Source organism: Silene latifolia, chromosome Y (genome assembly GCF_048544455.1).
Source record: "Silene latifolia isolate original U9 population chromosome Y, ASM4854445v1, whole genome shotgun sequence".
NCBI classification, from domain to species: Eukaryota; Viridiplantae; Streptophyta; class Magnoliopsida; order Caryophyllales; family Caryophyllaceae; genus Silene; species Silene latifolia.
In genome coordinates, this window is record NC_133538.1 from 359,502,751 (window position 1) to 359,646,929 (window position 144,179).

The following is a 144,179-nucleotide window of genomic DNA, read 5'->3' on the forward strand; positions in this document are numbered from 1 at the left end:
CACCATTAACTTTTTACCGAAATAGTCTTTGACTATGTATACTTAAGACTACTTATCATGTGGAGTTTCATGCAAAATATTTAATACGACACCTAATTTTGTAAATTTGTGAAAATTTCTTTGTAAACAATGTTCTTCGTGTGGCCTTAATACCTTTGGTCTCTATCATCAATGAGAACCTAAATCCCTCGGATGACAATGTTTTTTATGCTTTTACGTAAATTTGACCATTACTAAATACTTGTTTCGGAACATAAACAAGAGTCCATGACTCTTGCTTATTGTCATGGTGTAGAACGGGTTCAATATATATTGTCTCCGCATAAGAACGAAAGGAATCTTTGCATCCGAGGAAGTCATTACTATCCTCGGGTTAAGTACATTTTGTCGACTTTGAAACTTGTAATTATCTTCCCTTCTACTACGAATTTTCCAAGGCGATTTATAATAAGACAAATCCCCTTACATAATCCTCTTGCAGAGTTAATGTTCCTCAATTCTCAACAACATAATCAGCATACCGCACTTGGTCTAAGACTCACCTTGCTTCTTAAACAAATCATTATGAGTTATATTATAAAAAATCATCATGGATACTCCCTTCCCTTCTTAAACATCTTCCAACTTGTTTTTTAGGGGTCAAACATTAATAACTTTGACCATTAATATGTCTAAAATCATGGTCAAACTACCCCATTGATGACTGTGTAAAAGCAATACAAACGATCATTGCAAAGAAGATGCAGTATATTTAGTCAATTCCTAAAAGTAATGAATTTTGCTCCCAAAATATAACCCGACCAAAATACTCTGTCAAGTCTCGCAGAACAAAAAAACGACTCCTAAAAGCAAGGATGTCATACGGGGGAGGGGACATGACCAAAATACAAACCATTTTTATTCTTAGCTAACATTTATTTTGAACAAATTACTTATTATTTTGTTCCTCGTGATGATGGGCTATATACATACTTTGCGTTACAAATTTACAATGTCTAATTGCTAATATTTATTCTGAACCAATAACTATTTATTCTATTAATCAATTAATAAAATTTAAAAAAAAAGAACTTTAGATCAATCCTAACAATAGGCTGAAAAGCAAGTAAACATGCCAAGAATAAAACATCAAAAACAAATCAATTTGATATGAGGATGGTTCGAAGATCATGAAAAATCTCATATGGCCTTGTTCCCAAGAAATAAGCTTAAGCTTATTTGACCAAAATTTCATTTATCTTAATTTTTTGTAAGTATTTGGTAGATAAATTATTTACCAAAATAAGAGTAACATATGAGAAAGCTACCAATTTTTTAATCCTTCTATTTATAATATTAAATATGAAGTACTTATAGAGACGAGGTGGACAGTCAAGCTGGAACACACTTATAGGGAAACTAATAGAGCCGCTGATTTCTTAGCAAACTTTGGGATCAATTCGGGTTCCTTCATTATGCACTTAGACGCTCCTCTTCCTGAGCTATGTTCGATCCTTCGGGAGGATGTTTTTGGCGTCGCTTTTCCTCGTGTTATTATTAGTAGTTAGTTTTCGGGGCTTCGCCCCTCATTTGTACCAAAAAAAATATGAAGTACTTATTATGTCATTTTACCAAAAAATCAATTACCTTTCGGTTAATTAGTAAAATATATACATACATCAAAAATTCAAAAAATCAATATACTTTAAAAGTTTTCGAATACATCAAAAATTCAAAAAAACCAATATACTTTAAAATCTTTCGAAGGCTGCATAATCTTTGATCATCTATCTCAAATTTTACCCCTATATACATAGAAATCTAAGTAAATATAAATTTAATTAAAAATATGAGTAAATAGAATTCCACCTAGTATGTAAAACCAATACTAAAACACAAAGATACATGGTTGAGTAAATACTACGTAGTGCACAAGCAAGATTTGGTTAAACTAAAACATAATGTGCGTTAATTTGATTTAATTAATTAATGACCATAACATATGTACTGTAACACCCCGTAAATTCGAAGACCTTTATTATATTTTAAAAGTAATATTTTAATCTATTTTAATTTAATATTAATTTATTTGAAATAAAATCTATTTGATAAAATATAATCTTATTTTATTTTGAAGAAATGTAATTATTTTTGATAGTTTAAAAATGTTTAAAAGTGATTTAAACTATATTTAAACCTTTTCCTTTGATAAAATAGATTTCGGATAAAAGTCGTAAAATCGGGATTTTCCCATTTCTTACGGTCGTTGGGTAAACGAGTTTGGATATTGGGCATATGAGTACTTAATCTTTTAGTAAAATCGTGTTTAAGAACTTTATTTTTCTCGGAAATCGCGTTCGACAAATATTTCTAATTTCCGTCGAAACGAACCAAAACGTAAACAAATGACCCATCTCTCATGCCTTTGGCTGGTTACCTACCCTCCATTTTTCTCCTCTTCCAATTTTCATTTCCTCCATAACTCAATCTATCTCCTCCTTCTCTCAAACACCAAATTTCTCTCAAAATAACCTCCTTACAATCCCTAAATCCACCATAACTTCTTCATTTCTCCACCAGATCGCATAAAAATTATATATTCGGAATCCTCTCTTCAATCCTCATCTACTAGTAAGCTTTATTTTCATTTCCCCCAAATTTTGTTTAAGACACTTTTTTTTAGGGTTTCGAATTTAAGCTTAATAATTGTGTTTTTGTTGTTCTTATAGGTGAAGAATTTGAAGATGAGTTAGGTGACTCATATGTTGTTGAAGATGAAGAGTAATTTTCGGTTTTAGAAGCTTTCTCAAGTTATTACTTGTCTCTTTGCTAGCTTAAGGTAACTATTCCGAGTTACTCGACGAATTAATGTCACATTAGTAGTTGTATTTGTTGTTTGTTGTTTGTTGTTGTTGTTTGTTGTTGTTGTTGTTGTTTGTTGTTGTTTGAGATGATCTTATTGATAAATGAATGAATGGAGTAAGATGAGTATGCTTATGTTTAATTTATGTTAACCATTTGTATATTATTGTTTAGAACAAATTTGGATGAGGAATTATGTGTTGTGACAAGTTCGCGTGTTGGCTGGAACGCGTCAGTACCGGACCGAGACGTTTTCCAATGTTTCCAAAAATATGACAGATTGAACGGCATCGAAAAATTAGGTGGTTTAGCCACTTGAATCACTCAATTCGGAGTCTGTATGAATAAACAGCGTCGTTTTATCGATAAAATTTATAGAAAAGTTTACCCTTGTGTGAAAACCGTGAAAACAGGTACTGTTCACAGACCCGTGGTACTGTTCACAGCAGTGAAACAGACCCGTGACGGGCATGCGCAGGCCCGTGCTTGACCCGGGGTTGGTCCGTGACTTTGGGGTCGGGTTTTGGGGTTTAATGTTGAATGTTTGAGTTCTTTGGAGTATGTTTTTAAGCATGGTAGTACTTTTAGCATGTGATTAGTTTTATTATGCTAAAATTATGTTGAATTAGCCATTTTTGTAAATTAAAATAAAGTCTTTAGTTTGATAGCATTCACATGTTAAGAATTGAAATTTAGCATGAGAATGACATTGTGATAATTGGTTGAGTTAGGCCAAAATGAGCAATTTTATTATGATAGAATATTGTTGAGATAATCATTTTATAAGTTGGTTGTTTTTAATTATGTTGAAAATATTCACATGATAGAAATTAGAATGATGCATGAGAAAGACATTGTAATGAATATTATGATTTGGGCCAAAAATAGGCCAAGACTACGAGTGGGCAGTTGACCAACGAGTTTGGTCAAACTAGGTTTAAACCGGTCAGCCTCGATTTGACCAATGACCCGTCGCGGGACTAGGGTCGAGGGTTTGTCTTTGAGGTGAGATTGGTTGTTATTGGAGGTTTTATGTTATGCCTAGATATTTGTAATTATCATTTCACATGTTGGTTGTTGGATGATTTGGTTGCCTTATACTTGAGTCTTCTTGTCTTGTTGCCATTTTAGCTTATTCTCATGGATTATGATATTGATGGTTAGCTATAATTTGGTTATTGATGACATTGAGGATATGGTTGGATTGTCTCATTTGAATAGACATTTATATAGCCTTTCACATGATAGAATGTTAGCATTATGTTTGAAAGTTGGAGTCTTTGCCCCTCTTATGGTTAAGTGGGTGTCCTACTTGTCTTAAGTGTTGTAGGCTAAAGCATTCGATTTGGGACTAGGTCCTAGGTGAGTGACTTCGGTCGATGTCATAGATAGGCCCTTATAGTCTTTGACGAGTGTATGTTCACAGCTTAATAGCCTTTGTGTCTTAGCTTGGTGGGCTTATATCCAAGTTAGGGCATGACCTCCTGACGTACTCTTAGAAGTATGTGGTCAGCTTAAGTACTAGCCAACCCTTTGGTGGACTCCTTAGGGGTACTCATGTGTGTGATCATGGGTCTTGGATGCGGTATTTTCCGCATGTCGCTTGGTCTGCGCAGGTTTAGGACTAGGGTGTTTACCTTACCTCGTGGTATAGACTCGAGTTACAGAGTGACAATTGACTGTACTAGGAACTTATGCTTGTCTCTAGATATATTGTCCTTTCTTGTTTGGTGATTCTATGAATCATAGAAGGTGAGATGCAAGCCGGCTATGGTTGATAGAGTTTGGATTCCTGGATGTTATGTGATTCATATGATAGTGTAGTATGAGTCGGTCTAGTATTCACATGCTAGGACTATGTGTTGTTATATTGTTGTTCACATGATAAGCACGATTGTCTAGCATCTATATGTTAAGGCTATGTGTTATTCATATTCATATTCTTATGTTTATATGTTATATTAATTATGACATTTCGTGGCTGGGAGAACTCGGAGTTACTCCGCACTGACTGTGGCTTTCGTATTTGTATAAAATGCGATTGACAGGTAGGTGATGCATATATGGGGTACATGGACGAGCTAGCGAGCAAAGTAACCTTGGGACCTAGATTGGCTTCATTTCTTTGTGACCCTTAAACACTTTTTATGTCATATACTTCTAGGGACATATGTCTCCCTTTTTCATATTTGGGTTGTATAACTTTGTTTCGCGACTTTAGCGATGTTTTATTTGTGAGATTTACTTTAGACCTTGCATGTTTGACACCTTCCCATTTGAATATTTTTATAACAGGTTCAGGTTTTAAAAATTACAGGTTTTTACCCAAATGAACCTATTACAAACATATCCATGCAGTTTTTATCTAGAATTATGTGTTTACTTTTCCACAATGAATGAGGGTGTCACAGTTGGTATCAGAGCATATTTGCTCCCGACGCACGTTTGTGCACCCCAATATAAATAACTTGACCTTCAAATAATAGACTCGAGAGATGGGTAGGATGGGTAGACTTAGGACCTTATGTTGTAGTCTCTTTGCGATTGCTATTTATTAGGTTCTAATTAGTGTTCTCTTTTGCAATATGGCTCCTACAAGAAACGTTGATAATGCAATCTTACAAGCTCTTACTCAGATTCTCCAGAACCAGCAAGACATACAACAAAACCTACAAAACCAACCTCCTCCTCCTCCCCCTCCTCAGTTTCCAGAAGGTGAAAGACCCGGTTCTTACACTTGGGTGGCAAGTCAATTGACTCGAAACAAGACTCAAACTTATGGTGGTGAAGTAGACCCGGTGGCACTCACCGAATGGTTTCGTGATTTGGAGAAAAGCTTTGCCTTGTATATTGTTCGTGAAGAAGACAAGGTGAAATTGGCTTCTCACTTCCTTGTGAAAGAAGCTGATAGATGGTGGACCATGACTAGTCCTACTTCCACTCTTGAGCCTGGTTTTGGTTGGGATCGCTTTAAGGATCTAGTTGAGGCTAGGTTCTATCCAAAAGAGCTAAAACAACAAAGGCTTAAAGAGTTTATGAATTTGAAGCAAGGGAGTCTTTCTGTCCAAGCCTTTACCGACAAGTTCAATGAACTTGCTCACTATGCTTCTAGACTTGTCAAAAATGAAGAAGAAAAGGCTTTCTTTTACCTTGACAAGCTTACTCCAAAGCTTAAGAGCTTAATCCGTAGGGATTCTACTTCCTTTGTCTCAATTTATGATGATGCATTATGGGCCGAGAGCTCTATTCGGGCTATTGATGAAGAGGCCCATGCTTCTCGTACTTCCCTTGGCAAGAGGCCACTCTACTCCACTTCTAGGCCTTATGTTGCTCCTTCTAGACCCTTTGTGCCTACTTCTTCCCCCTCTTATCCTAACAAGAAGAGGTTTGTTCCGAGTGGACAAGCAAATCAAGGTGCTCGTGTTCTATCTCTTAGCAACGACAAAAATCCTAAGGGTCGTATGTGCTATCATTGTAAGAAGCCTTTGCATCCCGGAATTCGTTGCTTTGATAAGCAAATTGTGTGTTTCTCTTGCAACAAGCCTGGACACAAGGCTAATGAGTGTCCTGAGAAGAAGACTACTACTACTCCTGCTGTCCCTGAGAGGCCGAGAGGTCGCATCTTTGTGATGAGCCGTGCTTGAGGCCGAGGCACACCTGACATAGTCACCGGTACGTTCTTAATATTTGATGTCCCTTGTTTGGTTTTATTTGATACCGGTGCTTCTTTGTCATTTATATCGATGAAATTCTCCGACAAGTTACCTCTTGAACCTTCACTTGGAGATAGTACATCAATATCTTTACCCTCCGGCGACATCTTCTCTTGTTCTTATTTTTATTCGGATGTCCCTATATCGATAGCGGGATCTATTTTCCCGGCTAATCTCCTTCGATTTCCACTTGAGGAGTTTGATGAAATTTTGGGCATGGATTGGTTATCTACCTATCATGCTCGATTTGAATGTCGAGATCAAAAGATTGTTCTTAAAAGCCCTTTGGGTACTCGCGTATCTTATCAAGGGGTTAGAAAGCAAACAGGTGTGAAGTTGATCTCAGCTATGAAGATGGTGAATGCTTTGAAGAAGGGTCATCAAGCATTCCTATGTGTAGTGACTACTTCTAATTCTCCTTCTCTTCCTCCCTTGAAGGATGTTCCCGTTGTTTGTGAATTTCCGGATGTATTTCCCGATGAATTACCCGGGATTCCTCCTGAAAGAGATGTTGAATTTTCTATTGACCTAGTTCCCGGAACCGGTCCTATTGCTAAAGCTCCTTATCGTATGGCACCTTCCGAATTGAAAGAGTTGAGAGTTCAACTTGATGACTTGATTGAGAAAGGCTTTATTAGGCCTAGTGCTTCTCCTTGGGGTTCCCCCGTCCTCTTTGTAAAGAAAAAGGATGGATCTATGCGACTTTGCATTGATTATAGTGAACTCAATCGTGTGACAATCAAGAACAAGTATCCGCTTCCACGAATTGATGATCTCTTTGACCAATTGCGTGGTGCTTCTACTTTTTCCAAGATTGACCTCCGATCGGGTTATCATCAAATTCCGGTTCGTGAGTCCGATATTCCTAAGACTGCTTTCAGCACGAGATATGGTCATTTCGAATTTAAAGTGATGCCTTTCGGATTGACTAATGCGCCTGCTATCTTCATGGATCAAATGAATCGTACCTTTAGTGAGTACCTCGATAAGTGTGTGGTGGTGTTCATTGATGATATCTTGATTTTCTCAAAGAATGATGAAGAACATGCCCTACACCTCCGTATCATTTTAGACATTCTACATCGTCAAAAATGGTATGCTAAGTTCTCGAAATGTGAATTTTGGTTGCATCAAGTAACTTTTCTTGGACATGTCATATCCAATGATGGTGTTATGGTAGATCCTTCTAAGATTGAGGCCGTTGTTGATTGGAAGAGTCCAAAAAATGTGACTGAGATTCGAAGCTTTCTCGGCTGGGCGGGTTATTACCGTCGATTCGTGAAAGATTTCTCTAAGTTAGCTAGACTGATGACTCAATTGTTGAAGAAGGAGTCTAAGTATGTGTGGACCGATGAGTGTGAGAATGCCTTCTTAGAGTTGAAGACTAGGTTGACTACCGCTCCGGTGTTGACCTTACCTGAGGATGGTGTGGACTACGATGTTTATTGTGCTGCTTCAAAGCATGGCCTAGGTTGTGTCTTGATGCAAAACCGAAGGGTTATTGCTTATGCTTCTCGACAGCTGAGAGTTCACGAGGTGAACTATCCGACTCATGATCTTGAATTAGCCGCCGTGGTATATGCCTTGAAGACATGGAGGCATTACCTTATTGGAGTTCATTGCCGCATTTATACCGATCATAAGAGTTTGAGGTGTATCTTTACCCAGAAAGAATTGAATATGAGGCAAAGAAGATGGCTAGAGTTGGTGAATGATTATGATGCCGAGTTGATTTATCATGAAGGAAAAGCAAATGTGGTGGCCGATGCCTTGAGTAGGAAGACTAGTCACTCTTTGAGCACTATCCGTGTGGTACCTGATGAACTTACCACGGAATTTCAAAAGTTAGGGATAAGCCTTGTTGGGAAGGGATTTGACTATCTTAGTGCCTTGAGTGCAGAACCCGACTTTTACCGTGAGATCCGTACTTGCCTACCTGAGGATGCTACTTTCAGGTCCATTCAAGCAAAAATCCAACTTGGGCAAGCTAAGGATTGTGTGGTGGATAGTGATGGATACCTTCGTTACCAAGGTAGGATGTATGTTCCGAAAGTAGCCGAGTTGAGGAAGAAGATCCTTGATGAAGCTCACCTTTCTCCTTACTCTATTCATCCTGGTGGTGACAAGATGTATAAAGACTTGAGATTACAGTTCTGGTGGCCTAGGATGAAGATTGATGTCCTAGAGTATGATAGCAAGTGTCTTACCTGTCAGAAAGTGAAGATCGAGCATCAGAAACCCGGAGGTTTGCTACAACCTTTGGATGTTCCCCTTTGGAAGTGGGAGTCCATTTCCATGGACTTTGTGATGGCTTTACCTAAGACTGCTAGCGGAAAAGATGCTGTTTGGGTGGTTTTTGATCGATTGACAAAATGTGCTAGGTTTATACCTATCAAGGAGACATGGAAATTAGATGTCCTAGCTGGTGCCTACGTGAAAGAGATAGTACGCTACCATGGAGTGCCTAAGGATATAGTTTCAGATCGTGACCCTAGATTCTGTTCCCGTTTCTGGACTGCTTTGCAAGAAGCCATGGGTAGTAAGCTACTGATGAGTACCGCTTTTCATGCCGCTACAGATGGGCAGACTGAGAGGACTATCCAGACTTTAGAGGACCTCCTCCGTGCTTGTGCTTTAGACTTCCACACTTCTTGGGAGAAATGTTTACCTCTTGTCGAATTCTCCTACAACAATAGCTATCATTCCTCTATCAAGATGTCACCTTATGAAGCTTTGTACGGTAGGAAGTGTCGTAGTCCTGTTTGTTGGGATCAAGTCCAAGATGCTCATGTGTTGGGACCCGATTTGGTGGACTGAGACCATCAATCGAGTTCGATCATTCGAGAGCGTATGAAAACCGCTCAAGACCGACAGAAATCTTATGCCGATGTCCGTCGTCGACCACTTGCCTTTGAGGTTGATGATCGAGTGTTCCTTAAGGTATCACCTATGAAAGGGGTGAAACGGTTTGGTGTGAAAGGAAAGCTGAGTCCCAAATACATTGGACCTTTCCGTGTGCTTGAGAAGATTAGCCCCGTTGCTTACTGTTTGGAGTTGCCCCCGAATTTGAGCAAGGTTCATAATATCTTCCATGTATCTCAGTTGAGGAAGTACATTAGTGATCCGAGCCATGTTATTCAAGAAGAAATCCCAGATTTGGAACCTAACTTGGCTTTGGAAGAAAGGCCGATCCGAATCCTCGAAAGGGCAAACAAGCAACTGAGAAACAAAGTGGTACCCCTAGTTCGTATCCTTTGGCGTTGTGGAAATGTCGAAGAAGAAACTTGGGAGCCTGAATCTTCTATGTTAGCTAAATATCCCGAACTTTTCTCGTGAGGTAATTCTCTTTCCTTTATCTATTCTTGTGAGTTTTAGCTATCCTTTCGAGTGTTCCTCTCCTTCTCTTAAATACTCTCCGCGTTAGTAGTCCTTGCCTAGTTGTTTAAAAGTCGTAGTTAGAGTTTGGTCATAGCTAGTGGAGTTATTATCCTTATTATAGAGTTACGAACTAAAGACTTTTGGAAATGTTTTAATGTTTTCCACTGGTTTTAACGTCAATGAGTGGTAAAGCTCGTTATTGGAGACGTCCGATAATTGGTTTTATCATTTGTTGGTGTAAAAAAAAAATATATATATATATTTATGTCTTTGATTTGGAAGGTTGATGTTCTTGGACGGCCGACGAGGATATTCCGTTCCATTGAAAAGACACTTATATTTCATACGTTCATATTTTGAAGATTTTGTTTACTTGATTTTAAAGAGATAGACCTACATATATACAATGTTCCTTCTTCTAAGTTTCGGGGACGAAACTTCTTAAAAGGAGGGATGATTGTAACACCCCGTAAATTCGAAGACCTTTATTATATTTTAAAAGTAATATTTTAATCTATTTTAATTTAATATTTATTTATTTGAAATATAATCTATTTGATAAAATATAATCTTATTTTATTTTGAAGAAATGTAATTATTTTTGATAGTTTAGAAATGTTTAAAAGTGATTTAAACTATATTTAAACCTTTTCCTTTGATAAAATAGATTTCGGATAAAAGTCGTAAAATCGGGATTTTCCCATTTCTTACGGTCGTTGGGTAAACGAGTTTGGATATTGGGCATATGAGTACTTAATCTTTTAGTAAAATCGTGTTTAAGAACTTTATTTTTCTCGAAATCGCGTTAAACGAATATTTCTAATTTCAAACGAAAACGAACCAAAACGTAAACAAATGACCCATCTCCCATGCCTTTGGCTGGTTACCTACCCTCCATTTTTCTCCTCTTCCAATTTTCATTTCCTCCATAACTCAATCTATCTCCTCCTTCTCTCAAACACCAAATTTCTCTCAAAATAACCTCCTTACAATCCCTAAATCCACCATAACTTCTTCATTTCTCCACCAAATCGCATAAAAATTATATATTCGGAATCCTCTCTTCAATCCTCATCTACTAGTAAGCTTTATTTTCATTTCCCCCAAATTTTGTTTAAGACACTTTTTTTTAGGGTTTCGAATTTAAGCTTAATAATTGTGTTTTTGTTGTTCTTATAGGTGAAGAATTTGAAGATGAGTTAGATGACTCATATGTTGTTGAAGATGAAGAGTAATTTTGGGTTTTAGAAGCTTTCTCAAGTTATTATTTGTCTCTTTGCTAGCTTAAGGTAACTATTCCGAGTTACTCGACGAATTAATGTCACATTAGTAGTTGTATTTGTTGTTTGTTGTTTGTTGTTTGTTGTTTGTTGTTGTTGTTGTTGTTGTTGTTTGTTGTTGTTGTTGTTGTTTGTTGTTGTTTGAGACGATCTTGTTGATAAATGAATGAATGGAGTAAGATGAGTATGCTTATGTTTAATTTATGTTAACCATTTGTATATTATTGTTTAGAACAAATTTGGATGAGGAATTATGTGTTGTGACAAGTTCGCGTGTTGGATGGAACGCGTCAGTACCGGACCGAGACGTTTTCCAATGTTTCCAAAAATATGACAGATTGAACGGCATCGAAAAATTAGGTGGTTTAGCCACTTGAATCACTCAATTCGGAGTCCGTATGAATAAATAGCGTCGTTTTATCGATAAAATTTATAGAAAAGTTTACCCTTGTGTGAAAACCGTGAAAACAGGTACTGTTCACAGACCCGTGATACTGTTCACAGCAGTGAAACAGACCCGTGACGGGCCGCGGCAGGCCCGTGCTTGACCCGGGGTTGGTCCGTGACTTTGGGGTCGGGTTTTGGGGTTTAATGTTGAATGTTTGAGTTCTTTGGAGTATGTTTTTAAGCATGGTAGTACTTTTAGCATGTGATTAGTTTTATTATGCTAAAATTATGTTGAATTAGCCATTTTTGTAAATTAAAATAAAGTCTTTAGTTTGATAGCATTCACATGTTAAGAATTGAAATTTAGCATGAGAATGACATTGTGATAATTGGTTGAGTTAGGCCGAAATGAGCAATTTTATTATGATAGAATATTGTTGAGATAATCATTTTATAAGTTGGTTGTTTTTAATTATGTTGAAAATATTCACATGATAGAAATTAGAATGATGCATGAGAAAGACATTGTAATGAATATTATGATTTGGGCCAAAAATAGGCCAAGACTACGAAATGGGCAGTTGATAACGAGTTTGGTCAAACTAGGTTTAAAACTGGTCGCCTCGATTTGACCAATGACCCGTCGCGGGACTAGGGTCGAGGGTTTGTCTTTGAGGTGAGATTGGTTGTTATTGGAGGTTTTATGTTATGCCTAGATATTTGTAATTATCATTTCACATGTTGGTTGTTGGATGAATTGGTTGCCTTATACTTGATTCTTCTTGTCTTGTTGCCATTTTAGCTTATTCTCATGGATTATGATATTGATGGTTAGCTATAATTTGGTTATTGATGACATTGAGGATATGGTTGGATTGTCTGCTGAATAAACATTTATATAGCCTTTCACATGATAGAATGTTAGCATTATGTTTGAAAGTTGGACTATTTGCCCCTCTTATGGTTAAGTGGGTGTCCTACTTGTCTTAAGTGTTGTAGGCTAAAGCATTCAGTTGGGACTAGGTCCTAGGTGAGTGACTTCGGTCGATGTCATAGATAGGCCCTTATAGTCTTTGACGAGTGTATGTTCACAGCTTAATAGCCTTTGTGTCTTAGCTTGGTGAGCTTATATCCAAGTTAGGGCATGACCTCCTGACGTACTCTTAGAAGTATGTGTCAGCTTAAGTACTAGCCAACCCTTTGGTGGACTCCTTAGGGGTACTCATGTGTGTGATCATGGGTCTTGGATGCGGTATTTTCCGCATGTCGCTAGGTCTGCGCAGGTTTAGGACTAGGGTGTTTACCTTACCTCGTGGTATAGACTCGAGTTACAGAGTGACTATTGACTGTACTAGGAACTTATGCCTGTCTCTAGATATATTGTCCTTTCTTGTTTGGTGATTCTATGAATCATAGAAGGTGAGATGCAAGCCGGCTATGGTTGATAGAGTTTGGATTCCTGGATGTTATGTGATTCATATGATAGTGTAGTATGAGTCGGTCTAGTATTCACATGCTAGGACTATGTGTTGTTATATTGTTGTTCACATGATAAGCACGATTGTCTAGCATCTATATGTTAAGGCTATGTGTTATTCATATTCATATTCTTATGTTTACATGTTATATTAATTATGACATTTCGTGGCTGGGAGAACTCGGAGTTACTCCCCACTGACTGTGGCTTTCGTATTTGTATAAAATGCGATTGACAGGTAGGTGATGCATATATGGGGTACATGGACGAGCTAGCGAACAAAGTAACCTTGGGACCTAGATTGGCTTCATTTCTTTGTGACCCTTAAACACTTTTTATGTCATATACTTCTAGGGACATATGTCTCCCTTTTTCATATTTGTGTTGTATAACTTTGTTTCGCGACTTTAGCGATGTTTTATTTGTGAGATTTACTTTAGACCTTGCATGTTTGACACCTTCCCATTTGGATATTTTTATAACGAGTTCGGTTTTAAAATTACGGGTTTTTACCCAAATGAACCTATTACAAACATATCCATGCAGTTTTTATCTAGAATTATGTGTTTACTTTTCCGCAATGAATGAGGGTGTCACATGTACAGTCTTGAATAGGGCTGGGCACCGGTTCAAAATCGGACCGGGCCGGAAAAATGCATGGACCGGACCGGTTTACAAAAATTCTGGTCCGGTTCATTCCGGTCCATGACCGTACCGGACCAGTTGGACCGAAATTATCCACTTTTTCAAATTCCGGTCCATTGGACCGGATCGGACCGGTTGGGCCAGATTGAACCGGAAAAAAATACAATTTTAAGAAAAAAAAATGAAAATAACAATAATTCTGGGCATTCCGGTCCAAACCGATCCGGACCAGAAAATACCGATCCTGGATATAATTCTGCTCCCGGTCCACTCGATTCCGGTCCGGACCGGTCGATTTTTCCGGTCCGTACCGGAGTATGGCCACCTCTACTCTTGAGGCCTTTAATAATTTGTAGTATAAATTATTAAAACTCTTTCAAACTTAATCTTATTCGAAATCTAGGCTAATGAGTGAGTTTAGAAATGACCAGTAATTCATCATATGAATAATACTATGAGTTGCTCCATTGTTACAAAAAGCCTTGAGTTGTCCAAGCTGTCAAATTCTAATATAATTCTTTCGTTTCTCCACCTAATTATCTCTACATTCTTATAGAGAGTAAATTGATGAAACAAAAATAGTAACATATATAGATCGGTGTATTGTTTTATATGCATTGATCACTTGAATGTATATGGAGATATTTACGATTTATATACACACTTCAATGATTATTTGGTGACTATATTTTGATGGAATCGTAGTTTATACTCCGTGTAACTACGTAAGATTACATTACATCATATTAACATAACACTTTAATAAAATAAATTCATTATTTATCCACCAGCTCCTTAAATTTATTTTAATGCTAGAATACCAACTACAAATTAGGGCAGAGCAAAAAATCCGATTATCCAAACTGATCCGATATCCGATCCGAATCTGATCCGAATGTTTGGATATCTGATCCGAAAGTTAAGTTTGGTTTGGATATCTGATCCGAAATCGTTGGTTTTGGTTTGGATATGGATATTTGAATTAAAACATTTGGATATCCGATCCGATCCGATCCGAAACTATAGTTTTCTAGTATAATTTCGAGAAAATAAAATTTTATGCAACTTAATTAATGTTTAAAATATTAGAGAAATATCTAGGTGGTACTTAAATTTTATGTCGAGAACATTGGAATAAGAATACTAAAGAAAATCATCATGTAAGACAATGAATATAATCGTGTTTCAAACTTAATTTTAAATTAAATTCTAAAGTATGGATATCCGATGGATATCCGCATCCGATCCGATTGTTTTGGATACCCGAACATTGGATATCCGAAACATTTGGTTTGGATATTGGATATCTAAGTTCAGGATTTTTAATATGGATATCCGATCCGAACTAGCACTTTGGATCAAATACCCGATCCGTACTCTGCCCTACTACAAATGTATGATACCATAAGTGGGGCAAAAATAAAATTGATAACTTGAACTATTACGAATGTCCATTATTTAGTTGATCATTTTAATCTACTTATATTAGGATAATTTTATTAAGATACATTTGATCTACTTATATTAGGATAGTTTAAATAAAATTTCTTTTCTATATTAAGAAATCTAATTTTCTTAGGATAATTTTATTTATTAATTTTTTTATTTTATTTATTAATTTTTTTTCGAAATCTATTATTGTTATTTCAATTTTATTGAATTTTTTATTTTATTTATCAATTTTTTTTCGAAATCTGCTCTTATTTGGATTTCTAAAAAAGTTAACTCTCTAATATGGCTCGAAAAGTTTCTACTTTATATATATGTATGATTGATTGATTGATTATTCATTCCTCTCTCTAATCTACAAACCCCACTATCTTCTTTTATTTATTTTTTAATCATCTTCTAAAATTTTGTGGGCTCACATCGAGAGGAAGAAAACCTTGAATGGAAGGGAGTATAATAATATTATTTTCCAAATTATTTTCGCTATCCAAAAAACTGTCGCAACTTTTATTATTCCGACAATCTCTCTTTCCCTATTTTTCTCTCCTCTGTATCTTTTTTTTCCTTCTTTTTTTTTCTTCTTCTTCTTTTCCTTTTTAATTTTTTTTTTTTTTGGAGTTTTAGGGAGAAAGCTAAGTCTCCCTCCCTAATCTCTTCATCCTTTATCTCTTTTCAATTCAATCTTCCCAATCTATCGTATCAATTAGTCAAAGAAGAATAATAATAATAATCATGATGATTGAAAAAGATTCAATGCATTCCAATCTTGATTCCTTCCTCAATTGCACAACTCCCATTATACCCTCTCAATTTCTCCCCAAGGTATTATTTTTTGATCAAATATGATCATGGTTTGGTTTTATTTAAATTCTTGTATAAAACGGTTTTAGAGCGTGACGGTTTTGTTTTGTTTTGTTATTGTTTAACGGCAGACAGAGATGAGGAAATTGAATAAGTTATGGCATCCATGGGAAAGAGAAAATGTGGAATATTTTAGGCTAAGTGATCTATGGAAGTCGTATGATGAATGGAGTGCATATGGTGCAGGTGTTCCTATACGTTTAAACGACGGTCATACACTTGTACAGTATTATGTTCCCTATCTTTCTGCCATCCAAATTTTCACCAGTACTCCTCCTATTTTTATCAGGTCAAACCTTACATTTCTTTCTTTCTTTTACGTTCTTTTATTTTATGATGATAAACTTGGAAAGCCCGTGGGACACCTTGTAATTTCATACATCCTCCATTCAACTCCACTCTACCACTTTCTTTTTTCACGTTTACCAACGCGTGTTTTACGCGTTAAATATCGTTAGCTACGTATTTGCAAAAAATATAAAAGTTAGATATTTTTAATATACTCGTAAAGACGAATCAAACAAGACCCCACATGAATATATTTCCACTTACGTATCAAGAGAAAATCGAAATTGAACACACAATTGTAAATAGTGTACAAAAGTGAAATAGGTAGGGTGGAGTTGAATGGAGAAAGTATGTGACAATATAAGTTATTATTTTATGACATCAAAATTCTCCAATATTCTATGTCTATATAAAATTATTTGTTGTACATAATTTTATATCCACGAGATAATTTTGTCTTGGATAACAATCCAAGAATATTCCTAAACTATTTTATAGCATATTATTATGATATCCATAATAATATCTTTCCTAATATTTCAATATATCTATATTCTCTAATACTATTCAAAAATTAAAAAATCAACAACAATATGAGGTTTTATAAGAATTTGGTGACAGGCTCGAAGTCTATTAGGTAGGACCTAGGCCAAGAATGCTCCACAAGATTTTGCTCCTGGGGAGGCTTGAAACTGGGTCTCTTGGGAATTTCACCCAAGGTTTAACCACTAGACTCCACCCTTGCGAGCAGAGTCTGGTGGTTAAAACTTTCAATAAATCTATAATGTTTGGCGTAGGGAGGATCTTTTGCGTGTTATCCATGATATTGCTTTTACGTTGAGTTGAGTTCAGTTCAGCCAATTTCAGTCTAAAAGAACAAGGCATTAATCTTAAGGAGTTTCAGACTTTTTTTGTGCTAATTAGGAATATCCTCTATCAACAGTTGGGACAATCTTCTTCAAGAGTAAGGAACGAATCTCTTACAACTTATTTAAGAGATTAGAACTCTTACCACTCACACCAATTAATTTTGTTATGAATTTTAGACTTTCAGTCAATAAGAGTTAAAGGTAAGGATGTCACTGCAACACAACGATGGGTGTAGATACGCTCCTCGTTCTCTTACCCATCGAGCAAAACTTAATACCTATTTCGATACCCATCATGAAAAGGTGTTCCAAAACATGCACTTCTCAAAGAATAAAGAGTTAAAATCAACCCGTCCCAATACCTATTACACATCTATATTATAACTTCATCTATATGTATTTACTCAATCATGTACACAATTGACCTTTTTGCCCTTACCATTTCTACACTATTCTTTCCAGTTTTAATCTAATTTACTCCCTCCGACTATCAATCACCAACCAACCACCACCACCACTGCACCACCGCCCCCTCCTCTTTACCATTTCCTCCTCCCTGAACCACCGCCACTTGCCCTGCGCTCTGCCGGAAAACCCGCTATACGGTGACCATCTCCCATACCACCCCCTCCTCAATCGCGCACCAACCAAACACTCCCCTCCCGTGCCATCACCATTGCTTCCCTGTGTGCCACCCTCTCTCGCCTCTCTGCCCTGAGCGACCGCCGTCCGCTCCATCCCTCTCTACCTCTACCTCTACCACAACTCAACCACCACAAACTCTCCTTATTGTAGCCCTTGTTTTGAGTTATATTAAAACAAAAAATTGAAACGCACTTGATGAAATTTGTGACAATCAGTTTTGTTTAATGAAATGAATGAAACTAGAACAATGAGTGGTGCAATCTGAGAATTACAATTCGTAATTGATTAATTCGATGAAGTTTTGATTATTTTTGAAAAGGAGAGAAAAAGAGAGATTTTGTTTCTAGAAGGGTAAGGTATGGAAAAATAATGACAAAAAGTCCATGAATAAGTAATTCTTGTACTTGAAAGAGAAACTACGTTTCGAATAAGTGTCTCATTTGGACAATAACACGAAAATTAAGGAATATAGTTAAAATAATAAAAATTATTGTATAGGGGTAAGAATATATGAGTTAAATAATGAAAAGTATTGAATATGATGGGTTATGTGTGGTTGGGGTAATAAATAAAGAAAAGAGCTAAGGGCAGGAAAGTAAAAACCATGCCCAAATATGGCAAATGGGACAGTTATGTGAATAGACGGAAATGGCAAATGGGACAGTTATTTAGAATAGGAGGAATTATTTTTCTTTGTTTTACCAAGGGACTTAAATAACTTCTTCCAAACTTCATCTAATTTGGTGCAGTTTCTTCTAATTGATAGTAACATATCGTCTCTTAATTAATCTGAAAATGTTTTGATAGTTTTACTCTTATTGTTGTCTTCATTAGATCGTACAAATTAGGATGTTATATCACTCAAAATTTCAAACTCTAATAAAAATAAAATACTTTTTAAGACTCTGAAGACGTTTCAGAGCTTTATCTGTGTAGACATAAAAATATGTCTAACATTGTTAATGGGCCAAATGGTCAAATGTTGACTTATGTGAAAGTTTATCGCTTTTGAGTTGGGTCGGTGGATTTCAGCCCGAACAAATATGACGGTATTTTAGTCCATCTCGTCAAGATATAAAATCGGTCCACTCGAAAAATGGATTGTGCAATATTTCTAATACGAAATATGAGGCATAAATAACGTGTCCAAAAAGTAATGGAGCGAAGTCCAAATTGGACTCGAAATAACTTGACGAGCCCACGAAATAGAGGTGACAAGTCCAGAAATTTCTCAAAGAAATTTAAACTGAAGACATGGCTTATAATGGCCCACGCATGCAAGTATTTGTTATACGTTACTCCGTAATGTTTGCTTTTGGAAAACAAAACAAATACTTGGCCAATAACGGAATTGTTGTTCCACAAAATATGGGAGACCACCGTGAGATTAGCAAGTCAAAGAGAAAGAAATGGAAAGTGGTTGCATGCGTGTACCCGTAAAACAAACAAACAAAAGGCTTATAAATTTGAGAGTAAGCACTCTCATTTGGGGGACTAATCAACATTTTTTACTAATCTCCATAATCATCAAAATCCCACACAAAATACACTCAAAATAAAATCTTTCTACAAAACTCTCTTTACTAAAAAAAATCTCTTCTAAGAGAAAGTAAGAGAAAAGAAAGTACATTTTACCTCTCCATAAAATCCTCTCCCAAGAGAAAACAAGAGAAGAAAAGGCATTCATTTCTAATCATCTAGATTTGAATATTAAACTACTCTTTGACCCGACGTCAAGCATCCATTGCAGTCAGTGGAAGAGAAGCAAATCAAAATCGTCACGGGAGAACCAAGTCTTCAAATCAAGACCCTCCTATTCATTCAAATTGCGGAAATCGAATAGTAGAATAACTAGTAGATTGTACCCGAAATCCTTCAAAATAATAAAATCATTATTTTGTTGCATCTATTTGTGTTTTATCTTTTATTGCAGATTTAACGCAAATTTGTTTGTTACAAATTTGGCACGCTCGGTGGGATATCTCTACTACTCATCTCTTTTTCCGCGCAATCAAGTTTCACAACAATCGTTTCAATGGCCTCTAACGAAAGCTCAGTCCGTCTCGGTGGGTCTCTCGACAGATCGCCCATTGGTGTTTCTACAAGGAGCAGGACCAGATCCATCCTCTTCCGTACCGCTGCGGCGAGACTCCTTTCTGCATCCGTGCCTACGAGACCCCGCAAATCCAATGTCCCTGTCAATGCTCTAAGGGAATCATATGGTGCCGGCGACTCTAGGCCATATGAATATCCTGTGTTTGGTGCATCATCTCACATCCGAGTCGACGACCCTCAGTTTGTTTCGTCAACATTACGAGAGATAATGTGCGACACTTTTGAGGAGATGACTGTTCACACTAGCCCTTTGTTCAAGCCATTCACCGTCGAGGATGGCCACAGTAGCGCTGGTTCGTCTCCATCGTCACCACAAAGGCGTAACGAGGAGATGTCAAGCCAACCATTATATTCCATGGTGGCACCCGTCATGGTCATTGAGGGCGAAAATTTGGAAGAACAACTTAATAAAATGAAAGCTATTCTTGAAGACCTCCAGAAGGAAAACGAAGAGAAATCCAAGCAGATTGCCGCCTTGACGAAAAAGTTGGAGAAGCGGCCTACTTCGTCATTTCAAAATGAAGATAGTGACTATGCCAGCGAGAATGAGGAGGATCGTGATAAGGATAAGTCATTTACTGCTAAAGACGTCCAAAAGATGATCGCGGAGGCCTTCAAAAGTCAGTTCGATGGAAACTTTCGCTCCGTCGGCAATCACAGTTACGTCAAGCCATATAGTAAGAGGATTGACTATTTGAGGATGCATATCGGCTACCAACCACCGAAGTTTCAGCAGTTTGATGGAAAGGGCAATCCCAAGAAACATATTGCCCATTTCATTGAAACTTGTAACACTGTCGGTACTGATGGCGATCTCCTTGTCAAGCAGTTTGTCCGATCTCTGAAAGGGACTGCTTTTGATTGGTACACGGATCTAAGCGCCGAGTCAATCGACAGTTGGGATCAAATGGAAAAAGAGTTCCTTAATCGCTTCTACAGTACCAGGCGTATTGTAAGTATGACAGAACTAACTAACACGAAGCAATGGAAGGACGAACCCGTTATCGACTACATAAGTAGGTGGCGCTCGTTAAGCCTCGAGTGTAAAGATCGTTTGTCGGAGACTTCGGCTATTGAAATGTGCATTCAGGGAATGAATCTGGATCTAGTTTACATCCTCCAAGGCAACAAGCCAAAAACCTTCCAAGATTTAGCCACTCGAGCTCACGACATGGAGATTATTATCGCTAGCCATGGGGGACGACTTTTTACTTATTTAGAACCAAAGACGGAGAGAAATGAGTATAAGAAAAACGAAAAGGCGTCTAAGAGCACTTCGAAGGAGGTTATGACGGTGTCTACTTCTAATCCGGTGAAAATCTCGGCTCGACCAAAAATAGACAAGAAGGTGGCGACCTATTTAAAGGATACACGAAAGCCACGACCAACTTTGAAAGAGCTTGAGAAGAAGAAGTATCCCTTTCCGGATTCTGATCTGGCCGACATGTTAGATGATCTCTTGGAGAAGAAGGTGATCGAGCTTCCCGAGTCTAAACGACCAAGTGAAGCCGGACGTACGACCGACCCGAAGTATTGTCGATATCATCGGGTCGTGAGTCATCCGTTGGAGAAGTGCATAACCCTCAAAGAGAAAATAATGCAGTTAGCCGAGGACGGAAAAATTCTCTTGGACCTTGAAGATGCCGCGGAATCCAATTACGTCGTAGCACATGTAAACGTCGAATGTGCTAAGTCATACCCTCCTTTTGCAATTAAAGAATATGTGCAAATGATTCAGTTTGGAACTCTTGAGGCGGTGATTGTCGTCTTGCCTAAAGAGACTAAGCCCGTCGTATCACCAACCTCTAACATTCAAATCCTAGAGGAGTACAACGACAACGAAGGGTGGGCCCTTGTGACTATGCGTCGACGAAAGAAGAAAAATGGAGAAGCGTCGGTTCCCCAAGTACTTAAATGTCAAAAATCAACTGATCAAAAAGTAAGGAGATCTTCACACAAGAAGGATGGAGGAATCATCATGGATTCTTCGCCAGATATCGTGCCGTTTAAGACAGTTAAGTCAAAGTCACGTCGAGTCATGACGTTACAAGACTACTTTCCCAGGCGTTACCTTGAACAAGTTTCGGTGAACACCGTGTCTTCTACCGTTATTGAGGAAAATCGCAGTGAAGACAATCTAACTAAAGAATCCTCGTCAAATTCGACCAAGAGGGCAAAGGTTGATGCAATCCTAGACGCATTGCCTGCACGTATGGGGTGGCAACAAATGTTTCACTTGCCCGCAGAGATGCGTCAACAGTTGTCATTGGCGATTCTTCAACCAGAAGCGTATGCTGATAAACTTAAAGCCGCAGGAGAGCCTGCAGATCAATCAACAAAATGTGTTTCTTGCAATGCCGCGCTCGCTTTTACTGATGAAGATTTGTTACTAGGATCAAAGCTACACAATCGCCCTTTGTTTGTATCTGCATACATTCGGGAAAGGAAGGTGGGTCGGATCTTGGTGGACGGAGGTTCAGCCATCAACATAATGTCGAAAGCCACTATGGAAGAGCTCGGGATTTCTGTAAGCGAGCTCGCCAAAATTCGTTTGATGATCTAAGGCTTCAATCTCGGTGGACAAAAAGCAATTGGCATGATCAATGTTGAAATCTCAATGGGAGATATGTTATCCACCACGCTTTTTCAAGTAATCGATGCCAAAACGTCATACAAGTTGTTGCATGGTCGACCTTGGCTTCATGAAAATGGTGTTGTAGCGTCAACCATACATCAATGCCTGAAATACTACAGAGACGGCGAGAAAAAAATAAATGGCGATGTGAAGCCCTTTTCTACGGTGGAGTCCTACTTTGCTGATGCTCGATTCTACGAAGAGAATGACACACCAACTGAGATGCTACCATCAAAGATCTTTTCGACTGGGACCAAATTTCCGAAAAAGACGGATGACGCCAAAATTCCAACCGAAAAGGATTCGACAACAGTCAAACATCATGAAAGCGTCTTCATAAAGGCGAGTCAAACAAATGTGAACTCTGCCGAAAAGAAAGTTGCTCCGATCACGCAAAAAGCGGCACCAATCCTTAAGTACGTGCCGAAATCAAAGTGTAAAGATTAAGAGACACCTTTCGCAGAGTGTGCACCTCGAAATGAAGAATCCGCATCAACTAGAACAATTGATGACGACGATCTGCAAACTTTGAAAAACAATGTCATCGTTCCGGTTGCAAGAACGAATCACTTTACGACGAGTAAACAACCTCTGCCCGGTTTTACGACGGCGTCGATGAAAGAGGACCATACAGGTGACGAAGAGTCGACAAAGAGAAGATTCGATACAAATGCTTACAAGCTCATGTTGAAGTCCGGGTACGATTTTAAAAAATCCAACTCCATTAGGCCAAGTGATTGAAGTCACCCAGTATGGTTTAAACCAAACGCAAAAGAAATTTCATCAACAAGGGAACAAGCTCGAAATCGGAAAGGTTGGTATTGGTTTTTCGCCTCCCGAGCCCGTTAAAATTTCTGCACGACGTAAGGCAAATCAAGCGTCATCACAATATATTATGGCAGATCTGGCGGAAAGTGAAGGCGAGAACACAAAAATGTTGCCACAAAGGTCTGTTTTCGACATGCTGGGTCAACCAACTTCTACTCCTCGCTCTTCTGTGTTCGACAGGCTCGGAGAAAAGAAAGAGACCGTCCGGGTGAAATTAACATCATATTCTCAACAACAAAAGCCAAATGCGTCAGTATTCACTCGCATTGGAGGGAGTGAGGTAAAGAAGTCAGTCTTCAGTCGCCTTGGCAGCTCAAAGGTGCAAAAGAGGTGTCGACGAAAGCAGAAGAAGTCCTCGAAGACAAAAGTTGCAGTCAACCTCAGCAAAGATACCAATAGTGTAATTCCCTCTCGAATGGAACGTCATCTTGAAGTGGAAATAAGCACAGGTAGGTCACTAAAAATAAAAGGACGTACCGTCATCTTCACAAATCCGCAAGAGGAGTCAAGTCAAAGGAAAACCACTCGGGATATTGCCTCGTCCAACCATGTGACGGCACAAAAGTGCCAAAAATCGGATGATGAGATGGAAGTTGGTGAAACTCCTAAAACTCTCGAAGATGGTGTCCAAGCGTCGTTGATGACGGAAGGAAACCAACCTAGGTACAAGTTGAGGTGCCATCGACTTCCAAGTCAAGAAAAAAAAAAATTCAAGAAGCTATCTCACGATTGGTCATCCGCCAAGTCATATAATGACAGGGTGACTTCAAAAAAAAAATCATTACCATTACGACAAGTTTTGGTACGCCTTGACTTCCAAGTCGAAAACAAATTTGCCCGCCAAGTTAGATAATGACAGGGTGATTTTAGAAGAAAGATGGATCATCCTTACGACAAGTTAGGGTGCTCATTATCAACTTCCAAGTCAAGCCAAGTGGAGCTGCCTTCGAGGAAAGCTAGGGCGCTCGTCATCGACTTCCACATCAAAGCAAAATGGATCGGGATCCCGCCACGTTAAGATGCAAAAAAAAAAAAAAAAGTGCACATGACAAGGTCCCGAGGGAGCAATAGTCCGGAGATCCATCATCATGCCAGCTCCTGAGCACGAGCCTAAACTGCACAACAACAACAACAACAACAACAACAACAACAACAACAACAACAACAACAACAACAACAACAACAACAACAAAAATTCAAACACAAATTTCCCGTTGATGAACTACGTTGGCTTGATCCTGCAAAATATTATTACTTTGTAGGTACGTAGGCAGCTTAAGTAAAACTCCTTTACTTAGGTGCGGCCAAATCGCCAAACAAAATCGACTTTGTTTTGCAGGAACTACGTTGGCTTGATCTCGTAAAATAATTTCTTATTTTTACGAGTACATTGGCAGCTTGAGTCTTACTCAAGTCCAGCCACACCTAAAAAAAAAACTCAACGTTCGTTTCTTGGGGGCATCGTAAAGTATCAAATTGTTGCTTGTCTTTCGAGATGTCCTATTTTGACGTAAAAGCACTCAAGCTTCTACGCACCAAAAGTCTTTAATTGTCATAATGTAATTTTGGCAAAAATTCACAAGTTTTAAGTTTTGGTCAGAATTATCAAAGACAAGTGAAGTCGTGGAGAAAGCTTCCAAGAACCGAGACTACGCCATAAACTTTGATGATGAAGATTCGGAGAAAGCATCTAAGCACCAAGACTTGTCGTAAAGTTGAACGATGAACAATTGGAGAAATCTCACAAGAACCAAGACTTCATCAAAATTAAAAGGTTTAGATCTCAAGAAAGCTCTCAAGCACGAGGTCTTCATCGTAAAGTCGAGTAATGAACATTGACAATTACTATGTGGTCGTCAAGCAACAAAATCTTCGCCAAACGATCAAAAAACTATTGAGACTCGGAGAAAGCTTCCAAGCACCGAGACTTGGCCTAAAGTCAAATGGTGAGAAAAATAGAGAAATCTCACAATACAAAAGCTTCGTCGTCAATGAACAAACACAAAGGGGATTTGGGAAAAGCTTCCAAGGCACCGTCTCACTCTTTAAAAAAAACTTCTGTAAAGCCATCAAAACCACACCAAAATATATATATATATACATATATATATATATATACATATATATATATATATATGATGTGAAATATGTGGTGAAAGACTCAAAACCCACGTGTTCCCAAAGCGAAAAAAAAAAAAGAAAAAAAAAGTCAAAGTACTCAAAAATCAAAATACAACCATTCATTTAATACACAACCAGCATTATAAATTCCAGTTGCTAAAAAACAAATCATTTAAACCAAAACAAAGGTCTCAGTCCCCAGCAAGTCAGTTCCATGCGGGCACGAAGTCAAAATCGCACGCTGGAAACGGTAACTGATCCTGCGTCTGGCTTCATGATTTCGGTCGTCAAGGCGAGGACCTCAATCGGTGGCGGGTTCTCCTTCGTCAGGCAGAAGGTCAACATTTCCCAATGGCATCAGAAGTGTAGTTATGTCAATGACGGGTTTCGCCGTTGTCAAAGGGAAACACCAGAACCAAATCGGTCGTCAAAAGCAGAGGTGCAGGGATTTCGGAGGCGTGCTTTCATGTCGATCATCGCCAAGGAGTCAGTTGGAAGCTTAGCTGTCAGTGGTGGTAAATTGTACGTCGTCGAGAAGACGGTACAAGCAAACAATTGGAGCATCAGAATTGGTTCTGTCTCTCGTTCCAGTTTGTGATTTGATTGCCATCGTCATATAATAAAAGGCAGAGATCAAATGATGCAGGAGGCATGAAGTAGTGAATCATTAGTCTAGGCGTCCGTAAGTCACAAGTAAAGCGGATTCAGAAGCATGGCGTCACAATTGGCCGGGCACCGACCGGTCAATGAGGAGAACCCAATGTAAATATCATCGTCAAACTAGGTGACCACCTAGATTTCGCAGTTCACACGCCAAAAGAAGGGGTGAATTTTGAACGTTGAGGATCGTGGACCGCACCTAGTCAACGATGAGCATTAAGCATACGTCGAGCCAACATGGACGAAGCAGTTTTTTGACAGGTTGCCGGAAAATCAGTCAATAGTATGGGCGGTGGTCCGTCGTCAATCAGCAAGTGATAACGAGAGTGCATTTTACGGGGTCGAAATATGCTGCATACAAAAAAAAAGGGTGAGTAAAATTCAAATTCCGCTCTCCTACGAACCTGAAATTTGACTTGGTGCAGTTCGAGAAAGACTTCTCTGGCTCATCTCTGAACTCGGTTAAGGCGTGGAGTGAAGAGGGGTTCGCACGAGAGGTCACGGGGATCAAGGTTTTCGTCGACGAGAGCTGAGAATAGACTTGAGTTTTGCGTTCTTGAGCACAATTAAAGAATACCAAGGGTTTAGAATTGGGAAGCCTCACCTCTTCCTTTTATACGTGTTGGCAGAAGGGTAAATTCAGAATTTGATCAGGACTCAAAGACTTCCAATTCCATATTGAAATCGTATATTTATAGAGATATTAATTTATCAAAATGGAGGCCAAAGTTATAGCATCCTAGCACACTAAGGAGTTCAAAAGGAATCATAGTTAAAACTTGAAATTACTTTGATTCGGTGGATTGAGATAGACTTGGAAGCCCTTGATGCCAGCTAACCTATTGTTTGCTTAACGTTTCAGTCCTATCAGGGGAGTCTGAAAACGAAATTCGCGAACAACGGTCAGCTGTACCCGAAAAAAAAAAGGGTATGTTTAAAGTGAACCCGCGGAGCTGCAAAATTAAAGCTATCGGAACCGACTCACGCTTAAACACTCAAGTTCGTGTACGTGACTCAATCCCGAGGGGGCAAATTTGTAGACATAAAAATATGTCTAACATTGTTAATGGGGCCAAATGGTCAAATGTTGACTTATGTGAAAGTTTATCGCTTTTGAGTTGGGTCGGTGGATTTCAGCCCGAACAAATATGACGGAATTTTAGTCCATCTTGTCAAGATATAAAATCGGTCCACTCGAAAAATAGATTGTGCTATATTTCTAATACGAAATATGAGGCATAAATAACGTGTCCAAAAAGTAATGGAGCGAAGTCCAAATTGGACTCGAAATAACTTGACGAGCCCACGAAATAGAGGTGACGAGTCCAGAAATTTCTCAAAGAAATTTAAATTGAAGACATGGCTTATGATGGCCCACGCATGCAAGTATTTGTTATACGTTACTCCGTAATGTTTGCTTTTGGAAAACAAAACAAATACTTGGTCAATAACGGAATTGTTGTTCCACAAAATATGGGAGACCACCGTGAGATTAGCAAGTCAAAGAGAAAGAAATGGAAAGTGGTTGCATGCGTGTACCCGTAAAACAAACGAACAAAAGGCTTATAAATTTGAGAGTAAGCACTCTCATTTGGGGGACTAATCAACATTTTTGACTAATCTCCATAATCATCAAAATCCCACACAAAATACACTCAAAATAAAACCTTTCTACAAAACTCTCTTTACTAAAAAAAATCTCTTCTAAGAGAAAGTAAGAGAAAAGAAAGTATATTTTACCTCTCCACAAAATCCTCTCCCAAGAGAAAACAAGAGAAGAAAAGACATTCATTTCTAATCATCTAGATTTGAATATTAAACTACTCTTTGACCTGACGTCAAGCATCCATTGCAGTCAGTTGAAGAGTAGCAAATCAAAATCGTCACGGGAGAACCAAGTCTTCAAATCAAGACCCTCCTGTTCATTCAAATTGCGGAAATCGAATCAGTAGAATAACTAGTAGATTGTACCCGAAATCCTTGAAAATAATAAAATCATTATTTTGTTGCATCTATTTGTGTTTTATCTTTTATTGCAGATTTAACGCAAATTTGTTTGTTACAATCTGAAGCATAAATTTTTAACTAAGAGGGGTGTATGTATCCGTTTTAAGTTAAGACAGGTCAAATAGTGTTATAAGACAAAAATAGAATATCTCTGACTTAAAAGACTAATGCTTCTTCCGACTTTTAATCATAAGAGTTAAAGATAAGGATGTCATTATTACGACACAACGATGGCGATGTAGGCTCCTCATTCTCTTACTCGTCAAGCAAAACTTGTGCAATACCGATTTGAGTAACCATCAGGAAAAAGTTTTCCAAATCATGCACTCCCCAAAAAATAAAGAGTAAAAATCTACCCATCCCAGTACATGTTTCCCATCTACTCCGTACTTCACACTCTGTATTATAGCTTCATTCATATACGTTTTTGTTAAAAAAAGAAACTTGGTGAATAAATGAAGTTCTTTTTCCAATAAATTTGTTTCGGATGATCATTTTATTCTCTGTTTTACAAAGTGACTTAAATAACTTATTTTAAATTTCGCCTAATTTGGTGTTGTTTCTTCTAACTGATAGGAATATATTGCCTCTTAATTAATGTGGAAATTAGGACGACCTGGCAAAACGGGTTAACGGGTTGAGTTTGGGTCGAGTCAATTCGGGTCGGGTCAATTTTGGTTTCTCATTGATTTCGGGTTAACTCGGGTCGGGACGGGTCATTTCGGATTTCGGGTTTGTTGGTAGGGTCAGTTCCGGGTCAAGCGGGTCGGGTTGTTTCTGGTCGGGTCATTTTCGGGTCAATGAATAATAGAGAAATTGTCATTTCAAGTCTTTTCTGTTCAATTAGAGTTATATTTTGTCGGATCAGTTTCGGGTTTGGTGGTTTCGGATCGGGTCATTTTCGGGTTAGGCCAGTTCGGGTCAAGAAAGCTCGGGTCAGGTCAATTCGGGTTTTCGGGTCACATTCGAGTGATGTAGTTCCGATCACATCGGGTCTCGGATCAGCCTTTTTGGGTCGGATCAATCCGGTCAGGTTGTTTTTACCAGATCTAATTAGGAGTAGCATCTACTTTTACAAATTAATAATAATAATTAGGAGTAGCATCTACTTTTACAATTAATAATAATAATTTCATTAAAAAAAATATTTAGAATTTCTCAAAACTTGGAATCTCTAATATCGCTCGAAAAGTTGCTACTTTATATATAGGTATTGATTGATTGATGATTATATTTAGAAAAAAAATTATTGGGATTGGGTATTCTTTTAGTTGATCATGTAGGCTTTTGAACACCCTATAAGCCCGGATCTAATCGCAAGTATTATACAAATGCATTATAGGAAATAAGATGAATCACATACCTCTTAGCACAGCGGAATAATAACGAGAATAAGAAGTATATTTGATGTAGAAATCCGAAACCCCAGACGAATAATAAGCACTCCACTTGTGATGCCTCTACCGGTATCCACACAGGTACTGATCTGCGTCTCGTATGCTAGTACTGAAGGGAAGAAATTTAACTTAGAGAAAACTCATTTTCTCTCTCTTAGTGTATCTCTCTTTTTGTCGGACAAAAGAATAAAACCCTAATTAGGTTTGTCACACAAACCCTCTTTATATAGATGAGATACATAGGTTAGTTTCCTAAACATTATCAGATAAGCGCAGCTGGGCCTAATCAGTATTAGAGCCCAGTTAGTATTAATTATACGTCTGGCTTATAATTATACTAATCCCGTACCTTTTGTGTGTGACCCAATAGGCCCATTTAAGACTACCAGATACGTAAACCACCTTACGCGTCAAACCAACATTGACCTCTAGCAAGGCATATCGATTACATAGACTTAAGTGAGTTAATTCGTGTAGGACAGTGGACATAACTCCTTCAGTCTCCCACTTGTACATGTCCTTATAAGAACCATTATAAGTCTTTTTGTTACTATTGTCTCCAACTGAGAATGAGGTAGGAAAAGTGTCAACCTCATATATCCCAATTATTTTTCTCGAATCCCTGAGTTCACTCGTAAAAGAGCAGATGGATGACAATCATCCCATTTGAGCGCGGCCACGCATTTACACAAGTCCCACTCTTCGAGAGGCCAAGAAACAATAAACTCGCTTCACAAGGGAGGAGCAAATCCCCTCTTGTCTAACCACATCCTATCACACGCTCCATGCACACCCAATGATCAGCCATGATCCCCTTCTACAGCAGACTAGGAATGATATCAAAGTATACACTTCACATGTACAGAATAGTCAAAGACTCAGGTCTAAAGACCAAAACAACTCAACAGCTTGCAAAGAGCTTTACTGACACTAAGCGAATCCTTAGTAAAGTCCTTTTAGGCGGGTCTGTCTAATGTGTATTCTCCAACACACACCCGTGCACTTGACTTAGTATCCTCATACCTATGACTTATGGAACATAGCCATCAACCAGCGTACATACTAGTCATTTATGAGTATTAAAATGTCCCAACATAATACTTTGACTAGAGACAAAATAACAACATCATCCAAATGGAGTTCCACAACCAAGTCACGCGCTTGGTGATCTTTTTCATCAATGTATGTTATTTAGAGATAAATAATCCAATCAATATTGAATAAAATGCACTTATACTAAATCAATGCGATATGTCATATATATATATATATATATATCAATCATCGAAAATAACTCCCACTAAGGCAAATATCTCTTGGTAGTACTAAGACCACTCACCAATGCGTCTTATACAAATTGCAACAACATGACTCTTCATGTTCTAGATGCAATAGAGATTTTGTACGGGATATGCAACTATTGCGTCGGTTATAATCTTGCAAATACACAATTTACCTCATCAATAAGATAAACTATTAAATGATTCATAAGCACCAAAAACGCTCCATAATCATCAAAGTCAAGTGTGTGTTTGATTCTTAACCAAACACTTTCTTCTTGCTTCACAAGCAATAAGTCACTTACTTTAGTTATAATCTTGGTCTTGTCGTTGTGCTTGGCACTATTCCAACTCACAAATTCATTCATATAAACAAAATGTATCTAGATAAGAATCAGGAACCAACCTTGTCTATTTGAAAATCATAATCGATGCAACTTGTTTACAACGATCACTTAATCACAGCTTCCATGTCATAAATGATTCTCAATGTTCCTCAAGCATACATGATCATTTCCTAGATGGTTGTCTAGTGACAATCACTAGAACTAAATCGATATTTAATTGTCATACGAGCACACAATAAACAATTTTATTATTAAGTCTTATAGACTAAAACAAAATGTGTTGTTGCATAAGAGAAAATATATCATCTATAAACTAAACCATAAAGTGTATTGCACTCCCACTAGTCTTCTTGTACATATTACATTGTAATCTTTGTTTCAAAGGATATCAAACCGTTTGAGTTACTTTATTGAGAACAAAGATTTCAACTCCAAGATACTTGTTTCAACCAATTTGAAACTTTCACATCTTCCTAGCGCACTCTGATGACGTGAAAATCACATGATGTGTCAAACACTCCATCTTACACAATTCCAATAAGAAAAGGTGTTTTTCACAATCATCTACCAAAACTCATCATATGAGTGGCAGTATTTTGCTAGGTTAATCCTACTTAACTTAAGCATACTGCTGTAATTAGATTTCATCATAGTCAACAATATGATATCAATCTTATGGGAAATAATATGTATACTTCCCTTTATATTGAAGGATTATAACGAATTTAACAGTGATGATCAATAGTCATAAACAAAATACATAAACAAAGTATAAAGGATTCAGAATTAACCTTCGGTCCTAGCAAAATTGGCCTAAGAACAATATCAAACTTGATATTCACCTATCAGTTGCACCCAAGACGATATGAGATATACCCTATTGATTGTGCTAGAATCAATCTAAAATTTTCTGTAAAATTTAGTTGTTTTGTGTTTTTTCTGATGAGAGAGGAGGCTAGGTCAAGAAAAAGAATTAGGGTAGAATAATTCTTTCCCTTTCTTTATTATACTGACCGAAATTTGGAGTCAATTAGGAAAGAATAATCCTTTCTTAATTTCGGCCATCTAACCGAAATAAGGAGTATATTCTCCTTATTTTTGGTCTTTCCAAAAATATAAAATGTGTTGAATTGTCATCTAGTGAGGATCAAACCCATGACCTCTAGGTATGTGTACCCTCACTATTACCACTATGACACATTCATCTTGTTGATATTAAATATAACTGATTATATTTAATTACGAATTAGATTAATTCGTCCAAGCTAACATTACATATATTTAATTAAATATAACTTATTATATTTAATTTACGAATTGACAGTTAATTCGTCTCAACTAATATTATTTAATTTTCATTAAATAATTATCTCATCAACACATTGACTAACTATTTGGTCATATTGGGCATCAATGTGATTATATTTCTATAACCACATTTCTCAAACACATCCTATAGGTGTGACCTTTAGGGACCAGTTGATCACCGCCATCTGTATGATAATAACGTCAAACTTTCTAGCAAGCCAACCGTTATTAGGTAAACGTTAATCAACTTATTAAATATACGAAGTATACCCTTGTGAACCTGTAAGAGATTTACAAATGTTATCACACTAATTTGTGGAGGACACAAGCTCCAACAAACTCCCACTTGTCCTCACAAGTGTATTCGCGATAACCGATTCTCATATCCTATAAAATTTCTCCCACTCAATTTAAAACAATTTGCAAATCTGAATTCACAAAGGTCGTATTTTACAAGCGATCAATATCAAGAGTGGTTTCCCCGACTAGAGAGTAACTTAACTGATAAACGAATCAACATTCGAGCATGGCCATGCATTTCGATTACAACTCCTCGAGTGGCCCGATAAATAACTATACCCGATAAGGGTTGGATATTTTCCTCAACTCGAATCCTGCAGATGTAAGCACGTATGAAATGACCCGAAAAAAATCTACTTAGCCTCCGATTCTGGCGGCGAGGAAGAAACCAAAGTCACCCAAAAACTGCCTTAATCTCAAGAGACAGTCGATAGTCAAAAGAATCGAGTCTAGGAACACAATGGATGTCCTATCCACGACCTGGCACCGAATGTTTTTAAACATTTAGGACTCCATTACGATGTCACAAAAAGTTGTCCTACGAGGTATCGTCATAATCTCGCATCTGTGATCAATCAGTCAACCGTTTGACTTATGGCTCGTTGAACCCATCATCAATCGACTGCACAATATAATAGCCGGAGTTATCAGCTCACATTGGCGATTACGGACGAAAACAAATATAATGTAATTCAGTTCACTTTGTGGCGTTCAAAGTTGTCAGTACAATCCACATGAAAAACAAAATATTATATATAAAACGATGAAGTTATAAATGGTATATGAAAAAGATAATGTATCAAATCCATAATCAAGTACTACAACTCTGGAACATGTTTAATTCCCATGGAATTAACATGCCCTGCATGCTTATCATAATTCAACGGTTTGGTGAGAGGATCTGCGATGTTATCATCCGTCGCAATCTTGTCAATCACTATTGAAGGGAAATATCCGTATAAAATCCCTTAAAAATAAGGACTATAACGTAATTTATCATGTGATTAATGGTCATAAACGAAAAACAAGAGAAACGATAAAAGAATAAGAATCAACCTCGGGTCCTGTGCAAAGCCGGCCTAAGAACAAAAATCAACGCAGATTTCCTCCTAATAGTTGCACCCAAGATCGTCTGAGACTATGCCCCTTGTGCTAGAAATTGCTCTCTGATTGCCTTGCAATATTGAGAGAGCTTTTGTGAGGTTTTTGATGTGAGATCTAGAATTTCAGAGAAAAAGACTTCAAAACCCTAATTTTTCTTCAACTGAGAAGGATTAGGTCAAAAGGAGAGAAGGACTCTCCTTTTGTTCTATTCGGTCGACCGACCGGTTACTTAGGGAGGGAGTGGGCTTTCCACTTTCTCCTTATTTAACTCGTGGTCCGACTCGTTTTGCTAAATGTATATGACGGGTTTTAATTATAAATCGTCATCCGTTATCGGATATTAAAATATCGACTAGTAACATGAATCAGTCGACATATTAATACTTGTCCGACAATGACAATATTATATAATTAATTAATTCAATATACATTAATTAAATATAACCGTTTATATTCAATTTACGAATTAACCGCTTAATTCACCTTAGCCAGTATTATTTAATCCGTATTAAATAATTATCTCAACATCGCGTTTGACTAATTATTAGTCAATAACTCCGACTAACCGCTTAGTCATATTAGGCATCAACATGACTGTATTTTCATACCGTCACATCTCTCAAACGTATCCTATAGGTGTGACTTTTAGGGACCAGTTGATCACCACCATCAGTATGACAATAACGTCAAACTTATCTAGCAAACCAACCATTATTGATAAACGTGGACCAACTGATAATAAAACAAAAGTATATCCTTTGATCCTTTTAGAGATTTATATGTCATTGCACTAACTGTGGAGGACACCAGCCCCAACAAGCTCCCACTTGTCCGTACAAGTGTACGTGCAATAACGTTATCCGCACTAACTGGAGGACACCGGCTCCAACAAACTCCCACTTGTCCGTACAAGTGTATGTGCGATAACCGATTCTCATATCCACTTAAAATTTCTCCCACTCAATGTAAAACAATTTGCAGATCCGTATCCGCAAAGGTCGTATTTTACAATCGATCTGTATCAAGAGTGGTTTCCCCGACTAGAGAGTAACTTAATTGATAAAACGAATCCGTATTCGAGCATGGCCATGCATTTCAGTTACAGCTCCTCGAGTGGCCCTGAGAAATATCGAGTACCTGATAAAGGCTGAATATTTCCTTCAACTCGACTCCTGCCGATCTAAGCACAGTATGAAATGACCCAGAAAAAAACTACTTGGCCCCCTGTTACGGATGACCGTGAAAAAGAAACCAAAGTCACCCAAAATCTGCCTTAATCTCAAGAGACAGTCGATAGTCAAAAGAATCGACTCTTAGGATCACCATGGAGGTCCTATCCACGACCTGGCACCGAATGTTATAAAACATTTAGGACTCCACGTCGTTGTCACAATTGTGTCCTACGAGATATCCGTATAACTCGCCTCTGTGATTGGTCAGTCAACCGTTTGACTTATGGCTCGTTGAACCCACCATCAACCAACGTCACAAAATAATTGCCAGAGTTATCAGCTCACGTGGGCAATTAAGGACCAAAATATAATGTTTGTTCAGTTCACTTTGTAGTGTTCAAAATTGTCGTACAATCCCACATGAAAAACAAAATACAAAAATATCAAAACGATGATGTCGTATAGAGTACATGAAAAAATGAATCTAATCCATAAAAGAGTACTACAACTCAGGAACACGTTTAATTCCCATGGAAATAACATGCCCTTCATGCTTATCTTGTCGTAATGGTTTAGTGAGAGGATCTGCTATATTATCATCTGTAGCAATCTTTTCTATCACTACCTCCTTTTGCTCCACGTAATCTCGGATTAGATGAGCTTTCCGTTGTACATGTCTAGACTTGTTGCTAGACTTAGGCTCCTTAGCCTGGAAGATGACACCCCTATTGTCGCAATAGATGGTGATCGGGTCATTCGAACTAGGCACTACTGATAGTCCTTGTAAGAAATGACGCATCCATATCGCTTCCTTTGCAGATCAGAAGCGGCATAGTACTCGGACTCAGTCGTAGAATCTGCTGTAACACTTTGTTTGGAACTCTTCCAGCTGACTGCAGCGCCATTAAGAGTAAAAATGAATCTAGACTGAGATTTCGAGTCATCTCGATCCGTTTGGAAGCTAGCATCAGCGTAACCGGTTGCGCATAACTTTTGATCGCCTCCATAAGTCAATGCCCAATCTTTAGTCCTCCGTAGGTACTTAAGAATGTTCTTGACAGCCATCCAATGTGATTCACCTGGATGCTGTTGGAATCGACTCGTCATACTCAATGCATATGCCACGTCCGGACGTGTGCATATCATGGCATACATGATTGATCCTATAGCCGAAGCATAAGGAATCCGGGTCATGCGCTCTATCTCTTCCGGTGTCTTTGGTGCCTGAGACTTGCTCAAATGCACCCCTGGAGCCATAGGAAGAAACCCCTTTTGGAGTTAGTCATCTTTGAATCTCTCTAGAATCTTGTCTATATAAGACTCCTGACTGAGAGATAACATCCGACGTGATCTATCTCGATAGATACGGATGCCCAAAATTCTTTGTGCCTCACCCAGATCTTTCATCTGGAAATGGTTCTTCAACCATACTTTTACCGAAGTTAAGAGAGGTATGTCATTCCCAATCAGGAGTATGTCATCAACATACAATATTAGGAAGACAATCTTGCTCCCACTCGACTTGATATATAGACATGGTTCCTCGATCGATCGAGTAAATCCATTCTCTTTTATCACTTGGTCGAAACGATGATTCCAACTCCGAGAGGCTTGCTTAAGTCCATAAATGGAACGCTTAAGCTTGCACACTTTCTTAGGATGTTCAGGATCGATGAAACCTTCGGGTTGTACCATGTACAACTCTTCCTCCAAATAACCGTTTAAGAAGGCGGTTTTCACATCCATCTACCAAATTTCATAGTCATGAAAAGCGGCAATCGCTAAGATAATCCGAATGGAACGCAGCATAACTACGGGTGCAAAAATTTCATCGTAGTGCAAACCTGACACTTGGGTGAAACCTTTAGCAACTAGTCGTGCTTTATAGATATCTTGTTGACCTTCCACAGAATGCTTTATCTTGTAAAGCCATTTGCATTGAAGGGGATGAACCTTAGCAGGTAAGTCAACAAGATCTCATACGTTGTTCTCATACATGGAGTCCATCTCGGATTGCATGGCCTCAAGCCATAGCTTTGAGTCGGAACTAGTCATGGCACCTTTATAGGTTGCGGGTTCTCTACTCGTTAAGAGCAGGATGTCATCTATGTCATGTTCCTCGACCATACCAATGTATCTGTCCGGAGGAATAGACTCTACCCGACCTCCTAGGTTCCTCAGGAATACTAACCGCAGCCGGGATTGAAGGAATTGGTTCCTCCAATGGTTGCTCGGTATTTGGTTCTGGAATCTCCGACAGTTCGAAGGTTCTATTACTCCTCGCGTTCTCGAGAAACTCCTTCTCTAAGAATGTCGCACTAGCCGCAACAAATACACGTTATTCGGTTGGCGAATAGAAGTAATGACCAAATGTTCCTTTAGGATAACCTATAAAGTACGTCTTGACCGATCGCGGGCCGAGCTTATCCTCATGTCTCCACTTGACATAAGCCTCGCAGCCCCAAACCCGCATAAAGGACAAGTTAGGGACCGTTCCCTTCCATAGTTCATATGGAGTCTTGTCAACAGCTTTAGACGGACTTGGTTAAGTATTAGAGCAAATGACGAGAAGAGCATAACCCCACAATGAATCATGCAATACGGTGTGACTCATCATGGATCGAACCATATCAAGTAGTGTTCGATTTCTCCATTCGGACACACCATTCAACCGAGGTGTTCCAGTGGAGTTAATCGTAAGACAATCCCACAAATCCTTAAGGTGTTGATCAAACTCGTGAGAAAGATACTCGCCACCACGATCCGATCGTAGTGTTTTAATCTTTCTACCCGATTGGTTCTGCCCCCGATTCTCGTATTCTTTGAATTTCTCAAAGGACTCACTTTTATGCTTCATTAAGTAGACATAGCCATATCTACTTAAATCGTCCGTGAAAGTGATGAAATACCTATAGCCTTCTCGTGCGGTGATTGACATAGGTCCACACACATCCGTATGTATGAGTCCTAATAGGTCAGCAGCGCATTCCAACACCTTTGAAGGAAATTCGAGTCATCTTACCAATGAGACATGATTCACACGTGCCAAATGATTCAAAATCAAAAGCCGAGATAGCTCCATTCTGTATGAGCCGTTTAACGCGTTTCTCATTAATGTGTCCCATACGGCAGAGCCATAGATAAGTTTGATCTTTGTCACCAACCTTGAACTTCTTATTCATTACGTGCAATATTTCAGTGGTCTGATCTAAAACATAAATTCCATTCATGGAGACTGCCTTGCCATAAATCATATCGTGTAACGAGAAAATGCAGCTATTATTCTCTATTACAAATGAAAAACCAAGTTTGTCAAGTGCGAAACCGAAATAATGTTTTTGGATAAACTGGGTACATAATAGCAGTTATATAAAAATAACTCAAATCCGCTAGGAAGCTGGATCACATATGTTCCCCTCGAGACGGCAGCCACTCGTGCTCCATTCCCGACACGCAGGTCCACCTCACCCTTTACGAGGGGTTCGATGTTTCGGAGCCCCTGCACATGATTGTATAGATGAGAACCACAACCAGTATCTAGTACCCAAGTTCCGTAACTTGCAAGGTTAATATCAATCATATGAATAAAAGAAGAAGAAGAAGACATACCAACAGGAGTGACGAGACCTGCTTTTATGTCCTCACGGTATACAGGACATGTACGCCTCCAATGCCCAGTCTTGTGGCAATGATGGCATTCCATGTTACCGTCCTTGCTCTTTGTCGCGCCTAGTGAGGTGCTTGACTCACCAGGCCCACTCTTACCTAATCCCGACTTCTTAAACTTCGGCTTACCTACTACTAGGTATGCCTGAGCTTTGCCCTTACCCTGGCCCTTGTTTGACACAACGAGAACATCCTGTTTCATGCTCCCACTAAACTTCATGTCCTTCTCTGTCTGTACGAGAAGGGAGTGTAGTGCATGAAGACTTTTCTTCAAATCATTCATATAGTAATTGGCTCTAAAGAGCGCAAAACCATCGTGGAGTGAATGAAGCATGCGGTCAATCACGATGTTCTCGCTGATCTTACAATCAAGTGCCTCCAGTTTCTCGACATTCTCAATCATGCTGAGAATGTGTGGGCTAACCGGTTGGCCCTTCTGGAGTTTTGCCTCAAAGAAGCGACAGGTATACTCATAGGTCACGATTCTCGGTGCTTTCGAGAATTCCTTAGTGAGCGTGGTGAAAATCTTGTTCGCACCTTGGGCTATGAAGCGTTTCTGCAAATTGGATTTCATTGCAAAAATGAGTACGTTCTTTATCGCACCCTTCCATGACGAAAAATCGCTATACGTGGCGATCTCGTTAGCTCCAGCCGTGGGGCCTGGGTTTGGCGGGATGGGCTCTATCAGATATTTGAGCTTCCCGTCAGCAATGGCAGCATTCCGTAATGCCGCCTCCCAGTCCGCGAAGTTTGATCCATCATTCTTCAGTCGAGTAGACTGATTCATCTGATTCATGAAGATCCGAAGCCAGGACTCACGGTCCAATGTGGCACTTGGCATTGGGTCGTCCGTACGGCCAGCCATTTTGTTATTAGCAGTTTAAATGATCGTGTTCTACACTGAAAAGAAAGAAAAACAAAACGAAATAAGCAACTCATCGAGGTGATTTAAGTCTATTTAAAATTCATTTTAACGTGTAGACTCATTGCACTTGTATAATCGATCTACCTCAAGAATTATACAAATGATCCCAAGACTCAATTTCCGTAAATTGATAAGCCAACTGTTTGGCTAGTTCTACCGTTAGAACTCTTGGTCGATAGATTTCCGTAAATCCTATCTTTAGTCCACCATAATCACAGGATCGTACTAGTGACCATAGTGTTGAGATAAAATAGGTCAATCAGTTCCAACTTACCCGACGTAGAAGGGGTCATATTATGCCTACCGACGAAGAAGGGATTCATTGGAGTTTGACCTATAAAGACTATTCTCAATTTTTGGTTATACGAGGAAGATCCCATCAACTTAGTTTTAATTCATTTTAAGTGAACGAAAAAAATAGCATTATGTGAATGAATTAACTTAGGTGATGGCTTATTAAGACCGTGTGACATATGTATGTCATAGAAAACTAATGCGTAACCTCTATATGAGTCAGTTTTCATGCAAATATTAGGTGGTTTGGTTTTAGGCGGAATATGATGCAAACTATCGTTACGATGAAAAACATAAAAAAAACAAAACGTAAATAAAAGTCCTAGTGTGGCCTATCCTAGCAAAATTAACAAAATACAACTTTGGAATCCACCGTTGGACCCGAGAAGCTTGTCTTGATGTTGCATCTTGGTTCATGCAGCGGGAGTGAGCATCCGATCTCCATCTTTGGTCTTCTCAAAATTACAATTTAAAATTTACAAAATATAAAATTAAAACAGTAATTACAAGGAAAAACCAAAACGGAGATGCGAGATCTCAAAATACAACCAAGACCGTATTCCATCATTACGGTAACACGTTCTACTAAGGCCACACTAAGTTACAACCGCTTGTAAAATTAAATACGTAATAAAAACATTCACGGCATTCAAAAGTAACGATAAATAAAAGATGCATCAACTAAAACAAAATTTATTCATGACATAATTCCGTAATTATGTTAAATTTATCCAAACCACCTTTTAACGTTTAAAAATTATGTGACAAAACCGCTTTTATCAACTTAATTTTAATTCATTACAATCCGTTACTTTAAACCGCTTTAAAATAACTAAATGGTACGTGTGTGAACCGTTTCACAATCAAGCGAGTGTACAAAATCCGTATAATGTACATTTTATGGCCAAAAGAAAAATTAAAACATAAAAAAAAAAAAAAAAAATTCAGCGCTGCCAAAACACTTTTCCTCGATCGAGACACGAAAGTCCTCGATCGAAGAACAAAAATGCTCGATCGACTGATACTGCCAGTCGACCGAGTGGTCTGCCAAACAGAATAGCTCTCGATCGAGTAGTATTACGCTCGACCGAGAGCAAAACAATTCTCGTGAAATCGATTTGACAAAACAAAACCAATTGCAATTTTGACGTAATCCGTATTAAATTAAATCTACAATTGACAAAACTTTAACATATTGCTATAAAAACCGTTTATAATAACAATATGCACAAACAAATCGAAAATAAAACCAATCGATCGAGACACTACAGTCCTCGATCGACTGATCAGACGTGAACAACATATCACGGTTTTCAAGGCAAAAATATCGATTCAAATCGTTTTATGAAAATCACGATGAAAAATTTACGTGGCCTCGCTCTGATACCAATTGAAAGGAAATATCCGTATAAAATCCCTTAAAAATAAGAACTATAACGTAATTTATCATGTGATTAATGGTCATAAACGAAAAACAAGAGAAACGATAAAAGAATAAGAATCAACCTCGGGTCTGTGCAAAAGTCCCTAAGAACAAATCAACGCAGATTTCCTCCTAATCGTTGCACCCAAGATCGTCCGAGACTATGCCCCTTGTGCTAGAAATTGCTCTCTGATTGCCTTGCAATATTGAGAGAGCTTTTGTGAGGTTTTGATGTGAGATCTAGAATTTCGGAGAAAAAGACTCCAAAACCCTAATTTTTCTTCAATTGAGAAGGATTAGGTCAAAAGGAGAGAAGGACTCTCCTTTTGTTCTATTCGGTCCGACCGACCGGTTACTTAGGAGGAGTGGGCTTTCCCTTTCTCCTTATTTAACTCGTGGTCCGACTCGTTTTGCTAAATGTATATGACGGGTTTTAATTATAAATCGTCATCCGTTATCGGATATTAAAATATCGACTAGTAACATGAATCAGTCGACATATTAATACTTGTCCGACAATGACAATATTGTATAATTAATTAATTCAATATACATTAATTAAATATAACCGTTTATATTCAATTTACGAATTAACCGCTTAATTCACCTTAGCCAGTATTATTTAATCCGTATTAAATAATTATCTCAACATCGCGTTTGACTAATTATTAGTCAATAACTCCGACTAACCGCTTAGTCATATTAGGCATCAACATGACTGTATTTTCATACCGTCACATCTCTCAAACGTATCCTATAGGTGTGACTTTTAGGGACCAGTTGATCACCGCCATCAGTATGACAATAACGTCAAACTTATCTAGCAAGCCAACCGTTATTGATAAACGTGGACCAACTGATAATAAAACAAAAGTATATCCTTTGATCCTTTTAGAGATTTATATGTCATTGCACTAACTGTGGAGGACACCAGCCCCAACAACTATCTCTTCTTGCTCCACGAAATCACGGATCAGGTGAGCCTTCTGAAGTACATGTCTAGATTTGTTGCTAGACTTTTGCTCCTTAGCCTGGAAGATGGCACCTCTATTGTCACAATAGATGGTGATCGGGTCATTCGAACTAGGAACTACCGAAAGCCCTTGTAAGAATTGACGCATCCATATCGCTTCCTTTTTGCCTCCGAAGCGGCATAGTACTCGGATTCGATGTAGTAGAATCGCTACAACACTCTGTTTGGAACTCTTCCAGCTGACCGCAGCACCATTAAGAGTGAAGACGAACCCGGACTGAGATTTTGAATCATCTCGATCCATTTGGAAGCTAGCATCTGCGTAACCGGTTGCGCATAGCTTAATATCGCCTCCATAAGTCAATACCCAATCCTTAGTCCTCCGTAGGTACTTAAGGATATTTTTGACTGCTATCCAGTGTGTTTCACCTAGAGTCTTTTGGTACCGACTCGTCATACTCAATGCATATGCCACGTCTGGACGTGTGCATATCATGGCATACATGATCGATCCTATTGCAGATGCATAAGGAACACGACTCATGCGCTCTATCCTTCAAAGGGCGTCGTGGGTGACTGAGACTTGCTCAACTGCATCCCAGTCGTCATAGGAAGGTTCCCCTTCTTGGAGTTGGTCATGCTGAACCTTTCAAGAACCTTATCCAAATAAGACTCCTGACTAAGTGATAACGTCCGTCGTGATCTATCTCGGTAGATACGGATTCCCAAAATGCGCTGTGACTCACCCAGATTTTTCATCTGGAAATGGTTCTTCAACCATTCTTTAACCGAAGATATGAGAGGAATGTCATTCCCAATCAAGAGTATGTCATCGACATACAATATCAAGAATACAATCTTGCTCCCACTCGACTTGATATATAAGCATGGTTCTTCGACCGATCGAGTGAAACCATACTCTTTTATCACTTGGTCGAAACGATGATTCCAACTCCGAGAAGCTTGCTTAAGTCCATAAATGGAACGCTTAAGCTTGCATACTTTCTTAGGATGCTCAGGATCTATGAAACCTTCGGGTTGCACCATGTACAACTCTTCCTCCAAATAACCGTTTAAGAAGGCGGTTTTCACATCCATTTGCCAAATTTCATAATCATGAAATGCGGCAATCGCTAAGATTATCCGAATGGAACGTAGCATGACTACAGGTGCAAAAATCTCATCATAATGCAATCCGTGCACTTGAGTAAAACCTTTTGCCACAAGTCGTGCCTTATAGATATCTGGTTGCGCGTCTACAGAACGCTTTATTTTGTAAAGCCATTTGCACTGTAGAGGTTTTACCTTATTAGGTAAATCAACTAGATCCCATACGTTATTCTCATACATGGAGTCCATCTCGGATTGCATGGCTTCAAGCCATAGCTTTGAGTTGGAACAGGCCATAGCACCTTTATAGCTTGCGGGTTCATTACTTTCCAAAAGTAAAACGTCATTCTCCTCGACCATACCAATGTATCTGTCCGGAGGATGAGAGTCTCTACCTGACCTCCTAGGTTCCTCAGGAATATTAACCGTATCATCAGTTGGAGGTACAGCTTCCTCTATCTGTTCCTCGGTTGTTGGTTCTGGAATCTCCGACAGCTCGAAGGTTCTATTACTCGTCTTGTTCTCGAGAAATTCTTTCCCTGAGAATGTCGCACTAGCCGCAACAAAAACTCGATGTTCGGTAGGCGAATAGAAGTAATGACCAAATGTTCCTTTTGGATAACCTATAAAGTATGTCTTGACCGATCGCGGGCCGAGCTTATCCTCGTGTCTCCACTTGACATAAGCCTCGCAGCCCCAAACCCGAATTAAGGACAAGTTAGGGACCGTTCCCTTCCACATTTCATATGGAGTCTTGTCGACAGCTTTAGACGGACTTCGGTTAAGTATAAGAGCGGCTGACAAAAGAGCATAACCCCATAATGAATCAGGCACTACCGTGTGACTCATCATGGATCGAACCATATCAAGTAAGGTTCGATTTCTCCGTTCGGACACACCATTCAATTGAGGTGTTCCAGGTGGAGTTAACTGCAAAACGATTCCACAGTCTTTCAGGTGTTGATCAAACTCATTTGAAAGATATTCGCCACCCCGATCTGAACGGAGTGCTTTAATCTTTCTACCCAGTTGGTTCTGTACCCTATTCTGGTATTCCTTGAATTTCTCAAAGGACTCACTTTTATGCTTCATTAAGTAGACATATCCGTATCTACTCAAATCGTCCGTGAAAGTGATAAAATATCTATAGCCATCTCTAGCGGTAATTGACATAGGTCCACATACGTCCGTATGTATGAGCCCTAATAAGTCACTAGCGCGCATTCCAACACCTTTGAAGGAAATTCGAGTCATCTTGCCAATGAGACATGATTCACACGTGCCATATGTAGAAAAATCGAATGCGGGAATAGTCCCATTATCGACGAGTTTCTTCACGTGTTTCTCATTTATGTGTCTCATTCGACAATGTCATAGATAGGTTTGATCTTTGTCACCAACCTTTAATTTCTTATTATTCATGTGTAATACTTCTGTGGTTTGATCTAAGATGTAAATTCCATTCATGAAAACTGCTTTGCCATAAATCATTTCATTAAAAGAGAAAATACAACTATTATCCTTTATTGAAAATGCAAAACCGTCTTTAGCAAGTACGGAAACAGAAATAATGTTCTTTGATAAACTGGGTACATAGTAACAGTTATTTAAAAATAACTCAAAACCACTAGGGAGTTGGATTACATATGTTCCCTTCGAGGCAGCAGCAACTCGTGCCCCATTCCCGACTCGCAGGTTCACATCACCTTTTTCGAGAGGTATGATGTTCTTTAGGCCCTGCAAATGATCACACAGATGAGAACCACAACCAGTATCTAGTACCCAAGTTCCGAAACTTGCATGGTTAATCTCAATCATAATAATATAAGATGACATACCAACAGGAACGACGCGGCTTGCCTTGATGTCCTCACGGTAGACGGGACAGTTCCTCCTCCAATGTCCAGTCTTGTGACAATGGTGGCACTCTATGTCACCGCCCTTGCTCTTTGCCTTGCCCTGTGAGCCACTAGTCTCACCAGGCGCACTCTTACCGTTTCCTGGCTTCTTAAATTTTGGCTTACCTACAGCTAGGTCGCCATGAGCCTTGCCCTTACCTTTACCTTTGTTGTAAATCGTGAAAACATCCTGCTTCATGCTCCCACTCAATTTCATATCCTTCTCGGTCTGTACGAGAAGGGAGTGTAGCTCATGAGGACTCTTTTTCAAGTCATTCATGTAGTAGTTCGCCCTGAAAAGGGCAAAACCATCGTGAAGAGAATGAAGCATTCGGTCAATGACAATGCTCTCACCGATTTTACAATTCAAAGTGCCTCCGACTTCTCGACATTCTCAATCATGTGAAGAATGTGTGGGCTAACCGATTGGCCCTTCTGGAGTTTCGCATCAAAGAAGCGACAGGTATGCTCATATGTAATGATTCTCGGTGCCTTTGAGAACTCATTAGTGAGCGTGGTGAAAATCTTGTTTGCACCTTGGTCAATGAAGCGTCTCTGCAAATTGGTTTCCGTTGCAAAGATGAGCACGTTCTTTATCGCACCCGCTTCCATAACGAAATCACTATAAGCGAGTGACTCGTTGGCTCCTGTATTTGGGCCTGGGTTGACCGGTATTGGCTCAGTTAAATACCCGAGCTTACCGTCGACAAATGGCGATTCCGTAGTGCCGCCTCCCAGTCCGCAAAGTTGGACCCATCATTCTTCAGTCGCGTGGACTGATTCATTTGGTCCATGAATACTTTTAGCCAGGATGAACGATCTAGTGTGGCACTAGGCATTGGGATTGCGTTATTTCCAGCCATTTGTTGTAACAGTATTATCGAAAATAATCGTGTTCTACACTGCGAAAGAAGAATGAAAATAATAAGCATGTGCACCGTTTTGATTTTAAGTCTAATGAACTAATGTCATAATGCGAAGACTCAAAACATTTATACAATTGGCCTCCCTCAAGAATTATATAAATGATCCCAAGACTCAATTCTCTGTAAATTGATAAGCTAACCTTTTAGCTAATTCTACCGTTAGAATTCTTGGTCGATAAATTTCTGTAAATACTATCTTTAGTCCATCATAATCACGAGAAACTCTTCGGACTATGATGTTGAGGTAAACTAAGTCAACACAACTACTTACTCAACGTAGAAGGGGTCATATTAGGCCTACCGACGAAGAAGGGATTCATAGATGTTTACCCTTATAAAGACTAATCTCAATTTTCGTTTTAGAGGAAGATCCCATCAACTTTATTTTAATTCATTTTAAGTGAACTATAATTTAGCATGCGAGAATGAATAAACTAAGGTGATGGCTTAAAGACCGTGACATCTGCATGTCCATGAAAACTAACATAAAACCTATATGAGTCAATTTTCATGCATTTTAGTAGTAGGTGGTTTGGTTTTAGGCGGAATATGATGCATTAACTAACATGTGAATGAAAAGCAATAATAATGAAAAACGTAAAAACAGTAAAAGTCCTAGTGTGGCCTATCCTATCAAAATGAACAATAAATACAAGTTTGGAATCCATCCTTGGACCCGAGATGCTTGTCTTGATGTTCCATCTTGATCCATGTTGCGGGAGTGAGCTTCAATCTTCATCTTTAGTCTTCTTTGAAATTACAATAAATAAAATTACATAATTGACCTATTTATTACATTCTAATTTCAAAACCCAAAACTAAAATAAAGGAGATTCGAGATCTCATAATTACATAAAAATCATGTTTCCTTCATTACGAAAACATAATTTCACTAAGGCCACACTAAGTATTACAATTTACAACCGATTGCAAAATTAAATACGTAAATAAAATAAAATTCATTCGATTCATTCAACAAAATTAAAAAGCATCAACTAAAATAAATTAAATATACATGACACAATTCCTTAATTATGTTGATTAATTTATCCAAACCACCTATTTAAATTAAATTAAGTGACAATTCCGCAATTAATCACATTAATTTCATTCTTAATCCATATTAAACTTGTAATATGAATTCTATCCGTCAAAATTTTAAACTGCTTTAAAAATATGATATCTTTAAATTGTGAACCGTTTCACAATATCTAATCGGCCAAAATAAAAAAAACCCCCCTTTTTTTCTTGTTTGGTCTCGGCAGAACCAAATAAACAAATTTTTTTTTTTTTTTTTATAAATTCCCAGCTCACGGCTGGAATAATAAAAACAGCCAAAAAAAATTTAAGCGGCATAAAGGCAAAAACTAAACACTTTCCCTTTTTTTTTATTCGGCCAAAAAAAAACATCCCAAAAACAAGTTTTTTTTTTTTTACGGCAACCCTAAAAAAAAAAATTGAGCCGTCAAAATTATTTTCCTTTTGCGGCATAAAGCCCTAATACAAGAATTGATGAAGAACAAAGTTTACAGTTGCTAATAGAACATGGTTTAGCAAATGAATTAACAAACATGATTAATCTTATATGCTAAAACTATATAGCAAAAACAAGTTATTGTATCATCAACATGACGATTATATTTGTATTTTAACTTAAATCTGCATTAAATCAAAATCTACCAATTTTTCATATGATGATTTTAACTGATTAAAACAATGATATGATATAAGGAAATTGGAAATAAATCATCAAGCAAAAGAAAAACGAAAGAAAAAAAACAGGCCGAATAAAAAAAACTCACGGCAAAAAAAAATTTCAGCCGAAAAAAACTAAATTTTTTTTTTTCGGAAATTTGTCAATGTTTACATACAAATTTTATGAAAATCATCAAAATCAAAATTCGTGGCCTAGTGCTCTGATACCACTTGTGGGAAATAATCTGTATACTTCCCTTTATATTGAAGGATTATAACGAATTTAACAGTGATGATCAATAGTCATAAACAAAATACATAAACAAAGTATAAAGGATTCAGAATTAACCTTCGGTCCTAGCAAAATTGGCCTAAGAACAATATCAAACTTGATATTCGCCTATCAGTTGCACCCAAGACGATATGAGATATGCCCTATTGATTGTGCTAGAATCGATCTAAAATTTTATGTAAAATTTAGTTGTTTTGTGTTTTTTCTGATGAGAGAGAAGGCTAGGTCAAGAAAAAGAATTAGGGTACAATAATTCTCTCCCTTTCTTTCTTATACTGACCGAAATTTGGAGTCAATTAGGAAAGAATAATCCTTTCCTAATTTCGGCCATCTAACCGAAATAAGGAGTATATTCTCCTTATTTTTGGTCTTTCCAAAAATATAAAATGTGTTGAATTGTCATCTAGTAAGGATCGAACCCATGACCTCTTGGTATGTGTACCCTCACTATTACCACTATGACACATTCATCTTGTTGATATTAAATATAACTGATTATATTTAATTACGAATTAACAGATTAATTCGTCCAAGCTAACATTACATATATTTAATTAAATATAACTTATTATATTTAATTTACGAATTGACAGTTAATTCGTCTAAACTAATATTATTTAATTTTTATTAAATAATTATCTCATCAACACATTGACTAACTATTTAGTCATATTGGGCATCAATGTGATTATATTTCTATAACCACATTTCTCAAACACATCCTATAGGTGTGACCTTTAGGGACCAGTTGATCACCGCCATCTGTATGATAATAACGTCAAACTTTCTAGCAAGCCAACCGTTATTAGGTAAACGTTAATCAACTGATTAAATATACGAAGTATACCCTTGTGAACCTGTAAGAGATTTACAAATGTTATCACACTAATTTGTGGAGGACACAAGCTCCAACAAATCTATAGTTGTTGCCAGCCATGCTATATAGATATCCATATATCTTTCCATGTCATCTTCACATTGAAGACCCATCTTTTACAAAGTCTATACTTTGATATGGTACATGGAGTTCTTTAGAATTTGTGATTTTATACCACCTTTTGGAGTTGCGGTCCATCACTTCTTCCATATAGGTCAAACCTATGTAGAGCTTTCAGGTAGAACATCCATGACTCTACTTGGATAAAACCTAAATCCTTTTCAACATTTGTAGAGCATTTTGTTAATCTTGAACACTTCAACATTTACTCTACTCCCACTGTTTCTTTTAGAGACCGCATCTCTTCAATAGAAACCATACCATTCCACATAACAAAACTTCTTTTGTTCATTAGATGGGTTGTCGAATAAAATTCCTTCTAAAGGATACCCCACAAAAGCATATATCAGAATCAAAACTAAGTTTCAAGAAACATTTTCTTAAAACTTTCAAAGTCTCTAGTCTTAAGAAAAGGCAGTTTAGGAACACTTCCAATGCATATCAGATATGTTGTCTTTTCTACGACTTTAGATGGACACTTTCATTAATCATGTACGCAGACATTATAGTGCAACATTAGCCTCTAAAAGAAGCAATAAGATCTGTGCGACTCATCATAGACTGAACCAAATCACACAGGGTTCGAAATAGTTTGAACGATTTCATTTATCTATAATATGATCACATGCATTAAGTCCAAATTCTCTCAGTCTCCTTCAGATTAAACGGTACTAAATCAACTTCTCAAGTGGATCTTATACTTTCAACTGAAATTATCCCTTAGCAAAATAACTTATTGAACCCACATATATCTGTATATGTGTGATCAAACAAGCCAGACATACTCCCACTGAAATTAGTAGGAGACCTCTTATGTCCCTTCATCATCTAAACAAAAGTGACATACCTTATGTTTTTCATGTTTAATGATTGAAGGACAATGCCATAAATGGGTAAGAACTGAGCCGTAAAACTTGAACTCTAATAATCATTATGTTATGGATAAAGTTGTTCATTACTAAGAATAACAACTTGGCTAACCTCACTGTACCTGATCTTCTAACAAGGCCGTAGAACAACATTTGTTCTTCATAAAATCAGTCCATGTCCAAACATGAACTAGAATTACCAACCTTGAATATGACATGTACATGAATAACCTTTATTCAATTCTAGTATGAAGCAATAAGGTAAGCTTAAGTCAACCATTTCTACATATGAAATAACAACAATTGTTAATATCATAGTTAAAACATTTCACTTCAGATATTGTTCTACCCTTCTGGACAAATTACATTTATAATGTAACAGTTACATTTGGTATCTTATACCAAAATAGCAGAACAATAGTAACGCTTACCCCCATAACATACACACTTGAAATCATACTTCAATTGCATTTGCAGATCTTCTAGTCACTTCTAGGAGTTACCTTTCCAATGCTATCATTACATTAATGCTCTAAATTATTTACGTACCCTTTTCAGACTTGGCCTCAGGTTTGAGTCTGACAACGATTGCCCTTTCACTCACCTTTACCACCGGCTAAGTCAATATCTCAAGTCTTCTTTTTTTTTTAATAAACTCAAAGATTATTAATATTAGACTTTCTTGATACGACATTCAATCGTCTTTTACATCTCATGTTATTTGGTTAGAAAGCTAATGGTCAAGTTACATCAAAATGAACTCACTTTAACTTGGGGCATAACTGAAACAATTTAAGTTGCTAATTTTATCTAGCACAAGAAATATCCAATCATTCAAGATTATCAGTATAACTATGTCATCAAATAACATATGGACTAATCGGACCATCTTAGCTTTACCTTTCTCACTTAACGGGAACGCCCTTAATTTAGATGGTTGAAATACTTGGTACATCTAGTCATCTTCATGACTCTAGCCATACAGTGCACACTGTATATTTCCATTGGTTTTAGTTTATAAGGGACTCCCTTCGTAAGGATAAATCAATCTTTTCTCTATCACTGAGAACAATTCTCAAGATACCAATCTATGAATTTGAATAATTCAAACTCATGTTTATAAGAATGTGATAATGTAGACAAAATATAACTAAATGTAATGCAAAAAGAAATAATAATTAATAATTAATCTTAAACAATTTAAGATGATAAATTGAACATGTAACCCTCATACATGAACAATATTCCAAGATCCCAAATACTTTGTGATTTAAGTGAGCTTTAGCTCATCGCCCAAACCACAAATGTCTAGGTAGACACCACCATGTCAATTTCATCTCCATGTAACTCTCGGTTTGTCGGTTAGTCATCATATGACACCAACTCCTTGCCTCAAAGCCCAAGTCCGACTTGATAGCCATGTTAAGCGAACCAAATTGCACCGTATGAGTAACAACTCAATTCACATAATTGACAAAGCACTGCTTTGGAAGTCACTTTAACCAACGATGCAAACTGTTACCCATCTACTCAGTTCACATAATCGGCAAAGCACTGCTTTGGCAGTCACTTTAACCAACGATGCAAACTTATTGTAGTGGTCAATAATGGAAAGGCAATGCTTAATATTTATGAGGGATAAAATGCAATATGAGTCCTAACTATGGCACTAGGTCAACTACATTAGTCTAATGTTGTACTAGCTTTAGCTATAACATTGACATGTGATTTAAGTTGTATTAGTTTCAGCTATAACATTGAGTCATAATCTAAAAGTTATACCAACTTAACCTATAACTTTATCACCATCTCAGAGTTGTACAAATTCTAGCTATAACATTGAGCCATAATCTCAAAGTTATACCAGTTTTAGCCATATAAGTCTAAAACAATAATCATTCATACATCACATGTCTTAATAATGAAAAAATTTAAAAGACCCATAATATGATTTATAATCAAGAAACAATTCATAATTGCTATTTAATTGAGAATCTTTCTCATTTTCCCGACCCAAAAGAACATTTCGCTACCCGAGAAATTGAGAAAAAAAACATATCTCAAATTTGATTCACAATCGTTAGGAAATTCATAATTGTAATTTAAATGAACAATTCATCAATATACACAAAAGAGGCATGACAACATTATCCCAACCAAAGAAATGATTTTCTTAATTCGAGATACAAAACTAAATGCCCAAAAATGATTCATAATTGTAAAACAATTCTCAATCATAACCAAGTCATTGTGCAATTCATAATCTCAAGGTTATACTAGTTTTAGCCATAACCCGTGCCATATTTGTCAAGCAATTTGGACTAACACACGACCAAAACCAAGGTAAATCAAAATGATTTATAATCAAGGGACAATTTTCATAATTGCTATTTAATTGAACAATTCATTCAAAACAAACAAGACTTGATATCTTAAAGAACTGCTTTAATATCCCGACCAAAGAAACCATTTTCCCTATTCAAGATATAAAGCAAGTGTCCAAAACGATTCGTAGTTGTAAAACAATCCTTAATCATAATCAATTCAATGTTTAGACAAAATACAACAAAAACAAAGCCAAAAAAACGATTTTCAAATAAAATCAATAGGTTTTGATAGAAAACAGGCGGACACGACCATGCCATGACCGGTTCCAAACCGGTATTGGCCTGCCCATCTCGGAACCGGAAAGAACACAGTCAAACCATTCCTTTTAAATCAAAAACCGAGCTAAAACATGCTAAACGTGCTATAATGTTAAACAGAGCGGTTCGCATTGAAATAAACCGGTTTTTAAAAACCTTAAACCGGTTCCTAACAATTAGGGTCCAATTAACTTGGAACCGGTCCGTTTAACACAAAAACCAGAACAAAACTAGTCGAAACAATTTCGACAATTGTTATCATGCTAAACCGATTTGTTCAACCTTTTAAACCAATCAATTAAGCCATGTTTTTCGCCTCTTAGCTCATGGTTTTGGCCTCCCTTCATCTTATTTCATTCGAGTCTTGCCTTAATAAAATTAGGGCTCATCATCTATAACGAAATAACATCTTAGGGTTTTAGAAAAAACGATTTTAAGGCAAAATATATACTCTAATTCAAAATTAGGGTTTATATAAAATCCAATTTCATAATCTACCATATTAAATTCGCAAATTGAAACTACCCTAAACATGTTTCTAATAGATCTACAAATATTCATCATATCAATTGAATCTCCCATATCCAATTACGGGGCAAGATTCAAGTCGATTTGAATAATACTACGCGACAAAGGCTCTGATACCACTGTAGGGTTTTGAACACCATATAAGCCCGAATCTAATGGCAAGTATTATACAAATTAACATAGAAAATAAGATGAATCACATACCTCTTAGCGCAGCGGAATAATAACGATAATAAGAAGTATATTTGATGTACAAATCCGAAACCCCAGACGAATAATAAGCACCCCACTTGTGATGCCTCTACCGGTATCCACACAGGTACTGATCTGCGCCTCGTATGCTAGTACTGAAGGGAAGAAATCTAACTTAGAGAAAACTCCTTTTCTCTCTCTCTTAGTGTATCTCTCTTTTTGTTAGACAAAAGAATAAAACCCTGATTACGTTTGTCACACAAACCCTCTTTATATAGATGAGATACATAGGTTAGCTTCCTAAACCTTATCAGATAAGTGCAGTTGGGCCTAATCAGTATTAGAGCCCGGTTAGTATTAAACTTATAATTATACTAATCCCGTACCTTTTGTGTGTGACCCAATAGGCCCATTTAAGACTACCAGATACGTAAACCACCTTACGCGTCAAACCGACATTGACCTCTAGCAAGACATATCGATTACATAGACTTAAGTGAGTTAATTCGTATAGAACAGTGGACATAACTCCTTCACATTAATGTTATGTACTGTTGATTCATTCACACTCTTAATTTTGTGTATTCTATCTAGGTGGTGAAATTCCCCAAAAGGACTCAAAATTGTTCGATTAGTTATTGTGTGAAACGGTTTCACAATGTAAGACGGTCCATCTATATGAAGATTACTTTTTAATTGACATGATTGATAAGGACTCGGTCTCACAGAGTAAAACCTTCTTATTTTAGAATTTGTGAAATACTTATGTTTAAAAAGGTTGCGAACAAATTTGAATAACTAAAAAGTTGACATGAAGTCGGAATAACGAAACTTCAACTTGAATAATATGGATTACGGAGTATGTCCTTTCTTTTGCGATTTTTGTTCGATAAATATTGAAACTTGATTAATAACGGTGTATTGAATTGGGTGTGTTATGATGGTGTTATAGGGAGGACATGGAAGTAGCAGATGGTGAGACTCGGGATTCGTACAGCGAGTCATATAGTGATGAAAGCGAAAGCGATAAATTGTCAAGATGGGACGGATGCTCGTCGGAAGATGGGGGATATGAGCAAGAGTGTTTAAGGCAATTGAATGACAGGTTGGGATACCTTTATTGCCAATACTTTGAGAAATCAACACCATATGGGAGAGTTCCTTTTATGGACAAGGTAACTTCTCATTAATCCCTTTCAGCTTACTCATCTTCAACACAATTATTCAATGAAATCGGAAACATACAAATTCTCAATTAAAACAAATAACATTGAATCCAAACACTTGCATTCACATTTGACCTTTTCCGTTGAATTTGGAATTTATTTCAATTAGTGGTTTAGAGTGTGTAGCACTTTAGTAACTTATGTTAAGCCACGCAGTATGTCCTAATGTTTGTCCCTAACTATGTTTGGCCCTATTAGTAACTTGACACAATTTTGTTAATGTAGAATTGCATGTTGTTTTGTCTGTATTTTTGTACAAGGACTACTTAGCGGCTACTATAAATATTAGAATGAATATAAGCGTTTTTAATTTAGGATATACAAGATGTATTATAAAACTATACAAGTTAATTAAGTATATGGGAGGTAAAATTCGCGGTTTGTACATCAAAGTGCTCAATTCAGTTCAAATGAATTATTTCAATTCATTATGTTTTGATACTAACGAATTGTCAAACTGAGAAAACATGGAAATTCGACTATATAGGTAGTAGTCAGTACAGTGATGCACGCAGTCAGAATTTTTCGTTAAGGGCCGAAAAATTTCAGGGAGACAAGCGAGTAATTTTATAAGGTAAATTTGAAAATATTAGAAAATTTAACTAAATATTTCAGATTTTTCCATTTTCAGTGGGAGTGAGCGCCCCTCCTAATAGTAGTACTATATATGCCTTGTTTTTTTAGACTTAAAGTCACTTAATTTAAGTTCACTTCAGATCCTATAAGTTCAGTTCAGTTCAGTTCAGATCAGATCCTATAAGTTAAGTTCAGATCCTATAAGTTCAGTCCAGATCCTATAAGTTCAGTTCAGTTTAGATCCTATAGGTTTAGATCCTATAAATTCAGTTTAAAAAAGTTATATACAAAGTATTATTTTTAAAAACCCGCAACAACATTTGACATTATTAATTATTTGATACATATATACATTATTATTTTTAAAACAAAATTATCACTTTTCTCATTATTTTTTATCGTAATGTAACCGTAGTATAATGTATGAACAAACCAATGTATATAAAGTGGAAAAATGTTATTATCTTACCTTAATCTCAATAAAATTTTGCGTTTTTTTTTATGATAATAATAATGTGGTTTTATAAAAAAATAATAATAATAAAAATAACAAAAAAAAATAACAATAATAATAATAATACTAATAATAATAATAATAATAATAATAATAATAATAATAATATTTAAGTTAAATTACTTTAAGTTAATTTAAATTCGGATCGTGTAAGTTCAGTTCATATCCTATAAGTTCAGTTCAGTTTAGATCCTATAAGTTCACTTCAGTTCAGATCCTATAAGTTCAGTTCAGATCCAATAAGTTCAGTTCAGTTCAGATCATATAAGTTCAGTTCAATTCAGATCCTATAAGTTCAGTTCAGTTCAGATCCTATAAATTCAGTTCAGTTTAGATTAAATCCGTTTCAATCCAAAAGAACATGGCGATAAAGTTGTTGTTTAGCAAATACATTTGACTTATTCTATTGAATTAGGTATTTACTGCATTTGTCACACACCAATTAGTGAGTGGTGTAACTGTGTCAGGGATGAACCACATTAGTTACTATGTTATGAAAGAAAATCCTCTCTTTCATGTCACGAATCATTTCAACATGCTCAACTAAGTTAAATGCTTAGGAAAGGTGAAGACGACAAGGATTTCTTTTTGTATGTTGAGAATAATTTAATTAATATAATTAATATGAATGACACGTTTTAGAATTTAAGGATCTCCATTTTAGTGGTTCAAAACTTATCCATTTGTGTGTAGATTCTAGTGGGAGACAATGCTAACCTAGGTTACACGAAAACGGACACGGATACGACACGGACATGGAATACGGCACTCCGAATTTTTTAGGACACGGACACGACAAAAAAAAAAAAATTAATATACATATTAAAATAAAGGGAATTTAAAGTCCTTTATGACTAACCTCTAAACTTTGGTCACTTAAAAGCCGCAAAGTCGTAAAAATGAGCAAACAAGCAGTAATGCTTATACATTCAAAATCAAACTTATCTTACAAAATTCTATATGACAAACATAAATCTTAAAATTTAAGTCTTACAAAATAAATAAATTAAATAAGAAATACTCCCTCTGTTCCGGTTATTTGTTGTTCTTTTCCTTATTATGGTGTCTCAGTCATTTGTTGTCCTTTCTATTTTAAAAATGAAGTTTATAAGCAATTTGATCATTCACACTAGTAATTGGCTCATTCCTTTTACCTTGGTCTTTGTGTCAAAACTAAAGGACAATAATTGACCGAAACGGATGGAGTAAAACAACATGGCTAGGTAAATAATGGGCTACCACACAATTTCACATAGATTAGCATTAGCCACGTGCAAGGCAATTATCAAATGCCATAATGCATAATTCCATAATCTTATACACTTCATCACTTACTTACTTCAGTAGCATACTCCACAACCCAGTATACAAACAAACTATCAGTATCAAAACCCAACTTAATACTATAAAGAAACAATCAAACGAATCAATCCTTCAAGCCTTATTGTGCCGAAGTTGTTTATGTTAGAAATGAATTCATTCTCAAATCTCAAACAATCTAGTATCAAAATCGTTAATGGCAAAGTCAGCATCAAAATCGTGAGTCCGTTAATTCCTCAATCATCAATTACTCATTAATTTCTTATTTTTATAATCTAAACTCAAACCCTAAATTGAGAAATTAGGGAAAACTGAGAAAGGAAGGCACATATTCTGTACTCCTACATGGACTGTGGGCGGCGGTACGGAGAGGCTGGCGGCAGGGTGTGAACGGCGTCGAGGTGAGGCCTGCGGTGAGACTAGGTGTCGTTGCTGGATAAGGAATTAAAGGGTATTGGTTTTGTATATAATTAGTAATGTCGTCAATTGAAATTGGGGATTTGTCTTGAAAAGGCAAATCGGCGTGTCCCCTGAAAACGGACGTGTCCGGCATGGTTGGGCCGTGTCCGAAACGTTTCTGATTTAAATAAAAACCGAAGACACGGTTTTTGGCGTGTCGGAGATGTTTTCAGGCGTGTCCATGGTGTGTCCGTGTCGGACACGGTGTCCGACACGCAAACGCTCAAATACCATCGTGTCCGTGCAACCTAGATGCTAGCTACTTGTATTTATTGATGGTAATCTTATCTTTATAAATATAAGATTATTTAAAGTCATGAGATTGATCCATGTCATCTGTACAAATTTCCCACTTGCAAAAAGCATTTTTTTCTCTAAAATTCAACTGCTTTCATACTTTCATTTTTGTTTGACAATGGCGTTAGAAATTACTATTCCATTATATTTCAAAAACTTCATTTATTATCAGGAATTTTTTTTTTTTTATCAAAATTCAATAATTTATTTATCAACAGTATCCAGGAAAACAAAAAACTAAAAATTAAAATGTTCATCAAGTAGATTTTATTAACAATGATAACAAAAATATAATGAAGAAAGTGAGAAAGGAAGACAAAATAATCCAATATTATGGAGGTGGGGAGAGATATAGAAGATGGGTCGAAGATGGAGGAGGCTGGCGATAATTATAGTGTTTAGGGTTTGAGTGAAACAATTATGATTGTGGGATGGTGTATTTATTTAGCCGAGTGTGTGCCGTTAATTTGGGTTAATTAATGCGTAGATTATTAATATAGAATATATAAGACGATCCCACGTTGTTAGACGCTCTTATTATATATAAAGACAACTCATTATTTATAATATATGAACGTTTTAATAATAACGGACTGTCTCACAGTGTAAAGTCGCTATAATTTATAATATTAGAGTAGATTTTGTTTTTTTTAAATGAAAATTGTCTTTTATTCCTCATTATTTTAGGTCAATTATAGTAGAGTATAAATTGTTAATCCATAATTCTATATTATTACAAATAAATTATCTATTTGCAACAATAATTTAAGGGAAAAAATTGACCAAAAGTAGAACGTAAAGACCTTGAAAAAGAAAAAGTAAACATCCTATTAAGTCGGAGGGAGTATAATGGAGTAACACATAGCATTTTTCGGGGCCAATTTGATGAACTACCATGATGCTACAAAGGTTAAGGGAGTTGTTATAATCTTATAGACCGTCGATAAAATATTATGCATCGTTGGCATTTTCTCCCATTTTTTCAACTTTGTCCAGTGACTTTAAAACCTCGCTTTTTCTATTATTTTTCACTCTTTTAATAAGAAAGGCAATAAATTTAACAACGAATATTTTCAACTAATTACATTTCTTCTAATGTAGTAACTTTATATATATATATATATATATATATATATATATATATATATATATATATATATATATATATATATATATATAGGAGTTCTTATAAGTCCACAAATTTGGTTGAGTCCCTAAGTCCTAATCTTAGCCACTCATTTTTTGGATGTAACTTCATCTTTATGAGTATAACTTTAGTCCATAAGTGTAACTTTAATTCTTTACGAATGTAACTTTAATCATTTAAATCATTTTTTAATATAAAAAATTTGAATTTGTTCATTTTAAGTCATTTTTTTGTACAAAAATTTGAATTTATGTTATATAATCTTATTTTAAATATATAAACTTACATTTATGTAATTTTAAGTGTAACTTTAATTCTTTACGAGTGTAACTTTAATCATTTAAATCATTTTTTAATATAAAAAATTTGAATTTGTTCATTTTAAGTCATTTTTTTATACAAAAATTTGAATTTATATTATATAATCTTATTTTAAATATATAAACTTACATTTATGTAATTTTAACGATTTATGTAACTTCAATCCGTTATGAGTGTAACTCTACTATTTTACAAGTGTAATTTTAGTATTTTAAGGATGTAACTTTAATTTTTTAAGTCATTTTTTATGTAAAATTTATGTAATTTTTAATTTATGTTGAAATTTTATAATTTTAACACAATTTTATGTAACTTTACTCATTTACGATTGTAACTATAGTCATAATAAGTGTAACTTTAGTCTGATATGAGTGTAACTGCAATCCGTTAAGAGTGTAACTTTAGTCCGATATGAGTGTAAAAAAGAGACTGATAAGAGTGTAACTTCAGTTTGGTAAGAGTGTAACTTTTGTCCGATAAGAGTGTAACTTTAGTCCGGACCATCACCACCACGACCACCCTTCTTTCTCACCGACCACCAAACAACCACCAGCAACAAACTTTAAAAAAAAAAGTCCTCGCCACCACAAACAACCCACGCCTGCAACAAAGACCAAAAAACCCCACCACAACACTAACAACAACCGCCAACTTTGACGCAATAAAAAAAAAAGAAAAAAACAGATCTGCAAGGAGGACGATATGAGAAAGAACGAAGGGGGAAGAGGAGCACGGAGTGAAGGCGGCAGTGGAATGGTGGTGGCGGTGTGGCGACGTCGGGGTGAGGGAGATTGGGGTGGTTGTGAAGGTTTCTCAGATCTAAAAAAAATGGGAAAGAGGAGGCGGCAGCATGGTGGAGTTGCGGTCCAAGTGCGGCGGCGGCGGCGGCGTGAGGGATAAGGGGGTGGTTTTGTTGGTTTCTCAGATCTGAAAAAAATGGAAAAGAGGAGGGATGCGGCAGCGTGGAGGAGACCGTGGTGGAGTTGTGGCGGCGTTCGAGTGGTGGCGGCGGCGGCCTGCAACATTGGCGTGGTGGTGGAGAGGTGTGGCGGCGGTGAAATGTGGTGGCGGGTCAAGGCGCGGTTTAGAGAGAGATGGGAGGAAGAGAGAGAAGTGAAAGATTTGTGTTGTGAGGGAATGAAATGAGAGATTAGGGTTTTGTGGTATTTATAGCACAACCCTTTAATTTGCTCTAATCCTAGCCATCCATTATTTAGATCTAAGGGCTTGGATGAGGACTCAAGGACTCACCTAAATAAGGTGGACTTATAGGATCCCTTTTCTATATATATATATATATATATATATATATATATATATATATATATATATATAGAGTCAAGATCCTATGAGAACTCCTATATATTTGAGGATTGAGGATTTGTGAATACAATATCACAAGTTCTTTAATAAAATATCACGAAAAATCAGACCTTTGTCAAAAAAAATTTTTTTTTTTTTTTTGAAAAAATAAAATAAAATTTCACAGGTGTTTTTTGTGTGTGATATTTTATCGAATAACCTGTGATATTGTATTGAAAAACCTCTGATATTGTAACGCAATCCTCAATCCTCAAAAAGATAGTGTATCCTCACATGATCTCATTCATATATATATATATAAAATTAGGATCAGATGAGTCCACCCTATCTTTTTGAGTCCGTGAGTCCATGATACAATATCACATGTTATATTAAACAATATCACAGCTTATACTCCAAAAAAAATCGTGATATTGTTTTGTAATATAATATCACCCGTTATGCTATACAATATCACACGTTATACTAAACAATATTACAGCTGAAAAAAAAAGTTTTTGAAAAAAAAAAAAATCGAAAAAAAAATCGTGATATTACTTTGTAATACAATATCACACGTTATACTAAACAATATCACAACTTACCAATAAAAAAAAAAAAAAAAATTTAAAAAAAAAAAAAAACTTTTTTGAAAAAAAAAATTGAAAAAAAAAATTCGAGAAAAAAAAATTGAAAAAAAAAATTTCGAAAAAAAAAAAATTACAAAAAAAAATTGAAAAAAAAAATCGTGATATTGTTTTGTATAGTGCGTGATATTGTTTTATTGACTCATGGACTCAAATATATAGGTGGACTCACCGGATCTTGCCTATATATATATATATATATATATATATATAGGGTCAGGATCCGGTGAGAACCACTAAGATAATAAGAACCGTGAGAACCGTCAATAAATCTCGACCACATCTTGTTTCGAAAATTTAGGTGAATCATTTAGCCTTAATTTAGTTTATTCAAACACATTATTGTGTATAGCTAATCCAAATTTATTGATTATATTAAGAAAAGATGTAATTTATGTACAAAAATCCATACATGCACTAAAATGAGCTCTATGTGCATGAAAGTGAGTACTATGTGCATGAAAACTGTGCGATACATGAAACTGATAACTAGGTACATGAAAATTAATAAGATGTATTTCATCTCGATTTCGGACAATAGTGTATAAGTTTTGGACCACGAAATATGTTATCTAGCCATAAAATTTCATGCTGAATCCAAATATGTCGTTAGTTTTTGAAAAAAAATTCCGTAAGACGGATTTCTCATGGTTCTCATTATCTTATTGGTTCTCACTGGATCTCAACACACTCTCTCTCTCTCTCTCTCTCTCTCTCTCTCTCTCTCTCTCTATATATATATATATATATATATATAATGACATAATAAAACTCATATTTCCGTATAAGTTGTAGAAGCACGTTCATAATGATACTAAATTTATCAATTATCAATATTAAATGGTCTAAGTATGAACGAATAAGCGTTTTTATTTACGAATACATGCTTTTATTAAGTACTAAATAAAAAGTAAAAACCTACCGTATGTAATATGTATGTTGGATCATAAGATCCTGCTATTCGATTCTACCTATCTGATATAACCAACTCTATCGATTCGAAGTAGAATCTTTAATCCTAGCAACATTGGTGTATATATTACCTACTCTGACTCTTTGTTGAATGTATGTACCCTAAATTATTTATTAGAAGCACAATAGTTTTCTCACTTTTCTTCACATATTTAGCAAAATGTTGTGATTTCATTGAATTTGGGGATACCTAAGTTGTACACCAAACTCTATCAGATCAAATTCATCTGAGAGACCGTCTCCCTAATATTAATGAAAGACCATTTCTCTTAAAATATTATGTTCACTTTTTAGGTTCAAAGTTATAAAACTTCCACGAAAAATATTTAGAAAATCATAAATAATTGTGATTGATATTAGAATATTTACATTTTATTATTAAGAAAAATTTATAAAATTACTCCAAACTTCAATTTAACTAGGATTATACTCAACTATTACTCTGGTCATCTTATAAAAGAATTAGTTTTTATTGACCTGAGATAGTAGGTAATTTCTTTTGGGGTCCCACTTTTCTCTTTTTGTTTTTTCCTTCCTCTTCCAATATCACGTAAACTGCAATTTATTCCCCCTTTTTTTTGTTCAACCTTCATTTTATTCATTGTTATCTTCATCTTGTTCAATCTTCAATTTATTCCCTTTTTTTTTGTTGGAGGGGAAGGTAATTATTATTTTTTATTTATGAAATAAATCAACTTGAAAATTGAAATATCTTCCCTCACCATGAAGTCACCATACACCATTCATTCACCACCTAGAGCCCACCACCAAACCTCTCCACTAGCAATCACCACAGCACCACCATGATCGTCTGCCACCGAAAACTACTCTAATCTCAGTCATGCGAGAACACGAATCTCAAATCCCCAATTCTCCATCTCACAATTATATGCCAATTTTATTATTTACCCCAAATTACCATATTCTCCTAGGGTTTCCGAACACCATCAATGGCGACAAAGACCTTTGAGGTCGAATAGCTACGGATTTTTAGGGTGGATGTGATGGGACAGGAAATGGTTGTGATGTGAGGGTGATTGGTTGGTAAAGGGGAGAAGATGGTGGCTGATTTAGGGTGGATAAGAAGGTGGGTTTGTTGTAGGTGTGGACGAAAGGACGGATGTGGGTGCGAGAATCAAGGCCAAACAAAGAAGCTGGTGGTGTATCAATGGTGGTGGTCGAATTAATGAATGGAACAAGAAGGTATATATTTCAGGCGCCGCGATGATACTCGAACTGATGATCCAGTGTAGTGTGTGGATTGTTTCTGGGTGGTCTAATATTGGCTGCTGCGTCGGTAAAAGGAATGAAAAGAGCTCGGATCTAAAAGAGCGGCGGCTTGAGGAGCGATGGTGGTCGGAGTAAGGGAGTGTGGATATTATTAATTATGGTGGTTGAAGCTTCGGTGGCTTGAGGAGTGGTGGCCGAAGCTTGGTAGTAAGGAACGGTGGTGGCGTGAGGTGGAGGGGATTGAACAATTTTGGTGAATGAGTTTGACTGTTTGAGAGAGGAAGGGGGTTTAAATAATTTTTTATTATTAATAGTTATTAAAAAATTTAAGATGATAATGACCTGCTAAGCAGATAATCGGTCTTTTAATTCTATTTTGAGAGGGGATACCCTATAGTTGGTTTTATTTTGAGTTAAAACAAAGTTTGGAGTATTATGAGAAAGCCCCCTATAGTTTGGAGTATTTATGTTAAATAACCCAAATAATTAATATGTGAATACAAATAATGGCCGTTAAGGTAGCACATGGGAGACCGTGTAAAAGTAAAATGAATTATCATTATAAAAGAAATTTGTTATGAAAATCAATGTGTATATTTTATTAATATTTGATTATGTTAATACTAATTTCCTGAAATTATACCTGTGCAGTTTTGCACGGGTTAAAACTAGTAAAAGATAAAAACTTTAATATCTACATAATATAAAAGCTAAGTTATTTCGTGCATTCCTATTGGCTCTTGATTTTTAGTGCTTGAAAAACACTTTGTTTAGGTAGGGGGCCCCCACATCTTCATCTATATTTAATTACTCTCCCTCTTAATTTCAGTTTACTTTGTATTTCATTTATATAAATTGATATAAAATCTCATGAAAATGGAACGAACCTATTACATTTGCCTACTTTTTTTTTAAATCATTCATTCAACATTAAATTAAAAATTTAATGTGTACCAAAAAAAATTAAAATTTACAAATATTAAAAAAAATTATAAAAAATAAAATGTGTATTACGAATATTACATCTCATTTATTACTACAAATCACAAATTTGGGGAAAATAAGTTGTTGATATGAAAATAAAATTAGATCACCACGATATTCATAATACAAAAAAACTCGGTTAAAAAAATATTAAAACAACTAATATCAAACAAAATTGGCGTAAAACAACGGAAAAGAAGAAAATTTACATAAAAAGGAAAAAACAAAATATACAAAAAAAAATATTTCTTGAAAACAATCTACATAGTATAAAAGCCAGGTTTTTTAAACGCTTCGGATCAGTCGATAAAATTTAGAAAATTGGCTTTGTATGGGTCCCTCCATGTTTTACATCTCATTTAATTACCCTCTATCCTCTCTAATAAATTTCTACTCATATTCTGATTATTCAATTGTTGATACGTGTCGTTAAGCGTATACAAATTAATAATTTATAATCCTATCTTAACCTCAAAAATAACAACGTAGTAAAGGATAAGTAGGGTCGATCCCACGGAGAGACTGGAAAAACTAATTAACTATATAGTACTATTTTCTACTAACTTACATATATATACCATAAGTTACGTATTTACGGCTATTAACATTATGTACGATTAGGGGGGTTTTCATTGTGATTAGGTAACTAGACGAACGGAACCAAATACTAAAGCAAGACCGAAGTAAAATACCCCATTAAGCACATATTCTTCTGGTAATCTTAGCATGTCAACCAATTACTGTTTACGTCAAATCTCCAGATTATTTATAGATTAACTACGGAATTCAAGGTAACAAGAATTCCCTATCTTCTCTTAGATTACAATTGACCTGAACTAAGCCAAGATCAATTCTTAACTAATCGACCGATGTAAGTTTGTCACACCCTACTAAAGACCGAATTAGCAGCATTATTGAACCAAGAAAATATCATTAACCCAATTAACTCGTTTAAGTGTCGTCAATACCCGAACGATTAACTGACCAGATTTTACTCCTAGCTTAAACTAAACCTCAATTTGCAAAGATTTACCTAAACTAGTTGCTACTGGAATTATGCGACTCGAACTAAGCCATAATCACACAATTAGCATAGTTAACAATCTCAGGCTATAATAAGATAACAAATTATAAACTGAAGATTGCAACTTACGATTAAGAACGAGTAAAATTTCGGATACAAATAACTGAAAGATTAACAATAAATATCCAACGGTTTCCAATACTAAAATTAATCAACGAAAATGAACCATAAATTGAATACAAGAGAGGTAGAGAGAACTTAATTACTGCCCGAAATTTGTAGTCGGAACTCCGGATTGTCGCACCTCAGGATCCGCCCCAAACTCGCCCTTACTCGACCGTGTGCTAAGACTCCACCCGAGTACATCTCCTACGGCTCTCACGACCCAATTAGGTCTCAAATCGTCACTTTATTTCGCTCAATATCTATAAAATATATCTGGGTATTCGGCTTCTCACCCCTCTATTCTGATAGAGAACCTGGTATTTATACTCATCTTGGGATTATATGGGATTGAATTTTGCGAGATATGAGATATGCTTTGTGTGCGAAATACGGAATAGATCGAATTCCAGATGGAGCTTCCATCGTTGTGATAATTTTGTGGTTCCAGTAGCTTCTCTTCTTATTTTGTTATTTTGTGGTCTTTTATTTGTCTTTGTCCACGGCAACTTCCAAAGTGTACATAAAGTCTTGAGCATTTCCTTTGTTTGTTTGATCTAACTGCGTAGCTCGGCCCATATCCTCTCGGGTTATAATTTGGTTACACACTAATTAAGTCCATTTGCATTTAAAATAATAATAACAGTAATTAAATATCGAAACTAACGAATATATAATATATTACTCAAATAATGCGAAAGACGACCGTATAAATATATAGATAGAGGTTATAAATATGGGTAAATATCGTCTTATCAATTGTCAATTCTTAATTATTTAAATTCAATAATTAGTGATAATAATTGTAAATCAGTTATCACTCTCCAACCCACTTTAAATAATCTTCTTGACTTTAATTTCAACAAGTCAACTGTTACATAAAAAAAACAAATTAAAAGAAAAATAGTTTCATGTTCAAAGAAAATGATGAAAAAAGAAGTACGGAATATAGTAAATAAATATAAATTCCTTAAAAAATAATATCTTAATAAAAAAATACCAGCTATCTAAAAATATTATGTCTATAATTGTTTTGCGAAAATAAATCTTAATCATTGGGAATACATTTATCGACCTATTTAAAAAAATTAAATCACCATAATAATTAAAATTATACTACTAAATCTTTTAAAACTGTAGATTTGAAGGTTTTCGAAAAAAAAAATATTGATAAATCTTTTAAAATGAAAAAAATACAAGTAACAATTAATGTGGAAGTGAAGATTTTCGGGGGGAAAAAAGCGAAAAAAAAAATATTTACGAATAATCCTTTAAAAGAAACATAAAAAAACTCCTTAATGAATATACTAAAATATAACAAATAAGAAATAGTCAAATAAGGAGCATATTAGATCTAAAAAAATCTTGGAAAAAACATATTGACAAAATTTTAAAAATTGAAAAAAAATATGCACTTTGAAATGGACCAAGCGAATAAAAGAACCCAAATAGTATAATTTTTGGATCATACTTACATGAATGTCTTCTACTTATACTCTTCAATTAACTCCAATATTGACATTAAATTTATTAAATTCGAATCTAAAAAGCATTAAAGATTAAAGAATATGTATATTGATGTGAAATTGTCGATAAGCGGAAAATTAGAGGAAAATTTATCTTTGTTTTTTCTGTTAGAGTGGAGACCCGATAGAGATCGGAATAAGAGGTGAAAAGTGTGAGGGTGATACTTGAGAATGGGTAGGATCACAAAAAGGAGAAAGATAATGATGAACAAAGATTGGTTTAAAGGAGCTTAAAAATATAAGAGGTGACTGATGAGGAGTGCGGCAGAACTTTAAGAGAGGGTTAGAGAGACACATGAAATGGGACGAGGGGGTAAAATGAGTGAGGAGGTGGTTGGGTAGGTTAATTACTTAAAACATATTTTTGGTTATGTATAATTTGTTTAGCTTTTAAGTTTTGGTGGGTTTATTCGTTTATATGTCAAAATCAGAATTTATAGGTAGGTAATACAGACTTACGGAGTACTTAGTAGTGAATAATATGGCGTATGATAGTAGTGAATAATATGGGATATGGTAGTTTTTGTGAAGCGCTTTTGCCCGATAAGACGATTTTATTGTCTAAAAATACAAATTATTTATTAGCATTAAATAAAAAGTTTTTTAATAAAAATAGATCGTTTTAGAGTATGATGTCATACAATTCTATAATTTGTGTAAGGGGCATATTTGTCATTTTGTAAAAAGTTATTTACCTGATATGGATATAGATAACGAATGAATAATATACTTATAATAAAAACAGATAATAAATGATCCGGCCGGAAGGAATAATAGTTTTGGACTCATATTTTAGTCGTATGTGCATTTAAAGAACTGAGAATGTCGGCCCAATTACAATTTAGGCACATTAGGATTGTTGTTCTAAATATTGTAGGAGTATAATTTATAGATGTACATTTATTTTAACATGTCGAGATAATATATAGTTATTTTCACTCAGGGGCGGATCTAGGGAGGCCGGGTGGGCACGTGCCCACCATAAAATTTGAGAAATAAATATTTATGAGTGCGTATATAATCACATTGACAATATGGGTCAGTTGGTTAAGATTCTGAGTTGCAAAGAACAGGTAGTATATTAACTTATTAACCATTGAGCCACTTGTGTTTATTGTTTATATTTGTACTAGAAAGTAATATAACTTATAATACAAGATCTTATTTATCATTAACTATAACTACATTTATTTTAAATTCAAAATAATACTGTATATTATTTATCAGATTACAAAATAACCCCGGATCAATTACTTTTCACTTTTACTTTATACAACATTAGTTTAAGAGGAAAAAATCGAAAATATTTATTTATCAGATTAAATTTTGTTTTTTGGGTGCCCCCCTTACTAAAAATTCCTGCGTCCGCCCCTGTATTCACTCCCGTCGGCCCTCCATATAAGATTTTTCTTTTTTTTTATATTAGTTTAAATGTATTAAAATCATGTTATATTCATTAGATACTTTTAATCAATTTAATTGATCATGAATTTAAAATTCATTTTAAAAACATATACTTATATTTTGCTTTTATCTTTACCGCTGGCAATAAAAAAAAAACTTATATTTTGCTTGAATATATTCTCATTGGTATTTGTTTTCCGATGTCAATAAACAAAATCAAGGATAATCATACTAATTTAAGTGCTCTTATATACAATGATAAATTGATAACGCGTGTTATTAATTACAACCCGTGCATTTTCTGCACGGGTTTAAAACTAGTTTCATGGTAAATCCGTCATTAGATCTAAAAAGTTCAAGAGAATAAAACATTCACATAAATGATTTTTGAAATAGAATTAAAAGTTAGGAAAAAAAAAAGGGTTCAAATTGAAAAAAAAAAATACGGTAACCTTTTGGATTTGAGGAGACTAATTGTTACTTACTGTACAAACTTAGAAAATTTGTGAGATGAACGATTTTGTTTGATGAAAAAGTAAACTTTGGATTTAAGAATGAGACTAATAAATGAATGAAAGGGTGAGTAATAATTAAGTGATCAAGGGATAAACATAGGATGAAATAGGGTTAATTGGTGTTGGGTTGTTAGAGTAGTAAATTGAATGGGTAAGGGTATGGGTATGGGTATGGGCCACTTCCACTTGATATGGGTCTATTAGTATAGAGTAAGAATTACTCCAATGGATTTTTGTTTTTGAAGAGTCAAATGGATTATTTTTACTAAGGCTGTTGCTCTTTCATGTACATGATTTACTCAATCATGTACATAATTTCCCACTTTACCCCTACCATTTTAACATCTCTCCTTTTACAATTCATTTTAATTCTCCCTTTCAACTTCCACCCTCCAACCCTTAGCCACCACTTCTGCCATCACTACTCCTCCCCCAGCGCACCACCCGTACCCAAGACCTCCTCCCATGAAATGGTGGTGCAATAAGAACATTATCTTCTGCATTTCTGAGTTACACCATGTAAATTGTAATGTACTATCTACTTGCGATTAGATTGTTTGTTCGATTTGCTATAGAGGGGTTTGTGTGAATTTGTTCCAAATAATCATACTTTTTGTTTTCCTAATTATGATCTACGATTGCAGTCAATATTTGCTTTAAATTACAAATTGAACTATATTTCGGCGAGCAATAATAATTGCACACTACCAACGAACAATCTGCTGCACTGATTTTTTTGGATCCAAAGTTGGCCTTAGAAAGTATGCTAAGCAAATGCACATAATGTGAATCTGACTGTTGTTGGGTCGCAATATAGCTTTGCAATTATCACTTAAACCCTAATTTGTATCCCTAGAATATTTTTAAACCCAAATTTATAAATTGATACAATAAATTGATGCTTAAAAATTACAAATAGAATTATTATACTTGATTAATAAGTGAATTCGGATGCATAATCGTTAAATTTGCTAAGAATTTGTTTAATGTTTGATAGGATTATAAAAATAGGAAAAGAGAGAACTTTTTTTTCTTGTTTTTTAGAAGAGGGGTAGTTGATGGAAAAATTATGAAAAATAGTACATGAAAGAGTAAATCTTGTACTTGAAAGAGCAATTACGTTTACTAATTAGCTCATTGCCTCATAATAAGTTATACTAGTTGGAAGGGCTCCCAATAGGATTATATGTTAAAATATATACTAAAGTTGATAAAAAAAAAAGTTCAACTATGTTGAATTATTGATGGAAAAAAAATTTGTGGTTGGTTTAGTTGTTCACCGATGAATTATTAGTGTTTTTAACATAAAAGCTTTGTCATTCAATAGTATAATATCAAGTGACATAGTTATAGTATGTTGTTAGTTTTTTTTCATTGTTACCGGCACAACTGGTTTTTAATTAAAAAAATGATATGAATGTTATGTAAAACAACAGGTGTCAAGATTATATATACTTAGTATGTTCAGAGAAAATGTTAAATCTCCTACAACATAATTTTTAATTTTACCTTGACGATTTTTACAATTAAGAGTATTTGCTCCCTATATACCTTTCGCAAAATCAAATCCAAAATGAATTTCAACAGAATTAGTAGTCTCTAAACAACAATCAAAAATCCCTTCAAAAAAAAAAACAACAATAAAAAATATTTGTGATTCTATTAAATAGAATGCAGGGGCTAGGGGGCGCTTAGTAATATCATCTTTGGCAACATCATTTAGTAGTTTATGGCATCACTAAAATCATTGGGTTACCAAGTTAGTATTTTATGGCAACGCTGAAAGCGTTGGTTTAAGTTACCATGGTCTAGTAACAGAAAATTTTTAAATTTAACAAAAAGTCAAATCGTGCTGAAAATGGGAGTAAACAAAATTTCGGGGTTGATTTAGATGAGGATCGATTAATCATCAGTTCCAATAACAAAAACGCAACGAAAACGTTGTAGCATTTGGTATTAACGATATCACTTGTATAGCATTCATAGATATAGTTGGATTTTAGAGTTATAGTTCTTATTGTTTCACGCACCATCAATTTTTTTACCAAAATAGTCTTTGATTATGTATACTTAAGACTACTTATCCTTTGGAGTTTCATGCAAAATATCTAATACGACATCTAATTTTGTAAATTTGTGAAAATTTCTTTATAAACAATGTTCTTTGTGTGGCCTTAATACCTTTGGTCTCTATCATCAATGAGAACCTAAATCCCTCGGATGACAATGTTTTTGATGCTTTTACGTAAAGCTGGCCATTACTAAATACTGGTTTCGACACATAAACAAGGGTCCATGACTCTTGTTTATTGTCATGGTGTAGAACAGGTTCAATGTATATTGTCTCCGCTTAATAACGAAAGGAATCTTTGCATCCGAAGAAGTAATTACTATCCTCGGGTTATGTACATTTTGCCGACTTTGAAACATGTAATTATCTTCCCTTCTACTACGAATTTTCCAAGGCGATTTATAATAAGACAGATCCCCTTACATAATCCTCTTACAGAGTTAATGTTCCTAAATTCTCAACAACATAATCGGCATACCGCACTTGGTCTAAGACTCACCTTGCTTCTTAAACAAATCATTATGAGTTATATTAAAAGAAAATCATCATGGATACTCCCTTCCCTTCTTAAACATCTTCCAACTTGTTTTTTAGGGGTCAAACTTTAATAACTTTGACCATTAATATGTCTAAAATCATGGTCAAACTACCCCATTGATGACTGTGTAAAAGCAATACAAACGATCATTGCGAAGAGGATGAAGTACATTTAGTCAATTCCTAAAAGTAATGAATTTTGCTCCCAAAATATAACCCGACTAAAATACTCTGTCAAGTCTAGCAGAACCAAAAAAACGACTCCTAAAAGCAAGGATGTCATACGGGGGAGGAGACATGACGGATGTAGACCTTCTCATACCCGTATTTAATAGAAAAATTACATGCCCCTAGTTGTCGCGGATAAAGTTTTCAAAACCATACCCGCTTCAACTTGTGGTAATCTTAAAATAGTTTCATTCCATTTAAATGTTATATACTCGTTTATTCTATAGTTTTCTTAAATAGTTCTGATATTATTTGTACCCATGTCTAAATCCCATGGTTGACATGATTTAAAATTCAGTTTGAACCTAAAACTTTATTTATATCCGCTTCATCCAAGATAAATGCGATATAATTGGACACTTGTTATAGATTTCCTTTTTGATCAAATTTTCTTTTTCTTATTGTAGAGCTAACCATTTTTATTCTTAGCTAACATTTATTTTTAACCAATTACTTATTATTCTGTTCCTCGTGATGATGGACTATATACATACTTTGCGTTACAAATTTACAATGTCTAATTGCTGCTAATATTTATTCTGAACCAATAACTATTTATTCTATTAATCAACTTATAAAATTTTAAAAAAAAAAACTTTAGATCAATTCCTAATAATAGGCTCAAACGGAAGTAAACATGCCCAGAATAAAACATCAAAAATAAATCAATTTGATATGAGAATGGTTCGAAGATCATGAAAAATCTCATATGGCCTTGTTCCCAAGAAATAAGTTTAAGCTTATTTGACCAAAATTTCATTTATCTTAATTTTTTGTAAGTATTTGGTAGATAAATTATTTACCAAAATAAGAGTAACATATGAGAAAGCTACCAATTTTTTAATCCTTCTATTTATAATATTAAATATGAAGTACTTATAGAGACGAGGTGGACAGTCAAGCTGTAACACACTTATAGGGAAACTAATAGAGCCGCTGATTTCTTAGCAAACTTTGGGGTCAATTCGGGTTCCTTCATTACGCATTTAGACGCTCCTCTTCCTGAGCTATGTTCGATCCTTCGGGAGGATGCTTTTGGTGTCGCTTTTCCTCGTGTTATAGTTAGTAGTTAGTTTTCGGGACTTTACCCCTCATTTGTACCAAAAAAAATATGAAGTACTTATTATGTCATTTTACCAAAAAATCAATTACCTTTCGGTTAATTAGTAAAATATATACATACATCAAAAATTCAAAAAATCAATATACTTTAAAAGCTTTCGAATACATCAAAAATTCAAAAAAATCAATATACTTTAAAATCTTTCGAAGGCTGCATAATCTTTGATCATCTATCTCAAATTTTACCCCTATATACATAGAAATCTAAGTAAATATAAATCTAATTAAAAATATGAGTAAATAGAATTCTACCTAGTATGTAAAACCAATACTAAAACACAAAGATACATGGTTGAGTAAATACTACGTAGTGCACAATCAAGATTTGATTAAACTAAAACATAATGTGCATTCTTTTGATTTAATTAATTAATGACCATAACATATGTACAGTCTTGAGTGGGGCTGGGCACCGGTTCAAAACCGGACCGGACCGGAACCGGAATCGGAATCGGAAAAATTCATGGTACGGGAGGTGACCGGATTACAAAAATTCCGGTCCGGGACCGGACCGGAAAAATTCCGATCCAAGACCGGACCGGTTGGACCGGAATTATCCACTTTTTCAAATTCCGGTCCATTGGACCGGATTGAATCGAAATTAAAAATACAATTTTAAGAAAAAAAATGAAAATAACAATAATTCCGGGCATTTCGGTCCAAACCGGTCTGGACCGGAAAATACCGGTCCTGGACCGGACCAGACCATAATTTTTAACTCTGGTTCCGGTCCACTCGATTCCGGTCGGGACCGGTCCGTTTTTCCGGTCGGGACCGGATTATGCCCACCCTTACTCTTGAGGCCTTTAATAATTTGTAATATAAATTATTAAAACTCTTTGAAACTTAATCTTATTCGAAATCTAGGCTAATGCGTGCGTTTAGAAATGACCAGTAATTCATCATATGAATAATACTATGAGTTGCTCCATTGTTACAAAAAGCCTTGAGTTGTCCAAGCTGCCAAATTCTAATTTAATTCTTTCGTTTCTCCACCTAATTATCTCTACATTCTTATAGAGAGTAAATTGATGAAACAAAAATAGTAACATATATAGGTCGGTGCATTGTTTTGTATGCATTGATCACTTGAATATATATGGAGACATTTACGATGTATATACACACTTCTATGATTATTTAGTGACTATATTTTGATGGAATCGTAGTTTATACTCCGTGTAACTACGTAAGATTACATTACATCATATTAACATAACACTTTAATCAAATAAATTCATTATTTATCCACCAGCTTCTTAAATTTATTTTAATGCTAGAATACCAACTACAAATGTATGATACCATAAATGGGGCAAAAATAAAAATGATAACTTGGACTATTACGAATGTCCATTATTTATTTGATCATTTTAATCTACTTATATTAGGATAATTTTATTAACATATATTTGATCTACTTATATTAGGATAGTTTTAATAAAATTTATTTTCAATATTAAGAAATCTACTTTTCTTAGGATAATTTTATTTATTAATTTTTTTATTTTATTTATTAATTTTTTTCGAAATCTACTATTGTTAGGATTTCAATTTATTGAATTTTTTATTTTATTTATCAATTTTTTTCGAAATCTACTCTTGTTAGGATTTCTAAAAATGTTGGACTCTCTAATATCGCTCGAAAAATTCCTGCTTTATATATATGTATGTACTAGATTTCATGCCCGGGCGTTGCCCGAGTAATATCAAAAAATAACATCTGAATATTTATCTTGTGATTGTTGCTTCAAAGGCATTTTATATCAAACATATACCTATATTTTGGTTGATTTGCGTGATAATTATTACTCTCCAACGAACTAAATGGTGTTGATTGTTCTTTTAGTTAGGTAGACAATTTGCATAATGTTTTGGCTTTGGACAGGTAAAAGATGACCCGACATTAAAAAATGTTTTATCGATACGTAACTAACACGATTTTGATTGGGATTATTAATCGATCCGTGCTAGAACAGCACGATTTTGATAGATAAAAGTCCAATACAATACTCGTATGACTTGCCATGCACCTAGTACAACACAACTATAACATGAATTCGCCAAATTATTCTCCGAAAGCTTTCTTTTTGAGTAAATGCAATTCAAGGATTATACAACTAATTGTACCAATTGTACGGTATAGAATCTGAGCTTTATAATAACGTATCCGAGCTTTATGTTAAAAAATATGAGCTTTATTAGAAAGTATCTGAATTCATCCATTTACACATTAAAAATATGAACTTTGAATTAGCTCAGAAAAAAATACATATAAAATTGGATTCTTATACCGTGGTTGTACAATGTTCTGTATACAACTGGATGTATAATCCTATTTGTGGAGTAAAGGGTAAGAGAGGCCTTAACTATTAGAAATTTTTACAGTTAAGGACTTGAACTAAAAAGACGATTTAAAACCGAAAAAGAATATATAATTACTTAATTAGGCTTGGGGAAAGATAGGAAAAATGGATGTAATATTTATACTTAGAATTGCATCTTTTGCATTAGTTGGCAGTTTGTGTCTTGAACTCCTGATATAACCATTAGCTTATTGATTTTAAGCCGTATTACTCAGCAATAATCAGTCTCCTACTCTAAGTCAATTTACTTATTGATTGATACATTAAGGTGTTGTTTGGCCTAGTTTATGTGAAATAGCTTTTACTTTCTACAATGAGTTTTTTCTTAAACCACTTTTTGAAAAAGTTGTGGTTGTTTGGCCTAACTTTTGTAAAAGTAGTTTCTTAACAAATTGATGTGTTTGGCATACTACTGTTTTTTAGTTTTTTTTTTTAGTTTCCATAATCCTAAGAGTTTTTGGGAGAAGTAGAAGCAGAAACATCAATTTGGTGCTTCTGTTTCTAGTGGCTTTTTATTAACTTCTGACTTTTCAAATGTAGTTTTTATCTCCCTAAATTACAGTGTTTGGCCCAGCTTCTACTTTTACAATTAGAAAAGCACTTAGAAAGCTTGACCAAACACCCCCTAAGTTAATAACGTGATAAATCTTCAAACTGCTTGAAAATTTAGTATAGTATTCCCTCTGTCCAATTAATTATTGTACTTTGATTTTGGCACAAAGATCAAGGATATTATAAACTGATCTTTAAGTTTACGGAGGCCAATATTCTTAAGGATGTGGTTATTCATGAATTATTCATACATCTTCACTGTAGGTGGTTTGAATACTCCGTAACTTGAGGAGAGTTTCTCTCCATTTTCTAAAAAGAAATGGAGAGGTCATTTCTTTTCGGTGATCCAGATCGTATTTTGGCATCATCGAACGATTCAAAATTTAAGGGTAAAAGTAAAGAGATAATGAGATTTGGTGGGAAAAATATTATTAATGAGTTTAAGTGAGGAAATGGAGAGGAAATGGAGAGAAAGAAATGGAGAGGATCCATTTCCCCGTAACTTTGTAATTTCATTTAGCGGACTAATTACATGTTTTCAGCAATATTAATGTCTCATGCACCCCCCTTTCTGCTTTGCATAACTGATATCCATATTATATGAGGTCAATTTAAGCTAAATATTTTGCATAATTGATCAAACATATTAAGTCGATTAATTCTCCTAAATCAATTGTTTTCATTTAAGACCATTATATAATACACCATAATTATATGAATATAAAGTAGTTGTTTTAAGTGAAACTTTACATGGTTATTTACATGTAATGCAATTAATATTATTGCACCATAGACGACAAAAGGTAAAATATATATACCGTCTTATTGCTCCTGAATATTTCGGCTTCTAGTATTCTCTTACCTCATAGAACTGCAATGAAAAAAACGGTAAATACTCCATTCGTCTCGGTGATTTGTTATCTATTCGTTTCGGCACAAAGACCAAGAAAATGAGAAAAAGAAGAGAAAAATAATGATAAATAAAGACATGCAAGGGGATATGGGAGGGGATATATGCATGAAAAAATTCCTATATGAAAAGAATTTGGAAGCATGAAACTTATTTATAATGATACCTACCAAAATTAGAAAAAGAATTGCAACTGTATGTTCTTGTTGATGTAGAGATCACGTGTACGTAAAAGTGCAAAATTATACCATAATTAATTAGATCTTTATATTTTATATTAGTAATTAAATTTTATTAAAAATTAAATATTTTTGAAGAGTTTAAGGTCTCGTTTGGTTCATACGGGAATCAAATGCATGTGTTAATTAGCAATGCATGGGAGTTAAATTCCAACATCAAAATTCACATGAATAGCTAGAATCCGTTTGGGTGCCATGTTGGAGTTCTATTCTCCTAGGAGTTTTCAATGACCATGAGGGGGGTAGGTAGTTAAATTCCCCCATCATGCAGGAGTTGGAAACTCCTTGGAGTTTGAAACTCCTCCATTTTACAAAAAATGGAGTAACCAAACAACTTGTAAAAACCACAATTTATGGGATTTTAGAATTCCCATGAATTTGGTGGGCAACCAAACGAGGCCTAATATTGCTGTAGAAGTAGGAGTACGACGATGGTATACGAAGGGGAGAGTCAACGAATTGCTAAATTTATCTTATACTCCGTATATGTTCTTGCTGGAAATTCTATTTTGTAGAATTAGAGTACAACTTGAATACCATGGTTTATCACATTATTATTTAATTATTAAAACTTCTAACTTTCCTCTTAATAAATATAATATCAATTTTTCTCTTAGTATTGATTTTTTAATTTATTCACATAATTTATTCAACAAAACCAATGACCAATAAAATAGCTCCAAAGCAATAGCTAATAAAATCGCTTCAAAAGTTCCTCTTTTAAATATATATATTGATATTTATTGATTAAAACCGTATAAAAATAAGAGAAATGATAAATACAACCCAATGAGTTGTATTTAAGGAACTAAATGAGAAAAGAAAATTTTAATATATGCATTACTTGCACTAGTTTATGTGTAAATTAGTCTTGAATTTCTAAATTAATACCAAATATGGAAGATATTAAATATTTAAATACAACCCAATCATTACCCTAAAAATAAACCTATACAATATGTACCAATAACACTAACAACTTTATATCCCTAAAAAGGAAACAAAGGTATTAATTCCAATAGTAAATAGAAGTATATATGTTCTATATACATCTATCTTAATATAATACGGATGTCCTTAATTGATAGTCTTAATGTATAATCCTTATAACAAGTACGAGTAACTCTTTTAGACCTTTCAAACGAGTCTCGCAAATCAGGTTATGTAGCGGGTTTATTATACGAATCAAAATCAAAGTATTAGTTACTTGAGTGAGGAATTGAGATATTTATCGCAACACCGGGTAGTGAGTTTTAATATATACATTTTTTTATACTCCGTACTAATTTTTTTTATAAGCCCAATATAAAAGAACAAATTATTTATTAGCATTAAATGAATAATTTTCTTATAAAAATGAACCGTCTCACCTATATCAAGCTATCTTATTCTATAATTTGTGTAAGGGGCATGTTTGTCATTTTGTAAAAATTTACCTAATATGAAAATAGATAATAAATGAATAATATACATAAAATGAAAATAGCTAGATAAGAAACGATCGAGACGGAGGAAGTAATAGTTTTGGAGTCATTTTATAATTGTATGAGCTTTTAAATCAGAGAGAATGTCGATCCATTACAATTTGGCAGATTGTTGGTCTCAATATTGTTGTTGTATAATTTATTATAGATGTACATATATTTTAATAGGTCGAAATAATATATATGGAGTAGTTATTTTCATTCACATCTATATAAGATTTTTCTTAGTTCTTTATATCGACTTAAATGTACTAAAATCATGTTATATTTACTAAATATATTCACCTTTTACCGATTTTTTATTTGATCGTGAATTTAAAATTCATTTTATAAAATATACTTTTATTTTGCTTGAATATATCCACATTATTGTTTGTTTTATGATGACAATAAACTAAAACAAGGATAATCATGCTCATTTATATGCTCCTATATTCAATAATAAGGTTTATGATTTTTCTAACCTATGCCCACTAAGTATAGGATAAGAAACCCAAAAAAGAAATAATTAAATGATGTTTTTATATAAAATTGCAATATCCTATATTTTTTACTTTTCTTTACAAGAAATACATTAATTTCTTTCCTATTTTGGATTTCTTATCCTATGCCTAGTGGGCATAGGTTAGAAAAACCGGTCTTATGGGATTTCTAACGTATCCAGACATATATTAAGAACAAAAATAAGCCAATAATATCATGATTTTTTTCATGAGAAATTGAAAGATGAATCATTCCCATTTTAAATAAGGCCCCGTTTGACAAGATATTTCTGGTACCTAATTTGGTCAAAGTAGCTTATTTGACCAAAATTTCAGGTACCTTTTTTTTTAAGCGGTTGGTATATATAACTTATTTAACCAAATAAGGTATCTGAAATTAAATGCTACCTAGAGTAGCATTTGAGATTTCAGGTACCTGATTTGGTTTGATTTTTCGTTTTTACCCTTTAAATTTATACTATTAAATAATTATCATATCCTTTTACGTCATTTCATAAAAATCAGTTACATTTTCAGTTAATTTGTCAAACATTTTCTTATATAATCAGCTATCTTATAAATTCCTAATTTTCAGCTACCTTATCAGTTACCTTTTCAGGTTTCAGTTAGCTTTTCAATTTTCAGCTACTTTTTCAGGTTTCACACTACTAGAAAAAATACCTAAGATACCATTGGAAACTAGCCAAAGAAACCAACCTAGAGATGGTCTCAAGGTCAAAGGTCTCTTAGGATAAGAAACCATCCAAAAAAATTGGTTTCTTTGTGTAAAAGTTAAGACCATTTATAATAAATAGATGGTTTCTTTGGTATAGGAAAAGAAACCATGTAAGTTAGTCAAAGAGATAGATGGTTTCTTTGTCTAAATAATTAACAAAAAAAAATGTCGATAAAAGCGTTAAATCTTATGAAGACTTTTCAGTAGGTATAATGAAAACGTTCACGCTAATTATCATATATCAAAAATCATCTTTCATTCAAATTTGATCTTGAGATACATAATGTATAACACGATGCTTTACAAAATTCTATCAAATAATCTTATCTTTATTAATTCAGAAGACAATACTCAATCCAGGACGTGCCACGTCATTAATTTAACCTTTTATTTTTTTGGAAATACATGTTATGGTGGGACCCGTTAGTGTGCAATGTATTTATTTCTTCAAATTTAAATATACAAACATGCGACAAATTGCGTCTTAGAACAAATACTATGAAATAATACTATGAAATAATTTTATACATTTCGAATAAATGAAATTAATGGCATATAAGCGAAATGAATTACAAATCGGAATAAATGAAACTAATTACAAATAAATGAATTACATAATTTAAAAAAAATAAAATAAATAAAATTACATAATTACGAGAAGGAATTACATTTAATAACGGGATTGAATTACATATAATACGAATAAATTACATGCATAATTTTTAAAAACTAGTTAATACGATATATATTTTTAAAAAAATATCATTTGTTATTTCCTCTTAAACTATTGCATGTGAACACGTATTTATAACAAGTTTAAACATTAATTATGTAGATGCTGATTTAGATCAACTAGATAAGTACAATAAAAATGCAAAAAAAACAAAAATACATCCAAAAACATTAATACCGTTGCACGGGTTTAAAACTAGTAAATACATAATACATAAACACTCACTATTGCCAAAATTAAGTTGGCCAATCTACCCTCTGACATAGTCTATTATCTATATTCCACAACAACATCCTAATATAACTAGGATACAGGGTAGTCTAACCGGTATTTGCTCGCCATAGTTCACCCATTACTTGAAGACGAGTCCCATATAACACCTCTGAAGCAGTCGTCAAACTATTGTACTCGTGCTCCCTCGCCAAGCGAACTGAATCAATTATTATAAATAATGAATCACTTCCAATAACAGGCATTGTTTACTGTTCTTATTACACCATGTTTATGTGCATTTTGCCTAAGACCCTGAAATGCCATTAAGAAATGTTATCCATAAGACTATAATCCATACAACTCTCCACTAAAACAAATACATCAACCAAAACAAAGCTAATAGACAAATTTTTCAGCGGCTAAGAAGTGCAATACCTCATTATTATAACAACCTCTAGCTAGAGTAGAGGAGTATCAAAAATCCATTTTATCCCCTTCTTTCATAAATCAAGCTAAGGATCAATTATTAAAGATATAAAAATAAAATCATATTGATGAAATCACAAAAACTATACTTCAAAGTCCGTACAAATTTATCTTATAAAATTATATACCAATTCATCAGATTAGTAATTAACGGAAAAAAAAAAGCATAAGAGATATCAATTATCAACAACCCAAGTAATCATATAAGTAACGTGACAAAAAAAAAAAAAAAAAGAGAACTGAAAATGTAATTAACAAAAAAAATTAGGGTTTGAATATTTGGGGATTTTAGTTAGGGAAAACAAAGAATCAATCCATTAAAACTTACAATTAGGAAAATCGACTATTAATTACTCCCTCCGTCCCGGTCATTTGTTGTCCTTTGGTTTTGGCACAAAGACCAAGGAAAGGAGGAGAGGGTCAATTACTAAATGACAAGTGGAATAAATTGAGTGTGAATGATCAAATTACTCATCAAATTCATTCTTAAAATAGAAAGGACAACAAATGACTGAGACACCCCAAAATGGAAAAGGACAACAAATGACCGGGACAGAGGGAGTAAATGGTAATAAGTCAAATAGAGATTATAACTCACAGATCTGATTTTACTCGCTAAAAGTTGAGAGTTGAGATTTGAGCGTCTGTGGCCTAATCAAGAGTAGGCCGATGATAGAGGAAAGGGCTGCTAACAATGACAAGTACCGACGAGTTTAGGGTCGGCAGCCATGGTGCTTAGAAGATGGAAGTTGTGAGAGAAATGAGATGGATACTGTTTGAGAGGGAAGTCGGCGAGTGAGGAATATGAAAAAGGAGTTGTAGGTTTTTGTGTTTAAATAATTATTATAAGGAGTGTTTTGAACTTTTTATATACTTTTTTTTGTTGAATGGTTTCTTTGATATCAGTAAGAAATCATTTATCATTGAAAAACGTAATTTATTTTCGCAGTACAATTTTTACTCAACTCAATACTTTTTACCTACTCATTTCCATTTAATACCCCTAAGATAAAACTAATGTACTACATCAAACAAAAAGAAAAAAACGACCAAAAAAGGCAGTACACCCACAATACACTGCACCCTACCGACCAGTCTAACCACCACTCCCGCCCACCCTACCACCAAGTTCAACCACCAGGCATTAATACTGTCCGGTGCGGACGACCACCGTCCACAATCCCTTCACCAGCGAGCAACCATTTTTGTTGTCTCTTTGTAATGTTCTCAAAGTCGCTTCACCTGATGTCGACAACGACCGACGACGCTTCTTGCCCACCCTTCAACAATGGCCTTTATAAATTAATTACTTGAATTACTAAATTAATCAAATCAACTATGTTTGACAAAATGGTGGTAGTTGACTCAATGTCTGATGATTCTAATTTACTTGTTTAATGTCGACATTGACATTTTGGTAATATAAATGGTGAGACGAAGATGGACAGGTGGTGTGGGGTAGAAATAAATGTTTGACAACGGTGATTATGGCGGTGATATAAGGTTGTGATTGGCGATGTTGTCATATGATGGTGGTTGACAGCGGTTGTAGGTCGGAGAGACAATAAGTGAAGATGAGAATTAAGATAGAGGGAGAAATGAGAGGGAAACGAGATGGGGAAATAAGAAGAGTAAAATTGTCATAAGCGTACTGCTTACTTGGTTATTTATTGATGATGTTTTTTCTCCATATTCTAGCAGTGTCAGCTAACTTTTCAGTTAGTTTTATAGTTTTGAAAATATCTTTTTATTTGGATTCTTAATATTTTTATATGATAATAAAAATATGTTTTCATATGATTATATTATATCATTCTATTGCCATATTTTTATGATTAGATAAATACAAGAAGATAATAGTCAAACTTATGTGACAACTATCATAAATCCATACGGTTGGTGTTGTCCATCTTATCTTTGTTTTATATGTTCCTTAAAATTTATCTAAACCTTTTGCGTGGAGAAAATAAGTAATTGGGGTGGGAGAAAAAAAGGAGTCAACTTAAAAAATCTCCTTTCGCTGCTGCTGTATTGGTGTGCATATGCAAATGTTGATTCAACACGGGTCTATGTTTTTTTTTTTTTTTTTTTTTTTTGGTTTTTTTACGGGTTTTTACTGGCTGAACTTTTTCGATCCCACACAGAACCTCTAAATTAGAAAAAGATTTTGGTAACCCTGAAGTCCCTTAATTGTAATTAACGTGACCCTGAACTTTATTTCCGTCAAAATGGGCCGTTAAGTGTAATATGTGGCGAATGACATGGCTAATGTTGGTTGATGTGGCTAATGACTAGGCATCCTCCTCCTTCATGCGTCTTTTTCGACTCTTTACTTTCATATTCTTTATGAGCGACAATTAAATGACAATAATCAATCAATGTTGACATCAATTCATTAACTTTCATATTCTTTATGAGCGATATTCTAATCAAAAGTAAACAAATGATCGATACAAATTGAGTAAAAAACACGAGAACTAAATGTGAAGACGAACATATCCTCAATGGTGAATATTAAGACGGTGGAGAGAAAGATGAGCAGCATGCGGCAGTGGAGGCCGAAACGGTAAAAGCACAAAGCAATCAACGAACGCGCGCTGAAATCTCCTTGTTCGAGATATATGCTATACTTGTCGTCGAAGACTTTTCTTTCGTTATCTTTTCCCCCAATTCTTCCACCACAAATTCGATTCGCCAGATTATTGTGTAAAATCATCTATTATCGTTAGTTCTGATTGTTTCAGGAGGAAAAATTGTAAAAAAAAATTGTGAATTAGGGTTTGGTTTCGCTGATTTGTGATTAATTCAGCGGATTCCTTTTGTTGTGATGGTTGTTGTTGATATGACGAGGGGAGTAGATTTGTGTCATGTTTCGAAAAGGGATCGGCTGAGCAAAAGGTGGATTTTGGATTTGGAGATAAAATTAGGTCTGAAGATGTCGAATGGAGAGTTCGAGGTAATTATGATGAATTGATGATGCTATGGAATTTGATGGGAGGTGTTCCTCTTCAGAAAAAGAGGAAATTATCGCCTGGTTTATGGGATGTTGAGGATGATGGTCTTTGTTGACTGTGGAAGATGATCAGGAGCCACATTAGCTTGATTAGCCATGTCATTCGCCACATATTACACTTAACGGCCCATTTTAACGGAATTAAAGTTCAAGGTCACGTTAATTACAATTAAGGGATTTCAGGGTTACCAAAATCTTTTTCTAATTTGGAGGGTTATCATGTGGGATCTGAAAAAGTTCAGGGTCACCATATAGAAAAACCTTTTTTTTTTTATTAGGTAATAAAATTAGATTGATCCTTTAAGATAAGACTAACCTATCTCATCCTTTTGAATGATAGAGGTAAGTTGAAGTCACCGACTTTCAAAACACCTCAAAAGAATTGGACATGAATGTCCAATAAAAGCCATAAAGTCGACAACTTTGTTGGCTTCACGAAAGCAATGTTTAATTATCATTTCATCAAAGAACTGAAAATCTAATTTTACATCCTTGATAATAATAGAAATTTTCCAAGTACTATAGATTGAGTTGATAACACATAAATTATCACCTTCTACAATTAACTTCGAGATTCCTAAGTATTTAGCTGCTAAAATGTCTTCTTTTAAAACGAGAGCTTCAGCAACAAGAATACTATTAGATCCGCACTTTTTTTCTTCTAGCAAAATGATTTTACCATTATGATCTCTTATAGAATATCCTAGAGTAGCTTTATTACCATCTATTTTTGATCCGTCAAAATTTAGCTTTAGAAACCCATTTTTAGGTTTCTCCCACCAAATTTCTTCCTTATTTTTAACTGACACGTCTTTATCAGGATTGTTAAGATCCTTATGTCTAGTCTCATTCCAAATCTTGATGCTATTATTACATAAAAGGATAATTTTGCTAATATTAAAATGAACATCATTAAAAATAATGTCATTTCTATGGAACCACTGGTCTATGTTTAGTAGTCGCCTACAATCAGTTTTAAGAATATGCGTATTAATACAGTTGATATGTTATTGAATACTCCCTCCATTCAACTCCACATTACAAGTTTCTCTTTTGTACACTATTCACAAGTGAACATTCAATGTCAATTTTCTCTTGATATATAAGTGAAAATATATTCATGTGAGATCTTATTTGATTCGTCTTTAGGAGTACATTAAGAATATCTAACTTTTATAATTTTTACAAATACGAGCTAAAGATATTACCGCGTAAAACACGAGTTGGCAAACGTGAAAAAGCAAACTTGTTTTTTTTGGTGCAATGAAAAAGCAAACTTGTAATGTGGAGTTGAATGGAGGGGAGTATCAATAGTTAACTAGTTTTAATCCCGTGCAAAAATTGCACGGGTTACTTATTAAACAATTGTTATTATTAAATTATGAATGAACAAAATATAGAAATATTGAAATTCAAATATACAAAATTATAAGTAAGAATATCAATAGACAATATTGAATATAGTAAAGACAATAATATTAATACAGTCGTTATTACATGAGACGGTTTTACACGGTGAGACGATTTCATTGTATATAAAAACAACTTACTTATTAGTATTATATAAATAGTTTATTTGTAGAAATAAACCGTCTCACAGGGAGATCCGTCTTACTCTATAATTCGTGTCAATCTAAATAGGCTGAATAACAAACTGTTGGCTCAAAATCTAAATATGATTAAAATAGGCTTAAACAACCTCAAACTAACCCATTAAAATCCCAGTACATATCGCCAAAGCCCCCACCTTCACCTAATACTAGTAAATCAGTAATGCTAACCTAACATACTTCACACGCCTCACTACAAGAAATCCTGTTTCGGGCGACTACGATTGGCGACTGAAATCAGTCGCGAAAAGCAAAATGGCGACTGAAATTGGTCGCCAGAGCACAGTAGCAAACCTTGGTCGCCAATTAGAAATCGGGCGACTGAAATCAGTCGCTAAAATTGGCGACTGACAAAGTAGTCGCCAAATAGCCAAATTGGCGACTAAAAGTAGTCGCCAATTTGGCGACTGATAGGCAACGTAGTCGCCAAATTGGCGACTGAAATCAGTCGCCATTGTTGATTTTCAGTCTCCAGTTTGGCGACTACGTTGCCTTCAGTCGCCAAATTGGCGACTACTTTCAGTCGCCCAGTAGTCGCCAATGGCACTGGCATATCAAGAAGTTTTGTTTTGGATACTCTGTTTTGGCGACTGAAAGTAGTCGCCAAAATTACATTTCAGTCGCCAATTTCACTGTAATTTTGGTATGAAAATTCGGTTTTTCATACTACCCTATCCTTTTCATTGCCCGTACACTGCATTTCTATTACTACAAAGACCAACTTGAGCAAACCAAACTCACAACACAACACAAATGGAACACCAATAATCAAATCTCATATATAAAATGAGAATAAACCAAGTTACCAACAAATCCTCAACAAACCAAATCCGTCACAAGTCTAACTAACACTACCCACTACCATGTTCTTAAGTTTTGGGAAAGGGGCACATAAGTCAAGTAACAGGAAAAAAAGCACCCGCGCCAAATCCACCTCCTCCGGATGGATCATTAGGATCTTGCCAATGGGGACGAGGACCGGAGTTGCACGAACCGAAGAAGGCTTCCATTTGATCGAACTTTGCTTTCATTTCCCGCATTTGTTGATCCCTTTCGGCGTTTAGGCGCCTTTCTTCGGCATTTTTGCGCCTTTCTTCATCAAGTTGTGATTGTAAGACACTTACAATTCCCGGCTCATAAGTTTGTTTGGACTTTGAAGAAGTCCTTGCTTTTGGCGCCTTGAAGAAAACTCCATGAGCTTCTCCGGTTCCATATACCGAGCCCTTTTTGTACCCCTCAACCAAGTCAAACCAAATATCATTATCGGGCCTATCGGGGGTGTTCTCTTTTTCACGCAAATAAGCATCGTACAAGTGAAACCAAATATCATTAAAGGTTATTTTTTCATGAAAAATTTACCTATAATATATAATGTTATCAAAGGAAATTGACTAATTAAATGAAACATACATATAGTTCCTTATCTTTCGCCTTAGTCCAATGCCTAATACCCTTATCATCAACCTTGCTATGCGTGTCTGCAAAGAGCTCGGGAGCCGTCATCTCTACCTTACCTTTTCTCTTCCCCTTCTAAAAACAAACAAAGCATAAATTCATGGTTTTCACGGTTAATTTTTTTTTTAATAATTGCATCTAAGGTGTTATGTATACTTACTCCCAAAACACGATCCAAGAAAGAACGAGATCCCCCGTAGTGAGTAGCCTCAACAATGCCTTCTTTCTTTCCTCCTCTTTTGTTGAGTGAACCTCGCTCCGACTTTATCTTAAATTCCGGGGTTTCACGTTTCTTCATTAGACCTTCATATACGTCACCTAAAATTCAAAATAGTGTTAGAAAAAATAAAATGGTTACGTAAATTTATTATAACTAAATACAAGTAATCAAACTAATAAAATAATACACACCTTTCAAATGCTCGGGCTCCTTTTTCCTCTTCACGGTCTTATAGATGACATCTCTGTATCTTTTAGTACAAATATGATTGTACCTTTCACGGACCATATACTCCAATCCCGCCGGCCAATCAAAGGATTTCTATAAAAAGTTTTTATTAGTATAAATTACTAATTGAAATTTAGATATAAATTAACAAATTAATTATATACAAAAATATACCCGAAAGATGTTGAACCATTCTTCTTTTTGTTGGGGCGTAGCGTCACGCCAACAAGTGGGAACATCCCCTGTCATCTTCTGTTTCGTACTTGCCGAACAACCACTAACAACCGTTCTGCAGTTAAACCTGAAATACAATATGTTAAATACAAGTACGAGTTTATATTAAACAAAGAATGAATATTGTAACTTTAATGGAGTATATGAAATGAACATATGAGTAACATATATCTTACCAAAGACCAGCCGGATCAAGTATCATCTTCCCATCATTAGTCCACTGAATCTCGGGTCCCTGATCTGATGAATCATCATTGGTCGAGTCCTCGACCGACGCTTGCTCAATCTCCGTCTCCTCTTCCTCTAAAGAAGACGTACTACGACGCTGACTACCCCCGCCTCGCTGTCTACCTCGTCCTGCGCCACCTCCTGCCATCTACAATTGCAAAAAAAAAAAAAATATTAAACAATGTTGTTAGTAAAATAAAAACATAATTGCAATAAAATATAAAATAAAATTAAACAATGTTGTTAGTAAATTTACCAAAATAACTAACACTAATCCTCATCATCTTCTTCATCAGTTTCATCCTCATCCTCATCCTCATTTTCATCCTCCTCCTCATCATCATCATCATCAACTTCTTCATCATCATCATCATCATTATCATTATCTATTTCCTCCTCCCACTCCTCCAACTCTATATCTTCTCCATTCTCTTCCTCCTCTTCCTCATCTTCCAACTCTTCACCCTCTTCATTCCCATTCTCGTAACTGATTTCTTCAATTGGAGACAAAATGGTGCTACTTGATACTACTTCTTCTTGGAAAAAAGAGCTATCTATTTTTGATCTTGCCTTTGTCTTAAAGACTGCCCACCATTGCTTTTGATTTCTATCATTCCTCGTGCATGGATAAGAAGAGAAATACACTTGATGAGCTTGATGTGCGAGTATAAAAGGGTCATACTTAGAATATGTTCTAGTATGATTCACTTCTACGAGTTTGTAACGTTCATGTACTCTTGTTCCGGCTATAGAATTGTCCTTCCATTCAACCTTGAATAAGACAATCTTATAAGCACGCTCACGCCCATTATAGCACATCTCAAATATTTCCTCTACTATACCATAATAGTCATTGTCATCAAGAGAAGAAATAGTGACACCATAATTGCATCTAGCCTTATTTTTACTATAGTTGAATGTATGAAAATTGAATCCATTAACTAGGTATCGATTCCAAGTTCTAACCATTCGTGAAGGACCAGAGGCTAAACTCCTTATCAAATCATCTTCGATATTCAACTCAATAACATGCTTCTTAAACCATGATGGAAATTGCTCCTCGTGTTTATTCCAAACATCATCCCTCCTCACATTAGGATGCTCTTTCATGAAATCACCAAAAACTGGATTTCATATGGTTCTAAGATTTCACAATTAGATAGAACGTAAAGGTGAGCACGATTATATTCTTTGTCATCCAAATATCTTGTTCCCCCAATTGTTGAGCAACCTTCATCATCATGAGTTTGAAAAAACTCGGGTAAACTTGCATCAATTTCATCCTCTTTGTCAATGTTCAAGTATTTTGCCTTGGTTTCTATATGTTTTTCAAAGTAAAGCGAGCAAAAATTTGCAATCTCTTCTGTTAAATATGCATTGCATATAGAACCTTCTACCCGAGCTTTGTTACCAATTTTCTTCTTCATGTGTTTAAGATACCTATAATATAATTATAGAGCTTAATTAAAGTTGATAAAGTTAAAAAATTAAAGTGTATAAAAGAATAATAGTTATAATGCCAATAATACTAGTTAACTTTTATTACCTTTCAAATGGATACATCCACCTATATTGGACGGGTCCTCCAACTTTGGCTTCATAAGGCAAGTGAACCGGTAGATGCTCTATGGAATTAAAAAATGTAGGAGGTAAGATCATCTCAAGTTTACACAATATTTCTGGTATTTGCTCTTCGAGACGTATCATGTCCTCAACGCATATTGAGGAAGAACATAAATCTCGAAAAAATTGACTAATCTCAACAATTGCATTCCACACGGTAGTCGGGAGAAGATGTTTCAAAGCAACGGGTAATAATCGTTCCATGAAGACATGACAATCATGGCTTTTCAAGCCTTGCAACTTTAGCTTCTTCATATCAACACATCGTTTAAAATCCGATGCATATCCATCTGGAAACTTCAACTTTCATAACCACTCACACAATACCTTCCTTTGAGCTTTGTCAAGAGTAAAAATGGATTTTGGCTTTAACCCGTCTTTCCGAATGTGCAATTTGGGACGGTCACAAAATTTCTTTATATCTTTTCTTGCAGCAATAGTATCACATGACTTTCCTTCTACATCCATAATCGTATGAATCAGTAGCTCAAAAAAAATTTTCTCTATATGCATTACATCCAAGTTGTGCCTAATTAACATTGTTTTCCAATACGGAAGGTCCCAAAAAATGCTTCTTTTAAACCAACCATTTTTTTTTCAACTCTTTAAACTCTTCTTCTGTACCATCAACAGTAGTTGGAAAATCACATATCAACTCCCATACCTCATCCCCCGGAAGTCGATCCGGAGCATCGTCACGCACCTCTTTACCTTTTAAGAAAGCTTTCTTGTTCCTCCTATGTCCATGTCTTTCCGATAAGAAGTGTCTATGACAATCAAACCAACTTATTTTCTTGTAATTAGGGAGATAAAATGCTTTACTCTCTTCCATGCAACAAGGACATGCCTTTTGCCCAGCAGTAGACCAACCCGATAACATTCCATAAGCGGGAAAATCATTTATTGTCCATAAAAGTGAAGCTCTTAGTTGAAAATTTTGCTTTTTGGACACATCATATGTTTCCACACCAACTTCCCACAAATGTTTCAACTCTTCCACCAATGGTTGTAAATAAACATCTAAATTACTTTTTGGATTTTTTGGACCGGGAATAATAAGTGCCAGGAAGATAAATTGCTTTTTCAAGCACAACCAAGGTGGTAAGTTGTATGGAGTGACCATTACAGGCCAACATGAATAAGGCTTACCAAACTGATCGAATGGAGAAAACCCATCTGCACACAAGCCAAGTCGTACATTGCGGGGTTCATCGGCAAAATCAGGATAGATCATATCAAAACGCTTCCATTCCTCCCCATCACTCGGATGACACATCTTTCCCGAAGTACGAGGATTTTCCTTGTGCCATCTCATTTGTTCGGCAATATTTTTGGTTGCATACATTCTTTGAAGTCTTGGAGCGATTGGAAAGTAAAATAATGGCGGGTTTATTGATATTGGTTTCTTACTCTTTCCACCTCTCTTACAACCCTTGTTGCCTTTTTTCCCCCTCAAAACAATATCTCCCTCCCTTGTCTCATATCTATCTCTTTGACATTTCTTGCACTTGTCAAGGAAAGCATCATCTTTCCAAAAGAGCATACATCCTTCGGGACATGCATCAATCTTTTGATGCGGAAGTTGAAGACCTTTAACTATTTTTTTGGTATTGTAGAAACTTCGGGTCATGACATTATTTTCGGGAGAGCATCCTCAAGCAAAGAAGCAATGGCATCAACGACATTAAATGGCATATTAAACTCACATTTCACCGTTACTATCCTAGAGGCGGCTTGTAACAATGACATTTTGCTCCCTTCATATAATGGTTGTTCAGAAGCTTTTAACATGTCAAAAAAAACCTTTGCTTGTGGATTTGGTGGTTCTTCTTCATTCATTGCAAGATGATCGTCATTATTGAAAACATTAGACTCAAAGGCATCAACAACCATATCTCTATATGGGTTTTCATTTTGTTGGATTTGAGGTTGTTCGGGAGAATATGCTTCCCCATGAGAAATCCAATTGTAATAGTTTGGACAAAACCCATTTGTATAAAGATGTTCTTCTACCTCTATGTCATGTAGATATTTCACGTTTTTGCATTTAGTACAAGGACATCTAAGTTTATTTTCTACCAAATCATATTCATCATTTTGTTTAGCAAATTCAATAAATCCACGAACCCCCTTTATAAATCTAGCGGTAGGACGTCTCTTCTTATCTACCCTTTCTTCGTACATCCATCCACGTTCCAATCTCTTCATTTTAATCTAAATAATATATAAACAATAATTTTAACAATAAAACATAGAACCATCTTTAACAATAATCCATACAAACTAATTAACTATACTAATTAACTAAAATTATATTAATTAACTCATATTATACTAATTTATACTAATCAACTAAAATTATACTAATTTATAGTAATTATACTAAAATTATACTAATTAAATAAAATTATACTAATTAAATAAAATTATACTAACTATACTAATTTATTACTACTTTTAAGAATACTCCTTATCAAACTAATTAAAATAATTTACTACCTTTAAAAAACCAAACTTTATACTAACTTACTAACATTACTAACATTATACTAATTCACTAACATTACTAACATATATTAATTTCCACCTTACTAACATTATACTAATTCACTAAACAATATAACCAATAAACAAAATCAACAACACTAACAACACTAACAAAACTAATATTAAACAAAATCAACAACACCACTATAACTACAATCATCACAAATTAATTCCAATTTCACCAAAACCTAATTAAATTACATTTAAAAACCTAATAATCAACACAAATGTTTATATAAACATATCAAATCATCCTAATACTAATTACAATAACAAAAATAATCTAAAATTAAACAAAGTAATTGAAATTTAAAACAAATAAAGAAATTATACCTTCAAATAGCTAGGATGAACCGAAATAAGGCACCAACTCTTCTTCCCGGCGTCGAGGTGGTCGGTGTGATGGTGGTCGGAGTAGTGATCGGAGTGGTGGTTGGCTTAGGTGGTCGGAATAGGTGTTGCGGTTGGGACGATTTTTGTGTGTTTATGTTTTAGTAAAGTAAGAGAGAGGGGAGAAAGAGTCCCGTATTGTTGCGTATAATAAGTGACTGGGCGACTGATTGGCGACTGAATTGGGGTAGTCGCCAAATTGGCGATCGATTTCACGCCTGTTCAAAATCGATCGCCAATTTCAAATAGTTGGTGGAATTTGGTAGTCGCCAAATTAGCGACAAATGACTAGTAGTCGCCGAATTTTTTTTTTTTTCGCGCCAATTTGGCGACTATTTTTTCCTGTCGCCATTTTCAGTCGCCCGAAACAGGATTTCTTGTAGTGCCTCTTTCTCCCTCGCTCTCTCTCGTCAAACACACCGTCACCAGTCACCGTCATTATATCACTCCCTCAAACTCATTCTCTCACTTCTGTCTCAACTTTATCTCTCGTAAATTTCATGGATTCATAGTCCCTATAATTTATCTCTATAATCCTCATTCTTTAAACAATATATCATCTCCTTACTCGATAATGTTTCATTTTTTGTTCATGTTTCAATGATTTTTTTCTATTCAATTTCTCATAGATCTGGTGGTTATTTTTCTAAAAGTTGTTTTTTTTTTATCTTTTTATAAATTATAAAATTATTAGTGAATATCATAGATCTAATGAGTATTGTTTTTTTTTAAATAAAATTACTCAATATAAGTAAGTATGTGTTTTTAAATAATATTCTTTTTACTCTATTTCGTTGCCTATATTATGTTTAAATTATTTTTTCATTTATTTAAAACTTATTTTCGTTAATTTTAAAAAATCTCATATTTTGAATGTAATCTTCCCCTTTTTTGAAGTTTCTTTATTTTATTTTTTTGACAAAACAATAGAGTATTTCTAAGAAAGGAAATCAAATCTATTAAATTTAAATGACTTTGATATTTTCTGAAGACTATTTATCAATTAAATTCCTAAATCTTGTTTTTATATAAGTTTTTTATGGTTTAATGACATATTTTTCCTATACTGAATTACAGGATTTTTAAAGAGAATTTTTTGAAATAAATTGTTAAATTTAGTTTTCGGATTTTTTTGAAGATTTTAAATTTTTTTTTTTCAAAAAACACAAGTAATTTTTAGATGTTAAATATTGTAATCACTTTCTTGGGATCATTTAAAAGAATTAGATTATATTAATTCAAATTAGATTAGCTTAGATTATACGGAGTATTAATACATTGATTTTATTAAAAAAAACGTGCAAAAAAAACTCAAAATCGTTTTCTTCGGAGTAATTTTTCAGATTTAAATTGGGTGGAGGAGATGAGAGGAGAGATGGTAATTAAATGGTGTATATAACATGGTGGGTCCTATATTTGCCAAATTTCTGAAAATTTTCAGCCAATGGGAAGCCTTGAAAGAACCTGGCTTTTATACTAGGTAGATGTACTATGTATCATCTGGTGAAAGACATAGTCTTTTAAAATCGAATCATATCGACAAAATGCACTACAAGTTATACTCAGTCTCGAATTTATTTTCGCTTACCATTTTGCCTCCGTGAACAATAAATTTACAAGTAAAATATTATCCTTGTAACTTATTTACTCCCTCTATTCAACTCTACACTACCATTATCTATTTTGTACACTATTCATAGTTAAACATTCAATTTCAATTTTCTCCCAATACATAAGTGAAAATATATTCATGTGAGATCTTCTTTTATTCGTCGTTACGACTACAATAAAAATATCTAACTATTTTTTTTTTTTTTTTGCATACACGTAGCTAACGATATTTAGCGCGAAAAAAACGCGTTGACAAACGTGAAAAAAAAGTGCTAGTGTGGAGTTGAATGAAGGGAGTATTAAAATCTACATAGTATAAAAGCTAAGTTTTTTCTTAGCTTCTTATTGGCTATTGAGTTTTTACATGTGGGTCTCCCCATATTTCTTATTCTATTTAATTACCTCCTCCTCAACACAATTCATATTCATATCTCCTATTCATATTTTAATTACTTATGTTAAAACATAAGTTAAAATGTCACAATTTACATAAAATATTACAATTTACATACATTCAACGGGTCTAACATGTCAAATACTTTTAATATAATTCTAATAAAATACGGTGTATATTATCTAATATTCAAATCTAATATTTATCAAATATTCGAATCTCCAAATATGGACTATTTATATTATCACGGTATTGAACACTTAATCACGCATATATATGTTCATGTATCTAATGATAGCGCCTGTTATTACGGCCCGTGTATTTTTTGCACGGGTATAAAACTAGCTAGGTAGTAATTACTCTTATTAAAATAACTGGAGGTCCAGTTCCTATGCTAATCCTATGACACGTGCATAAGATAAAAGTGGACGGCTATGATTCTTGAACCAGTTATTTTTCATCTTCACCACCATTTTTGTTGCACGTTACTACTTTTCATACCAGCAGCAATATTATTCCACCGCCATTTTTTTTATCATGACCTTCATGTTTCAAATGTTTATCCTCCACACTATTATTTTTTATTTGCATGCTGTTGAATTTCATCACTTCTTCAAAGGATCATCTTCAATTTTTGTCCAGATCTTTCTTTGTGGCAATCCAGTAGTGGGTACGGCAGAGATGACGGTCCGGCGAATTTGCCGTGACTCTCAGGGGGTGGGTGTTTGTGGAGGTGGCAAGGTGTATTGAGGCGGGGGAATCAGTGAGTTTAAGGCGGTGGTCGTGGTTGTTGTGTGATGGCGTTTTACCGAGGCAGTGATTTTGGTGTAAGTTTGTTTGTTTAATTGGATGTGAATTGTGAAAATCATGGTTAAGTATGAGCCATTTTTGGTGATGCTTGATCAACTTTTCCATGGTGATGGACTGATGTCGGTGATGGAGTTTTCTTTCTCTCAAGTATAGGTTTAGTAGATACAAAAGGGAAAATGACATAACGCCACCGGGTGTTACTCAAATCAGTAACACCGGGGGTATTTTGGTAAAATTTATCTATTATTTCAACTTTTCCATTTTAAAAAATAGATTCATTAGAAAGGGTAAAAATGGAAATTTAACTTATTTTTAAGATGAAGTTCGCTAAAAACACAGGCACGATAATCTGATACAATTCATCTCCAGTAGGACATAATTATCAATCGATGCATTTTCAAGTAAAACATCTACTCTAATTTGCAAGAGTCACATTAATAACCGAGTAATCAAAGATTCAACACACAAAGTATATCCCATGAAAAGAGTTGCACTCAAACTTAGGGTAAACATATGGAATTTGCTCCTTTAATTAATGTAGAAAAAAGAACTTCTGGTTGTTCATTTGCAAAGAATTCAAAATCTTTGATGAATCATGATTGGATTGTTGTGCCATGTTCTCTGCGCATTTGAAAATATTTTTGGTTGATTTTGTTATACGAATTATTAATAACTACTGTGACAATGCACACTTCCGGCAAATATTTTGATCAGTCATACAAGTAAATTTGTATGATTGATTACTAATAGGAGATGCTTTGAATCGGAATTAGCGAAGAAGAAAACGGCACTCTAGGTTGAATCCAATAACAACTTTTATTTGAAACTTCCATTTTTAACATTTGCATAATTGATTAATAAATAAAAATGAACTATTTATTTAATCTTTAAATATATTATTTTATTAGGGTGTTACTGAGAGTCGGTAACACCCGGTGTCGCCATAGCACAGGTTCCCATTTACTACTAATCAGTTAATCTGAGTCCTTTATTTTACCTCTTCCCACGTGTCATACGATTAGGCAATGTACTGGACCCTCCAGTTATTTTACCTACTAGAGAGGATCCAGACGCATTATTATATGCATGCGTGTCACGAGATTGTTAGGTACTCCTAACTACTCGTATCATTCATGCCCAATTGGTTATTTTCGACAAGCTTTAATGCAGTGGGCACTCTTGTCGAGGGAATTCAAAGAGGAAGGTATCTAAGAGCATCCGTAAAGGTGGAAATCGAGCTCCCCATATACACTCTTTTTCCTCATATAGGAATCCTCATTATTGTACCAAACTTCCCAACATTTAAAGCTCCACTGTTTTTAGGGGAGGTCCCAAAGAAAAATAAGACAATTTGTGTTATTTTTGAGGAGGTTCCCAAATTTTTGTGTGTGAATTGGGAAACTCAATTGTTGCATAGATGTAATTATGAAATAGAGAGGGTAAATGAAAAAGTTAGTGGAAAAGAGGTGGACGAATAAGAAAATGAAAGAGAAAATATGGGAAGCCTCACCTTTGCGGATGCTCTAATACTCGCTCCATTTAAAGAAGGATTTTATGAACTATGGTGAAATCAGATCATAATGATCAAATTGTATGATGATGTTGAATGTAAGAGAGACGAGAGAAATAAGAAGAGAGAGAAGTAATCTGAAATTATTATTGATCAACTTAACAATAAGATACAATGGTGTGGTATTTATATTAGTTTGTTAGGCATAATCACGAGTTAGTTATAACTAACTAATTCCTAACAGACTGCTTATTTCTAACTAACTTTATATTCTACATCCCCCCCCCCCCCAACCTCAAGATGGATGATCTTGGAACAACTTGAGTCCTAGCTTTGCAGTGAAGAAATGATGTTCTTGTTTTCCAAGTGCTTTTGTCATCACATCAGCAAGCTGTAAACCAGTCCTGACATGTTGAGTGTAAAGAAACCCTTCCAATTGCTTGTCTCTAACAAAGTGACAATCAATATTGAGGTGTTTAGTCCTCTCATGAAAGACGGGGTTTAAGGCAATGTGTTGAGCAGCTTTGTTGTCACAATATAAAGGAATGGGACGCTTGATGTCAACTCCAAAATCTTTGAGTAACCCAACCAACCAAACTAGCTCACTTGCAGTATAGGACGTACTCACGTATTCTCGTCGCAAACTCTTGCTAATCGTGACTGTTTCTTAGTTTTCCAAGAAACCAAGGAATTCCCTAAGAATATACAAAGAGCCACTCAAAGACCTCGCAACTAGAAGCACATGAACCCTAGTCTCGCATCACTTTGTATGCTTGCAGACTAAAGGAGGCGATGGATGAATAAAATAAACCGGCGTTATGATGATCCCCTTTCGTGTACCTAAGAAGATGTTGTGCAGCTTGATAATGTGGCTCTCGTGGCTGACTAAGAAACTGACTAAGGTGTTGTACACTATAAGCAATATCAGGTCTAGTCAGACTCAAGTATAGCAGCCTGCCTATAAGTCTTCTGTATACCTCAGGATCAGCCAATAACTCTCCTTGATCAATAGCTAACTTGAGTCCCTTCTGCATAGGAAAAGAAGCAGCCTTACAATCCTCAAAAACTGCATCTTTAATGATGTCCAGGACATATTTTCTCTGGTTTAACATTATGCCAGATGCATTCCTTCCAATCTCCAAGCCTAAAAAATACCTCATTACACCCAAGTCCTTGATAGTGTACTTGGAATGCAATTCTGCTTCAGTGTATCTAGTGCACTCAAATCATCACCAGTCAACAATATATCATCAACATATACTAAGACCAGGGCCAGTTTATTGGTCATAGGATCATGTTTAGTAAATAGAGAGTAGTCTTGCTTGGATTGTACATATCCATGGTTAACCAAAAATTTTGTCAATTCTTGATTCCATTGTCTGGAAGCCTGCTTCAAACCATATAAAGACCCGATGAGCTTACAAACTTGTCCTTTCTTGGCCTTAGTGTAGCCCAATGGAGGTCTCATGAATACCTCTTCATCAATATAGCCATGTAAGAAGGCATTATTAACATCTAACTGAAAAAGAGACCACTTTCTAATGGCAAAACATCCAAAGTAAGGTCCCGATGGTGGTGAACTTTGCAACTGGGGAGAAGGTGTGTTTGTAATCCTTGTCCTTAACCTGATTAAAACCCTTAGCCACCAGTCTTGCCTTAAACCTCTCCACTGTTCCATCAGCCTTGTGTTTTATTTTGTAGACCCATTTATAACCTATAGCCTTCTTACCAAAAGGTAGTGATGTCAACTCCCATGTATTATTTTTCTCAAGAGCATTTAGTTCCTGATTCATGGCAGTAACCCATCTAGCATCCTGACTTGCTTGACTGTAATAACTGGGTTCAAATTCTTTAATTACATTATTCAAGGATGATGTGTAGCTTGGATCAAAATCATTATGCAGCTGTTGAAGAACAGTTGCATGTAGAGCAGCTGAACAAATATAATCAGCTAACTTTGCTGGTGGCTTTCTCTTCCTGTTAGACTTCCTGATTTGAGGAGATCCTGAATCTGGAACAGACTGTATAGAAGAATCTCCAGTACTAGTAGGAGTATTAAGTTGTGGTATTTGAATACTAGATGTGTTAATTTTAGTATTATCTGATATATTATTTGTGGTTGCAATAGAAGGTACTGGTGTACTATTAATATCAGTTAGGAAATCACTGAAAGCAGTGACAGTAGATGAACCACCAGTCTTAAAAGGTAAATAGTACTCATAGAAAATGACATCTCTATTAACAAAAGTTTCATTGGTCTCTAAATCATAAAGCTTATACCCCTTTTGATTAGGAGGATATCCAAGTAAGATACATCTTCTAGCTTTAGGCATGAATTTGTCCCTAGCTGTGGGAGGCTTAGTAGCATAGCAAAGAGAACCAAAAACTCTCAATTCATCATACCTAGGCTTAGTGTTAAACAATAATTCATGTGAAGTTTGCCAATCTAACACAGAGGAGGGCATCTTGTTTATCAAATATGTGGCAGTAAGTAAGCAATCCCCCCAAAACCATATAGGTAGTTGAGCATGGAATCTAAGAGCACGTGCAGTCTCTAAAAGATGCCTATGCTTTCTTTCTACCCTACCATTCTGTTGAGGACGACCAATAATACTTCTTTGGTGTATAATGCCATTGGAAGCAAAATAATCTTTACAATATGATTGAAAAAATTCAGTGCTATTATCAGATCTAATTATCTTAATTTTGGTATTAAACTGAGTCTCAATCAAATTTATAAAACTGATTATCAAATTAGGCACGTGAGTCTTTTGTTGTACTAAAAAGGTCCATGTGCACCTAGAATAATCATCCAGAATGGTAAGAAAAGATTGTGCACCAGTCCTATCAGCATGTCTATATGGTCCCCGTAAGTCCATATGAACAAGATCAAAACATTTACCAGCATGTGAATTACTTCTATTAAAAGGCAAAGAGTGATGCTTGGCAAAAACACATGTCTCACAAAACATTTTATTAACATTCTTCATAGTAGCAGGATGTACATGTTTTAACTTCTCAAGGGAAGAATGGCCAAGCCTAGAATGAAGTAAAGCTACATTAATTTGATAAACAGAATGAACAACAGATGCATTATTACAAGATCTTGGATTAGTGAACACTCTAAGTTTGTATAAGTCTCCACATCTTTTACCATAAGCAATAGTAGTCTTACTTGAAGGGTCCTGAAATAAACAAGCATCATTGAAAAAGGTGACAGTTAACTTAGATCTGGTTATCAACTTTCCAACAGATAAAAGGTTAGGCTGAAAATCAGGTATAAGCAAGACATCAAACAGAGTAATTTTTGAGGTCAAGTAAACTGTCCCAGTTTTATGTACTGGTTTCAAGGTGCCATCAGGTAAAGCAACAGACAGGGGATGAGATAAAACAACAATATTATGCAGTAAGGAAATATCTGATGTCATATGATCAGATGCCCTAGTGTCAATAACCCAATCTGTATGACTGGAAGACCCATAATTAGCATAAGAGTGGGGAAGAGTGATACCTGCAAAGTGAGAAAAAGATTGAGAGGCAGGAACATCAAAATGAGAAGTAGAAGCTCTCTCAGATAAGGCTTGAAGAACCTTGTTCATTACTGAATCAACAATGCCTTGAACAATATCTGGTGAGACTTGAGGAGCAACAGATGCATCAGCAGGTGCAGAAGGAATCTGAGGAGCTTGGATAGAACCCATTGGATTGTTGTAACCATAAGATGTAGGATAAAAATGATTAAGATTGCCATACTGGCCAGGAAAAGAAGGAACATAACCATAAACTGCAGCATACTCAGCATCTTGATTGTGACTGACTTCGACATCGTCGATCTTTGGTGGTGGAGATCTTTGGTGCAACAGATTTGTGAATTACTGGTTTTCTTAGCCTGCTTGGCTTTCCAAGCCTTAAACTTATAACAATGTTCAATTATGTGACCCTTAATGTCACAAAAAAGACATGTTTGCAACTGAAAACAGTCTGCAGTCTTATAATTAGTCTTCCCACATTGAGCACAAGGTGGGTGATCAAACTGTCCAACAACTGCAGCATTACCAGAATTATCTTTAGACCTCTTGCTTTTGCCATTGTCTTCTGTTGTCTTAGGACCATTAAACCTTTTCTTGGCAGCATAAGCAACATTCTCAATAACAGAAGAACCAGAACTGTCATTAATAGATTTCTGTCGTTCTATCTTTTGCAAAACACCTAAAGCTTTATTTATGGGTGGCTAAGGTTCCATAGACAACAGAGACGACTGAACTTGTTCATACCCAGCATGCAAACCCATTAATAACTGAATCAGCTTGGATTGTGTTTCCCTTTCAACCAAACGTTTCAACAGATTGGAAGTGCATTTAGCCATGATTCTACAGATACATTGAGGAACAGGATCCATATGATCTATGTTCTCCCAGAGACCCTTAATTTTACTGTAGTAATATATTAAGGAGGCATTTTCTTGCTTAACATTTGCAAGTTCTTTCTTTAACTCATACAATTCAAGAACATTCAATTGCCCAAAACGTTCAACTAACTCAGACCACAAATGTTTAGAAGACTGAGTATATTGAAAATTATCTTGTAAAGTTTTGATCATAGAATTTTTAATCCATCTAGAGACAAAAATATCACAACGGATCCAGACGTTATACCTCTTATCAGTTTTCTCAGGAAGTATGTATTCTCCAGAAATGAATCCAATCTTGTTCTTAGAAAGCAGGGCCTGAATGATCTCTCGTTGCCACTGACGAAAGTTGGAGCCATCAAAGGGTGTTTTAGAAAGCTTCAATCCCGGTTGGTCAGTAGGAGACAGGAAGAGAGGATCATCAAGCGGAGAAAAAAGAGAATCTGGTTCAGGTTGAGACATATTTGATTGATGATTTATTGATTTGTGATGAATATATGAAGATAAAGATTCAAAGATTTATCAATGAATATGATTATTAATGTGTGCGGAAGCGATTAGGATCTATACCACTGATACCATATGAACTATGTTGAAATCAGATCATAATGATCAAACTGTATGATGGTGTTGAATGTAAGAGAGACGAGAGAAATAAGAAGAGAGAGAAGTAATCTGAAATTATTATTGATCAACTTAACAATAAGATACAATGGTGTGGTATTTATATTAGTTTGTTAGGCATAATCACGAGTTAGTTATAACTAACTAATTCCTAACAGACTGCTTATTTCTAACTAACTCTATATTCCACAGATTTGAATTCTCTTCATTTCTTTTAAGAAATCCCAAATTCTCATTTGTGATGGACATTGTCCGTCACAAGCTTGTGACGGGTCAAGTAAAACCCACATGGCTTAATAAGACAAATAATTTGTGATTCCCTATGCACTTTGATTGTTGTCTTATCTACCCATGTGGGTAATACTTGACCCGTCACAAGCTTGTGACAAATATATCCGTTACAAGGGAGACTTATTGTTACGAAATGGAGAGGCCATTTCATCTCTTAAGCCCTTTAAATAATATTTTTTCCACTAAACCCCATTATTCCTTTATTTTTACCCATAAATTTAGAAACGTTCGATAATCCAAGATGCAATCTGGACCAGCGAAAGGAAATGGCCTCTCCATTTCTTTTTAGGAAATGGAGAGGATCCCCACTCATTATTAAATATATGACGTTTTACACAAAATCACAGTTATTAAAATTTTTTTTAATAATTATTATGGCATTAATTAGAGTGGGTAGTGGGCTTTAGAAATAGGAAAAAGTATCAAATTTATTCACTAGGCTAAAGATATTTACTGACAACTACTGCAAAAAGTCCCTCTACAATAGGGAGAAATAGGTACAAAGTACTTATTGCTTTAGATTTGACTGTTGGTTAGAGGTGAAAAAGTCTTGTAAAAACTCCAGATTTATTGAAATGTGGAAAACGTCATCTAAAGAGTATTTTTTACTAAATGCTTAAACGACATATATTCTATCAGTAACTCTTCTATAGGACCGTCCTATAGCATAGGACGACCCAATAGAAGAGAGTAGCCCATTAGAAAGTGGTTGTATAAAAACCATACCAAAGAATTATAACCCGTGTAATCAATTGTCAGTACAATTCCCACGCTTAACCACAACTCCGATTCTCATCAACGACAACTTCTCCACCGCCTCGGTAGACTGTGACTCACCACCTCACTACTGCCATCTGTTCCGCCGCCTCTACAAACCACATTCTCATCACAAACTTCAGGATTGTCGTTCTCTACTTCCATGAGTTACCACCAAACAACTAATACTACAGGTGAAGGATGTTAGTAGTCACCGTCACCGGCCAAGGTCAAGTCGTCAACTACCTAGGTTTGATTATTGTTTGAATCTGATTTCGAAAGTTTACGATTTTAAAGTTAAAAATTCAATACTTCTAACCTCAAATTCTTTTAACTTGAATGCTCATATTTTTATATTAAAAACTTGGAATTTTAAGTTGAAAATTTGGATTTCAAATTACATTAAAATCTCTACTATATACTTAAATAAGAAATTTAAGTGGCCCATAAAACATCTAAATGTTTTAATTTCAAAACCCCTAATTTTAGCATGAAAGCTTCATATATTTTTGAGGAAAACTAAATTTTTATTTTGTTTCTTTTAGATGATGACAACCAATTTTAGCTTGAAAACCGAATGTTTTAAAGAATAAATTAATGAGTTTGAGATGAATACTTGTGCGGCAAAGTTATGCGAAGAAGGTAGTCGACGTTAGAAGCTAGATTTTGGGGTTGTAATTCTATGTGGTACCAATTTCGACCTAGCCCAACATATTTTCCATTCCTGAATTCGCCCCTGTTCGCTCCTAGTTCGCTCCTATTAGTTGAGGACTTTTGTTGGTGCATTATTACTAGGAAAAGTAATACTCCCTCCATTTAACTCCACTTTGCATGTTTCTCTTTTGTACACTATTAACAAGCGGACATTCAACTTCAATTTTCTCTCGATACATAAGTTAAAATATATTCATGTGGGATCTTATTTGATTCGTTTTTAAGAGTACATTAAAAATATCTAACTTTTATAATTTTTACAAATACGTAGCTAAATATATTTACCGCGTAAAAATCGCGTTGACAAACGTGATAAAACAAACATGTAAAGTGGAGTTGAATGGAGGGAGTAGTAATAGGATTTTGTGTCCCATTTCGTGTCCCATTATGCTCTTCTTGTGACACATCATTAACTTAAGAGAAATTGTCATTTTTTTTATTATGTGAATGATGATGTGTCGCAAGATAAAAGCAATGGGACAGGAGATGAGACACAATTATGGGACAGGTAATCTCAACTCGTAATAGGAATATAGGATATTCTCTTGTGGAAAATGTCGGTATTTCAGTTTGGTGGTGACCCATTTAATTAGAATACCTCGGGCAACTACTAATGCTGGAATTACCATAACCATTTTAAAATCTAGCCAAGATACAACGTTCCAGTTTGATGGTGACACATTGTTTGATACGGAGTAATAAGATATGACGACAATGCTAAGTAACTTGTGGCAAAGTTCGTAAAATAATCGATTATAAATCCGGCACGCTAGACTAAGTATTTTCATGAATATTTAAAATTCTCAATGACGACTTCGGGGGGAGGGGAGGGGGGCGGGGGAGGAGTGACAAATAAGCCCCATACGTTTGACCTTATGTGCATATTAGCCCAATATTTTTCTATTAGTGCAAATCAACCCCAATACTTATACTTTATGTGCAATTAAACCAATTGAAAATATTCAGATCAATTTCTCGCCGAAAGATAATGAAATGGCACCGGAAAGATGACTAGGACTGAGTTAGTTGATTAAAAAAGAAACAAAACATGATTTTTATCACATATAGGGAGTTGTTCAATTGGGTGAGAGATTGAAGAATAAGGAGTTGAAGAATCCTAATATGGAAAATGCAAATTTTGTTCAATTAGATGAGAAATTGAAAACCCCTAAGTTGGGTGATGCAGATGTTGTTCAATTGGATGAGGAATTGAAGAACCCTAATAAATTGGATGAGAAATTGAAGAACCCTAATTCTGAGAAATGCAAATGTTGTTCAATTAGATGAGAAAACAAAGAAAAAGAAGAGAAAGAGGGATGATTTGGAGAAAGAATGCAAGATGAAAAAGTATCGCAGTGTTGTTGTTGTTGATGATGACAGTAAAAAGAGTGAAAAAGAGATGGTAAAAGTCATATATCTCGGTCCTAGTCATTTTTTCGGTGAGAAATTGGCTTGAAATCTTTAATTGGGCTTAATTGCACATCATGTATAACTTATGGGGTTAATTTGCACTAGTTGAAAGTTATGGGGCTAATATGCACATAAGGTTAAACGTATGAGGCTTATTTGCCACTTCCCCGCTTCCCGTTTCTGAAATACCAAATATTCCGTACTTCATTACAGTTTTGACCCATTCTCGATAATTTTGTTTTCAGATCAGTGAATTAGCTGGAAGACATCCTGGAATAATGTCATTGAAGAGCGTTGATCTTTCACCCGCCAGTTGGATGGCAGTTGCCTGGTATGTACTCTTATTTGGACGAATTAATGTTCTTTGACAAAAATAAAAGTTAACTTCCGACGGACATGATGTAGACTAGTGGTCTTCAATCCGGCTTAAATCCGAGTCTTGGACAAAAATAAAGATCATCAATTCATCATGATAATATATATATATATATATATATATATATATATATATATATATATATATATATATATATATATATATATATATATATATATATATATAATATAAAATCAAGGTTGAAGCGTTGTGGATGCGCCACGTGTCGACCCAGCATTAAATAAAGTATTAATTACAGCTGGACATTAAATATAAACATAATAAATATTGTATAAATCTCAGCAAAATATTAATTATAGTTTAATAAATTTTATTATAAAATTACATTAAATAATTACGATAATTTGATACTCCCTCTATTTTTTTATATATGACTTTCTCACATTTCGAGACACTCCCTTCTCTCTTCAATATCTCTTAAAATATAAGACTAAATATTATGATATGTATACTCATATGAAAGAGTTTTTCGTAAGGAATTTAATGGTACGATTTTTATATTTTTTGAACAAATATATTTTTGTAAATATTAAAGTCAAAGGCTTACCTCGTAAATGCAAAACGTCATATATAAAAAAATGGAGGGAGTACTAAATTTATTAAAAAATTATTTTGATAAAAATTCAAAAATGTGAATATTATGTTCATTGCGAAAAATGCTTTAAATTGAGTATAATTTTCGGTATATTTATTGAAATATAGATTTGTAGAGATGATTAAAGTGAGTGTCTCATAATATTTTATGTTTACGTAAAAAGACATTTTGAGAAAGTTATAAAACTTAGACCATTAAATCATAATAAAAATATATTTGGAAGAGTCATTGTATTTCTTAAAAACATAACTTAAAGAAAACTACTAAGAGATAAGTTTTTATGTGGGAATGAAAAAAATTTTGAATAGTGTGATAACGAGTATGTGTACGAGTATGTATGTACGCAGTGATCGCGAGTGCATTTGAATAATCAAAATAAATGTAATGATTATTAAATAAAATAGTATTATAAACGACATAAAAAAAGTAGATAAAACGTTACATTTTTCTTTAATATCTTCAATTAAAATATGTATTCGTCAAATATAAATATTGATTATAACTAGCTAAATATTACTTTTAGTTAAATATTTTATATGTTATCTTTTAAATACTTTGAAGTTAAACCTCAAAAAAATATTATTTGAGAAAGTTTAACCTATTTTATTTACATGTAAACTCTTAAACATCATTTATATATAGTTATTTAAAAATACAAAAGGTTCAATTCTTATAGATATGTTTGACACATAACACATCTAAGGCAAAATCAAAACATTTGAATGACTTGGGTTTAACTCTATATGTTTCATACATAAATATCATACGGTACATAAAAAACTAAAAATTACATAAAATTATATTCACATCATTTTGAACAAATATTAATTGATTTGGAACATAACATATCGTAAAATGTTATAATTTGAGAACTTAATGTTGATTGTTGCATTATTCGAATAAATTTTAATTTAATTAATATGATATTTGATCGGTCACAAAATAATTTATAAAACGTTGATCATGCATAATTAATTATCACTTATTAGTTTTAATTAAAATTGTATGTATTTTATTTTAAAACATTGAAGTTAAACCTACAAAAATTAAATTTGAGAAAAATTAATTTATTTTTATTTATAAGTAAGAAAATTAAAGGTCATATATAAATTATGTTATTTTTCTTCAATTATAATAATAAAATTTTAAAACAGGTCGCGCGAAGCGCGGAATATTACCTAGTAAATCTCTAAAACTGGTTAGGAAAAATGAAACACAAAATAATAGAATAGCATGTTAAGTTTCTCAAGAGTCGTCGTTTTCTTCCAAATCAGTTCAAGTTTCCGCATCGTTGATAATAAATGTGAACTTTCCGGCCTATATTTTCATTTGACATTTGTGCATGGTGTCACGTTTTTGGTTACTTAATAATGTCATGTGTGGGGGCAATGTTGTCTGAATAATAATGCAGATCGATCAATATGAGTTAGGATCTTTGATTATGATGCGTTTCGTTAATCAATTATTCGCAGGTATCCAATTTATCACATTCCTATGGGAAGAACCGTAAAGGAGTTGTCTACATGCTTCCTCACTTATCACACTCTTTCATCTTCCTTCCAAGGTACTTAGTTCTTTTACACTCTTACGCAGTGGTGGAGCGAGGGAAGATTGGCAGGGGCGCTCCCGCTAGGATTTGAAAATTTCAAAAGTTTTAGTTAAATTTTTGAATTTTTTTGAAGTTACCTTATACTATTACCTCTTCGCTCTCGTTGAGAATTTTCGCCCTCGTTGACTTAAAATCTCGGCTCCGCGCCCGCTTATGCTAATGCTTAAATGACAGTAGTATTGATTGACCGAGATAATTATTGCAAAATCAGATGTAATTATCCAACTTATCGATTGAAAATTTACTTTTATATGGTTATTTAGATGGTAATTACATAAAACGTCTTACATATTATCGATCGGTCATTTTAACGATTAAACCAATCAACCGTCGACCGTTATTTATAATTGCTAATAAGAATTTCATGTTTGCTCATGTGAGGGTACAAACTCTAGTAAATGTGATGTGTTATTGATTTTCCTAAAGTATTACGGAGTATAAAATTAGTCAACTGGTCTCCCTTGTGAGGGGTTACCATTTGTGGCGGATATTTTGTGAGTTAAAATGGTAACAAAACGGGTTAATAGAGATAGGGAACCACATGAATAGTGTTGCAGAGAGAGAAAAAGTGGGTACTTTGTGAGGTAAAATGGTATTCGTCACTTTTGTGCAGTCACAAATAAGAATTTGTGAAATTAGTATCCACTAATTGTGCGCATTATGAACCACTTGTTATTAGTCCGTAGCAAGATGATAATTTTATTATGAAACTGTGTTTAAGTTAGGATTCGTTTCTGTCCGTATACGGTCTCTCAGAAGATGTACTGGTAATATAATTGGTATTCTATTCTCTCACAAACAACGTGCTCAAATCTTGTTAACTTGACATTATCTAGATATGGACCACGACGACGACACGGGGAACATTGAGTGGATCAAGAAGAGAAAGGAAGGAGAGAGTGTAACACTTCCTGCCTTTGGCCTGGCCACTTACAAAATGCAAGGAATCCTGTGGGCGTCGGGTCGAGGTGGCCGGGACCAAGGTCGCCTTGGATCACTTTGGAGTGTTGCAGACTCATGGCTAAAGCAATTGAGGGTCAAACACCATGATTTTAGTTTCTTCACCGGGATTCAACGGGGGTAAAATCATTTAGAGATGTTCGCTAATGTTTTAACCCAAAAAAGTTTTCGCCCCACTCTTTATGAGAACGGATTTGGTTAACGACGAGCAATTTACCTAACAAATAGAGGCTTGGGTGAACTAAAAATATAATCCCTTTAATTGATACGTAATTGTCGGGGAGTCTTGATGTAATTTTATGTTGGTTAGGGTCTTTGTAGTTGGTTTGTTCTACAATGTCAAAAAAGGTGACAATCCACTGGAGAAAAGGCAAAAAAAATATGTACTTTGTTCAAGTTTCTGAACTTCATGGCTTTATGCCATTCTGGTGTACATTTAGTTTCATTTTATAGTGAAAAGAATTAGAAATTTAGAATATCCATATGAGATGTAGGGAGGTGCTTTTTCAAGCACTTCTGACTAATAGCCTCCTTGTAAGTTCTATATTATATGGTGGCTTATGTTTAGCACAAATTCTTGTTTTAGATTGATTGATTACTAGATTTTATGCCCGGACGTTGTCCGGATAATATCTTAACAGGGTTTAAAGTAATTATCACGATATTAATCTTAAGAAAAACACAACGTAATAGGCGAGTCTCTGTAATAGGCATATATAGAGAATTATTGAGTATGATTGTTTTCAAGTAGCTTAGTCCCAAAGCCTACTCATATGAAAGAGCTTCTCGAATACAATGGTAGCATTTTTATAATTTTTGAACAAACAATTTTTGTAAATATTAAACTCAAACACTTACCTCGAATTCTCGAAAATGTAAAAAGTCACATAAAAAAACGGAAGACTTATATAATACTCCCTCCCATCCAAACCAAAGGTTACATTTGACTTTATTACGCTTGCCGAGGCGCGTTTTGCAATGTGAATATCTTTAGTTACAATTTATTAAAAATTATAAAAACTTGATATTCTTATAGCATTCATGACGATGAATCAAACAAGATCTCGCATGACAATGTTTTCTCTTATACATTACTTATAATACCAAAGATTCTCTACAATCATGAATAAAATATTGGAATAATTATATTAATTTGTTGATGTGTTAGAAGGTGATTGGAGTGGCATAAACATTGGGACACCAAATGGGACAGAGAATCCCCACTCTTCATTATCATTAAAAAAATGGATTCAAATCCAATAATTCATCAAAAAAAAAATATCGTAATAATAAGAATATATACAATGGTAATAACGGTAAGTTTGATTACAACTTTTATCCTAAATAATCTGCATAATTTTTTTAGATTCATGTGGTTTAGATTAGGTAATAACCAAACAACTTCTACGATTATACGTAGTCTCACTCCTAGTGCCCTATTAATGTATGCAAATGTTTCCATTGTTATGTCTTAGATCGACCACAAGTCATTTGGTTAAATTAAATTGTTTTAATTACCCTAAACTTTTCTAATCTAGTCGTTTTGTTTAGTTGATTCAATGGTGTTGATAGATAAATAGCTTTTATAATTATTAATTTTAAAATTTTGATAATTTAAGAGAAGTGGGTTCTCTAATTTTTCTTTTAAGTCCCTCGTAACAGTCGAATTTTTTTACTATCGCTTAAACTTAAAAAATAGTTGGCTTTATATGGTAACAAAGCTTAGGCTCTGTTTGGCAAAACTATCTGAAAAGGTAGCTGAAATCTGAAAAGTTAGCTGAAAACTGAAAAGCTAACTGAAACCTGAAAAGGTAACTCATAAGGTAACTGAAAATTAAGAGCTGATAAGGTAACTGATTATATAAAAATGTGTTTGGCAAACTAGCTGAAAATGTAGCTGATTTTAGTAAAATGACGTAAAAGGATATGAAAATTATTTAATATTATAAAATAAAGGGGTACAAAATGGAAAATAAGTCATTTCAGGTACCTGATTTCTCAAATGCTACCTGAGGTAGTATTTCATTTCAGGTACCTTATTTGACCAAATAAGCTAATTGCCAAACACTTGCAAAAAAATCAGGTAGCTGCAATTTTGGTCAAATAAGCTACTTTGGTCAAATAAGCTACCTGAAGTGTCATGCCAAACAGAGCTTTAATATTATTTTTTTTATAGATTTTTCGTTGGCAAATTCTTTTGTTTAACTGTGCAAATTTAATAGATAATAAAACGTTCAAATATGATTAGAAAAAGGTTAATCTATCGATCTATTTTATTTATAAATAAGTAAAATTTTAAATGACATATATCAGTTATATTATTTTTCGACAACCAGAACAGGGATACTACTACCTAGTGTGTAGTATTAGTAGCCAATAATATAGATCCAATTAATAGAATATTTCAAGTACCAAAGTAAAATAACTGGCACTCGAAAAGCTAAATTCAATTAATAAAAATAAAAATTTGGTAGTTCATAATACAATTACATATCAAACTTTTTTAACTAATGAAATTGTTGTAAAAAAAATGAAGGATATGTCGCGACCATTTGTTTACCTATCTCATTTTAGGGTGTCTCATTCATTTGTTTACCTTTCTATATCATGAAAGTTCTTTATGGGTAGTTTGATCATACACCTCCATTATGATCCACTTGTCATCTATTAACAATCACCACAAATGGTCCTTTCTCTTTTCCTTGATCTTTGTGCCAAAATTAAAGGTAAACAAATGACCGGAATAAGGATAAAGGGAATAGTATCTATATAGTTCAATAAATTTTATAAGTCCTCTAATTATAAGAGTGAATTAATACCTATAAGCATACAAATATTGTTTTGTCTACCAAATAAACTTGTTAAACAACATAAAATATTTTCGGACTCTTTGATTGAAAAGGTACATCAAGCATCTTGTATCACATTAAAACATGTCATAATGAACATCACCATTATACATCACAAAACTTAAGAATTCTACCCGATAAATGAAAAATTGGCTTCTAATAGAATTATGTTGCGTTGCCACTACTAATTACCACTTTTTATAAAACAAAAGAAGTCTAGATGCTATCAACTTTAATACAAAATCTAATCATCTTAATTTATTAAATAACTATTTTTCTTTTTTTTTTTAAAAAATATTCAATCATGGTGTTTTACATCATGCAAAAAACACAGCAAGTAATCAAAGAGGGAGGCGAGACAATTTAAATCCATATCGTTGATGCGTGCATATGTTGCTATATAGTTAAAGTTTTATAGTGCACTTCGTAAGATTTATAGCAATTGTGATTGACTTAGGTAACTTAAATTTTTTATTCCATATAATTAGTTGCTTTACGGATATAGTTGAAGCGAAATCTTTAGGAATATAATATAATATAATATAATGACAATGTGAAATATGCTAAAAAAATAATGATCAATTAACTTTTAATAAATGCGTTCGTTGAACACATGTATACATTTGTATTAGTCATTACTCCAATTATGTAAAAATCGTACACATTCCGCAATACCATTACCTTTGTTTTACTAAATGAAGATGTATGTGTGAAGAAAAAAAGATCGAGAAAATATGAGAAACAGGCGAAAGGAAAACTGATATTTAGAGAATTGCCTCATGGTACACCTTGTAATCTATAAGAAAACGTCCAATGTCAATTAGTATGTTCTCACAACTCCATAAATATAAGACGGAGTGTATATCAACTTGGTCTGGTATTAGCCTGGTAGTACTTTCTTGATATCAAGCAATGAATTATTAACAATAATAAAACTACATATAATGATAAATATAAAAAATCCAGTTGCACATATGTAATAGATGAAAAATAAAGCATATAGTACTATAGATAGATTATGAACCTTCACCTGCCTCTAGTTGGGCTTGGCGCAAAATTTGCCAAGTCAAGAATCTTTTCAAAAATTTCTTATTTCAGCATGATTGGAGTGGGTCTGGACAAAGTTACAGGATTGGAAAAGGTTACCAATGGCTTATACCTGAGAGAGCTCAAGTTAGTTGGTTTCCATGGATGAACCAGAGATGGTTCTTCCCAAGCATAGCTTTTGCAGTTGGCTCATTGTTCAGCAGCGTTTGTTAACACAGGACAGACTACTGCGAATGCATATTGTGAGTCATAACTGCTGCTACTTATGTGGACTGCAAGAGGAGTCTCATGATCACTTATTTTTTGAGTGTGCGTATAGTCAGCAATGCAGGGATCTGATCTCAGCCTGGTGTCAGATACAATTCCCTGTCAAGAACAGTATTATGTGGTGGCTAAAATGGAGGAATAGAGTTGTTGGGAGAAAGCAAGACATAGCTGTAATTCTTGCAGGCCTGATGTACTGGATATGGGTTGCATGGAATCATTGTAGGATTGAAGGAGCTTTACGGAGGCTTGAGTATCTAGTTCAGAATATTAGAAATGAAGCATGTATGAGGTTAAGAGTCATTAAGAGTCAAAATGTGAAATATGCGAATTGGCTTGAGAGCATTATGTAAAGTTAGAGATACAATTATAAGTCTCTAAAATGTTTGTATTTGGGAATTTTATATATCAATGAGAATAGCTTACTTGCCCTAAAAAAAAAAGATATATTAATAACGATTCAATACAGGAAAATAAAGCATAGTCCGTAATCCCGTATAATGGTTAATACTCGATCTAGAAAGAATAGCAAGGATGGACTCCGTAGTCCGTATGTCATACTCATGAGGGAAGTCTTTGTATGTGTTTTGGATCTTTCATTAATTTATATATTGGTTATATTAGTTGGTAATCATAGTCCTAGTTATTAGTAAATATATGTAGTATAAGTATTTTATACTTAAAAAAACAACGTAGTGCGAGAGTTTTTTATTGTTTATGTAAAGATAAGATGATATCCACTGAAATGTGCATGTTATATTGGACTCTCTAATCTTTTCCTTATTTGTAAATATTAAATTCTTTATGAATTTAATAAAATAATCGAAGATTTGTCATTGTAAACTATTATTTTAATGTATATTTATTTATACACAATTTATATATCTTTTTATTTATATACATAATTAATTCAAAAAAAAGCAATAACCAATGAAATTGCTTCAAAAGTTCCTCTTTTAAGTATATACTAGATTTAATGCCCGTGCGATGCACGGGCCTATACATATTTTTTGTAGGGTATGTGCTTGTATATAATTGACACCTCGATATATTAACACAAACTATCTTTTGTATGAATCAATCTCATGGCCTTGACTCTAATAGTATGAGATAAACACGTGGATATGGTTAACCGTAATTCGGTAAATTTGGAGTTTGATTCAAATTATAAGTCCGCAAAAGGGTCAAATTTTCGCAGAGTTCACTGTTGTTTTTTTTTTTTTTTTTTTTTTTTTTTTTTTTGATAAAATGTAAGTATTATATCAAAAGAGAAAAGTGATCCATATAACAAGAAAGAGCCAAAACAGCGAAAAGAAACACATGGGCTCATTTTCCCATCCATACAAAACGGGCTAACATATGCCCATTAAACATTAACTTGTACCAAATCCGTTTTGTGTAAACAACAAAACCAGATCTCCCAACCCCTATTCTTCTTCATCTTTCCTGACAATCAAACTCAGATCTCAAAATTCTTTTCTCTGAGAAAAGTGGGAGTTCACTGTTAATCAGCAATCATTGTTACTTTTATGGTTTCAACTAAAAATGAGTATAAGTTCTTTAAATATTGTCAACCATAATCTAACTCATAATAGTTTATAAAAGTTGGACTCTAAAAAATTAAATCCAAGTATAAAAGTTGGACTTTAAAAAAATTAAATTCAAACATGATAAAGATAAATCGCTTGCATCAAAAATCAATATCAATAAAAATAATATAATAATAGAAAAATAAACTCTACATTGTAACAAACTGTTTTACAAACTTACTACACTAAGGTGCTGTTTGGCCAAGCTTAAAAAGTGCTTTTGTAATTGAAAAAGTAGTAGCTTGACCAAACATGGTAAATTAGAAGGTTTTAAAAGTGCTTTTGACAAGTCAAAAACTGATTATTCACCCCCAAAAGGAGAAGTAGATATTTACTACTTCTACTTCTACTTTTTACATAAAGAACCAAATAAGCAAACAAAAGTTGTATTAAAGTAGTTAGGCCAAACATGTAAATTTTGTGAGAAACCGCTTTTACAAAAGTATGGCCAAACAACTAAAACTTTTCCGAAAAATAACTTGTGAATAAACTTCTTTTAAAAAGGAAAAGTCATTTTTCATAAGCAAGGCCAAACAGCCTCTTAAAACTAACTCACCTTCAAACTTTAAAAACACACCTTCAAACTCTTAGTAATCTTGTAGTGACAATGGAACAAAATAGATAGTACAATGGAGTATAAGAGTGAGTAATCCTTCGAAGTTTCATATCTCATTTGCATGATGGCCAGCCTTATAGGCTTATAATTAATAGATTTTGTGTTGTATTAGGAGTGCCTATAATGCTTTTGACAATTCAAGTGGTACGTATAAACACAATATCAATCATAATTAGTGTAAACAGTGGCAAAATCATAATTAACAAAAATAGTAACAACTCACAACAACTATACAACAAAAGCATCACTCCGTATAAACTATCGTTCGACAACTGTTTTAACTCTATAAACATGAATAATTGAACAAACTTCAAGATATAATCAACAACATTGATACAACGCTACAAACGACTTAGGCGAAATATATAAACATTGAAAAGTGACATTTGTGCATAGTTAGAAATATCAGAAAAGGATGCGCACACACTTATTTATAGTAGTAAGAGAAAACCAATCCCTAATATCGTAAAAAAAAAAAACTTGAAGCGATCGTATTCTAACCTAACCCAGTGGTGGAGCTAGGGGGCTAGCAGGGGCGGTTGCTCCCCGGTCGGATGAAATTTTCGAAGTTTTTAGTTAAATTTTTCGAAAAATTTTCAAGTGTATCTTATGAAATTAGTCGTTCGCCCCTTCAGTTTAAACCCTGGTTCCGCCACTGACCTAACCGACCGTAACCTATATTATACTGACCCGTATTCTACTCGACTTGAGCGAGATATACTCCATCCGTCCCATTCATTTGTCGGCTAAATGAATGCATCGTATTGACGTGATGAGTGATGACTGCAATATAACAAATCACAATTTTAGTATATGAAAAATAAAACATACTATAAACGGACTGCAATATAGAAAAGATACATTATACAGTAAAAAGACAACAATATACTCCAACATACTTTTATTTATTATCAACAAACGCCTTCATATCATATATTAATAATAAACAAAAATAAAAACATCAACCATATACAAAGATAAAAGTGGTATTAGGTTTAAGAAAAAAATGTAAAATAACAATTACTATTTCGTTGTATAGAAATTTGGCATGTATATATAATGGGTAGGAGTTTAGGACATTAATCGTTTAATACAATTGGAGTAATTGGAGTAATGATAGGCTTACATTTGATTTGTGTTTTAAGTATCTACAACAAACCAATACGGCAATACATTATCTTAAAGTGCAATATTAAATCTATCTATAATAACATATAGTATTAGAGAATTAGTAATCTCATAACTCTCGTCTGTGTATTAGACTGTTATTAGTAGACTAATTGTAGCAAACTACATCTCATTCACATTGGCGACCTCGTTAGTCTCTGATACGGAGTACAATTGTTATTGTACTAAAAAGGAGGAAAGAGACTAAATAGTGACGAAAACATTAGCTAAAACTCTCAAAGGGTATGTACATGTAACAATAAGTCTGTTCATCATAGGATTGTAGTATTTAATGCATCTCAGGTAGCTCGTGAAAATTGGAGAATTTATAAGCACTCGAAAAAACTTTCTTTAATAATATAGATAGATAACTACCTCTCATAATGAATAAATAGGCAACCGCATTGATGTTATCATTCAAAAGCTGCTCGGGGCTAATTGTTTTGTCTCAATCGGGACAGAATACTTCCTACAAAATGGAAACTCAAGCTATTAGTTAAAGCATAAGTAAATAAAGTAACAACATTATATTAGCTAATCAATCCTAACTTTTAACACAGGCAAAAACAATGTACATATCATTATTAAGAACAAACAACAAATGAATATGAGGTACAAAGTAGCAGGATGAACTACTATTAAAAAGAAACAACGGCTTAGGAGCAAAAAAGGTATGATATATATTATATTGATTATGAACGGAAAAGGAAAGACCAATACAACTTCTTATTTTCTTATGAAGTATATATAGATGACATAGAAGTTTTTTCCCAGTAGAGTTTTAATAGTCATTGAATGCGAAGTGCTGGAGTTATATCATTATAGTAATCTAATTTTTATCTTAATATATCCTAAATATATAGCTTAGTTGTCTTTTACCAAAATTCCTAAATGGTCTTGTTTGCAGAACAAAACAAATTAAGTTCATAATCGCTTGCTTCCTATGTGTACGTAATTCAGTAGGAGAAGGTTTACGCACAATGTATTTCTATTTGGACTCTAATATAGCTCTTAAGTCTTTTGCAAATAATGGATTCTCTATAATCGCTCGAAAAAAGCTTCCTTTAATAATATAGATAGATAGATAGATATTGATATTGATATATTGATATTGATATTGATATTGATATTGATATTGATTTGGGTTCGTCATAATTTATGATGAAAAGAGTCCATCATAAATGAGATGTTGCACACAAAATGTTCACCACAAAGAATTTATTAGGGGTTATACTATTTCACGTAAATGTTTTACGCAATTAACCCTCTTATTTTATTCACTACCCTCCCTCTTTTCCCTTGTCCCTTTAAATAAAATAAATAGTTGGTCTCTGTTATGACGGTCACAAATTGTGACAGCCCCACCTGTAGTCACTTTAAGATAAAAAGTAATTATTCATACAATATTACCTATCAAATAATAGTCACATTTTCTCTTTAAAATGGTCATATTTGGCTCCGTCGCAATTTGTGGTGAAAAAGAGCCCGGTACAAACGAGAATTTGCACAAAATAAATCACTAACCCCAAAGATCTATCACCACCGATACCATCACCCTAATGCCATTGCCGCCACTACTGTCGCCTCCCTTGCCTCACCTGACACCCACTACCACTGCAGCCATTCACTCGCCCCTTCCTCACCGTAGCCACACCTTAAACTGGACCACATAACCTCACCTTTCCACTCTCACATAAACCTTTCCCTTGCCACCACCTCTACCTCTCTGACGTCCTCGTCCCTGACGCGCCACTGCCATGCCACCACCAGCCACCACCTGACGTGCGCCACCCCAGTCACCAATTCTTGAGGGAAACCCTAATTGTAAAATCTAGCCTAGTTGAATTTGTAATTGTTCATTTTGGTTCATAAATTGATGTATTGTTGATGAAATTACCTAATTAATTACTTTTTTAATGTATGAATTAAGTGAATTAATTACTTTTTTAATGTATGAATTAAGTGAATAATCGATGAATTTTGTAAGATTTTGGTTAATATGTTAAAAGAAAGAGCAAAATAAAAGAGAACAGAGAATTCTTTTTCTTTTTCTAAAAGGATGTAATAGAAAATTGGTAGGAATAAAAGACTAGGTCGCTAAATACTAGAATTAAACTACCAAATTAACAATTTATAAAACCAAACTTGACTCTACACTATGCACTAAGAATAGTAGTACAGGGAAGTAAGGGTCGAACCCAAGAGAAGGGATTAAAACTAAAGCTTGAATTAAACTAATAATAATGAACAAAATACAAGACTATGCACAAACGATGGATATTAACAATGGACAACAATTGAGACACATGAAAGGAGAATTGACATGGAGGAAACAAGTAACAAAATGAAAAAGATATGATTTTTGCTTATGAAACAAAGTAACAAACACTTGGTATGCAAACAACAATAATATGAGAGGAAACTTGGTATAATCCTACAAGTTCCACCTTTTCTCAAAGTATGACTCTTTTCTCTATAAATTCATTTACCCAACAACAAACCTCAAGCAAATGATTACCACTATCTAAGCCAACAATGATAATCCTACTTAAACTATAAATTCTAACATTAAACCATATATGAATTGTAGCAAAGAGCATGAAGAGCAAAACTAAGAGGAAAGTAAATGGGATATCACAAGAGTATGTCTAAGCTAACAAACCCAATGATATATTCAGTTTCTACTCACAAAGGTTGATACTTTAAACCAAGATAACAACAATATGAGTTGCTTCAACAAAACATCACAAAAGTAAGAAAATTTGCAACATTCAAGCACTAGATGAGTGTTATAGAGGCAAGGGTAATTACTTCTCATAACAAAACATTCATCATGACATTCAAACATAGAAATTGAAATAAATGAAATATTAGAGTTTAGAGAGTCAATACAATGATAAAGATGAAAGTTTGAAATGGATTACACCAAGTAGTGAAAGATTAGCCTTCCATAGTCTTCATAAAACCCAAATAACAAGGAAAGATTACAACTTGTGTAGAAAAAGTCTTCTAAAATATTACAAGATTCAAACCCTAATTATGAGAGTATAAGAGATTAGATGATGTTCTAAGATGTATTTGAGGTCTTCAAATCTTGGGTATATATACGGCTTCACGGAAACCTAAAAAGATCCTCACTTAAGAAGCCCAAATGCGGATTAGAAAGCCCCATAAAACAGAGCTGCGCAGGCTGCGCTGAAATTGCTCTTGCCTGCGCAATCGGGCGCAGCTACGCTGACCATTTGCGCAGGCTGTGCCTAAGCTCGCGTTTGGAATCCTAATTCCTTTGCTTCTTGACCTCTTCAATTTTTCTCAATTGTTCTCATCTTCACTCTTTACTTCTCCCAGCTAGATGTTTGGCCAAATGTGAGGTGCTTGCGCCATGTCTTGACTGTGGAAAGGTTCTCCTCGACCCTTGGGTTCCGTGCATCAAAATCAAGTATAAAACCGAGGGAAAATGGACACGTTACCACATCATAACCAATTATCGATAGTAGGATAACCAAACCTAAAGACCCATATTAAAAGACACGAGGGTGATAAAATCACCCTCTTAGACCGCCACAAAACACTACTATCAAACACCCCCACACTTAGACTTTTTCTAATCCCGAGCAAAACCCGAAATAAGCAATTGTGTAAGTCTACAAGTGAGTGTAGGAGTATTTATCTCTCTTCCCTCACAACAACCTTCTTATATCTCCCTCTCAACAAATCCACCGATTTCGAAAAGAAAATCTAGACTCAAGGGTTGACACACACTCTTCCCTCACTCACCCTCCTTATATCATCCCTCTAAACAAGACACAACACACCTCCAACTCCGACTCATCAACTTCACCACCACCCTACTTATCACTCCGTAGCAAAGATGGTCACTCTTGCCTTATCCCAAGGCAATAGCAAAGTGACCTAGACAATCTTCCAAATCATTCATGCTCCCCTTATATCACCCCCTTATCACTCCAAGCAATGCAAGTTATGCTACTAAGTTGGCCAAACACCCATAAAGATCAACAACCTAGTAGCCAACATGAAAAACCACCAATTTGAAACAATTTTCTTTGACTAAAAAAGAAATTAAATCCTAAATCTAGCCACCTTCCTAAATCCTCCTTATTGCTCCCTTCTTATCTCTCCATCTTTTTGGTGTTGCATTTTTCAATATTTCGATTTTTTTTGTTTGTTTGAAAATCCCTCATTTTGCCTAAGGTGCCCTTTCGGGTTTTCACCTTAGCTTTTCCTTTCCTCTCATCGGTGGCTCGCAACTCGATTCTTCATTTTGCCCGGAAGTCCATTTCGGGTTTTCATTCCGTCCTCGACCACCTTCTCCAATCTTGCCTAGGTGCCCACCCTTGTGGATTTTCACCTAGCCGGAATTTTCAATATTTCAATTTTTTTTTTTTTTGGTGCATTGAAAAGGAACACTTGTACGCAATTTACAATCAACTCACTCTCCCACACTTAAATCACACATTGTCCTCAATGTGGAGGAGTGCCAAACTTCTTCATTGTTGGAGGGGCCCGGGCCTTCACCTTGCTCATATGCCCCTCGGTTTCCTCTTCTCTCTCTTTCTTTCTTTCTTTGCCCTCTCATAGGCTTCATTCACTTCTTGTTCATTGATGGGGGGTTGGTATTGGGGTTCATTTTGATGTAGGGACATGTTAAATAGGCCTCGAATGAGGCCAATGGAATCCTCTTGTGCTCGGGCGTCGTGGTAGGAATCTTCAATGTATTGGTGGTGCCTTTCATTTTGCACCCCAAATTGTCGACTTGCTTGTTCCCTCCACTCATTTTGGGCTTGCCACATAGCTTGGTTATCCACCCAAACCTTGGCTTGTTGTTGTTGCCAAGTGTAAGACTCCTCTTGCCTTTTGACTATCCCCTCTAACATTCTTGTTTGGGCCAATTTGGCCTCATCCCCCAACCTCTTGTGCTCCTCAAAGGCATTTTAAAATTGTTCCAAACTCTCTAACCTTGGCCCATATTGTTGTTGCCAAGTATGGGAGCTCTCAACCCTCCCACTAATTGTTTCCAACGACCCCCGGGTATTCTCAAAATATATAAACATTTGATGTTGCCAAGGTTCCTTGGTGGGATTTGAGGAACCCCCGACTTCATACATAGGGGTGTCTTGAGGTTGTTGGTGGGGTGAAGGTATGTGGTGGGTATCATGGACCCCCCTCCTCAATGAACTCAACCTCCCGTTCCTCCACTTGTTGGGCACTTTGGCATGGCTCTACGACTCTTCTCTTCCTCACTCTTTATGGTGGTTCCCCGGGTATATATCTCTCGGCGGGACAAAAGAAGTCACGTGCCCTAAACCCGCTTGGAAGAGGGGCATTTTCAGGGAGTCTCATGTGTTGCACATCTCCCTCTATCAACCAATAACAACTCCATGGGACCGTATCCAAAATTTTGATCATGTGGGTTTCAACTAACCCCGCGGCATCGTATAAATTGTTACCCCACAATTGAGGTTGGTTGTCGGGAATTTGACCAACTAAATTGGCCACAAAAAGGGTGACTAGTCCCCCACAATTGATGCTTCCATTTTTCTCTTTATGCTTAGTCCCACTCACCACAAAGAGCCTAGCCCAATCCGGCACTCCCCCCCTCGGGTAGCATCATCCATATACACTCTCACACACTATCATTGACTTTCGTTCGTTCCCCCAGGGAAAAGAAGAAACAAGAGATCATCCGGGCAATGATTCGGATTTGGGGGGGGGTTGTAATGGCTGAGCTTTTGTCATTGTTAGTTTGACGAGGCTTCCCCAAAATGCCACACCACACATAATTCAACGTGGTTCCTTGTGGGTTAACGGAGGAGGGTGGTCTAGAGATTCTCAAAATTTCCCTCACCCTTTCAAAAGTGAGAGAATGCCAAACTTTGCACAACCGAAAGTTCACCCTTTCACTCTCCCCTTCCCCCGTGATATGTAGAGTGGCAAGGAACTCCAAGGTGTAGGCGGGATAAGTGTTGAGTTGGAGGTTGATGTATCGCTCAAGCCCCACCTTGGTTAAGAATGCAAGGGTTTGGTCATAAATTCCCATGTCTCTCAATGTCCCGGGATGGAGGAATTTGGATATGTGTAAGGGTTTGCTCTCAAGGGTTTTGAAGTAATTTTTGTATGGTGCGGGCAAACTCTCATCCCCGTGAAAAGCCTTGGGTGGAGGTGGTGGTGCATTAGAGGATTCACCTCTCTTTTTCGATTTTCCTTTGCCAATTCCGAACACCATCTTTCTTTCTCACAAAAATTAAGTTCAAAAAGACACTAAAACAACCAAAAACTGAAAAACTTTTCTAAGGGGCAATTCAACAAACACCTTGTGTGCACTAGCTAGAACTCAAGTGGTTAAGGTGTGTTTGTGTGATTTCTCCCTTCCCTAGTAGAAAACTTTTACCAACAATCCACAACAATAAAAAATAGCAAGAATTTAACCCAATTTAACCTAATTAAATAGTGTAAACCGGATTATACTAGTTTGAAACGAAGAAAGTAAAGGAAAGTTGTTATACCTCCCCGAAATTCCTCAAACTTGCTTGAATAAGTATGGATGATGCGTAAAAACCCCTTATTGTCCCTTAAATCCTCTTGTAGAAGCTTCAATTCCACCCGGAAAAAGTTAGGGTTCTTGGGAAATTTGGGGGATTTTCAGAAATTTGGTGTTTTGATGGTGTTTTTGATGAAAAAATTGAGTTGTGTGGAGAATTTGGTTGATAGATTTGAAGTTTGTTGATGGTGAGTAGTGATTTGGTGATTGTTTGAGAGATTGAGAGGAGTTTTGAGAGTTTTTGGTTGACAAAGGGGAGTTTTTGAATGATGAAGAATGACGGGGTAATTGAGGATTGAGGAAACAAAATAGCAGACCTGCGCAGGCTGCGCAATTTATGTTCTTGCCTGCGCAATCGGGCGCAGCTGCACTGACCCTTTGCGCAGGCTGCGCTCCATCTCACAAATTTCCTCCCAATTCTTTTAATTCCCAAATTTCATACTTAGCCAAATTTTGCTCTTTTTCCCTTGTTTCCTTTCCTTGGCTTCTTCATATGAATTTGTAAGGTAAATTCGGCTCTCGTATCCTCTTGGGCACGCCTTCCAAGAGGGTTGTGCAAATCACTACACCATTAAAAAACCTCAAGTGCCTCTTGAATTTCAATGCAAATTAAATTATTGAAAATGGAATTAACATGCAATAAAATAAAATACGGAAATGAACTACACTAAGAAAACAATTAAATTGGGATAAAATATTTACAAGTTTGCCGTTGTTTAATGTCGTTGCTCGACCATAATGCTTCTTGAAGGTTAATCTTCATAGACGGTGTCCTCCAATTGAATTTCTTCTTCCCCAAGGTCTTGCATCTCTTCATGATAACCTTTGATTCATTGCCCATTCACCTTGATCAACTTTCCCGAGTTGGTAGTCTCCACATCCACCGCTCCATGTGGATGCACTTTCTTCACAATATAGGGACCGAACCACCAAGACCTCAACTTTCCCGGAAAAAGCTTAAACCGATTTTAAAATACAAGAACTTTTTCTCCTTCCTTGAAACTCCTCCGAGTTATCATGTTGTCATGCCACACCCGAGCTTTTTCCTTGTAGATTGCGGCGTTGTCATAGGAATCTAACCGGAGTTCCTCCATCTCTTGAATTTTCAACTTTCAATGCAACCCCGCTTCTTCTACACTTTGATTAAAAGATTTGATGGCCCAATAAGCTTTATGTTCAACTTCCACCGGTAGGTGGCATGTTTTCCCATATATAAGACGATATGGAGACATGCCAATAGAAGTCTTATAGGCCGTGCGGTACGCCCATAATGCATCGTCCAACCGTTTGCTTCAATCCTTCCGGTCCGGGTTCACCGTCTTATCAAGGATTCCTTTAATCTCACGGTTAGATACCTCCGCTTGCCCATTGGTTTGAGGGTGATAAGCGGTGGAGACCTTGTGGAGGACTCCATATTTCTTCAATAATCCTTGAATAACCCGTTTGCAAAAATGCGTGCCTCGATCACTTATTATAGCCTTAGGGCAACCAAATCTTGAGAAGATATAGCTTTGAATAAATCTAGACACGGTCTTGGCATCATCAACTCTTGTGGGGATCGCCTCCACCCACTTAGAAACATAGTCAATGGCAAGCAAGATGTAAATGAACCCGCTTGAATTCAGAAAGGGACCCATGAAGTCGATCCCCCAAACATCAAATACTTCACAAAAGAGTATTGGTTGTTGAGGCATATCGTGCCATCGAGAAATGTTTCCACATCTTTGAAACCGATCACAAGTCTTCACATAAGCTTGGGCATCCCGGAAAATACGAGGCCAATAGAACCCACATTCCAAGATCTTTCGGTCGGTCCTTTGAGGACCAAAATGCCCCCCACAAGCGTACTCATGGCAATGTTGGAGGATTGAGGGGATTTCCACATCCAGAATGCAACGGTGGATAATATTGTCTTGGCGCATTTTCCACAAGTAGGGGTCATCCCATATGAAGTAGCAGGAGATACTCTTCAACTTGTGGCGTTGGCTAGAAGATAAGGATGTGGGAAACTTCCTAGTCACCATGTAGTTGACAAGGTTAGATACCAAGGCTCAATGGCTTTCATATCATATAAAGAGTCATGTGGTAAGCTACCATCCACTACTCCCATGGTCTTCACTAGATCCTCATTAATGTGAAGGCTACTCAAATGGTCGGCTACCATGTTGGCACTCCCTTTCTTATCTTTGATTTCGATGTCAAACTCGCTCAACAAGAGAACCCACCTCATTAACCTCGCCTTGGTGTCCTTCTTGTCCATGAGTTGCCTTATGGATTTGTGATCGGTATAAATAATGACCTTAGCACCTAAGAGATAAGCCCGAAACTTTTCCATGGCATACACCACCTCCAAGAACTCCTTTTCCGTGGTGGTGTAGTTTCGTTGAGCATCATTCAATAGCAAAAAAGCATATTGGATCACATGAGCTACCTTCCCCTCCCTTTGGCCTAAAACCGTGCCAAGGGCATAATCACTAGCATCGGTCATGATTTCAAAGGGAAGGTCCCATTTTGGAGCTTGAATTATTGGGACCGTCACAAGCCTTTCTTTCAAAGAATCGAATGCCACCCTACAAGCATCATCAAAAACAAACTCCACATCCTTGTGCAAGAGCTTGCACAAGGGGTAAGCTATCTTGGAAAAGTCTTCAATAAATCTACGGTAGAAGCCCGCGTGTCCCAAGGACGACCTCACGTCTCGAGTATTAGATGGATACGGCAAGGTTTTAATCACATCCACCTTAGCCGTATCCACCTCAATCCCTCTTCGCGACACTATATGTCCTAACACGATCCCGCTAATCACCATTAAGTGACACTTTTCAGAATTTAAAATGAGGTGAGAGTCTATGCACCGTGATAGGACCATAGCGAGGTGGTCTAGACACGAGTCAAATGAGTCCCCATGGATGGTGAAGTCATCCATGAAGACTTCCAAAATGCGCTCCACATAGTTCGAAAAGATGCTCATCATGCACCATTGGAATGTGCCGGGGGCATTGCACAATCCAAAGGGCATGCGGCGGTAAGCATAAGTACCAAAAGGGCAAGTAAATGTTGTTTTGGATTGATCCTCCAGGTGTATGGGGATTTGAAAATACCCGGAGTATCCGTCCAAAAAATAACAGAATTCTTTTCCCTTAGCCTCTCTAGCATTTGATCTAGAAAGGGTAAGGGAAAATGATCTTTAAATGTCACGGCATTAAGGCGGCGATAATCGATGCAAACTCTCCACCCGGTTTGAATCCGAGTGGGAATTAAAGATCCCTCTTTGCCTTCGATTACCGTCACCCCACCCTTTTTCGGTACATATTGAGTAGGGCTTACCCATTGAGAATCGCTAATGGGATAGATGATTCCCATTTGGAGTAGTTTGATTATCTCTTCTTTCACGACTTCCATCATTGGCGGGTTCAACCTCCTTTGGGGTTGCCTAACCGGCTTTACTTATCCCTCCAACCGGATCTTGTGCATGCATACACTTGGGCTTATCCCCTTTCGATCCAAATGCTCCACCCAAAAGCTCCCTTGTATTTTTGCAATACATCCACCAATCTCTTCTCTTGGTCACCCTCAAGATGGTTTGAGATTATGAGGGATAGGGTGTTGTTTTCCCCAAAAAATATACTTCAAGTGGTCGGGAAGTGGTTTTAGATTGGGTGTGGGTGGTTTTATAATGGAGGGGAGTGGTCTTTCAAGGGAGGCCTCTAGGGGAAGGAATTTGTCTTGGTAATCATAAGGAGAAGAAGAAATACAAGCCTCCACGGAGCTGGAAACTACGCAGGCTGCGCTGGTGAGCTGCGCAAGGTTGCGCAGGCTGCGCCCTATGGTTACGCAGGCTGCGCCCTTGCTCGGCAATTTCTCCTCAATTTCTTTTATTTCTTCTTCCTCCTTAACTTCCTCTAATGGTTCTTCTTCCTCCAATGCTTCTATACTTTCCTGCACATCATGAGACAACAAAAATCGCAAACCTTCCTTCTCGACATTGTTAGTAAGGGCCACTTCAAGTGAGTCCCTATGACACAACTGGTAAACTTGATTTGCCAATGGTTCAATCACATCAAGAAAGTAACAAAAGCTCAAATCATCGGTGTTTTTCATTGTCTCATACACATTGTACCTCAAGATTTTTCCTTCAAATTCCATGGTTAAATTTCCATCATACATGTCAAGCTTTGTTTTATAGGTTCTTATGAAAGGCCTCCCTAGCAAAAGGGGTGTAACCTTAGAGTCCGGTTCCATGTCTAAAACATAAAAGTCGGCCGGAAACATGAACTTGTCAACCTCTACTAGCACATCTTCTACAAGGCCTTTGGGGTGAATCGTAGAACAGTCCGCTAATTGGATCACAACATTGGTCTTAGACAAGGGAGGCAATTCTAAGGTCTCATAAACGGAGTAAGGCATAACATTCATAGAAGACCCCAAGTCTAGCATAGCTCTAGCAAAAGCTTTGCCTCCAATTGAGCACGTTATAGTTAGCATGCCCGAATCATCACACTTTTTAGGAAGATTTCGTTTGAAAATTGCCGAGACATGCCTACTAACCGTGACTCTTTCAATTCCTTTCCTCGGCTTCCGTTTAGGGGTGCAAAGTTCCTTGAGAAACTTTGCATACCTAGGGACGGATTTAATGATAGTAAAAAGAGGGATGTTGACCTCACAATTCCTAAAAGTTTCATAAAGATCGGAGTCTTTATCAAACTTCTTGGGATTTGTGAGGGCACTAGGAAATGGTACCTCCGGTGCAACATACTCTCTTTCGATCTTCTTAATTTGATCTTTGGTGTTGGTGCTTTCTTTCTTTCCTTTGTCCTTGCTCAGAGGAGTCTTCTCTTCTTCCCCATTAGCCTTTGAGGGTGTCCCTTTCTCCTTTTCAATCACAAGCTCTTCTTCAATGTTAACGACCCTCTCATGTGACTTTGCTTTTCTCTTCTTCTTTGGGGGGGGGGGGGGGGATTCTAGAGTTCTCCCCTTCCTCAATGTCATTGCACCAGCATTTTCCTTTGGAGGAAATGTTGTAGATGGGATTGAGTTGGAGTTCCTTTGATTGTTCTTGGCCATTTCTTGTGCAAGTTGGCCAAGTTGGATCTTAAGATTCTTCACCCTTGAATCACTTGAGACTTTATCCGCATCCATCTTGTCAAACCTCTTGATTGTCTCGGTGTGCCCTTTCATAAGCATCTTGAACATCTCCTTGGTAGATAATTCTTCATCTCCTTGAGAGGAGGAGTCCCCCTTGAAAATTTTTGTGGTTACCTTGGTTACCTTGGTTTCCGAATTGGAAGGATCCTCCTTTTGCTTGTTGAAGATTGTTGTTTCTTTGATAATTTGTGCTTTGACCTTGTGAGTTGGAGTTCCTCAAGTGATTGAATTGGCCATTTTGAAAGCTTCTTGAGGTATCCCCTCCCCAAGAAAGGTTGGGGTTGTCCCTTGACCCAATGTTGTAAGTGTTGCCGCTCGAGTCATACTTGTAATACCCTCCTCCATTGGGGTTCCAAGAGTTATATTGACCATGCATCATGGCACTCACATTTTCCTTGCTTATACCTTGTTCTTCCATGATGGGGCAAGTTTCCATTGGGTGTGGACCTTGACAATAGTTGCACTCCAAGTTAGACCCTTGTGCTCCTCCTTGATTGTTTCCCACTAGTTGAGATACCATTCTTGTAAGCTCATCAGCGATTTTCTCAAGCTTTTTGGAAGAGGAAGGTGTCTCAATGGAGTTAATAGTTTTGGACCCCCGGGTTCTTCCATAGTTCCTTGTACTAGCGGCCAACCTTTCTATGATCTCATTTGCCTCCGCCACGGAGTAGTTGTCAACCCCACCACCGGTAGTAGAATTCACCATGATTTGATATTGTTGGGTAAGGCCATCACAAAAGTTGATCAAAAGGTCATCACCACTAAGACCATGGTAGGGACATTGAGTAACCAATTTCTTGAATCTCTCCCAATACTCATATAAGATCTCACTTGGATCTTGCTCCGGAGAAGTGATGGCTTTCTTTGCATGGTTATGTCTTGAGTCGGGGTAGTATTTCTCAAGAAAAGCCGCTTTCATGTCCTTCCAAGTACGGATTGTACCCGGCTGAAGATAAAAGTAGTGAAAATGGGAAGGCTCTGAACTTAAATTGATCCTCCGTGACACCATTGGGAATGGCCCCTTAACACATCATATGAAATTCGGAAAGATGGCGATTCGGGTCATCTCCCGCATGTCCATGGAACTTTGGAAGGTTCTGGATGAAGTAGCCTTTTAATTCAAAATTGGCATTAGCCCCCATAGGTGGGTAGGCTATGCAAATAGGTTGAGTGTCATAATTCCTTGCCCGGAGCTCCCTAATAATTCTCGTATCATTCGCCATTGGAGGGTCTACTTCAATGGGGTCTATCGAAAGTGGTTCAAAGGTTTTTTCTTCAAATTGGTCTTCCCTTTGTGGTCTTTGATACCACGGGTTTGTAAACAACCAAGAGTATGCCCCGAATGAGTCTTCTTCAACGGGAGTGAATTCACCACCTTGTGGGGAACTAGGCATAAACTTTTGACACTACACAAAACAAATTAGAACTTCCACTTACCTCTAACAACAAGAAGAAGATAAAAACAACTAAACATGTATTTCACAACTAAAGATTTTAGCTATGTTGCCCTTCCCCGGCAACGGCGCCAAAATTTGGTAGGGATAAAAGACTAGATCGCTAAATACTAGAATTAAACTACCAAATTAACAATTTATAAAACCAAACTTGACTCTACACTATGCACTAAGAATAGTAGTAAAGGGAAGTAAGGGTCGAACCCAAGAGAAGGGATTAAGACTAAAGCTTGAATTAAACTAATGATAATGAACAAAACACAAGAATATGCACAAACTATGGATATTAACAATGGACAAAAATTGAGACACATAAAAGGAGAATTGGCATGGAGGAAACAAGTAACAAAATGAAAAAGATATGATTTTTGCTTATGAAACAAAGTAACAAACACTTGGTATGCAAACAACAATAATATGAGAGGAAACTTGGTATAATCCTACAAGTTCCACCTTTTCTCAAAGTATGACTCTTTTCTCTCTAAATTCATTTACCCAACAACAAAACTCAAGCAAATGATTACCACTATCTAAGCCAACAATGATAATCCTACTTAAACTACAAATTCTAACATTAAACCATGTATGAATTGTAGCAAAGAGCAAGAAGAGCAAAACCAAGAGGAAAGTAAATGGGATATCACAAGAGTATGTCTAAGCCAACAAACCCAATGATATATTCAGTTTCTACTCACAAAGGTTGATACTTTAAACCAAGATAACAACAATATGAGTTGCTTCAACAAAACATCACAAAAGTAAGAAAATTTGCAACATTCAAGCACTAGATGAGTGTTATAGAGGCAAGGGTAATTATTTCTCATAACAAAACATTCATCATGACATTCAAACATAGAAATTGAAATAAATGAAAGATTAGAGTTTAGAGTTTAGAGAGTCAATACAATGATAAAGATGAAAGTTTGAAATGGATTACACCAAGTAGTGAAAGATTAGCCTTCCATAGTCTTCATAAAACCCAAATAACAAGGAAAGATTACAACTTGTGTAGAAAAAGTCTTCTAAAATGTTACAAGATTTAAACCCTACTTATGAGAGTATAAGAGATTAGATGATGTTCTAAGATGTGTTTGAGGTCTTCAAATCTTGGGTATATATACGGCTTCACGGAAACCTAAAAAGATCCTCACTTAAGAAGCCCAAATGCGGATTAGAAAGCCCCGTAAAACATAGCTGCGCAGGCTGCGCTGAAATTGCTCTTGCCTGCACAATCGGGCGCAGCTGCGCTGACCATTTGCGCAGGCTGCGCCTAAGCTCGCGTTTGGAATCCTTAATTCCTTTGCTTCTTGACCTCTTCAGTTGTTCTCAATTCTTCTCATCTTCACTGTTTACTTCTCCCAGCTAGATGTTTGGCCAAATGTGAGGTGCTTGCGCCATGTCTTGACCGTGGAAAGGTTCTCCTCGAACCTCGGGTTCCGTGCATCAAATTCAAGTATAAAACCGAGGGAAAATGGACAAGTTACCACATCATAATCAATTATCGATTATGAGGATAACCAAACCTAAAGACCCATATTAAAAGACACGAGGGTGATAAAATCACCCTCTTAGACCGACACAAAACACTACTATCAAAAATTAATGAAAAAAAATCCATTAAAAAAAATATCCTAAAAGAGGAACTATTAGAGCATCTCTAATGGTTACAAAAAAGGATATGCTTGCAATTTTGTTAAAATTTCAAGCAGGTTGCTCATCATTGGAGAAGGAAAATTTTGACCCGCTTGAAAGCTAGGCCTGCTCTACCAAGCTACATGCTTGATTTTTGTTGCTTGGTTTTCTAAAAGGATGTAATAGCTAAACTATCATTCCCCGAAACTGACAGTGTTTGCACCAGCTGTAATACTTGTTTTAGCAGGGACTTTATTGAATAGGAACGTCCTGCTAGGGGAATTAAGGAGGGGTGATCTAACTCAAATAACTTGCCTGACTAGTATTAGTAAGTAAATAAACAAGTAAAAAGTAAAGACACAAAGATTTTATACGTGGAAAAACCTTGGGAATAAGGGAAAAAACCACGGGCACCAAGCCAAGAGTGATTGTTACTATGATTTTAGATAGCTTGACAGAGTATTTATGTATCAGGCGTGGCAGGCAAAGATATTGCTTAAGAATACAAGAATGAGAGTGATAGTGAGTGTATCTCAATGTCCCTTCTGTTTTGATCTTCTCTTCAATTTATATTAGCTTCCAAAGTCACCTCTTTCCTTTCGTTTAGGGTTTCCTGGTAAATAGGGCCCGTGCCCTATTTACCCGGAGGTAGTTGATAACCTCAACAGCATTTCAGCCGTTGTCTTTGACTCTTTCCTCTATCTTCTCCTTTTGAATTAGTCTTCCTTATTTGTAGGGACTATACTTAAATGGCCTGATTGTTGCCTGCTTAGCTTGTACAACGTTTTTCTTGTGCCTGATGTGGTCTCCTTTCAGGCTAGGGTTAGTAATTGCCTGTCTTGTATTTTTCCCTTGCTTGGTGCCTGTCCATATGCTCTTAATGACTGATTTTAGGTATTCTTTGCTTGAGTCTTGGCTTTGATAATTGGCAGGCCTCTGTCAGGTCAGGCAGGATAATTCTAGGCCCAACAATTGCCCCTTATCTGCTTATTCCATCATTGGGTCTGGCCAGGAATAAGGAGATAAAAATTTGGGCCAGACAAAAAACTATGTAGGAATCTCTAACGGGTTAGAAGTTGTGTTTGGTCTAGCTTCTTGTAACGGCTATATTGCCATAAATAGGGTAGATTCAGAAAACCCTAGGAGAGTCATGATTAGCCTCAACCACTTGTCTTCTTGCCCGTTTGATTTTGCGGCCATAAATACCTTGCTTTGTTTCATCTTGTTTTCACATTCCAATCTCAAAATTTCTCTTTTCTCTTTCTAGAATTCTCTTCTTGCAAAAATCAATTTTCAGCAAAAATTAAGTATGGCTGGTGGTAGAAGAAAGACGGATACTTCTAAGGCTCCTGCTGAAGTTGAGAAGGTTCCTGCTGAAGTTGAGAAGGTCCCTGCTGTTGTTGATGTCCCAGATATCATCCCCGAGGATGAAGTGGTGGAGGTGGTTGCTCCTCCAGAAATTTTATCCATGTCATATCAGGGGGTTGAATATACTCCTGTTAAGGCTTTGGCTACTTCCTTCCACGAGGCTAACCAGTTGAAGTCAACCTTTGAGCACTATCTGAAAGGCAGGGGTCTCTTACCTGCCGGGGCTGAGGTTTGGATCCTTGAAAGTGGTCCAGTCAGGGCTAATTGGGGTAGTCCAGGCTGGTTTTGTATTTTTGAGTGGGCATTTAAGGGTGGATGTCAGCTTCCCCTTTCTCCTTTTATGGTTGAGGTGATCAGGGCTATTAAGGTTCCTCTATTCCAACTCATGCCAATGGTTTGGAAAATTGTTCATTCAGTTGAGCAGTTATATTCCAAACATAAGCTGGTTATCATCCTGGAAGATTTAAAGAATGTCTATCACTTGAAAAGTCATTCCACTGGCCGGTTCAACCTTCAAGTGAGATAAAAAATGGCTCATCTGATTACTAACTTTGATTCAGGGGATGATAAAGGATGGGCTTAGACTTACATGTTCATCAAGGCTGATTCTATTACCCCTGACTTGGATTACCTTAATTATCCGGCTGTTGAAGGAGGTAATTTTCTTTTTTGCATTATATTTTGATTGAAGATGCCATGTTTTGGGAAGTATACTTACTTGCTTTTATCTTTGCAGTAAATGACTGGGTGAATAATCCTGATGCTGAGGGGTCGGCTAATCGGATTGCAGCTTTATGGCGTTGCCTGAGGAGGAGAGGACATGGCCTGCCTGTCTGGGGCAGGCACCTATGCCTCGTTTCAAGAAGGCTAAATTGAGTGCTTATAAACCAGTGAAAAGTGCTAAAGCTTCAATGGCTTCCTCGCCAGGGAGTAAGTTTTTGTTTGTTTTTATTTTGAAGATTTTTGTTTTGGACATGTGTTTATATTACTGATGTAGAACCTTGTCGTGTAGCCATCAGGGTTTCTGCTAGGATAGCTAGTTTTGGTCTGTCCTTGGTGAAGGCAGAGGTTTCCCAAATCACAGGGGAGAAGTCTAAGAGCAGTGTGGCCACAGGAAGTGATAGTGCTGTACAAATTCAGGAGCCTATGCATGAAGTACAGTTGGCATTCCCTGAGAAAGTTGTGGATTAGGGTGGTCGTCCTGAGAAGAGGAAAAGAGTAGATGAATCATCAGGAGGGGTTCATGAGGCCAGGGGGGTTAGGGCTCGGTTGGATGAGGTTAAATTTGCTAAGGAACAAATTCAGGCCCAAGCTTTTATGGTTGATGATCCTTATTACCAGTATCAGGTAGTGGATTCTTCTGCCCGTGCCATGGCTGCTATGTATCGTACCAGGGATTATGCTGCCAACCTGATCACCATGCTTCAGGAGGTATTTTCTTTTTGTCTGATTTTGTGTGGGTATTTGTGTGTGTTAATTTGTTTTTTGTTTTGTGGCTTAAATGGGTATGTTTTCTTTGCCAGAATGTCAATGATATGCTGAGGGGTGCCTGTCAACTAGATTCTGTCCACAGCCTTAAAGATACCCTGGATTGGGAGGTGCATATTTTGAAGAAAGATACTGCAAAGTTTAAGGCTGAATTGGAAGCGTCAAAAGCTGAGAATCATTCATTAAAAGAGGACAATGAGGCAGGGAAGTCTCGGTTGGTGGTGGAGTCTTCTAAGCTGAAATATGCTCAGGATGCCCTGAAAGCTCTTCAGGCCAAGTTTGATACTGTTCAGGAAGAGTTAAAGGCTGAGAAGCAGGCTATGCAGGAACAGTTGAAGGTGAATGAAGAATTGGCTGTTGAGAGGGATCTGGTACATGCCAGGTATAAGGATGCTGCAACTTACTTCTTTGGCAGAGGTCGTGTGGATGCCATGAATGAGCCTATTGAAGTCAAGCCCTTTTGGAATCCTGACCAGTAATTGGCTAATCTCAACACTACTTATCCCGAGCTTTGCAAGCTGTATGCGGATGTGGAAGTGGACTCTCCACCGTCCAAGGAAAAAAGTGGTGATGTTGAAGAGGAAGGGGGTGAGGATGAAGAGGAAGAGGGAGAGGAGACTGCTGATGAGGGAATTAGTTCTGCTACAGCTTCCAAGGCAGGCTGATCTTTTTTGTTGTTTCTGTGATATTTTGGTTTGTGTGATTTTGACCTATCCAGGGGGGAATGTTCCCTGGACAAACAGTTAGTTTCTGGATTTGTTTTTTGAAGTTTGGTTTGTCTTGCCCTAGGAGGGATGTTTCCCTGGGTAAACATTTTGTTTTGGTATGAATATATCGTCTTCCTTTCCCTTGATTTCCTTGATTGACTTGATTTGTACCTGTAAATAATACATTTGGCATTTTTTGTTAGAAAAATGCCTATCAGGAGGGCTTATGGCCCTCATTCCATTTTTGGGGAATGATGGCTCTGTTTCCTGTTAGGAGGGCTTTTTCTGAGAGGAGGGTGGTTGCTAGTCAGGGGGGCTCATGGCCCTCAGCCTATCAGGAGGGCTTATTTGGACAAGTAGTCTGGTCTATTTCACCATTGTACTTGCCTTTTATGTACTGAGCTCAGTTTAGTTTTTAGGTCGGGCAGGCAAGTGCCAAATTTATAGTAGAGCATTTCAGGAATGCTTTTTAGGTTGGGTGGAGTGGCCCTCAATCCTGAATATTTGTTTAAGCCTAAGTATAGTACGTAACTAATGAAAAGAAGGCTTGAAACAAGTTTTCGGGATTTGATATAATATGATTTAAATAAGCAGACTAAGTAGAGCTAAAAATAACAAGCATGTTTTCAGGCAAATTGGCAAATAGCAGGAAGGCATATTTTGTAGGGGATTTGCTATAAGATTCTATTGAAACATATAAGGAGTTGATAGTTTTACCTGTTTTTGGTTTAAACATGAAATAACTTTAAGTGGGAAATGTTCCAGGATCTGGGGATCATTTCTCCTTCCAAAGTTTGCAGCCTGTAAGCTCCTTGTCCTACTATTGAATCAATTAGGTATGGTCCTTTCCATGTGGGAGCTAGCTTGCCTGCATTTTTCTCTCTGGTGTTAGGGAAGACTTTTCTTAGGACCAGGTCTCCTTCCTTGAATACTCTGATGTTGACATTCTTGTTGTAACTTCTGGCTACTATTTGTTGGTATGAGGCTATCCTGACCTTGGCTGTATCCCTTAGTTCTTCAGTTAGGATCAGGTTATCTTGCAATAATGGTCTGTTTTCCTCTATGGTATTCACGCTGCTTCTGACGGTTGGTACATGAATTTCTGCTGGGATTACTGCTTCACTGCCATATACCAGGGAGTAGGGGGTCTGGCCTGTGGCTGTTTTAGGTGTAGTTCTGTCAACCCATAGTACCAAGGGGAGTTCTTCAGCTCATCGTCCTTTTCTCCTCTTTAACTTTTTCTTCAGGCAACTAATTACTACTTTATTACTAGATTCTGCCTGACTGTTGGCTTTTGGGTAGCCTGGTGTGGATGTGACCAGGTTAATATTCCATTGTGCACAGAAATTTGCTGTCCTCCTTCCCACAAATTGTGTACCATTATCACAGACTATTTCTGAAGGAATTCCATATCTACATATGATATTTCATTTGATGAATGATATGACATCCTTCTCTTTGACCTGCCTGTATGAATCTGCCTCTATCCGTTTGGAAAAGTAAACAGTCATTGCCAGCATGAAAACTTTATGTCCTGGTGCTTGAGGTAGTTTGCCTATTATATCCATGCCCCATTTCACGAATGGCCAGGGGGCTGAGATGGAATGTAGTAGCTCTGATGGTTGGTGGATATAAAGGGAGTGAATTTGGCAGGCTTCACATTTAAAACTGTATGCTATGCAGTCAGCTCGCAGGGTTGGCCAAAAATAACCTGTTCTGAAAACTTTACTTGCCAGGCTTCTCCCACCTTTGTGATTTCCACAGTATCCATCGTGTATATCTTCTATAACCTGTTTAGCTTCGTATGGTTCCAGGCAACGTAGGTAAGGTCCAGCCTGTGACTTTTTAAACAGCATGTTATTGATAATGGTGTAGGTAGAGGCTTTGATTCTTAGGGCCCTCACTTCGTTCTTATCACTAGGGAGTATCCCCTGTAAGAACCAATCATAGTATGGCTTGGTCCAAGAAGTTGTGTCCTCATGAATGGGACAAGTTTGATCAGGCCTTTCTATGGTTGGTTCCAACAGGTGGACAATGAGTATTTTATCAAATACAGTAGGGCTGAAGTTTGATCCTAGGCTGGCCAGGGCATCAGCCTAGGTATTTAAGTCCCTTGGTATTTGGTCAATGTCAAAGGATTTGAATTTTTTGCAAAGGTTTTTGACATATTCTAAATAAAGTACCATTTTTGAATCCTTTGCTGTATATATTCCTTTGACTTGATTGGAAATTAAGAGAGTGTCATTTTTTATCTTGAGGTTTGCTACACCAAGTTCTATGCATACCTTAAGTCCAGCTATCAGGGCTTCATACTCAGCTTCATTGTTTGTGGCTTTGAATTCACAACTAATAGCCTGTGCAATTAGGTCTCCCTGTGGTGATTTCAATACTAGTCCTAGGCCAGTTCCTTTCATATTTGTTGCTCCATCTACATGTAGGGTCCATTCCTGTTCTGACTTATGGGTGTCAAGGTGATTGACCTTTTTTATGAGGTCTGGTTCTAGGGTAGGACTGAATTCAGCCACGAAGTCTGCTAATGCCTGAGACTTAATTGCTGTCTTGGGTTCAAAGGTTATATTATAGGTGCTGATTTATACTGACTATTTTGCCATTCTGCCTGGCAACTCAGGTTTTCTCAGGACAGATTTGATAGGCAAGTTGATTCTGACAATGATTGGGTGACTTTCAAAATAAGGTCTAAGTTTGGTGCAGGATATGACTAAAGCAATTACATACTTTTCAAGTAAGCCATACCTGGTTTCTGCATCTGGGAGACTCTTACTTACATAATAGACTGAATGTTGTTGGCCATCAATTTCCTTAGTCAGGACTCCACTTACTGCTGTCTTTGTGACAGATAGGTAGACCGTCAGGGGTTCTCCTTTCTCTGGTTTGACAAGTAGTGGAGGTATAGTCAGGTATGCTTTTAGATCTTGGAAGGCTGCTTCATGTTCAGGCAACCATTTGAATGACTTATTTTTCCTGAGGAGGTCATAGAAAGACCTGCATCTTTCTGATGATCTGGATATGAATCTGTTCAGGGCTGCAACTCGTCCTGTCAGCTTTTGAATGTCTTTGACTGACTTGGGAGATTCTAATTCCAGTATAGCTTTTATTTGTTCTGGGCTGGCTTCTATTCCTCTTTTGGTCACCATGTATCCTAGAAATTTGCCTGAAGAAACTCCAAAATGGCATTTAGAAGGATTGAGCTTCATGTTGAATTCTTCCAGGATCTTGAAAGCTGTTTCCAGATCCCTGACATGGTCTTCAGCCTTTTTTGATTTGACCACCATGTCATCAATATAAACTTCCATTGTATCCCCTATTTGATCTTTGAACATCATATTGACCAGGCGTTGATATGTTGCCCCTGCATTCTTCAGGCCAAAGGGCATTCTTGTGTAGCAGTATATGCCTCTTTCCGTGATGAATGCAGTGTGTTCCTGGTCAGATGGGTGCATCTTAATCTGGTTGAATTCACTTGAGGCATCCATAAATGTTAGGAGTTCATCTCCTGCTGTAGCATCTACCATTGCGTCTATGTGAGGGAGTGGAAATGAGTCTTTTGGGCAGGCCTTGTTGAGGTCTGTGTAGTCTACACAGACTCTCCATTTACCATTCTTTTTTTGTACTACTACCACATTGGCCAGCCAGTCAGGGTACATGACTTCTCTTATCATTCCCATATCCAGTAGTTTGTCCACTTCTTCATTAATAATAACATTTCTTTCAGAGGCAAACTTTCTTCTTTTCAGTTGCACATGCTTATAAGATTTCTCAATATTTAGTTTATGTGTAATGATATTTGCGTTTATACCAGTCATATCAAAATGTGACCAGGCAAAACATGAAGATTTATTTTTAAGAAAGCTTACTAATTCTGGTTTGATGTTGTCAGGGACATCAGATCCTATCAGTACATGCCTGTCAGGATACTCAGGGTCTAAAATTACTTGATTTGTCTTCATTTTGGTTTCTGCCACATAAGTTGTCCTGATAGGGTACTGTAATTGCTAGGCGAGAGACTTAACTGCCTTGGAGGGTTTCAATGACTTATTATAACATTCTTGGGCAGATTTTTGTTCACCTTTTATGGTTGCTACTCCCCATTATGTTGGTATCTTGATGCATTGGTGGTAGGTGGAGGGTATGGCCCTTACATTGTGGATCCATGGTCTTCCTAGGATGACATTGTAGGATGACAAACAGTCCAGGACTCCAAATCTTTCATATGAGGAGACTCCTTCTACATATGTGGGCAGGTGTATTTCTCCCAGTGTATTCCTTGTTTCTCCGCTGAATCCTACTAGGACATTAGACTTCTTTATGATTTGACTTTCATCAATCTTCATTACTTTCAGGACATCAAGCATGATCAGGTTCACTGAGCTGCCTCCATCTACCAGGATTCTCAGGACACGTGTAGTTCCTATTTGCATGGTGATAACCAGGCTATCATGGTGTAGATCGGGAATACCCTGCATATTAGTGTCGTCAAAAGTAATTTGAGGTAAATTTCTAGGTTTAAAAGGAGATTTCATTTTTGACTCCCTGGCAATTTTCTTTGCAGCTGAACTGGTCAGGCCACAAATTTCAGATCCTCCATTGATGAATTTGACCTCATAGATGGGTGGTGCTGGGGGTAGGTCACGTTGTTGCCTTTCTGGGTTCTTCCTTATCCCATCATCTTCCTTGTTCTTTGTTGGCATCAGGTCTTTCAGATATCCCTTCTTTAGCAGGTAGGCCACTTGCCTGCGCAATCCCGGGCATTCTTCTGTTGTGTGCCCTATATCCATGTGGAATTCACACCATCTTGTAGTATCCTTCCTTGAGTTTGGGTTGTCTGACTTCTTTGGCTATTTGACAATGTCTCCCATATTGTCAAGTCTCTTAATTAGTCCTGCAATGTCAATAGAGAAGTTATATTCTTGGGTAGGGGGATAAGTATAGGAGTTATCTCGTTGTTTATGTGTGTAGTTGACTTCTGATCTATCAGGTCTTGTGTAAGGGGATGGCCTGAAACTGCTTCCTCTGTGGTTGAAACTTTTTCTATTGACTTTGTCATATCCTGAATTGTTGTCAGTGTTGTCTGCCTTGTAGCCTTTATCTTCTTCCAGCCGAATATAGCCTATGGCTAACGCCTGGATATCTTCAAAGGTATGACAGGGCTTCATGGTCATTGCATCGTAGAAGTCACTATCCAGGGGTAGACCTTGGCCGAAAGCTTCCACGGCTGTTCCAACATCACATCTGGGGATTGACACCTTTTACTTGTTGAATCTTGTCATGTAGGATCTAATTGATTCACAAGGCTTTTGCTTGATCCTGTATAAGTCACTGGATCTCTTCTCTAGTTCCCTGCTACTGGCAAACTGATGGTTGAAGGAGTTGACCAGGTCAGCAAAGGACTTGATACTTCCGTTTGGCAGGTTTATGTACCATTGTAGGGCAGGCCCATTCAGGGTTGTCCCAAATCCCTTGCACATGCATACTTGTCGTAGTTCGTTGGGAATAGATGCTGCTAACATCCTTTGCTTGTAATAGGCTACATGATTTTGTGGATCCCCATCATAGATTCTCATTGAGGGAACCACAAATTTCTTTGGTAGGTCTATTCTTGATATTTCATACATAAAGGGTGAATCAACATAGCTTTCTGGATTTGCTTCTTCAATTGGGGTACGAACTCCAGGAATCTTTTCAAATCTTTCATGGAGTTTTTGGATTTCCTGGAGCATTGCCATCATGATTGCTGTGTTGGTTTGATCTGTTGGGGTTTCTTCATTTGGTATTTCCTCAGAATCTGTTTCTTCTCCTACTTTGGACTTTGGTGGAGTAGGAGTGCCAAAGTTGGAGAAATCAATGTTCCTGATGATTGAGAGAATGGTGTGCCAGGTTGAACTTTCAACTTTGATCCTGAAGTTTTCTCTCCTAGCTTCAGTTTCAGGCTGGATTTTGATTCCTTTAATTTTGCAACTTCTGCTTCAGCCTGGGCCATTTTCTGTTTCAACTGTTCCATTTCCAACAATTGTTGTTGGGCGGCAGCCAGTTGTTGTTCAATGCTACCTCATGTCATTTCTGAAGTTTTTGTGTTATTTGATTATGGGTTTTGATTATTTTTGAGCTAGATGCCCCACGGTGGGCGCCAATTGTTTTAGCAGGGATTTTACTGAATAGGAACGTCCTGCCAGGGGAATTAAGGAGGGGTGATCTAACTCAAATAACTTGCCTGACTAGTATTAGTAAGTAAATAAACAAGTAAAAAGTAAAGACACAAAAATTTTATACGTGGAAAAACCCTGAGAATAAGGGAAAAAACCACGGGCACCAAGCCAGGAGTGATTGTTACTATGATTTTAGATAGCCTGACATAGTATTTATGTATCAGGCGTGGCAGGCAAAGATATTGCTTAAGAATACAAGAATGAGAGTGATAGTGAGTGTATCTCAATGTCCCTTCTGTTTTGATCTTCTCTTCAATTTATATTAGCTTCCAAAGTCACCTCTTTCCTTTCGTTTAGGGTTTCCTGGTAAATAGGGCTCGTGCCCTATTTACCCGGAGGTAGTTGATAACCTCAACAACATTTCAACCGTTGTCTTTGACTCTTTCCTCTATCTTCTCCATTTGAATTAGTCTTCCTTGTTTGTAGGGACTATACTTAAATGGCCTGATTGTTGCCTGCTTAGCTTGTACAACGTTTTTCTTGTGTCTGATGTGGTCTCCTTTCATGCTAGGGTTAGTAATTGCCTGTCTTGTATTTTTCCCCTGCTTGGTGCCTGTCCATATGCTCTTAATTCCTGATTTTAGGTATTCTTTGCTTGAGTCTTGGCTTTGATCATTGGCTGGCCTCTGTCAGGACAGGCAGGATACTTCTGGGCCCAACAATACTATTGTTCAATTTCATAGACTTTCGTTTTAGCTTTCATTAAATGCTTAAAATTCAGTTTTCTGACTCAGATTTCTTTGATAGGAGACAATTTGTGCCTTTGAATGATGAACAAAATTGAGAAGTTCTTATATGAAACATTTGATGCCAAAGGCGTGATTTACTCGCCTCCTGTACCTTTGTCAGAAGAGGAGGATGATTGTATGTACAGCTGTTATGGATAAAAAATACTGTTTATAAATCCCGACGTGGCATCAAGTTGACAGGAAAAAGTGGCAAAGAAGTGGCCACGTGGAGCGCGATGGTTGGTAGAGGAAAGGGAGGAAGGATCGCTGAGGTGGCGCATTGTAAACCATGGTATCAAAAGGCAACAAACACACTATAATATGGGCCAAGGAGGAAACCCACGTACAAAAGGAAGGAAATATTGGGCTTGGACTTTTTCAACAACTGTTACCTATCTTCATGGTAACAATCCGAGATTCCAGGAGCAGACGTAGGGAGAAGTCCAGTAACCCTAGCTCCAATTCTAGCAGCTATATAAGGATAAGAAGACTCCACTCAAAGAGGTCATTGGCAATTGGCGATAATTCTCTACGAACATTACACTTGTATTTCCTTACTTGTTCATAAAACCTCGATTATAGTGCAAAAATTGGCGGGATTCCGACTTCCCCCGCGGTTGTTCCCACACCGGGTTTTCCGCGTCACCAAAAATTCTCCGTGTCTTTTTCTTCGTTTGTCTTTATTTCGTCGTTCCTTTCGTTTGCATTTTAAACATAATTGGCATTTAGAATATTCACTATCACCCACATAATTGATTCATAACCGGTAGAAATTTACCAAAACAACAGCGACTTTATTCTTGGACTTGCACAGACTGGTTTATCGTACCTGAATGATCCAGCCAAACAGGTTTGTTACCTTTTCCATCATCCAATTTATCATTTTGCATTTTCTGCTAAATCTTTATTTTTCCTTGTTCCATTCCATTTACACTTGGCTGTCAACTAAATTCCCAGGGCCCCAAATATGAGCTTGTCTCACGGCTTGGAGGCGGTTGCTTTCTCTCTGATAATTGTATTGTCTACCATTTCAACTTTGAGGCTAAGCTCAAAAACAAACCTGAGGCGAAGGCGCAACTATTTTTTCTTGAAATTGTCCAAACATCTCCTGGTCAAGAGAAGGTTACCCAGTGTTGTTCCTTGGGTTTCAGTGGCTCAAAGTCAGGTCAGCTGCTGCTTACTTGTGTATCCACTGACTCACTTTGTTCTCTACCCATCCATTTACCATTTTTTTGTTCTACTTCATAGTCTACTACCCATTACATCACTTTGTTTTGTATTTGGTCAGATCTGGTTAGTGATGTCTCAAAGCGTGATATTCATGCTCCGGATGCTCTTATGGCTTCTAAGATGGCTCTAGATACCATATTTCAGCAACTTTTGATGTCTTAACTGCTCTTTATTTGTTTTCAAATTGGCTTTAAAATATTATGCAGCATTTAGTCTTGTTGCATGATTTTGTATAGCGGCTGCACCTGGTAATGTTAAAAAAAATAGAATGGCAGCCAGAAATAATACTGCATTGCAGGATTATTTGTCCCTGTTCGAACAAGGAAGACCATTTCTTTGTCGATCATTGTAGTATATCCCTAGCTTGTTAACTAAATGCGAAGACTTTTTCAGCGAATATCAATCTTAGAAAGTCTTTAATTTTGTATAAACTGGCTTGTGATAGCAAGGATTTTTTAAAATTTTTTCAAAAGGTAAGAAGTTTTGAAGATGAGCCATACATAAGGTAATATTTATAACAATAGGTCTTGGTATAGACGGGTAGCGTTTAGACTTTAGATTAGTCATTTCAAAATTGACTTTACATGGCTATTTTACCCTGTATAACCGATGAAGTACTACAGAGAGTACTCTTATGGTGTCGTTTCCTGGCACCATGCTATGCATTAGCCGACCTCAGAGGCTTAATTATTAACTAGGGTTAAGCACAAGTTCTCCAATGAACTAGCTTAACTTTCCACAATGGTAAGCAACAACCCAACTAGCTTAACTTTCCACATCACCTTTTTGAGCTATAACACTTTTAAGCTACAAACTCCTCCAATGGTTAAGCTATAAGAGTTGTTGCTTAAATGAAATTACATACATTTATTTAATTGGCATATATCACTTTGTGGGTCCATTTGAGCTACTAGCTCCATGGAGCTAGTTGCTCAAACTAAACTAGTTCATGTGGAGTTCTCCAATGGTTGAAAAACTAGCTTGAAACTTTAAGAATTTGCAAGCAAGTCCTTTTACTCAACCATTGGAGATGCTCTCAGTGCTTAATGTTTTATTTTCTAGGTATTGGAGAAATTCTAAAATTTCATTTATTGTTGTATTGCAGCTGTTACTGGGCTCAATGGCTGCACAGTTTGCGAGGAGGACGTTA

The 144,179-nt window shown here is 35.9% G+C and overlaps 2 protein-coding genes and 1 long non-coding RNA gene across 3 annotated transcripts; 2 read left to right on the top strand and 1 right to left on the bottom strand.

Annotated features, from left to right (window-relative positions):
- Window positions 1-15,753: 15,753 nt before the first annotated feature.
- LOC141627052 (uncharacterized) lies at window positions 15,754-109,536 on the top strand. Its single transcript, XM_074440552.1, has 6 exons — window positions 15,754-15,992; window positions 16,103-16,320; window positions 54,493-54,715; window positions 105,647-105,732; window positions 107,866-107,957; window positions 108,839-109,536. Exons 1-6 carry the CDS (start codon window positions 15,903-15,905, stop codon window positions 109,084-109,086), a joined length of 957 nt encoding a protein of 318 aa, XP_074296653.1. The 5' UTR covers window positions 15,754-15,902; the 3' UTR covers window positions 109,087-109,536.
- Window positions 80,783-82,969, bottom strand: LOC141627053 (uncharacterized). Its single transcript, XR_012536616.1, has 3 exons — window positions 81,924-82,969; window positions 81,275-81,333; window positions 80,783-81,151 (listed from the first exon to the last, which is right to left on the bottom strand). It is a non-coding gene; the product is annotated as an uncharacterized LOC141627053 (long non-coding RNA).
- A 3,462-nt stretch (window positions 109,537-112,998) lies between the features above and the next one.
- On the top strand, window positions 112,999-113,475 carry LOC141631703 (uncharacterized). The gene has a single exon (XM_074444340.1). The coding sequence runs from the start codon at window positions 112,999-113,001 to the stop codon at window positions 113,473-113,475; it is 477 nt and encodes a 158-aa protein (XP_074300441.1).
- The last annotated feature ends 30,704 nt before the right edge of the window (window positions 113,476-144,179 follow it).

Excerpts from the sequence above, each read along its gene's own strand:
- LOC141627052 (XM_074440552.1), top strand. The coding sequence starts at position 15,903 with ATGATGATTGAAAAAGATTCAATGCATTCCAATCTTGATTCCTTCCTC. Across the intron at positions 15,993-16,102 it reads CCTCTCAATTTCTCCCCAAG|ACAGAGATGAGGAAATTGAA; the intron begins GTATTATTTTTT and ends GTTTAACGGCAG. Across the intron at positions 16,321-54,492 it reads ACTCCTCCTATTTTTATCAG|GGAGGACATGGAAGTAGCAG; the intron begins GTCAAACCTTAC and ends ATGGTGTTATAG.
- LOC141631703 (XM_074444340.1), top strand. The coding sequence starts at position 112,999 with ATGGATGAACCAGAGATGGTTCTTCCCAAGCATAGCTTTTGCAGTTGG.